We start from the raw sequence: 122339 nt of genomic DNA, 5'->3' as shown, positions 1-122339 counted from the left end.
AATCTAATATATAAAATTATTTAGGCTAAATTATACTTTTTGGTGTTAATTTTAGGTTTCGTTTTGGTCCCTTAATTTTTGCTTTGTTTTATTTTGATCCTGCAAGACTACAAATTTGGTCAATGTTTTTCGTTTCATTTTGATCACTTGACTAACAAATATCAGATATTTTGATCTTTTAAGTTACACTTTAAAAAAAAAAATTAAAACCTTAGACACTTTAGTGCTTCTTATCAGGAACTAAAATGTTATAATATATGAAATTAAGGGACTAAATGTTCAACATTTATAACTTATGGACCAAAGCGAAACAAAATCTTTTTAAAGGACCAGAATGTATAATGTTTGTAACTTAAGATAACAAAGTGAAACAAAATAGAATTAAATGACCAAAATGAAACTTAAAAATAACTTAAAGTTAAAGGACCAAAATGAAACCTAAAAATAACTTAAGGTAAAAAAAAACCTAAAAATAATTTAAAGATCAAAAATATAATTGAGCCAATTATTTTAACAGGGTGAATGCAACATTCCCCTAAAAATTCAGGTATAGTTGTTCCATTTTGAAAATATGATAGCAACTCTATCAAAAACACATAAGAATGCAAAAAAAAAAAAAAAAAAAATAGCAATGCCAAAAAAACAACCAAGAAAAATGACCTAGATGTTATATATTTGTAACAACTCTCAAGACATAATTATTATACAATAAACCGCAATTAGGCTACAAAAGTTCATTTCAATTGGAAAATATCTTTAAGAATTTACATTATTAGCAGAAAAACTACTAGAGAAAAGACACTATATCTTTCTCAAGATCACATTCTTGAGATTTCATCTTGCAAGGTTTAGTATCAATAAGCCTTTTGACAACATCTCTCCTTGCAGGACGCAAAATTGGAAGCTTAGCAGTGAACTTAGTAGCAATCTTTTAATACATCTTCAACACACTTTGATGATGCAACTCTATCATCAAGAATGTTTAGTACACTTTCGCGATCACAGAAATTCGCCATAACCCAATAAACAATATCTTGTGTTTCTCCAATTCTTCTTCAACAACTTCATTTTCAGAGACTAACTATAAGCATCACTCCAGAGTTGTAGAGATCATTTTTTTCAATGTAAAAAACTAAGTCACCAATTATGAAGATAAAAACAAGCTTTTTTTTTCTTTTTCTTTCAACCATAAAAAAGATAAGGGTCATGCGTATATCCTAAGACTACATGTAAAGCAACCTAAAAAGAGCAAATTTACATTGGGAAAACATAATATGTTAATTTTTAAGAAGTTGAATGCACGACTTTTGATCCGCATATTTCCATAATAAGTTTCTTAGCATGTGCCCTTGAAGGCACAAATTAACAATGAATATATAATTGCCGAAAAGAACAATGAATATATATGTTACTGAATGTCAAAACTTCTCTATTTTCGATTAACATGTGTGCTCTTAGAACATCTGTTAGTATTTTCTATGGGGATGCGCAAATGAATTAAATATAAGAATGTTAACACAAAATTTAATATTTAAACTTTGTTTGGTAATTTGGTAAAAACTAGCCGATATGTGATAAACTGATTGATAGACGACACACTTAAAATAGATAACTAATACGCTAGTGAATTGAATTTGTAATATTTGATCAAATTAGTTGTTGAATTAGCTTTTTGAGAGGGGTAGTTGTTGAATTAGTTGATGAATATTAAATGACATGAAAAGATATTTTTAGAACTTTTTTATTTTTTTTCAATTAAGATAACAGGTTAAAATTGAGAGAAAAAAATTGATAAGTTATATTCCATTTGATCACATTTATAAGCAAATTTTACCTTTTCAAATTTATTGAATATTTATGTATCTGAACTATAATATAGTCCAAATAAACAATTATTTAATGAATGTGAAAAGGAAAATTTACTTATAAATGTGATCAAATGGAGTATATTATAATCTCAAACGTTATTTAAAGTAGCTTATCAAAAAACAAGCATGTGTCCTTGAAGGCACAAATTAACATTTGCCAAAAGATAATAACTTCACTTTTTGGCTGATAATTTTTGTAGAAATGCTTAAAACCATAAAAGTAATTTTCGAAAGATATCTTTTTGAAAAAAAAAAAGTAATTTTTATTATGTTAAAAATCTTTAATTATGAATATATAATTGCCGAAAAGAACAATGAATATATATGTTACTGAATGTCAAAACTTCTCTATTTTCCATTAACATGTGTGCTCTTAGAACATCTGTTAGTATTTTCTATGGGGATGCGCAAATGAATTAAATATAAGAATGTTAACACAAAATTTAATATTTAAACTTTGTTTGGTAATTTGGTAAAAACTAGCCGATATGTGATAAACTGATTGATAGACGACACACTTAAAATAGATGACTAATACGCAAGTGAATTGAATTTGTAATATTTGATCAAATTAGTTGTTGAATTAGCTTTTTGAGAGGGGTAGTTGTTGAATTAGTTGATGAATATTAAATGACATGAAAATATATTTTTAGAATTTTTTTATTTTTTTCAATTAAGATAACAGGTTAAAATTGAGAGAAAAAAATTGATAAGTTATATTCCATTTGATCACATTTATAAGAAAATTTTACCTTTTCAAATTTATTGAATATTTATGTATCTGAACTATAATATAGTCCAAATAAACAATTATTTAATGAATGTGAAAAGGAAAATTTATTTATAAATGTGATCAAATGGAGTATATTATAATCTCAAACGTTATTTAAAGTAGCTTATCAAAAAACACGACACACTTATAAAAAAACATTATAAATTCATGAGAAAAATTTGTTACTTGATCATATGAAATTATAAACTATAAGTTTTTTTTGAAAGGTTATAAACTATAAGCTATCCATTATATAACTTTTTTATAAGAAAAGATATCCATTATATACTTGAAAATAGGTTAGCCAGATATAATCGCGAAGGACATTTATTTTGTTAATTTTTCGATTTTTAGAGAAAGAGACTTGATAATCTAAAATTCGATCATGAAAAAAGTAAAATAAGCAAAAAATTATCTTACCTAAAAATCAAACTCAATTATCTGACTAATTTGTGTCCATTAACAACTGAACAAACATTTGAGACCCTAAAAAAAGAGACAATTTCTATGTTGGAGAGATTTTTTGGTGACATTTGAATTGAATTTTGTTGGAACTAACGGAAGGGTAAAGATGTTAATTCAAATGGAGTGAAACATTGATCCATGTGTATAGTTTTAATAGGAAGCGAGTAAAAATTACGTGTATATGATAAATTTTGTACTTCATTAATTATAAATTTATCCTTCCTAAAACCCCCATTCACTATTTGTTTTTACTGTTTGTAGTTTTATTTATCGCAATGTTTATCACAATTGTATTTTTTTTCTTTCTCAAATTGTTAATAATAAAGTGCAATAAAAAATAAGAAAGTTAAATGGAACTGCTAATGCAAAATTGTTGTAACAGTGATGATTATGAGAATGCTTAGACAAAATGGTTAAAGGACAAACACCATGGGTGTACAATTTGATTATAGAACTGCAACTAAGTGGAACCGATATTATTTAAAGTAGCAAGTTAAGGGTGGAATTGGAGAGTAGATAGTAGAAATAAACAATGCTTTGTAGTCCCACATCGCTGCAAAGAAACATTGCATTCATTAACTTGTTTTAAATAACTGTCAATAACACTGTTTCATATGTAGGCTTGTTAGAATCTCCTCTCAAAACTGTGTTTTAGTTTTTAAAAATTAAAAATAGTTTTTGAAAAGAGAATCAAACATGTTACTGTCTGTTTGTGTTATGTGTATTCTGCCACCTCTTGTAGCGCATACCATGGTGATAGTGCTGGCTAGCACTATTTTCATGGTAACATCCGAGTTCAAAATTCTTTCCGGTATCAACGTTGGTCCACCATAATCATGTTTCTCTTTTTTGTTTCCAAACAATGATCATCATTCCTCACATATGCCGGAGGTGTGATTCAAAGCATCCAAAGCGAATGTAACTATAAAGATGAAATCCATTAAAAAGTAGTTTTATTATTCTTTTTTGAATCTGAAGCCTTAGGTCCATAAGTCTATTGTTATGGTGATTTGATTTTTATATTAATAATGCAGATTTGCTTTCTTAGCTATCAATCTTCTTGCGAATCTGATCGTTAATTTGTGCTTGAGCAAAGTGAATATCAACAAGAATTTAGCTTGGTAAGGACCATCAGAATTATGTTTGTTTATAAGTAATGGTACTTTCTCATGTATTTCACATCACTTGAGGGCTGATCAGCTGGTGCTAACTTCAAATGCATCACAATTACACCTTTAATATATCTTCTAATCCATTTTGTTGTTTGCTAATTAGATTGTCGACATTAATTCATAATTTACCATCCCAATGTGTAAGATATGTAAGGTCTTGTTGTAGTTAAATATCTTATATTTTCCTTTAAACCTATGAAATTAGTTGCATTGACAAGGTTACCCCCACCTTTTGTAAGCTTTAATCTTTGTAAGATTGGTTTACAAGTTTTCATTTTAGAATTCTTCAGACATTTGTTTAACCTCAGTGGCCAATAAGTAAGATATCAGATCCATGTATTTCAAATTGTGTCGTAACATTCTCCTTGAATTCAGCTAATAATTTGGAGATGTTGCCATTGAAGATTAAGTCATGCCTATAAACACGCTAACAATATTTCAATGCTTGTTGTTTTTGACATTTAAGTGTTGGATTCAAGTGTGAGTGGTTAATATCAGGTCGACTATCAATGAACTAAATGTTGAATATATAAGGGATGTGGCTTATTTACCTAATAAAATAAGGTTTTGATTAATGATATGATATCTAAATCTCTTAAGGGTCTTTGACGTTCAACTTTTGATTTTTTTATTTCTTTTCTTCTGTTGGCTCAACAAAATATTCATCTAAAATGGATCCATAGCCACTAGATTTTTATCATAGTACCGTTCCGACATAGCAAAGTTGTTCTCCATCAGACTTGTAAAACATTGATTGCACTTTATGAAATTGAACTTGATGTCATCTTGATTGAACCTGGATCTTGATACTAGGTTTGGCAATTTAAACAGAATACTGAACTCCCAAACATGATTTTAATTTAGCAGCACAAAAGCTTTGCATATGGAACTGCAAGTAATATTATTACAAGTGAGTGGCAAGTGAGGTGTGAGGAGTAGAAAGAAAGTAAAAAGTGTTTTTAGTCCCACATTGCCACCAAAGGAATTAACATATGTGAACTTGTTCTACATTAACATCACATGTGAACTGAAACTTTAACAAAGTGAATATGCATGAGGCATTTTATTGTTGTCCCAATGTCACTGTTTCTGTACATCGCTGACATGTCAATTTTGTGTTGTTGGCGGGGGTGCAGTTTCATTGGCATTGTTTGTGATGACAAAAATTTAGTTTAAAATACACTTTGATTGAAGGAATGAATTAATTGCTTTTTTTTTCTTCTTTTCAATTAAGGTATTAAGTTCCTATTTCGTAAATTTGAAGATGAACTTAACGCTTACTTTAAGGGCTAATTAAAATGTCTATTCACTTGATCTAGATTTGGTTTAAGCACTTTAATCATATGTTTTGAATTTAAAGTCTATGAGCACATTGTGGTTGTTGGGACCATATTGCAGCCGCAGTTGTGGCACATCAGCACATTTGTTAGCTATTTTCGGCAATTTCAATACAACTAGAACCATTACAATTTTTTAAAACCATAAGTACTATCTTATGGTCTGCTTGGATTGAATTGTCTAAATTTCAAACAAGTGTTAATCTCTGAACCATTTGTAACCATAACATGGGAAGGTATGTGCAGTTCGCGACTGAATATTGCATACAAGAGTTATTAGAAGCTTATGACACAAACAGAGGAAACACAAATGATGGATGGAAAATGGTCACAATGGAGTTTGAGACATCAAAACGCAGGGTAGGTTCATTTCACACTTTTTGAAGCCGGATATTAAAATTTGGAGAAATGATATTGAACGATCATTTTAGAACAACTTTTAGCGGTATATAGTTTTTGTCTCAAAAGAAAAAAAATATTCTAAAATGATTTTAGAAACATCATTTATCTTAAAAGTTAATTATTCATTTTGTGTATATTGCATTGAAATTTAGACCTTGTTTAAGTTCATGGGGGCATTTTTTTAACTTACAAACTTTCTTTGGATTATGAAAAACACCGGGTGAATGTATTATGTTTTTTTTTTGGTTGAAAACTCAATATCCGATTCAATGATCGATTAATTCGAATGGACCAATTCTACCGTCCACTTGCGGAGACCCCGTTCTAAGCCTGTACTGTATGGATTTGCCCGCCGAAATTGACACTATAAGAATCAAACCTGAGACCTTGAGAAAAGCAAGCACACTTCAAAATCTCAAGTCAACCACTAAGCCAACCCCAAATAGATTGTGAATGTATTATGTTAAATGTCTCTTTAAAATCATCATCAAAGAAAACAATTTTAACATTTCTACGAAATATGTTTACCGTGAACAAATGCAATATAAGTAAAAGTGAGAAAAGTGACCATTCTAAAATTAAAAGTATTTTTTTTTTTAATTTTGTTATGATTTTTTTATGATAAAATAAAAAAATGCTTAAAATGAGAACATATTTGAATAACTCATCGTAAAAGTCATTTTTGACATATCTTTTTTGAAAAAATATGTTTTTTTTTTAATTTTTATCTTGTTAAATCTTTAACAATGAATATTTAAGTTACTCAATGTCAAATTTTTTGAGTAATGTAGGATTAAAAACAAACTGCAAACAACCTCATTTAAAATACAAAAAGCTTTAAAACCAACTTCATTCAACAATAATAGATAATATACTTTGAAGAAGTTAAATTAGATCTTGGCGAAGAGCTGAGTGGATTAAAAATGAGTTGTAGATTATAAATGTAAACACAGATAAAATAGCAAATATTTAAAAATAATAATCCATCGGTTATAATTTAGAAACAATTTTTTTTTAGGAAAGATGAAGAGACAATGTATTTTTTATTTTTTTGAGGGAAAGAAACAATTTATATGTTGCAGCAATTTTGCTGCGGAGCCAATTTTTGGAATTACGGAACGGTAAAAACATAAAGACATTACGTGTAATAATCGACGTGTATAATTTTAATTGGCAGAGAGTAAAAACATTACGTATATCTAATGTTAAGTTAGAAAGGGTAAGAAAAGCTGAGATTAAAATTCATAAAGACATTGAATTGAATTCGATCGATCAACACCACCACCTTCTTCCTTCTTCTCCGTTTCTCTCTCATAAGGTATCATCACACTCCGTTTTTACTTTCGTTTTCTTTTCCAATTTTCATTGCATATTCCCTTTTTATACGCTTTCACAACCAGCTTTTAGGTACACACTGATTTTCAATTTTGATATTTTTTTTTATTTTTTTTTAAAAATTTTAATAACATAATATCGCCATAATAGATCTAGTTATAAGCATTTTAAAACTGGACTGACTTATGTCCATAAGCTGTTTTACAGCTTATTTCCATATGCTCTCTCGGATAGTTTGTGAAAATAACTTGTTGTTTATATGAAAACAGTTTGACTTTATTGTGTCTATTGCTATAGAAATAGATAGCTTATACATAAGTACTTATATTATATACGTTTGTGATTTAAGCTGTTTATCAGTAAATGCAATCTTAAGTATTAGATGTAAGGACATCATAAACATGTATAACCCCTTTCACAAATGAAAGAGTTTGGTTTGTTAATTTACTTTTGCTTTCTGAAATTTTTATGTGTATTGATAACATGTATTTGGCTTTCAAAATATGGATGGGGAATGTCTCACCTCGTAACCAATTTGATTGTACCCTCGCTATTTTAGCATTTGAATGAAGTTTTTTTTTACCGTAAAAAAAATGTATAACCCTTTTCATGGCTTTAAATATTCCTTGTGTTTTGTGTTTTTTTTTTTTTTTAAAGTAATGTTTTTGGCATTCATTTCTTAGTGGTTAAGTGTTTTCTCTTGATTGTCTTTGTTGGATTAGATGGATTGGGAAGGTCAAAAGCTAGCAGAGCAACTGATGCAGATACTGCTGCTAGCATTTGCTGTGATTGCGTTTGGAGCTGGATATATCACGGCTTCTTTCCAAACAATGATCCTCATATATGCTGGTGGTGTTATTCTCACCACATTAGTCACTATTCCCAATTGGCCCTTCTTCAACCATCATCCTCTTAAGTGGTTAGACCCGAGCGAAGCAGAAAAGCATCCAAAGCCAGAACCATCTTCGAATGTAGCTGCAAAGAAAAAATCCATTAAAAAGTAGGTTTATTTTTTTGTTGCTTATGTTGGTACTTAGTGATTTAAAGTTTGAAGTTGATGCTTCGAAAGAAATTTGCATTTCCTTCTGCACAATACAATGTACTTAACTTCTTAGAGTACAATTATATAATTGTTTTCTTTTCGACATTGCTTGTCTCGATTGGCATTTACCTTTATGCTTTTTTTTTTCTCTCTTCTTTTCATCTCTTTTAGATATTTGATAATATAATGGGGCAGACTAACATTTGTCTTCTGATTCTTGTTGGTGTTCAAAGTCGGTCCCTAGCATAACTTATTGCTAAATGATTTGAGCTACTCAAAGTACTGCCTTCTCTAACAGTGCTCACTTTTAGTGTAGCACTAGCCCCCTTCGCCCTTCGGTGCTGATTTACTGAATTGGGTTGGCATATATAACTGTTACTGTTTATGGTTTTCAAAGAAATTGGTTTTATATCTTAACCAAGAGGATTCTTGTAGCTTCTGTTACATATACAAATCGAGAAACTTTTCTCGTTTTAGTGCTCACTTTGTAATGTATTCTTCACACTTTGCCATCACTCCTTTTGTATGTTTGGTGGAACCTTTTTGAAAAATGTAGACATGTGGTGTTTTTTGCAAATTACAAAATGAGTCGGTGATATCGATAACTTTAGCGAGGCAGCCTGAAATAATCTGGAATGATATATTGACTGCAACTTTGCATCTGCTACTACCCAACTAGAGCAGCCAAAATTAAATTGAACCCATTAATGAGGTTGTTCGCTCACTAAAATTAGGAGGGTTGGATGGGAAAATTTCTTAAATTTTAACTAGTGGTATTTTGATGCTGTTATATGATGAATGTAGTATGAAACATATTCAGAATGCCTGTGCCATTTACAGAGTGAACTTTTTTTTTTGGGGGCAGCTGTAGTTATTACTCCCTCCGTCTCTATATATAAGACCCTTTTGCCAAAATCACGGAAATTAAGATAGTGGATATTTGTATTAAAGTTGTTTGTAATCACTATTGTTTTTACAATTTTATCCTTTAAAAAAGAAGGTTATTTTATGTTTTCAACATGTTATTTATTGTTGATTGAAGAAAAAGATGTATAATAAACAAGGGCATGTATGTAAAGAAATAATTAATGTAGTTGGAAATAACAAAAGGGTCTTATAATAAGGGACAAAAAAAATTCTCAAAAGGGTCTTATAATTAGGGACGGAGGGAGTATTAAACATGTTTCATATCACTTTTTGTTTTTTGAAATATTGATTTGACTACTTATCTAGACTTTCTGAGGGGGTTAGGAGGGCAAGATAGGGGTGGGCTTTGGGGTGTGAGGAGGGAGGAAAATGATGAACCTTCACCTTGTTTGGAAGAGTACTTGTGATGTGAGGGGGAGTGGAAGGGAAGACTTATTAATATTTTTTTTCTTCATGAAAATGATAAATGGGTTGGGGAATTGGCTCATTGAACACTTCAACATACTATGGTTGTTGAATAGACCCCTTAAATTGCTTAACCGATTAGGTCTTAATTTTCAATCGGCTTTTTTTGTGTGTAAACTCTGATCGGATCGGATCGTAACTTCTGATCAGTTTTTTTTCCTTCATAAATATGTCTATAGAACAATCATCTCAATGTATACCCGTCAACATGGTAGACTTCCACCACATGCTTATTTGAATAATTCTTCAAATCACCTCTGAAATGGTATTCGTGATTATCATTATTATTCATTTGAACCACAAGAAGGGATCTACAACTGTCAATTCTTACTTGAAGGGGATAGAAAAGACACTAGGGGAATTGCCCTAGTTGTGGTTGGGATATAGTACTAATTTTAGCAGTCACATCAAATTCAGCCAATTAGTTTATTTATAATGAGATAAGATATAGGTGTATCCTTTATTATTTTGCTTACATATTAGCAACCAATTGTTGGCACACAGCTGAATAGTATAAAGTAAACTCAGTTTGGAATTTTGGAGTGTTGGAATGAGAAGACATAATATCCTTCTAGTTTAATAAGATGCAATCACAAATTCAAATTTGAGTTCTATATGCAACAACGTAATTTTCTTTTAAGAACTTTGGTTGGCCTGGCTACTAGTCCTATTTGGCTAGAGGGTTTTGCCTCCACCATTGCAAACAAGATATCCCACAAACAAAAGTCATAATTTTTCTTTTCACACTTAAATTAGAGAAAATGAGATTTTTTGTTTTCTGTTTAACTTTCTCGCCCAATCATAGCACTAGCTCACAATCTACAACGACGAAAATAGTCCGATCAAGAGGGAGTAGTTGATGTTAATAGGAGCACACAACGTCCAATAAATTGGGAAGCATTGTTCACCATACACATGGTATGATTACTACACCCAAAATTATGGGTCATAGTCACTTTCATTAAGTTGAACCATACTCTGAAATTAATTTATATAGGATAATGATATGGCTACTAGTCCATGCTTCAAATATGTGGTCTTGCCTGATCCTCTGCTATGCTATCAAAGATTATTCCGATTCTTGGTTGGAGCCATTGGTTCTGATTAAGTGACGCGTCTTAATTGCAAGCCTAAACCAAAATCTTAGTTCTTCTAATAGGACAACGTTATAATAAATATTATAATATGTTTTTATGGAAGAAAAAAATGCTATAAAAATGTTTTAATCTTCTGTGGTGTTAAAGGAACATTTAATAGTGTACATAATAAATTGTTTGGTGTTATTATAAAAATATCATTTTATGTTTGCATGCTCATAATAGAGGCTAATTTTTGTATATTATCAGTGTGAAAATTTACAATGCCACAAATCACAACTACTTTTATGTAATTTTAAAAGTAGTTATAGTTAGTATCAATCATTTTTATTAATATGTTAGTTTTGATTGATGGATGATGCGAGAATTTTTAGACTAACTTCTAATATAAATGGTGGAATAGATGATTAGATACATATATCTATCTTTTTTTTTTTTTTTTTGAGAGAATATATCTATCTATGTTGTGTTGTGCAATTATTTACCCTTCATTGATTAATGAGAATGAAATCTATCTATTTCATTTCAAGGAGAAAGGTATCTTCCAAAAAAAAAAAGTAATTAGGTAAACGCATTTTTGGCTGAGCTGTAATAGAGAGATAAATCCGATTGCGTCGATCTTATGGCATCCATCAAATTAAATAACTACACAACTAAAATGTCAACGATCATCATTTTTTTTTCAATTTTTTTTATCTTATTTTATTTCAATAGGCACTTTCTATTCTTAGTCAATTGTGCTTAAATTGCGTGGGAAAAATTGGTCCTAATTAGCGTGCATTTATTTAGCCAACTTGTAAAAAAAAAAATTATTTAGCTAAATCGTGCAAAATGAAGAATATAGATTTTTAACTTTGAAAGCTAAATCAACATTAACTATTGTTTTTTATAAATATCTCAGACTCCCTCATTGCTCTAAACTCTAAACACACCCTAAAGTGAGTAGATGAAGTGACTCAACTCAACCTAACCTTTTATATGAGTTCGTAAGTGTTTTGTAAGTAAAAACTAGAGTGTGAAATTGTAACATACTTAGAGAAGAAAATTAATATGCTAAAATCCAAAAGCACACTAATTAGGACCAATTTTCCAATTCCCCGTTGGTGGAGGAACTTGCTACTGCTATACTTGCATATATGATTTGAAAAACTCCTTCCCTAGAAAGCAATTGTTTTTCCTGCTTCTTTTTGTTTCTCCTTTTCTTCTATTACCAAAAAACAAGAGAAAATAGGTGAAAGAAAATAATAAATAGTTGTGGATGGATACTATGAAAAAAAATTACAACTAATTTTATTAAAAAAAACGGATATTTTATTGATTTTCAAGGTATGTATAAAAAAACTTTTAAACAAAAACTGAAAAGGAACACAGTGAGTACTGGTATAATTATTATTTTTAACTTAAAGACTTTAAGATATTATCTTTCATATGTCATTCGAATTAATGTAATTTTTAACTGTGCCGGTGCCTATTTTTATTTTTATTGTTATCTCTAATTTTGACTTTTTTTCCCTTAATTTTATTTTAACACTACGGGTATGTTAATTATATTATTCATTGAGTGTGTATCATTTTTTATAGTGTTCTCAAAAATATTTAAATTTATAAATCTAAATACGTCTCCTCAATTTTTTTAATCTAAATATGTACTGTAGTTTATATAAGAAAAGACGTTACAACTTCAAAAAGTACATTTCAATAATTTGTCAATGATTCCTTCAAACATAATTTTTTTTTGGAACAAATTTTGTCAAAAATATTAGTTAAAATAATAACTTGTCAAAAAAAAATATTTATGTAAAGAAAGTAATTTTACAGTAGGTTAAGATTTAAGAGTTAATTACTTGCAATTACAATGTAAAAATGTCTTAAACTATACTGGGAGAGCTATCTTATTTGGACACATTAAACACGGTACCATATTCGACATCAGACAAAATACAATTTTACTTAAATATTTTTTTTTGTGGGGACACTTTTAGTTTGAGAAGTACAATATTTATACAATCACTTTGAAAACCATTGACAATTTTCTCTCTCATACTTACATTATATTCTTAGAGTTTTTCTACTTGCACCCTAGTTAATCATGGTTGCACCCCAAAATGACAAGATTATCCTTTTATAAAATTTGATTTTCAAAAAGCCTATTCCTTCTTTTTTTGTTACACCCCAAAACCCTTCTTCCAAAATCATAATTCTCCAATCGATCGATTGTATTCTGCGAAGATTTTCAAAACCATACTTTCTCACGTCCATTCATGATTTCAAAGAAAATTCGAAGCAAATCAGGTTAGCAAGTGTTGTTCTTCAATCGATTGTGTTTTTTTTGTTATGGGTTCTCAGTTCTGATTTTGTGTTTTCCTTGTTCTGCTATTCACAGTTCTGCGATTTTGTAAACTCAGTTTAAGTAGGTTCATGTAAACTCAGTTTAAGTAGGTTCATGTTAACTCAATTTAAGTAGGTTCATGTAAACTTAGTTTACATGAACCTACTTAAACTGAATTTAAGTTAACCTTGCCAATGTAAATTAAAACCGTAATCGTACAGTGCATCAGTGCAGTTGAAGGAAAAAAATTGAAACTAACAAATAGAAGAAGAAATTCACTTACTTATATCCAATTGAGTATGGATGAAAAATATTTTGATTCACTCTTTAATTTTCATGGAGATTGATATTGAATATCAAATTGTTTGATCGATCCCTTTATGGGGTGAAAGAGGGTGAAACTCATTGACAATGAATAAAATTAGGGTTTTAAGAAAATTTATATAAAAGGGCAATTTTGGTATTTAAAAAAAATTTAATAAAATTTGGATGTAACCAAAAAAACATGGGGTGTAAATAGAAAAACTCATATTCTTATTCTTTCTCTTTCTTTTTCTCTCTCTATTATTTTGAACAAATAAAAAGAGAGGAAATGAAAATTGTTATCAAAGTTGTCCTATATAGTTGTATAAATATCACTGCTCTATTAAGACCATGTGTAACAAAAAAAAAAAAAATTGTTTTGTATTAGGGTGAGAGAAAATAATGATTAAAATTGTTTATTAGCTTCCCAAGTGGGTAATAAAAACAGTTATCTTATCTTGAGTTGATTGTTATCATAACAAGAGAACAGAACATACTACTCAGATACACGAGGGTGAAAAGATATTATGACGTGGTTTTGTTGTGTCAGTGTTATCCTGTCTCCGACCGTTTTGTGTTTTGACTCCAAATTCCTATAAATATATTTCTCATTCTCATTCTTATCTTACATTACATTTTTACGTTACATACTTTACTACATTACAGCACCACCATTTATCTATCTATCTATCTATATATTCCATTGCATTTCATTTCCATTTACCATTCATTCTTCTTGTAAGTTCCTCTTCTTTTCTTCTTTTCCTTCATTCAAAATAGATCACAATTATCCTTTATTTATTTCTTGCTTATTTATCCATTGATGTTATCCTGAAAACTTTATCTATCGTTGCAATTAATACAACCAGGCCTAACATTTATGGAGTATATATCTTATCAGAATTGATCACTTTGTTATTCTATTTCATTATCTAATGCTGAGATCATAAGTGTTTATGATCATTCTGAAAGCTGGATCTTTCTTTGATGTCAAATTATTAGTCTTTTACCTTTTAGATGATGATATTGTTTACAGTTATTTAATATACACATTCTTGTCCCAGTGATGTAAAATTGATCAGCGATGTGTTTTTAGTTTATGTTAAATCCTGCAGATTCATTTTTTAAATTATGTTTTTCTTTTCCAATTGAATATATTTATGGGCTGTTTGGATCGACTTATTTAAGTTTATCTACATGCATAAGCACTTTTGAGGTTATTTGAAGAGCTTATGGAAATAGATTACGGCATGTCCCTCGTGTTTAGTTTATTTTCATAAGTTCTTTTGGACAGTTTATGAAAATTGTTTGACTTTATTTTATCCTTTGTCATAGAAATAACTTATATATAAGCACTTATATGATAAATGTTTATGCTATAAGCGTTTAATTAAGTTGTTTATCTCATTTTTTAAAATCTTACGCTACCTTTTTTTCTCCTATTAGTTGATTTATTCAGCCGATATGAAACTTGAAGAGAGTGAAAGTTACGGTTGGCCGAGGCTTGGCATGTTCAAATGACCTATACTGGTTGATACTCAACAAGACATTTTCACATTGTTTGGTTGATTGATTGGTTGCAGAAAAATATTCACTACTTCTTGATTTATTGTGTGTAATTGCTGGTTAAAAAATGCCTGGTTTTGTGGCTGTCAAGAAGAGATTTTCAGAGAAGAATATGTGTTTTTCCAATATGGTGAATCAAGAGAAGCCATCTCTTTTGAAAGGTGGTCATAGTGTGAGGTCTGAGGCTGTACATGATGTTGTTGATGATGACAGCCTTATTCTTTCTGGGCTCCCTGATGATATTTCAAAGCATTGCCTTGCACTCGTGCCTCGTTCTAACTTCCTAGCTATGGGCGGCGTCTGTAAGAGATGGAAATGCTTTATTCAAAGCAAGGAATTCATAACCGTGCGAAAGTTGGCTGGGCTGCTTGAGGAATGGCTTTACATCTTAACAGCTGATAGTGAAGGAAAAGGAAGTCATTGGGAGGTTATGGATTCATTTGGTCATAACCGTCGATCTCTTCCACCAATGCCTGGTCCAAGGAAGGCTGGGTTTGGGGTTGTGGTTCTTAACGGAAAGCTTCTTGTTATGGCTGGCTATTCATCAACTGATGGAACTGTTTCTGTTTCAGCAGAGGTTTACCAATATAATTCTAACCTCGACAGGTATGTTTGTATTATGCGATTCAAGTAAATCATCTCAATATATTATTCAAATGAGTCCTTATGTCTTTCAGCATTGGTATATTTACATTTGTAAATGATATTGCAGTTGGACCCGATTGTCAAACATGAATGTGGCTCGGTACGACTTTGCTTGTGCAGAAGTCAATGGCTTGGTTTATGCTGTTGGAGGATATGGAGCAGAAGGTGACAGTCTCTCCAGCGCTGAGGTTTATGATCCGGATACTGACAAGTGGACAGTGATTGAGAGCCTACGTCGTCCAAGATGGGGTTGCTTTGCCTGTGGATTAGAGGGGAAGCTCTATGTGATGGGTGGAAGGTCAAGCTTCACGATTGGAAATTCTAAGTTTGTTGATATTTACGACCCTGAGAATCATAGTTGGTGTGAGATGAAAAATGGGTGTGTTATGGTAACTGCTCATGCAGTACTAGAAAAGAAGTTGTTCTGTATGGAGTGGAAGAATCAACGGAAGTTATCGATATTCAATCCAGATGATAATTCATGGAAAACGGTACCAGTACCTCTGACAGGGAGTTCGAGTGTTGGTTTTAGATTTGGGATACTGAATGGTAAGCTTTTGCTGTTTTCACTGAAGGAAGATCCTACATATAGGACTTTGTTGTATGATCCAAATGCAGAGCCGGGGTGTGAGTGGGGAACTACTGATATAAAACCATCTGGTTTGTGCTTGTGCAGTGTAACTATCAAGGCCTGAAAGGGTTTACTGCATCTGAACTGAAGACCTTGATAGAGTTGGCAATGGAGTTACAGTTCTATGTTGTTTTAATATGATTGTAGTGTACAGGGTTATGAAAAAAGTTTGCGACCACAATTTTGGCTGCAGCATTAATTTTTTTTTTTTTTTTTTTTTTTTTTATGTCTATCTAATTGCAATGTGATTGAAATGATCAAATCAGTTGTATTTGACTGATTTATAAAAGTTAGATAATGATGACTGTTGTTTCCCTGGAATTATATGCATATGAGAGGTTTTAATAGAGCTTATGCTTGCGTTCGTTTTATCATGCTATACCCTTACCCTTATGTCTGGTGTACACAAAAACAAAAACAATAAAGAAAACAGAACTCTATCTAATATTTTTATGCGAACAGTTCTTACAGCGGCAGTGTTTAGAATTGATACATACAAGATTTGGAGATTATAATGGCTGAGAGCACAGGAACAAGAACAACTGAAGATGGGAATTCAATCTGAACTTGCTTTTCTAGCCTTTGTATTCTTAAATGATACAGTCTGGTCTTCATTCTTTTCTCATTACTGAAACAAAAAAACCAACATAACTTGGTAACAGAAACTGATAGGTTGGGACATTCATTATTTCCCCCTTTACCATTTGAATATTCAACCACACACACATAATCCATTCCTCTCTTCTAACTATTGGGGTTTGGGTTGCTATGAAAATCTAATTATCTCTGGAATCTATAAATTTAATTTAACATTTCAACTACAACGCTGCAAATTTAATAATCTGCCTTTGTGTACGTCATACCCTCTCCAAGGTCTTTATTCTATATTGTTCCATATGCTTCTGCCATGATTAATACTACAAGTGATGTCCAACCCGTAAATGGACGTGCTCCTTTTCCCTTGCCTTTAACCTGATCGTACTGCTCCCAAAAAAATCCAGTCTCTTGATAATTACGTACTATATTTCTGCAATATCAGGGAAATACATTGTTTTAACAATCAACCAATAACTTTAAATAAATAAGATTCCATCACTGTCAAAGAAAATCAAACAATACCTAATTAAATTGCTTCTCAATTCTGTGTAAATAGCTTTGGCTTTGTCCTGATATGGTCCATTCTCTGCAAAATTCAATCTACAGATTAGTTTCAAGAAGCACTGAATGAAGTGGAATATCTGCAGATATACCTTTGGAGTAATGATGGAGCGCTGAAAGAATTCTGTAATTCATGTTTATCCAAATAGGACCTCTCCAATACGGAGGATCATGCTCAGTGTTGCGTTTCATGTACATGGAACTGCGGAATAAAAATAATCTCATGTTTAGTGCACTAAAATCAACATAAGAATAGGTCACTCAAATTAAATTAAATCCTAGGTTGTAGACCTTGTTTTGGCAAGAGAACGTAGTCCATAGTCAGTCCATAAGAGGCTGTTATTTGAAATGAGTTCAAGCTGCTTTTCCAGAATCCATGATCCCTAAATGAGACAGTAATATTAAAAAATGCATCTAATTGGTAAATCATTCAAACAATGACTAACTTAGCAATATCAGAATTAACACGCATTACTTACAGGTGGAATGATTCTCCCCATGAATGGGAACAGACTAACATAACCAATGTGAGGAACGAATCTTAATACAGGCCTCTTCGAAACATCCCGAACAAGCTGACGAGAAGCATAATTTTGTCCAGTCTCCATCTCTTTCCATTTTAGTTGAGCCTAGCATGGTTAAGTTTGTGAGATGATCTCATTTTTCAGACTTGAACGAAAAACCCATTCATTGTTATCTTGCGAAGTAAGGCACCTGATACTATAGATAAATTACAAGGCAGTATACCTTTTCTGTATGATTTCCAAAATCAAAGTAAGCACCATAAGCATCATCAAAATGCATCTGATGGACATGAAACAAAAATTAGGCATGGGCATAATAATAGTAGCAACCAATTGACTTTAGTGTCACCAAGCAAACATTTGATTAGAATCAACTGCATAGTTTGCTTTCATTTTTCTTTTCGTAAACACAAGTCAAAAAGGAAAATTGGATTATTTTTACCATATCAAAGTGCATCAATTATCCATTTATCCAATATAAACATAAAATCTTCCTTGGACTACTACATTACAGGATGCACAATTGGGAAGAATTATTCCATGCAAGTCCAGTATGTTTATAATCAACCGATTCATGCATTTTATATGCAAGGGATGCCTAAGATGTTCACATTCCTTAGTAACTGTATAATAATAAGCTTGAAGGTGATCTAGACTCTAGATGAAGAAATTAACGCTGCATTTTGACAAGACTCTTGAAATTCTCATCATCTAAGTTGTAAAAGTCAGGCTAAACCTTGCTTTCCAAACTGGAAAACTTAACATCTATTTTGAAGGAAAACTTTAAAAAAAATTATGAACTAGTTTTGAAAAGAAAAAAAAAAGACTTTATCTAGAAAATAGTAATTTGTTATATCTGTTATATTAGATCCAAAATTCTCGGTAACTGCTAACTATGTGCTACGTTTTCATTTATCATTTTTCCTCTCCTCTTTATCTTAACTGTCGTTTGCTCTTGCTCCTTTGTTGCATCACCAGCAGCAAAGACGAAAGTAAAAATATCATGGTACCAGCTCTGAAGAAATGAGTGAGGGAGAAAAGGTAAATACCTGGTTCAGTAACTCATGATCTGATAGCAATTTAGCAGTAGATCCATAATTCTGCATCATTTCATTCATCGAGTCCATTAAATTGAAGATTTAACTTTATGATGCTTACATTTATTTTACAAATTTTACCTTGCCAGGCCTGGTTTCTTTATCCAACAACTTCTCAATGGAATGCATACAGTCTGCTGCTAGTAACATCCAGCATCTAAGATCCAAGTGGCGTTCATCTTCACTTGGGTGTGAAGCACGTGGGTAATCATCCAATCCAGAGGACAGTGACTGAAAAGGCCAAAAATAATGTTACATAGGAGCATGAGTCTTTGGTCAGGATCAGGAAAGTTTCCATAAATCACGATTGATCGACAAAAACACATATGGCTATTTCATGTGATCCTTGGATGTAATAGTTCAAAGAACGGCATAACTGCTAATTAAAATAAATTCAGGTTTCGGACTCCTTCACTGTCCATGTTTATGAGTTTCAAATTTCAAGTAACAACAGTGAAAGCCATCCAAGTGGCTCAAATCTTTTGGAAAAATTGCTCCTATTATATTCTCTGTTGATACAATACATCAACAATTTAGTTCCAGCCTGTTGTAATAGCAACACATCAATACATCTCACATGCAGTTTCCTTAATTAGCTTGCATTATAAGAATGCCAAAGGTTATTTTTTGGTCAAGTTAATATGCCTTGTGCCAAAGATTAAAACTGTAGACAGTTTCAGAAAGAGAAAGAATGCATATCATGCCTTGGGATTTAATTCACGCATTGTTCTGTTATCTCGTCCATGCCAGTAGTAGCTGCTCGTTTGTTTGCCTGGATTAATAGGGATGATAATTGATAAAAATATCAGAAAGGAAAATAATATATTTCCAGCACTCAAAAAGATCACACATGCATATAGTATATACCTGACTGAGTTGTATTGAACCATTGGAACCATGCTTCTAATCGAACAAAGGAGCGTTCTAGGAACATAGAGATCTCACTTCTATCCTTTGCAGTGAACTCATTATTCTTCAAGCCAGTAATTATGTCTACAAAAACAAATATTCAACTACTTTGGTTAAGAGTTAGGACATAATAGAAAAAGATTGGAGGGTGGAAGGAGAGCTAAGAATAAACAGAAAGTTTTATTTTTATAGTATGTAACTGATGAGGAGTGATAAATTTTATAAGCTTTATAAAATCTTCATGCCCCATATGATCATAGAATGCAAGTAATGAAAAGAGAATCATATGAACATGTCTACATTCTTAAGGATAGATTGAGTTAGTTTGCAGATTAGATTTCTCTGAAAATGCAAGTAATGAAAATAGTATCAAATCCTAAATGATTTCTTTCCAGCATTCCCAAAATATTTCAACATGTATTCAACACAATAAACTATTGTTAGTCATGTTTCTGATCTAAGGTGATATTCATTGATATGCTTCATATAACTTGTCAAATCTTCTCCATAACTTTATAACCCTGAAACATTTTAAGAATCACAAAATACAGCCAATTGTGCATGATTGCTAAGTTAATAACCAAGATCATAAGAAGAAAGTTACAAAGAAAGGTTAGTCGATGAAACAAAAAATAACCAGATGGGAAGTTCATAATCATCGCGCTTCTTAATGAGAAGAAGATATAATCGTGGACCTAGCCTATGGCTTTTGCTTGAACTCACAAATTGGAACATATTGGTTGCCTTCATTTTGAAATAATGATTCTTGTAGGTCATAGCTATAAAGAAAATAGGATAATATAAAGGGATAAACTGGGAAGGAACATTAACATATACCACTTAATGCTAAAAACATAGTTGGAGGATTTCCATTTGTTGGATGCTGAGGAACAAATTCATCTGGGACCCTACTGCAAGTACATAAGAATCTGTGTCACTAGGCAGATATAAACATTAAATTTACTGTAGTTACTTAAACAAAAAGTTGATACTGCACCTTAATGCTTCAGCCCCCAGAATTTGTTCACGTGGTATCCATCCATCAACGTTCATCAAATCTAACCAGTGACCGATGATATCCAACGAAATACGAATATCCCAACGCCTGATTAATGTTCATAAGTACAAATAAAGTATAATTACATACTACAGACGATTTGTTTGATAAATAAATACAACAAATCACTCAAAAGCACTTTAAGACAATTTCATGCAAGACCAATAAAATAATAAAAATTATGATAAATGTGGTCATGAAGGACATCATTAGCTAGGAAACTGACCAGATTAGAAGTTGATGAAAACCTTCATCCCATAGAAATCCTCTTGGAAAGAAAGACCGACTTGGTACAGCTGTATAAAGCTCAGCTGGCCAATATGATACATAATCAACATGTTCCCTAAACTGCAAAGGAAAACAAGCCGCTGCATATTTATCTGAATCCTAAATTTCTGAAAACTAATTTAAAGTACAAATGAAAGCAATCTGCTGGCAAAAAAGGAAAACTAAAACCACTGGTAGCAATTAATCAAGGAACAGAGACACGCTGTCCAGATTAGAAACTTAAGCGTAATAAGGCAAACAACACGCATAAGTAATTATAGACAAAGTAACTGACAGCACATCTCTATTCCAGCCTACAATTCACTTCTAGAAGCACTGAAGAAATTATTAGCCAGAATCCAGTCCTTTGTTAGTTAGCAATCTTCTGTCTTTTATTTATTTTTCTGAGTTGCATCTAAATTGCATGTTTTACCGGGACAAAATAAAGCACATGAGAGATAACTGTTAAACTAATGATTATCATATGGTGCATTATATGATATTAGACCGTGGCATACTATCCAATAACGGCCATCACAAACTAAAGTAACTTACATTAAGGGTTCTTGACAGAGCAATTTTTGATTGGCCATAGAAGTAACCGATGCCACCTAATAAGCTTCCAATAGCAGCCTTACCAGCAGAAACGGATTCTGAGTCCACCTGGAAATCCACTAATATGATAAAGAATTTACTTCTACCAACCACAAACTTCTGAATGAATTGACTAAATCAATCATATGACATTTGAGATATTCATAATACATTAAAAGACCAAACAAGCATAATACATCATTGATTTAGAAAGTGAAATAAAAGAATAAATAAGTCAAAGGACAATAAACTTGCTACCTTCTCTGTCAAATTGAAAACTTTCTCAATCTTTTCATCAAATGCTTGTTCTTTATATTTCAGTTCATTGGACAGTGAGGCTCCTAACATTGAACAGAAGAACAAACAGTTACACCTCGACTTCAACATTGATGTTAACTAAATACTCTCCGGTTTTAAATATAAGCAAATGTCAAAACGTATTTAGCCCAGATAAAGACCAAATACATTTTGACTTTTGCTTATATTTAAAACCAGAGTAGTATTAAAGTATAAAAATGTATACATTAAACATAACGACCCAAGAGTCAAAAACCAAAAATGAATTTGAAAGCAAAGTAGGCATATGTGCCAAATTTAAGCCATTACAATAATGAATTGAACACATATAAGCAACACAATTCTAAAAATCCCAATGTTTTCCATCAACTTGACAGGTTTCCGAAGATTTTTTTTTTTATAAAATGGTTTTAAGAGCAATGTACAACTCTCAAAACAAGGAAATAATTAAATTTGTTTTCCCTCTTCGTAAAAGCACATAAATTTACACACCATATTTTTAAAATTAGACAACACAAAAAGGGTAAAAACCTGTAAGACTATTGATGCGCTCTTCCACTCTTGAACTTCCGGAATCAGTTCCTGATATTAGCACAATATCTGTAGTGAAAGGAAAGCCACCAAGAATCTGCACCATGAAGTTAAAAAAAAGGGGGCCTTATTATATTTTTTGTCCCTATAAAATGAGGGAATGAGAGAAATTTGTTTCGTTCTGTGTAAAATTTTAGCTTTGGTTTTCATCCCTCTTTGAAAGTATTGTTGCCGGTCCTAGTAAAATAAGCAAATTTAGGTTCTGGTCCCTCAACTGTTTCCCATTTCGTTTTCATTTCACTAAAATCTAAAATCACTGTTTTATTCCTTCAATTCGTTTTTGGGCAAAAAAGCAGAATTCAGTTTAGGATTAGGGCATTGTTTAAGTTTCAAAACAAGGTAATTATTCCTTGAAAAGTTAAATATATCTCTTCTCAAAGTAATAAATACACAACTTCACATAAAAAATTCCTTTACTAGACTTGTTAAACAATACCATTGGGGCGCTCACTGGCATTTGCTTAAAACTTAAAAAAAATAAAAAATAAAATAAAATAGGAGTCATATGCAAATATGGCACCACAAGCATTATTGGAAGATCACTTTACCTTCAATGGGCATAGTTTACAGATGTCATAATGGTAGGGACGAAAAACAGTGATTTCATATATTAGAGAAGATAAACAATTTTTTTTATTAGGACCAAATACCAAAAACATATTTGACTTCAGAAAAAGAGAAGTACATGATGTGACAGCAAAATCACCTAGTAAAGATGCTTTCAAGAGATAGTTGGATTATGCGTCTATATGCTCACAAAGCTGGGCAAAAGTTTTTTTAAATGGGTCTCAAAAGTACATATGTTTTGTTACCTGAAAAGCCAACACGTTAGAAGATTCGTCTGATGAGTCAGATAGTTGCAGCTGAGCATGCTTTCTTATCTACCAAGATATGCACGTAAGCAGAGATATCAGAAAAACCCTCAAAGTAATTTCAAAACATATCTTCAATTACAAGAAAATTATATCATTATATAAATGGAATTGAAACACGCTAACATACTTGTGATGCAAGATTTTCCTCAACAAGATCAGACAAATTGTGAAAGTGAGGTGTGTGAAATCCAGAATAATGCAGTTTCAGATCATCCTGGAAAAGAAACACATAAGTGAGCAATGGGATAAGGAATAACATTACAGAGAATCAAGAATGGCAATTACTAGGTCAAAACAAAAAATAGGTCTCACAATTTTCACCTGATAGTTAAGAACTAAATAAAATCACATTATATACTCTGATATGTCGAGATATCCCTTATTTCCTCTATATAAATATTCCCTCTTTCCTCGTACATTTTCTCTAATGTAATTACTAATTAGGAAAGAATATAGGAAGATTAGGTTGTAGTTACTTACTGGTACCTATAATCAACAGATTGTAGTTTCACATTTATCATTACAAAATTCACAAGGCTGCAAGATAATCTTTAAAGCAATTCAATATCAATTTTAAGATCATATCCAAGTTAGCATCAAAGCAAAATGGAGGCTTTTCAGGGCTGAGGCAATGGGAAAAGTGGTCATGAATCTGGAGGTAATCCACAATACTCATCCTGTATATGGAGCAACCACTCAGGTTTTATTGTTAAGGGGAATTGAGTGGTTTTGTTAGTAGGCAACAAACCTTAAGCAATGAAGCCTAATAAGTTTAAAATAATTTGCAATGAAGCCATCAATTTGGTGTTTAGTAAACATTCATCCACTGACGATGCATATTTATCTCATGTTGTGTGGCATTATCTTTACAATTTACAGGAGATAACTAGATGGTATTCAATGTCTCAAGCAGCATTTGTTTCAGCATGTTGACTGAGATATTTCATTGGAACTGGAGTAGCTCAATCAAAGACAAGTGTTTTCTTCCTTAGGCTTTGTTTGCGAGTTTGGAGGGGGAAGGGAGGGGAGGGTGGAAGAGGGGAGAAAGTATGTCAATGACTTTTCGGAAGGAACAAGAATGTTTACAATAAGTCAATTGATACAGGGGTCCCTTTATTGACCCTAGTAAATATCAAAAACTAGTTAAAAATTAAACTATCTTCCTATGACTAAACTTCACATATCATTTGTTGTAAATGCTGAGTCAATTCCTAGATTCTCCTTGCAATATTCATTGGGATGTAGTAATCTTCATATATCAAAAGGATCTCCACTAAAATTATTAAATTCATAAGAACATATGCCATACTAATGTTGTTGCAAATACAGATGGATATTAGGCTAGATGCCCCAATTATCGATGATCAACCTCTAGTTATTGTGTTATTCTTAGCAGAGGGAATGTTATTTCCAGATCTCCGATAGATCAACAGGCTAAAACTCTTACTATATGTGAACTTAATTGGTTGAAAGTTGAAACAACTACTTTGAGAGTTAAAGTTTTTCAAATCAGAGCCATGAGTCTCATTTGTATCATATGACAGCCTGACAGGGTTTTGGAGGGTTTGGGCGAGGAGGGCTAACTCTATATTTCAAAATATATTTGATATCTTCAAACAATTGAAAGAACAAAATGATAAATGATCATATAATACTTCAATTACGCTTAATTAATTTTAAAAAACATTATATAGTGTCAATAATTTAAAAGAGAAAAGTAAGCCATACACTCCCGTCCAAAACCCTCCATCCAAACATACCTTAAGAGATTGGTTGTTAATTAATTTACTTATGAAAAGATTCTTTTTGGAGATATCATTGCATCTTTTAAAAATTGTCATTTTTAGCTGGTTGATATTTTCACCAAGTCACTCGAAGCGGCAAAGGAGATCTTATTTATGTACAAAGCTTGACGCACGTGACATGTATACACACCCCAGTTTGGGAGGGAGTGTTGAGATATCCCTTATTTCCCACTTTCCCTAATTTCCTTTTTGTAGATGTAGATATTCTACATTTCCTTACATATTTGTCTGTTGTGATTATTGCTTGCGAAAGATTATAGAAAAGATCAAAGGGATTCTAATTGTACCTTATAATGATAAATACACAAGTTGTGAGTTAATATCTCAAACATCAATTTTAGTCTCATATTCAACTATATGTTTGCTTTAAAATGTGAAGATTCATAGGTTTATAAAATTCGTAATCTCTTCCATAGAATGAAGTAGGAAGCGAAGAACAGATGACTCACAAGTGCCTACCCATAAACTCCAAAAATAAGTCCAATGGTAGTACAAACAAGCTAATCTTGAATGTTTAATCATAATGTCACTTCATAGAATTACCTTGGACTTTAAATGTAGCTGCCAATCTCCAATGTCTGATCGAGAGCCAGATGCAAGTAAAGAACTCTCACGACTGTCCAAGTTTTCTCTACTTACATCTAGGACATTACCACCTTCATCGGCCAAATAGAAAAAGAGCTGGGCACCTCTCCCAAATTCTTCATTCCACTTAGACCTGGGGTTAGACGACAAGAACAAAGATGTTCAATCGATAAAAATCACTTGATATACCAATGCTCCTAATGGGAAACAAACATGTCACTGTCTACTTTCCAATAAGAAGAAGCTACAAACAAAGTTGGTCTGCAACAACACTTATACGAAAGTGATTTGAAGTTAAAAGTATCACTTACTTATCAACTTGCACATCAATTCGAACTGCCCAGTCCCCTCCATAACCACTGTCATCACCCTTTGATTTTAAAAACTCGGTAGTCAATATCATGCCATGGTCAACTAGTACTTGGTGCCCATAATCACGTCCATTATGCTTTTTCCAACCATAAGTACTTAAGTCATCCTCGTGTCTACAAACATGCCTCAAGTGATATCTACCGTCCTTCACACCAATCCACATTAATCCAGCCATCAAAGATTGTGGAGTCCTGCCAATAAACACAAACAAACGTGCAAAAAAACAGAAAAGTGAGAAAGTCAAATGTTGTTGACATAGGCATCCCACACAGACACACAGTCTAAACCAGATATAGGCCCTGATTGAATTGACTTATTTTAGCTAATTCACTGGCATAAACACTTGTGAGTCTATCTGAGGTGATGAAAACAAATTATGACATGTCAATAAGTTGTTGCTCGCTTATTTTCATAAGCTCTCCAGGATAACTTAAGAAAACAACTTATAACTTAAATGAAAACAATTTGACTTGATGTTATCTTTTGTTATATAAAATAGCATATATATAATCACTTATATATTACGCGCACATCCCCTAGCTTAATTGAGTTGTTTATCCATACAGTAATACATAGCGACCAATTTTTGTGTGATGCAGGATTTACAACTTTACAAGCGTGAATCTGTCAAAATTTTATACGACTGGTAAAATGAAAGTAGTATCTACCTGGCACGAATTCCGAGATAGAGATAAGGACGATATGTTCCCCAATACAAACTCTCTTTGTGCTCACCTTGAAACTGCGACAACAGTGAAACTCGATTCATACATATAAATCAAATTCATCTAATTCTGACAAAAATTAAGAGTGATGAAAAGGATGAAGTTGAAGTTAACCTGATCGAGGTCCATGATCTTTGGCGCGGGAAGCGGCGTAACAGCGCGAGGAAGACGAGGTTCAGCAACGGAATTAACTAAGTGACGAATGAGAAACAAAATAATGAAGAATGCGATGAAGCTGATAGCGAGAACAATTTTGATGCTGACATTGTCGAATAACGGAATGCTGCCTCCGTATTTGCTTGTGGCTCTGCGGCGGTTAAATTTCGGCCTTCCTTCGCCGGCGTCGGGTTCAGAGGAAGATCTGACTCTGCTCCGAGCGGTTGTTCTTCCGCTTCCGGTCATTTCTAACGGATCGTCGATTAACGACGGCGATGCCACATCGGTTTTCGAGTGAAGAGTGTTTTAGTGAAGGAGCAGAGAGAGCAGTGTAACGTAGTAGAGTGGTCGGGGAGTAACAGACGGTGACGGGTGGCTTGACGGAAACTTTTTATTTAGCACAATAAATTTTCAAAAAATGCAGATTTTGACCCCTAAAATTTTTAAATTACAATTTTACCCTTCAAATTTTTCAAAATTTATATATTGCCCTTAAAAAATTCTGGAATTTGCATATTAACCCCTATTTTTCAATTTTGAAAGTTGACCAAAAACATTTGTATCTTAAAAATAATAACAATGAAATTATTTATCATTTTATCCATACAAAAACATTTAAAAATGAAGACGATTCAAATGAATCATTTGACTCGCTTAAAATTTTCTAATTACTTTAGTCAAACACACATTTTAGTAAAAGAATTTTACATAATTCACCAATTATGGACAACATGTGAAAATTTACATCTTAAAGTACATCAAACTCATAGTGTTGCAACTCATATTTTAATTGAGTAAGTGCGTCATTGAGATTTAAGAATGCACTTGTATAATATGAAAGGGTGAAAGTGCAAATGTTAAAGGAGGAGTTTGTGATAAAAACTATGAGGAGTGAATCGTTGGTAGTGTCTAAGGAACATAAATTAAAACCATGAAAACTATACTCATCTTTATATTTTGAATTCACAGTTTTTAAAATTAAAATTTTAAATTGAATGAAATAAAATCAAAGTCTTAACTATCATTTGTGAATAGAGAAATTCTAAGATAGACACAAACACAATCCAAATCATTTAGGCACATAAACAACAATACACATTAATCAATGTTTTCAATAATAATAATAATAAATTGATTTTTTTCTCTTTTTACATATTTCTATTTGTACGTGTGTCTAAACCAATAATATTTATGGTTGTGACCACACAAGAATTGCTCTTGTGAATATGGTTCAAAAGGTACATCCACTAGACAATTTTCATTGGATTGTATCCAAAACTCCCATAGCTTCGACATTCTTTGCATCGCCTGGAGAAGCGACCACCTTAGCCACCACCATAACGAGCCTCTATCCACAAACATAATCATAATATACGAGGGTGATTGGGTTGATGGAAATAGGACAGGGATTTTAAAGTGGGCACATGGTGATGTTTTTGATGGTTGTTGGTCTAATGGACTTACACATGGATATGGAGTTTATAGATTTTCAAATGGGAATGTCTACATTGGTGAATTTCAGAACAATCGTCGTCATGGAAAAGGAAAGTACACATGGTCAAATGGAACAATATACGAGGATGAATGGGTCGATGAAAAAAGATCAGGAAATAGACTGATTATATGGCCATCAGGAACAATGCATGAGGGTGAATTCTTTGGGAGTTGCGATCATGGTCATGACATTCGTACAAAATCGAATGGGGACATCTACATTGGTAGATTCAAGAATAAACTTTTCCTTGATAACAAAAAGTCCACATGGTCAAACAGAACAATATATGAAGGCGATTGGGTTGATGGAAAAATGACAGGGAAAGGACTAATGATATGGTGGCCATCAAGAACAAAGTATGAGGGTGAATTCTTTGATAGTTGCATTCAAGGCCGCAACACCTTAACAAAATCGACTAGTTGCGTTTATACAGGTGGATGGAGGATGGATGTTCGTCATAGAATCGGGCAAATATTGTATTTTAGTTCAGGTATATATGATGGTTTATGGAAGTTATAATTGGAAGAGTGGAAGTATCTACAATGAAAATTGGAAAAAAAAGGGAAAATATATGGAAGAGGGATTATGATGTGGGCTAATGGTGATATTTTCGATGGTGGCTGGTCAAATGGAGTTAGACATGGATTTGAAGTTTATATATTTGCAACTGGAAAAGTTTATGTTGGGACATGGAGTGAGGGCCGAAAGGACGAAAAAGAAACATTCTATTATCCTTATAGTAGTGAGGAGCCATCTCTACTAAAGAAGTCGTGTACTTTTCTTAATTGTAAGGTTTCAAAATCAAGAGTTAATCTTAGTCAGAAAAATCACAACTATCTCACAGGACATTTGATGAAGGTCAATTTAAGGCATTTGGTATGAGTTGATTGTTAGATTAATTATTTAATTAATCAATTATGGATTGACAATAATCAATTATTATAAATTAATGATATAATATAAATTATGGTCTATTGTGTAATTGAGCTATTCTTTCTAAATGGACCGTGATGGATTAGACCATTTAGCTAAGCTCAATGAGAGGTCCTTGCCCTCAGCCGTTTAGCTATTAAACGTCATATCGCATCAGACGGTTAAACAATTCTGAACATTCATTCTGGTGCTAAACGGAATGAAGGTAGACATCCCTCTCATCCTTCATCAAACCTAATTTTAAAGATGCACAATCTCTTGTTCCTTCTTTGTTGCATGATATGCTATAATTTGTATCTAATGATCCATGTCAAAATCCTAAAACTTTTATCAGTATGGTTCACGAAAGGGAATATAAGCAAGGAGTTGTAATTACGGAGAAAATTATAAAGTATTCAGAAAAATCTCATAATAATAAGAACAAAAGGCAAATCAATTTAGTGTGAAGCAAGTAAAGAAGAGCTCATACATATGGAACATTTTTTTAGACCGTGAAAGCTAATATGAAGCTTAATTTGTAACATTTCGTCGGGTAAATTATTTGATCTTTCATTAAGAACGTGCAATTTTCTTTTTCTCAGATAAATATTTATGTACCTTAGTTGTTGAGATCAATGATGCACAAGGCATGTTCAATGAATGATTTTTAGCCTGCTTGTAGGCAAAGAGACACGCAAATTAACTCGTTGTGGAGGTATAAGATTGTACCGTTGAATGATAACATAAAAATTGATCGATATTACCTATGTCAATAAGACGTATATAGGCTTTGATTGTGAGAAGAGAATGGTGTCCCCTACTTTCCTTTTTCCAAAGGAAAAAAATAGAGAGATACCTTTTTATTATACATCTCTTATGTATACCCCATGTGTTATAGAAATGAAGAAGTGACTTTTTAAATAAGTTGCAGAAATGAACTTTACAACAACTTACATGGAAGTTAGGCAAGAGGGGTTCACCCATCGATTCCCACATGGGACACTTTTTCTTTTATTTTATTATTTATTGTGTAAATCACCCGCACCAGATTCCTTTTATTTATTTTATTTTGTTGAAGTTCTTTTATTTATTTTTTGTTTGTTTGCATATTTACAATATTATTTTTTACGTTTTTTTTTTTTTTAGATTTTGGTTACGTTCTTTTATTTTTTGTTTACTTACATATTTACAATATAGAGATAAAATATCAATGGTAGGTAGTTTGACAGTGTTCTAAAAAAAGGGTAGTTTGACAGTATATTTTTATGATAAATATAATATATAGAGATAATATAATATGATAAATAATATTTTTATAAAAATAAAAAAGTCCTAAGAGTGGAAAAACAAATGACTCACTATTGATCAAATGAATTGGTTAAAATACTTTTTTTTTAACAAATGGTTAAAATACTTTTAAGATTATAATTTTGTGTATTTAGATTTATTTATGAATGTTGTTCTTATTTAGTATTAATTTAATTATATGTACTCAAATAAATCATTAGTTTGATCTTAAGAAAATGGACATTATTTTATTTATGATAATTTATAGTAAAATCGCAGCTCTTTTATAAATATTTATCAAACAGTTTTTAACTTAAAAGTATTAATAAAATTGAAAAAACAACAAATAGCAAACAACTTTAACTTTCACTTTTAAGTTCTAATTTTTAACTTTATTCTTAAAGTAACTTTTAGACCTCGGAAAAGTAGGGTCAAACGCACCCAAACACAAGAAAAAGAAAAGACATGATGAATTAACTCAATCTCAAAATTGGAGCTCTTGATAAATTTGTTATAAAAAAACAACAAATTCCTTTCGAAAATCAGAATGTTGATAATGACAATGTTGGGTACGGACAATTATTTAAAAGTTGGATGGGTGTTGAATCGATATGAGATCTTTAAAAATGTTTGAGCCGGTTGAAATCGGATGACTAAAATAAAATAAAATAAAATTGTATTGGTTGAATATAGTTTCGGTTCAATATATGGTTCGCTTCGATTTCGTGGAATTGAGAAAGAAATGTGGTTGAATCAATCAACTAATTAGCTGGTCAGTTTCTAATTCAATTGACGTATTTTTTTCTTCCGGATCAAGTATCCTCTGTGCGCAACTGCATAGACAAATTTCTTGAGTGAGGTAGGATCACAATGAATGACAAAGTTTTTCCTCAAATGATTTAACATCGCTACATTCATAAGGTTAAGTTTATATATTCAAGTATTTTTATTTAAGAAAAAGATATTTGATTACGGACAAGGCAAATATTTGATTTAATTATTTGTAATTAAATTAAATTGTTTAAATATATATATAAAAAAGATTTTAGTTCATTAAAACAATTTTTTTATAAAAGAATATTTACTTTTAGAGTTTAGTTTAATATATATCGTTCGAAAAAGTACCCTTATCTTTAATTTCTTATTTATTAGTTATGATTTTGTGTTTTCAATTTGGAGGTGAAAGCCTAATCCACAAAAAGGGGTTTAGGAGTTTGGAAAGGGGTTATCTTGATTCTTGGGTTTAATGCAAAGTAATATAGGTCCTCTTTGGATTAGTTTATTTTAGAGCTTATGCAAAATAATTTATGCAAATAAATATGTCTTTATGTTATTTATAAGTTTGTTAATGTAGTTTATGAAAACACAATTTTTTCACTAATGAAAACTTATAAATTAACATAAAAACTTATTTATTTATATAAGCTCTTTTTCGTAAGCTCAATCCAAACGGGGTCATACTACTTCTTATAAACCTAGTATTTAAGTTAACTCTCACTCTCTTCTCTGAATGTATCACTGTTAGTTAGAATCATCAACGAAACCCTAAGACGTGTTCTTGATTTCAAAACCCTTTTTCTCTGCAAATTAAGCTTCAGATAATAGAAAGATACACGTGGATTGAATTCTTGAGCTCTTATCTTATAAAGATTTGAAGGGTTTCATATTTCTTAGGCTTGATGTAAGGAGTTAGTTCAATCCTCCTACAAGTTTTGAGTTTGTTTAATTTTGTTCCAGCTTTCTGAACTGATTTTGATTCTATTCAATTTCAATGAGTCAAACAATGCAAGTCATGGAGGATGATGGAAGGTAATATTCAAACAATGATTGTTCTCTTTTATTTTGCATTTGCGTTTTGATTACGTATACATTTATTATGATTCTGATTCCATCGTTTCTTGTAAAGTGCAGTTTTAAAGAGAAGTCCTTTTCAAATGGGGTTTACATTGGTAAATTCAGGGGTGAAATTCCTCATGGCATCGGAAAGTACACATGGACAAATGGAACAATATACGAGGGTGACTGGGTTGATGGAAAAATGACAGGGAAAGGGGTTTATAGATTTGCAAATGGGGATGTCTACATTGGTAATTGGAAAAATGATAAAATGGATGGAAGAGGGATTATGAATTGGGTTAATGGTGATGTTTTCAATGGATGTTGGTCAAATGGACATAGACATGGATATGGAGTTTATAGATTTTCAAATGGGAATGTCTACGCAGGAAATTTTAAAAATGATAAAATGGACGGAAGAGGGATTATGAATTGGTCAAATGGAACAATGTACGAGGGCGATTGGGTTGATGGACAAATGATAGGGAATGGATTGATGATACCAGGCTTTCTATGTGCATTTTTGAAGACTATCAGACCCATTATTATCTGAAGCTTAATTTTCAATCATGTAAGTTATTTGATCTTTAATAGTATTATGGAAAACTGGTATATTATTATCACCTTTCTATCCACTGTTCTATACTTAATTCTTTTATAATCACGGCCCTGTCTAGAAAATTATTTGACTAATAGATCAGATGGCTTCAAGTCTTTATGAAAATGGCTTCAGACTGTTCGATAAGTTCCATGAAGTTTTAGTTTATTAGTCTATAACATAAGAAATAATTTATTATGTAAGTTATGCGTTTAACGTTGTAAACTGAAAATTAGAAATACTGATAGAAACATTTTAGTATGGGTAGAGAATGTAAACAGGTTAAGGTACATGAATTCCACAGAAAATACAGGTGACAGAGTTCTTATCCAAAGGGTTTCAGTTTTTCCAATTATTAAGGGAAAAATTGGAAAACTTTGGTGGAGTGTTTTAGGGGCCTCATTATTAACATTTGATAGCTAGCTTTTAATGGAGGCTTCCCCAAGTGCTTGGATACTTACCAGAACAATGTGATGTGATATTCTGTTGAAAACATGTAAACATTTTCTTATATATAAAAGCTCGTTATTACCCTCTTAAAACACGCACTCATAGCAATTGTGTGTTTATGGCATTAATTCTCATGTTCATGAGTGTTTAAATTTTCCTATGCAGAGATCATGACTACAACAAAGGGTGATCTCATAGTGTACAGATGTACATAGTATTACTGATGAACATGATGATTAGGGGATGAGCAGTTGCTATAGGAGTTTAGGAGATGAAGATGGCACTCAGCTTTTTTCTATGTCTTTGTCTGTTCTTTTTGCATCAAGTTGAACTCTGTTATGTAGTTTCAGCTATTTGGATTATATTTATTATTCACTAGCACTAATTCTCATACTTTCTCAAAACATCTTAGCTTCTTGAGTATTATTAGTTGAGACTTTAAAACATTGTCATTCCTATATTATGACAAGTTTTCTCTTCTAACTCTCAATTTCTTTCATAGCCTGATTACTTGAGGTTCCCTCTAGTTATCTGGTTGTGTAATTGTTGCTTTTTAATGCTTGCTGTCATTCATTATTGAGTGGTTGGTATTCTTGTTGCAATTTGTGTAGCTTCATTACATGGTTAAATCATTGAACACCTTGATGATTCAACGCTCATTGGTTCCGTTTTCTTCTCTCATCCATAAAACATAATGTGTTACGAGATTTTATTTCCAAGGTGTTGGTTTACATCTCATTCATAAAACATAATGTGTTAAGAGATTTTATTTCCAGGTGTTGGTTTACATGATTGATTTATTAAACACTTGATTCTAACTTTATTAAACACTTGATGCTAACTTGCACCAAACTTTAATAAATTGTTCTTGAGTTTAAATAAGTGAATAGAATGCAATATGCAAATCTATTTTTGAAATATCATTACAAGCTAAGTTTGTTGTACTACAATAAACTCACAAGTCCATTTATTCAACAATCCACGAACTCTAATTTGGGTTACATCCATTCCCTGTTATAAGAAAAACTATATATATACCGGCGTTGCGCCGCGGTGAAATAAATTTGAAATAGTTTTGCAAATATTGAAAGAGTCCGGCACAAACCTTTTGTTGGATATTGAATTTTAGAGTGTAAATGGATCGATTATTCAAGAAATCTTCATGTAACGTTTTGTGTGGAAACGAACACTAGACAATTACATTGATATGCCAACATCGATGATAATTTGAAAAAAAGAATTGACTAATATAATAATATGTTTCGATGTCATGTTAGTGTTCGACACCAATATATGGACATCAGACATGACTTCAATCAAGAGGTCATATGACTAACTTCTCTGCAACATAAAATGTACCAAAATGAAGGGCATTTTTGCAACTAATTCTGAGGCCGAAGATTGAATAATGGATCATTTTAGCAATTACAACAACTTGGAATATCCTTCCTTCCAAAAAAAAATGGTAGGTCCTAACATAATGGAAGTTGAGGTTTTTGTATGGTATAGAATTGAAAGTTGAACGCTTGAGTCCATCTATCCTTGGAAGTTGTGGAAGATCCTAACTTCTCTAATGAAGTCTCTTCTTTATTAATGAAGTTTCATTGTTCATTGGGGTAGAAATATCTGAAAGAATAGGATCTGTGGATATGTTCTTTGACTGCAAAACTTCCAAGCCATCAAGTAATGAGAGTATTAGACGGTGAACTGGATTTGTAGTGTAGCAGAACACTGATGGACAAAAGATATCAAGTAAATCATTGAATACCTTCACCTTTTGAGCAATGATGTCAACATTAACATTAACAACACTGGATTCATGAGAATTTTGGCTCAGTTAAGAGAAACGCCCACGTCAAAAACATTACGAGTTATGAACTCCTAAGGCTTATTTATCAAATAAATAATCCATTACTCATTAGAGCTCCCGGTATGCTAGATTGGACGATCATAATATCTTCCTCATCCATCATACAGCGTGGTACGACATATTGTATTAATGGTACTCATGAATGAAAGCTAAGAAGAGACTTTCTCGTAAATGTGTCATATTCTTCCGCCATGATAATACTACAGTCGATGTCCAACCCGTAAATGGATGTGCTCCTTTTTCCTTGCTGTTAATCTGACAATACAGGTCCCACAAAAATGATATTTCTGCAAAGACGGAAAATACTTGGTGATATAGAGTTGAGTGACATTGACCTAGCAAAATGCCACAATGCTTGTGTTTCTCTCTCTTTCACAAGCATTGTGATATTATGATTGGCCAATGTCACCCAACTTTATGTCACCCAAGTGCTACCCGAGAAAGACAACCTTTTAAAATCTACCTAAAGCTTTAAACAAGACTCCAGTACCAAACAAACTCAAATAATAATACCTAATTAAATTGCTCCTCAATTCTTTGTACATGGCTTAAAAAATGTGTCATTTTGTTTATTTTCTATTTAATGGTAAATGTTAGTAAGTAGTTATTTTACACGTTAATTGATTTCTCAAAACATTGCAAGTAATGAAAGTAGCATAAAAAAATAAATGATTGCTTTACAGCATCCCTAATATATTTTAAGATATTTTCAGTATCACCAAACTAATGCTATCCATGCTTCAGTTCTGAGACGAAATTTGTAAATATACGCACTTCATATAAATTGTTAACTGTTTCCATAAATGTAGAACTTTCTGATTGTCAAAGCTGTTTGAAAATAATAATTCTCATAAGCCATAACTAGGGAAAATCTATATTATATAAATGTGAGACTTATTTTAAGTCGTTATATGGAAATGATTTGCTATTCTTTTGGTGTTGACATGTGTCACTATTTATCAATGATTTTATAATGGAAAATGCTAAAAGCCACGACAAAAAATTTTGTTGAAATTGCACGAACCATTTTTCCTTATAATTAATCTTGTTAGAGAGTATTTCTTTGGCATTTGGCACTTGATCTTATAATGAGTTAAGTTTAAAACATGAATTTGGAGCATCTTTATGTGTTATGATTCTTTTTAGGCTTAATTACACTTTTGGTCCTCGTGTTTTGGCCTACTCACGAAACTGGTCCTGCTCTTTTAAAACATAACAAAATGGTCCTTCAATTATCATTTTTGTTGCATTTTTCGTCCTACCTCCTATTTTCAAACTTAAGAAACGCAGAGAAATGATAGTTTTGTTATAATATAGGATAATTTTTTTATTTTTTTTTTAAACGGCAAATATTATTAAGCTGACACTCTCGTAAGACGCAATAGGATAATCTTTATTTAATTTTTTGTTGTCGTTATTTTACAATTATACTCCCTCCGGTCTCAAATGGAAGCAACTTTTTACTTTTGAGGTTCATTTAATAAATGATGTATGTGGTTTATATTATGGACCACATTCATAATTTATTGAATGAACATAAAAGTGTAAAGTTACTTACATTTGAGACCGAAGGGAGTATATATCAATTTTGAATTTCTCCAAGAATCGTTTTATACCGTGATTTTCCTCAAGTAATGTTTTTTTTTTTAATTTGTTTGATTCTTTTAATGTTCCTGAATTTGTTTCCTTCTACTTTGTCATTGTTTCGAATTCTTCTTTTTATGCTCTTATTTTTTTTCTTCAACTTATTTGTTGTTGTATTTTTATGTTACCATTTATTTTGTTTAGAATTTGACTTTGTTTTCTTTATTATTCTGTTTAAATTTATGGATGGTTCATACATGTGAATTGAATTGATAATTAAAAAACATGCACACAAAAAAATTATACTGAGAAAATGAATAGATAACACATTCTTGTCGAGTTCATGTGATAGCCCGCAGGGAAAAGGAGATAACATTAAGACAAACATTGAGATCCCAAAAAGAATTGGTCATTCTTAGAATAGAATCTAGATTAATTTTTTATTAGAATGAGTCACTTTTATTCAGAAGTCCTAGTTCAACTGGCAAAATGCCGAAATTGTTAGGCCGGATGCCATGATCGGGGTTTGAATCCCGGTACCTCCACTTGTGTGTGTGAGTTTATAATGGCTTTGCCATTTCGTCTATCTACCAAAAAAAAAAGAATGAGTCACTTTTATATGTCTCTTATACTAAGAAGGGATGTGTAGTTTTTTGTTATTATTTATTTTTATCAGACCGGAAAATGAAACGAAAGAATATTATATGGATGAAATTAGTTAATATGCAACTTAATTCTCTTTCTCATGTTTTTTATTAGAATTAGTTCGTAACAAAGTTTTTCATTTTCTCTATATTTTTATTCGTAGTTGAATGACAAATAAACATCACGCATACACTATTAAGTATCAAATTACAACATGGCTTAGTTGAAATGACAAATAAATGTCACACACATACACCATCAAATGGCAAAACCCAAGTTCCAACCCCAAACCAACGACCCCATGTTATATTTTCCTAAAAATTCTATATTCCTTTATTCCCTGCTAACTTTAGGGTTTGTTATGATTTTTCATTCTATAGTTGGCAGAGAAAACTATGGAATACTGGACGGTAATTAATAGCAATAATCTTGATTGCCATTTTAAAAGTAAATGTCACATCATCATCATGTACGTTTAATGTACGTTGTAGTGTAGTATAAATGGTAATCAATAGCTAAATGGAGAACTAACAATTATACTACACATGTGCCCCTAGACCAATTTTAACAACATGATGCATGCGTGGACGTCATATTTGTAATTATTTTGTTTTAAAAAATATTTATTTTTTTAACTAAAAAATATTTTATTTTTTAATAATTAAAAAAATAAAAAAATAACACACGTGGCGTTCACGTCAGCTTTGACTTGGTCAAAATTGACATGGGGTCAAAACTGCAAAATAAAAAAACAATACTTTTTATTTAGTTAGGGGTCAAAATCGCAACTTCTGAAAACATAGGGAGCCTAAACTACTATTAAACCAAACTGCAAATGGCGATGTCTATAATGGAAATTGGAAAAAAAGGAAAAGAGATGGAAATGGGATTATGAATTGGGCTAATGGCGATGTTTTTAATGGTTGTTGGTCAAATGGACTTAGACATGGTTCTGGAGTTTATAGATTTGCAAATGGGGATGTGTACTTCGGAAACTTCAAGAGTAACCTTTTCCATGGACACGGAAAGTTCACATGGTGGAATGGAACAATATACGAGGGCGATTGGGTGGATGGAGAAAGGACAGGGAACAAATTCATGATACCAAGCCTTGTATGGAGATTTCTTAAGAGAATCAAATCTATTATTATCTGAAGCTTAATTTTCAACATAGCATCATGTAAGTTATTTCATCTTTAATTGTTTTATAAAAAAGTGATATAGTATCCAATATGGTTACTATTATTATTATCACCTTTCGTTCAACTGTTCTATACCTCATTATTTTTTAGTGTATTCATGTTTACTTGCTTCCTTGCTTCCCAAGTCAAACTAATATAAGAAATAATTTATTTCGTAAGTACGTGTTTAATGTTGTAAATGGAAAATTGGAAGTACTGACAAAATCATTTCAGTATGGGATTAAGGTACATGAACTCCACAAGACAAAGTTATAGATAAATTAATAATGAACCTGCGATTTGTGATAATAACCTGTTATTTATAAGTTATAGACACTTATCAAAATGATGTGATATTCTGTTGAAAACATGTAGAGATTTTCCATGTATTTGTTGAAATCTGCAGTGAGGACAGTAAAGTTGTAATCTGGAAACCTAAAAATTAGTTTATTAGGCTGCTGAAGTTTTGATGGTTTGAGCATATGGTTGATAGGACCAAAACTTGCCCAAAGTTGATGGTAAGATTACCAACTATTAGCTTCGAAAAGTAAAATTTGTTAACTTTCACACATTTATCTATACATCTATGACTGAGATAAATAGTCTCAAGAAGTTTTAGTCTGGCGTATCAGCTGTTCACCAATGTTTTGTTTTTCCTATGCAGAGATCATGACGATGAGAAAGATGAAGATGCACAGTCAGGTGTTTAGTTTAGCAGTCAGTTGTGTTTGGAGTCTGCTTTTTTATATTTCTTTACATCAAGTGGAACTTTGTCATGCAGATTCAATTTTTGGATTTCACTAGCACTACTAATTCTCAAAACATCTTAACCTGTTCCAGTTTATTTTGTTTATCTTATTACTCACTAGCACTTATTCACGTTTGCCAGTGAATTAAAACTTCAAAATATTCATCATGATTCATATATTAAGAGAAGTCTTCTAAATAAATATGGATGGGTTGGTATTGAAATTACATCAACAATAAAAATCATCTGGTTGTGGAAAATCTTGAATTTGTACAAAGAGATTGGAACTTTTTTTCTTCTCATTCTTTCGCTATGTTTCCTAAATTGCCTCCTAAGGTTAGAAAGATTGTATATGAATATGAGAAGTGTAGGAAAAAGAAAAGAATTAGGAGTTAACTCAATCTCAAATAGGAGATCTTGATCAACTTGTTATAAATCAACCACAAATTAATTGTTGATAATGTTGATCTTGGGTATGAACAATGCTTTAAAAGTTGGAAGGATGATTGAACCAATAAATTTTTTGGATTAAGGTTTATCCGTTAAAACTGGATGACTAATATAATAATAAAAATAGTGTATTTAAATTTTTGAGAAATTAAAGAAAAATTATGGTTCAACCGATTGTTCATAGTTCAACTGGTTTATTTATATATATTCATGTAGTATATGTTAAAAAAATAAAATAAAATTGGAACCATCAAAAAGAATTTTGCCCCTCAAAAAATAAAAAGATGTTTGATTAGAGAAAAAAAAAAGTTTGATTTAATTATTTGTAATTAAATAACTTTAATAGGAAATTAAGATTTAAGTCAACTAAAATAAGCTTTAAAAAAAAGTCAATTAAAATAAGCTTTCAAAAAAAGTCAATTAAAATAAGTTTTTATAAAAGAATATTTACTCTTTTTTATCAGGAGGAAAACAATAAAAAAAAAAAAAAAAAAGACTAAGCAATTCGGTGCCTAAAAACTCTAGAGGAGTCGGCGAACAAGATAGAATCTAGTTGTGGAGGAGGAGAGATCCATATCTTCAAAGTGTCAATGTTGCCAGCCCCATATTTAGCCATCCAATCGGCACATTCATTGCCTTCCCTCAAGGTGTGGGAAAAAGAAACCAACCAAGGAAGAGCATAGAGTTTTCTAATGAGCGAAATAATAGTGGCATGAGGATGAAATTCATTCTGATGGGCATCAACAATCAAATCTAAAGCCGCTTGAAAATCAGATTCCAAAGTAATGGATCGATAACCAAGGTCCCAAGCTAGTTGAAGACCTCGTAAAATTCCCGAGAGTTCAGCAAACAAATTAGACGCTTTACCACAATAACCAGAAAAACCTTGAATCTAACCCCCTAGTGATTTCTTAAAATGTTGTCGAAACATGCATTGTCTAGGTTACCAAAAGAGGAATCATACGTTAACTTTTATATAATCATCTTCGGGGGGATACTAACGAACCTGGCGATGAATAGGATGTTTGTCTGCGTGACCAAAAACTTGAATCATGGAAGAGTGACAAGAGAAAATACTATTAACTGAAGCCCAAGTATCTTTCTTAACCTACTAAAAAATCTCTTCGTTTCTATTTCTCCATATCTCGCAACAAGTGACTATGAAAAGAGGTCATGTGTTAAGCATAGCATGATGTTTGAACCAAATATGATAATCAAACATAAGGTGGTTGTTTGGAAAGAAGGGAAGAAAATAAACCCAGATAGACATTGCTATAAGACAGTCACGAAGAGTATGTATGTCATCTTCAACAATGAAACCACACATATGACACATCGTGTCAGTGGTAATGTCTCGAGCCTCTGAGAGCATTTGTAGGAAGACTACCATGCATCATCAACGAACAAAAGTGCTTAAGATTTTCTGAAACTCGTAGACGCCAAATCCACTTCCAATAGGTATTGGACATGTTATGTTGATTGGAAAAGCGTTCCAGCCATATATAACCTTGTCCAGCCGAGTAGATACCATTAGGGGAACTACTCAAAATAAGCTTATCATTTGTATCTATATCAAGTATTACATTACGAATCCGATCTTGATACAATAGAGGAAGTTGAGTATATAAGATGTTGAAGTTCCGCACCCCATTTTCAACAATATCACAAAGGTGAAGATTGGTATCACTGATATGGACAAATGGAACAACATTACGAAGAAAGGTATCATCAATCCATTTGCCATACCATAAAGAAACCCGACCCTTGCCAATCATACAAGAGAGCCCCGGTCCAAGAGTTTCTACACCTTTTGCTATAGCACGCCAAATACAAGAATCATCTTGTTTGAACTGTGTGTGAAGGATACGAGTATCACTAAAGTATTTATCAGTCAACATTTGGACCCAAAGCTTTTGTGGTTGATGCAGAATGTCCCAAATATGCTTGTCTAGTAGAGAGATATTAGTGTTTGGCAGTATGAATACCTAAACCCCCATGAGTTTTTGGTTTAGTTAAAGTCTTCCAATTAACCCACTATAAAGATTTCCTTCCCTAAATAAAGGAACGAACAACATCATCAATACTATCACAAATACCACTGGGCAGCCAAAGATTTTGCATAGTATACAAATACCATTGGAGATCTTTACTGGTTTCCAATCATTACAGATAACCTGATCTTGAATCATAAGGGACGACTTCTTCATGCATAAGACTAATAAGTAAGGAGATAGTGGGCCTCCTTGCCTTAAGCCCCTTTTAGGTTTAAAGCTATCAAGTTTTTCACCATTCTATTTTAGAGAAAGAGAAAAAGAGATAATGCAACACATAATAAGGTTAATAATAAGAGGGGGGAATCCAAACTCTTAAAGATTTAGCCGCAAGAAATCCCAATCCACTTTATCATATGCTTTTTCAAAATCAACTTAGAATAACAAAAGACCTTTTTTATTGTGCATATAATTAACAATTTCTTGTGCAAAAAAGAATATGTACTCTAATTAGTAATAATGTGATTATTTTGTGAATAAATAGTGAGATTTTTTTTTACAGCAAATAGTGTCAATTTTTTATTTCCTAAAGTATTAAGCCTAAATTGTTGTCAATGTAAATAGAAGGGTTTAGAGAGAGTGGTTAAAAACTTAAAAGGGTAATCGGAGGAGGAAAGGAGATTGGAAAAACCTAGCATCAGGTAAACCACTTCACTTTTGTATTATGTTTACTTTACTTTGAAATTTGATTACTTTACATTAATCAAATTTCTTTATAGTTATGCTATTGTGTTTTCAAATCGGAGGAGAAAGCAGCAACGTCAATATTTTGGGTTTAATGCAAAGTAATAAAATATAAACCCTAATATTTATGTTAACTTTTTTTTCTCTCTTCCCAGAACAGAATGAATCACTGTTAGTTAGAATCATCCTATAGCATATTCAGTGATTAAGTACACTAAAACGTTCGTGTTGTCGATTTCAGAACCTGGTTTTTCAATTCGCAACAAAAAAAAAAAAAACTCTTAAGCTCTTACTTTTTATTCGTAGTTTGCATGATTATACTCTTGAGCTCTTAACTTCTAAAGTGTTTAATATTTCTTGTGGAATTTATAATTTAACTTGTGTTTTTCATTCCTCCTCCTAGTTTTAAGTTTCAATAATATTGTTCCTTCTTTTTGAACTGATTTTTGAATATATTCAATTTCAATCAGTGAAAGTTTGCAAGTCATAGAGGACGATGAAAGGTATTATTCATCGAAACCACAATACTTTGTTCAATTCATTATTCTCTTTTTTTTTGCATTTGCCTTTTAACTCCTCCCACACATGCATGTAGTCTTGTATTATTACTATTAGTATTTTTATTTCATTATATATTTCTTGTAAAGTGTAGTTTTAAAGAGAAGTCATTTTTAAACGGGGATGTCTACATTGGTAACTTCAAGGGTGAACTTTGTCATGGCAACGGGAAGTACACATGGTCAGATGGAACAATATATGAGGGCGATTGGGTTGATGGACAAATGACAGGGAAAGAGATTATGAAGTGGGTTAATAGTTGTGTTTTCGATGGTTGTTGGTCAAATGGACTTAAACATGGACATGGGGTTTATAGATATGTAAATGGAGATGTTTATAGAGGAAATTGGGAAAATGGGAAAATAGATGGGAAAGGGATTATGAATTGGGTTGATGGTGATGTTTTTGATGGTTGTTGGTCAAATAGACTTAAAGATGGATATGGAGTTTATAGATATGCAAATGGGGATGTCCACACTGGACATTGGAAAAAAGGGGGAAATGATGGAAAAGGGATTATGAGATGGGCTAATGGTGTTGTTTTCGATGGTTGTTGGTCAAATGGACTTAGACATGGATATGGAGTTTGTAGATTTACAAATGGGGATGTCCACAGTGGACATTGGAAAAAAGGGGAAAAGGATGGAAAAGGGATTAAGAGATGGGCAGGCGGTGATGTTTTCGATGGTTGTTGGTAAAATGGACTTAAACATGGATCTGGAGTTTATACATATGCTAATGGGGATGTCTATATTGGAAAATGGAAAAAAATGAAGAATTCTGCTCTTCCCCCAGCACATTTCGCTCCCACCCTGTAGCCATACCAAAAATGTCCTTGCCCTAGTTAAATAACTATTATGAACTTCATTTATGTAATATGATTATAGCTGCGTTTGTTTTGTTTTAAAAAAATTATTTTGGCTTAAATATGCATAGTCAGGAATTTTGTTTAGCAGTCGGTTGTTTTTGGAGTCAGCTTTTTTTTATTTCTTTACATCATCAAGTGGAACTCTCTCATGCAGTTTCAATTTTTGGATTTCATTTATTTTTCACTAGTACTAATTCTCAAAACATCTTAATTGAGGTTTCAAAGCATTCATCATGATGATAGCTTGATAGCTTGAGGTTCCGTGTAGTTAGCTGGTTGTGTGATTGTTGATTGTTAATGTTTACTGCCATACTCATCATCGTTGAGTGGTATTCTTGTTCTTGTTGCAATTTTTCTTTTGTGCATTAGATCCTTATTTAGTCTACTCAAGGAGCTAGCTTGATACAATTTATAGCTTCTTTATATTACATGGTTAAACCATTGAATACGCTTTTGACCAATTACGTCAACATTAACGGTATCAAAACTGATTGATTTCACTTTCTTCTCAGGTTTCACTGTCGTAAAACTGAGAATTTTGGCTCAGTTAAGAGAAACGCCCAGGTAAAAAAAAATAAAAAAATCAACAGTTATGAACTCATAAGACTTATTTATCAAATAAACGATCCACTACTCATTCAGTCCTACCGGTATGCTAGATTGGATGGATCATAATCTGTTCCTCATCCATCATACTGGGATTTGGGAGGCTTTAGAAATTAACACACGCCGGAATCTATAAATTTTAATATTCAGCTACAGCGTGGTACGACATATTGCCTTAGTGGTACTCATGAAAGAAAGCTGAGAAGAGACTTTCTCCTAAATTATGTCATATGCTTCCGCCATCATTAATACTACAGTTGATGTCCAACCCGTAAATGGATGTGCTCCTTTTCCCTTGCCGTTAACCTGATCGTACTGCTCCCACAAAAATCCAGTCTGTTGATAATTGTGCACCATATTTCTGCAGTAAAAGGGAAATACATAAGACCGACTAATAGCTTTAAACAGGATTCAAGTACCAAACAAACTCAAATAATACCTAATTAAATTGCTCCTCAATTCTTTGTACATGGTCTTAGCTTTTTCTTGATATGGCCCACTCTCTGCAAGAATCGACTTACACGTTAGTTTCAAGAAGCAATGAATAAAGTTGAATATATGCAGATATATATACCTTCAGAGTAATGGTGGAGTGCTGAAAGAACTCTGTAATTCATGTTTATCCAAATTGTACCTCTCCAATATGGAGCCTCATGTTCTGTGTTGTATTTCATGTACAAGGAACTGGGGAATAAACAATATCATTTTGGTTCACTTTAATCGAGTAATCTACATATGCTGAATAAGGTCCCTCAAATTTAAAACAATAAAAGTGCATTAGATTGTAGACTGGGACCTTGTTTTGGCAAGAGAACGTAGTCCGTAGTCAGTCCATAATAGGCTGCGATTTGAAATGAGTTCAAGCTGCTTTTCCAGGATCCATGATCCCTTGAATCAGATAGTAAGATTAAAAAATGTGTCAGTTTGTTTGTTTTCTGTTTAATGGCAAATGTTAATGTTAGTAATTAGTTGTGAAATGATAGTGAGAGGAGTTGAATCCACAACCCTTATCTTTCCAACTTCTTTTCTCAAACCACCTTATCACTCCATAAAAATGCATCTAATTGTGAAATTAACCAAACAAGATCTTAATAACTTAGCATAAAAAGTCATGACATTCAGAATTAAGTGCATTGCTTACAGATGGAATGATTCTCCCCATGAATGGGAAGAAATTAACATAACCAATTTGAGGAACCAATTTCAATACGGGCCTCTCCAAAACTTCCCGGACAAGCTGACGTCTTGCTTTCAATTCTTTCCATTTAAGTTGAACCTAGCTTGGTTAAGCATGTAAAGAAAATATTAATCTCAGCATGAAAAAGGGACCCATGTATTGCTAATCTTGCAACAGTACGCGTACCGATAGTAAACATAAATAACCGGACAGAATACCTTTTCCGTATGATTTCCAAAATCAAAGTATGCTCCATGCACGTCATCAAAATGCATCTGAAAGGAAATAAACACAAATTAGGGATGGACATCACTACAGTAGCAAGTAATTGACTCTCTGGTTCTACAAAGCAAATATTTGATGAAAGTCAACTACATAGTTTGCTTTGGATCTTCTTTTGTCAAAAAAACAATTAGAAAGAAATGAAAAACCAGATTATTTACCCTCAATTATCCATAAAGTATAAGCACACTATTTTCTTTGACCAGTGCAAATCTAAATCGTCAATATAAAAGATGTAAAATACATTCTATGTCTATGCAATATATTCAAGGGTCCTGTGCATATACATGCACGGTGTTCGTAAGAAGTTCACATTCCTAGATAATTTGATCATAATCAGCTTGAAGAAGGTCTAGATTGAAAACATAAGGCATCCCTCTCATGAGATTCATTTTCACTATCTAGATTATAAGAAAAAAGGTCAGGCAAAACCTTCTTTTGCAAACTGTAAAACTTTATCCTTTAAGGAAGACTGAAAAAAAGGTCTAACAAGTTATAAATAAGGAAATGAAAAAAAAATCTTTCTCTAGAAAATAGCAATCTGTTATTCCTAGCACTAATTAGTAATTATTCCACAACAAGTGTATGTGCTTATTTTTTCTTCTCTTTTCTTTTCTCTCTCTCTCTCTCTCTTTATCTTGATTCTCTTCTCCCGTTTCAATGTAGTATTCACCAACAGCAGAGATGCATAATGAAATATCAAGGTGTGCAACAGCTCTGAAGAAAGAAAGACGAAAGCACAGGTAAATACCTCGTTCAATATCTCCAGATCTGATAGCAATTTCACAGTAGAACCATAATTCTGCATCATTTCATTCAATATGTCAATTAAATTAGGTGATTGTTTTTTTCTTCTTCCTACATTTATTGTTTATATTGTACCTTTTCAGGTTTGGTTTCCTTATTCAACAACTCTTCAATGGAGTGCATGCATTGTGCTGCAAGTAACACCCAACATCTAAGATCCAAATGGCGTTCATCCGAACTTGGGTGCGAAGCTCGTGGGTAATCATCCAATCCAGAGGTCAGCGTCTGGAAATGCCAGAAAAAATGTTAGATAGAAGCACACGTCTGCGTTCAGGACAAAGAAAGCTGTGTCATAATATAATAGACCAACATAATTACTGATCCCCGTGTGTACTGTGATCTCAAAGAAACAACATAACTGCAAAAGAGAGAGTATGGGTTTCAGATTCATCCTAGGCACGAGCCAATGACATTCTACTTTTTAGTAATAAAAGAGAAAGCCATGTAATAGGCTTATTCTTTCTGAAAATACAAGAGTTAGTACAAGAACTCTTGTATTTTATATCGGGCTAACTCATCCTTACAAAACAAGCTTGTGAGGTGACGGATGCCCAAGCTTTATAAACACTACACAGACCATACCTCTAATCAATGTGGGACTAAATCCGCCCCTTTACACCCAACACAATGAAGGTATAGGAGGCTTAAATGAAGGCAACCCAAATGCCGCAATTAGGCGGCCAGGGGAGGACCGCAATGAGGTGTAATTTAAACTGTTGTATTAAGTAGGTTCAATCCTGTTATATAACATTCTATATAAATCTCATCAGCCATTTCGATAGCACTAGCTTCTGTTTTTAAACATGCCAATCAGTGGCGTATCCAGAAATATTTGTTAGTGGGGAAAAATATAGTCTATAATTTACTCATACAAGTTTATACATTTATAAAATATACAATTTTATGACCAATATCCTTCAAAATAGTCTATAATATATGTAGGACAGTATTTTTTTTTAAATATGATATATTTTTTATTATGGTGTGTACTTTATGTTAAAAAAAGTGAAAATAATTAGAAGAATAAATGATTAAAATTAGTACTAATTTATTCTATTTTAACTCTTACATAACTTTTTACATTTTAACTATTTTATATGAGCAAAAAAAAGACATTGTTAAGCAAAAAAATTTCCTTGTGGGGGCTCCCCTTGATGATATACATGAATCTGCCACTGATGCCAATAGCTGTTTTGGTCAAGTTGACCTACTGGGATAGCTGGAATGGAAATTATATATAAGGTCGGATAGTATTGTCCTATTGTTAGATCTTTCCTTTTTATGAATGCATATTAGAACCTGGGGATTCAATTGAAGTGTTGTCATATTGTCCCGTCCACGCCAATAGTAACTGCTCATCTGTTCCCCTATGTTAAAAAGAGATAATAAATATAAAAGGTCAGAAAGAAACAATCTATTTGAAGTATAACATATACCTGACTGAGTTTCATTGTACCATTGGAACCATGCATCTAATCGACCAAAAGCACGCTCCAGGAACAGAGAGATCTCACTTCTATCCATCACATTGAATTCATTATTCTTCAAGCCATTTATTATACCTATAAAAACATATTTAGAGTTTCTATGGTTAGGAAATAGATAACTAACTCTTGGTGGGGTGCACAGAATTTACAGAAATAAAAAGATCTAAGTTACTGCATAACTGTAACCCGAGTGCTGCATTACTGCTACATGCTTTATCTTTTATGCCCCATGATCATATAAATTTGCCTAAGGATATACTTTTAGTTATTTTACGCATTAATTGATTTCTCAAAACAATGCAAGTAATGAAAACAGCATCAAAATCTAAATGATTGCTTTCCAGCAGCCCTAATACGTTTTAAGATATTTATTTTCAATATCACCAAACTAATGCTATCCATGCTTCAGTTCTGAAGCGATATTTGTAAATATACACACTTCATATAAATTGTCAAACTATTTAGATAAATGTATAACTTTCTGATTGTTCAAAGTTGTTTGGCTTGCTTGAAATTGCCAATAGGATCATATTTGTTGCCTTCTTTTAGAAATAATGATTCTCATAAGCCATAACTAGCGGGAAATAAAATAACATAAAAGGTAAAAATAGAAAAGGAACGTTAACATATTGATATACCATTTAGTGCTAAAAACAGTGTTGGAGGATTTCCATTTGTTGGATGCTGAGGAACATATTCCTCTGGGATCCTACTGCAAATACAGAACAATCTATGTCACAAGGATATCTAAAAAGATTTCTGCAATCAGTTGAAAAGAAAAAAAAATTAATACTAAACCTTAGTGCTTCAGCTCCCAGAATTTGTTCTCGTGGTATCCATCCATCAATGTTCATCAAATCTAACCAGTGTCCAATGATATCCAATGAAATTTGAATATCCCAACGCCTGCTTAATGTGCATGAGTGAAAATAAAGCAAATTTTACTGACCAAATATGATTTGTTTATTAAATAGGACCAGTATGTCTTGCACAGTCAAGATAATACATCACTCATCTGCACTTAAGAAGAATTTGAAACAAGAACAATAATAGTTGTGTTGGTGATGGTGGTCATGAATTATATTACTAGCACTGGAAACTGACCAGATTACAAGTTGATGAAAACCTTCATCCCATAAAAATCCTCTTGGAAAGGTTGATCGACATGGTACAGCTGTGTAAAGCTCAGCAGGCCAATATGATATATAAGCAGCATGTTCACTATGCTGCAAACGAAAACAACCAACTTTGAATCCTAAATTGCAGGTAACTTAAAGTTTAAAGCAGAGTAATAATATAATGGTATAGAACAGAAAATAGACCCACTGACTGAAACTAATTAAAGAATAGCAAAGCCACACTGCAAGATCAGGAGTTTCGTAAATAGTGAGGTAAATAACTGCATATTGATACTGAAAAAGAAACTAACACCGGATATCTATTCCAGCATATAATAATCAAATTAGACTTCTATAAAATTTGTTTCTCCCGCAAAGAGATTAATGAAATGATAGATAAATGTTTCACGATATCTTGTCTAATTAGACTTCTATAATAAACCAGAGAATGGCCGCCTATCATAAGGATTTCATTAAACGAGCTTCTATGCATGATAACAGTTGTGTCTAAGAAGCCTTTGGTAGTAAACGGATGTGCATGCATGCTCTTATTTGGTGCTTATGGTTAGAGATGTATGCCACAATTTTCAAGAATAACTTTTTTCGGCTGGTTGTATCTTAAAATGGTCATTTACTCATTATATCTTACGTAATAGCTATTTCTATTTGGTTTCTTTGCTAAACATCAGCATGAATTTCTAGTTAATTAGCTTGTCTTAGTTTTCTGTAGGAATAAATTCATTTCTGGAAGCACCTGAAGAAATTTTCAATTGAGTAAGAATTCGGTCCTTTATTGGTTACCAATCTCTTGTCTTGTACTTTTTTCTCTGCTGTCTTAAATTGTATACTTTATCAAGACTAAATAAAACACATGAAAGATAACGTTCAAACTTATGATAATCATATGTCACATTATATGACATTCAAGGGTGGCATACTCTTCAATAAGGACTATACCAAATTATAGTAAAATCTTACAATAAGGGTTCTTGATAGATCAATTTTTGACTGGCCGTAGAAGTAACCAATGGCACCTAATAAGCTTCCAACAGCAGCCTTACCAACAGAAATGGATTCTGAATCCACCTGGAAATCCAATGGTTTGATAAAGAAATTACTTCTATGAATGTACACAATCATATGAAACTTAAAAGAGCCGTAATACTTTTGAAATAAAAGAATAAATAAGTTAAAGAACAACGAACACAATACCTTCTCAGCCAAATTGAAAATCTTCTCAATCTTTTCATCATATGCTTGTTCTTTATATTTCAGTTCATTAGACAATGAGTCTCCTAACATTGAGCGGAAGAACAAACAATTACACACTGACTTAGAACATTGATGTTAACTAAATCTTATTAAAAAGTAGACTAGTTATCTTTAAAGTCAAATAAAAATATTTATACATAAGACATCCTTTGAGTCAAAAACCAAAAATCAATTTGAACGCAAAATAGACATATCTTTCAAATTTAAGTCATTAATGAACACACATAAGTAACACAGTTGTATAAATCCCCATGTTATCCGTCAACTTCAAAAGTTCAAAGAAATGAACCACTCTTGCCACAAAGTAAATTAATAAATTTGTTCTCCCTTTCATGAAAGCACATAAAGACACACACCATAATTTAAATAAATAAACAAATAAATAAAAACACTATTCAAAAGTGGCAAAAACCTGTAAGACTATTGACGCGCTTTTCTACTCTTGAACTTTCTGAATTAGTTGCAGAGATAAACACAATATCTGTGGTGAAAGGAAAGCCACCGATAATCTGCAGCATGAAGTAAAAAGAAGGGTTAAGTAGGATTTTGTCCCTATAAAATGAGTGGTGAGGTAAATTATTTAAATGTTAAAAAGTCGGGGGACTATATTTTGAGGATGATAAAATTGACAGACTAAAATTGTAAATCAACAAAAATGGAGGGACCAAAAGTGCATTTAAGTCTAAAAATATTAGGGGAGTTACACGTTACATGGCACCATAGACATTATTGGATGATCATGTGAGTGACCTTCCATAGACACAGACAGTTTATGGATGTCATATTACAGCAGGGACCAAAAATAGTGCTTTTATATTTTAGAGATGAAAACCAAAGAATTTTTTTTTAGGACCAACATCAAATTCACTGAATTTATACAGACCAAAAATATATTTAACTTCAAAAAAAAAAAAAAGAGAAGCACAAGTTGACAGCAAAACCAATTAGGAAATATGTTTTCAAGTAACAATTGGATTGTCTGTCAACACACACACACGCAAATGTGAGCACAAGTTTTGTAAAAATGGATTTTGGAGAGTGCATATGTTCTGTTACCTGAAAAACTAACACATTAGGAGAATCATCTGATGAGTCAGGTAGCTGCATTTGACCATGCTTTCTTGTCTACCAAGATATGCACATAAGTAGAGATATCAGCAAAACCCACAAAATTTTATAACCACACATCTCTATTACATAAAAATTATATCATTAGATAAATTTAATTGAAATACCCTAACTTACTTGTGATGCAAGGTTTTCCTCAACAAGATCAGATAAATTGTGAAAGTGTGGTGTGTGAAATCCAGAGTAATGCAGTTTCAGATCATCCTGGAAAAGAAAAACATAAGAAAGTGAGTAATGGGATTAGGCATAACATTACAGATAATCAAGAACAAAAATTAGGTCTGCTAACTTGCATTTGGAGTAATAAGAAACTAAAATAAAAACACAGTATATGTGCTGAGCTAGGTCGAGATACCCCTTTTTCCCTTTATATAAATATTCTCTCTTTCCTCGTACATTTTCTACATATAGTTACTAATTAGTAAAGATTATAGGAAGATATAGGCCGTAGTTACCGGATTTAATCCCTATAATCAAGGGATTATGGTTCCACATTTATCATTATAAAAATCACAAAGCTAAGAGTTAATCTCTCAAGCAATTCAAATCAATTTTAAGGTCGTATTCAAGTTGGTATCAAAGCAACATGGAAACTGTTCACAGTTGAGGCAATGAGAAAGGTGGTCATGAATCTGGAGGTCATCCACAATGCTCATCATGTAAATGTATGGGACGTACCCGAGACAAGTGCTATTAGATGATTGGATTTCGAAGAAAATCAACAAATGTTACTAACTCTCAGCCTCCTTTGCCTAAAAAAAAGTTCAAGGATGGCACTGACAACCAAAATATTGTAAGAAGTTGAACATTAGGAGTATCACTAACAGACATGCTGTCAAACTCCTATAGCTATTGCACACACCGGTAATGCTATATATGGTTTGTCTCTCTCACTCACCATTTGTTAGACTAGGTCATATAAGTAGTAATCACTCTGGTGCTTCCTTGCACAATTGGCTTCTGTATCAGTTTAATTTCAAAAATGCATTTCTACAAGGTGATTTGGTTGACAAAGTTTATATAGAGTAACCGCTTAAGTTAGTTGTTCATGGGAGTTATGTGGTTTTATTTGTAGGCTACAAAAAGCCTTATACAATCTTAAGCAAAGTCTTAGAACATGGTTTGGAAGATTTAGTACAACTCTTTAGAAGTTTGAAATGATTTGCGATGAAGCCAACAATTTGGTGTATTGTAAACATTCCTCCACTAACCAGTGCATATTTATCTCTTGTTGTATGGCACTCTGATTCCAGGAGATAACTACAACAGCATTGAACGTCTTAAGTAGCATTTATTTCAGCATGTTGACTGAGATATTTCTTTAGAACTGTAGTAGCTCAACCAAAGGCAAGTGTTTCCATCTCTTGGAGGAAGTATGCCAGGCCCGGCCTTGAGGGAGTGCAAGGTGCTCAATCAAGCCGGACCTCCAAAAGCTACGGGCCTCAGAAAAAATTAAATCTAATACCCACCCCCACTTAAATAAAAAATATATATGTTACTTCTTTACACGTTTGAGTTTTTTCTAGACTTTAGTTCTCCTATCTGGACATAAATCTGGTACTATCAAACCACCCCCAATTTGTATAATCACTTAATCAGTCAATTTGAAAAGCTATTTCATTGAAAGAATCACAACAATCATTTCTTTTTCATATAAACCATTCGTTTTCCCCTTTCCCACAACGGATAAGTGACAAATCCAAACGACACCGTTATTAAATTCTACCTCTTTCACTTAATTTTTTTGTATTTCGTTTCATGTTTAGAAGCTCTTCTGATTCTGATTTTTAATAAAGCTTAGCTACACAAAAAAATTGCGTTTTTATTTTATTGGGGGCCTATTTTAAATAGAGAGCCGAGCCTCCTATTTCATAGGGACGGGTATGCCACTGACATGTTGGAAGAAACTAGGATGTTGACTATAACTATACACCTAAGGATCTGAATGCTATTTAGGGGGATCCCTTTTCTTACCCTAGATATATCAAAGACTGGTTAAGAAGTTAAACTTTCTTACTATACTAAAATTGACATATCCTTTGTTCTAAAATGGTGAAGGGAATGTTATTTCTAGATCCTTTGTTCTAAAGTTGAAACAACTACTTTGTGAGTTAAAGCATTGCAAATTAAAGCCATTAGTCTCATTCATATCATATGGCATCCTGATATTTAGCGCCTAATCAAGTCTTCCTTGAGCAGACTTCACGAGATTGATTGTTGATTTATCTACAAGTGACTAAACAGAAACTCATAATACCATTCCCTAGCATTACCGTAGACTTTAAATGAAGCTGCCAGTTTCCAATGTCTGTTCGAGAGCCAGATGCAAGTAATGAACTCTCACGAATGTTCAAGTTTTCTCTGCCTGCATCAAGAACATTACCACCTTCATCAGCCAAATAGAAAAAGAGTTGGGCATCTCTCCCAAAGTCCTCATTCCACTTAGACCTGGGGTTGAACCACAAGAACAAACTCACTCAATCGATAAAAATCATTGAATAAAAAGCAATGTTGAGAGACGCTGGTACTCTCATACAGGAAAACAGACCTGTCACTATCTACTTTCCAACAAGGTAAAACCAAAACCAAAGTTGGTCTGCCATAATACATAAACGAAAGTGATTTCAAGTTAATAGCATCACTTACTTATCAATCTGCACATCAATCCGAACTGCCCAGTCCCAACCATAACCACTGCCTTCCCCCTTTGATTTTATGAACTCAGTAGTCAAGATCATGCCATGGTCAACCAGTACTTGATGCCCATAATCACGTCCATTATGCTTTGTCCAACCATAAGCACTTAAGGCATCCTCCTGTCTGCAGACATGCCTTAAATGATTACTCCCATCCTTCACACCGATCCACATTAATCCAGCCATCAAAGATTGTGGAGTCCTGATATAAACACACCCAGCAAAAAACACAAAAAAGTGAGAGTCAATTGTTGATGATATTGGCATCCCACACAAACAGTCTAAACCAGATATATAGACACCAACTTCTGTGGAATAAACCATTAATTCAGTCCCTAAAGTATCCCTCTCTTTCTAAATTAATCTATAAAGTATACAAAAATAATAAGTAGTCCCTAAAGTATTTGAAATCCGTAACTTTAGTCCCTCTGTTAAGATGTTAATCACTAGCATGACAGATTTTCATATAATTTAGAAACTAACACCGTAGCTTTCATATACTTTATAACTTTAAAGACTACTTAGTTTTTTTTATATACTATAAGAACTAAATATGAGAGAGAGAGAGAGAGAGAGAGAGAGAGAGAGAGAGTGAAACTCTGACAACTAAATTGATGGTTTATCCAATTTATGTGTGAAGCAGGATTTGCAGGCATAAGGCCATGTTTGGATAAAAAACTTATTTTGCAACTTACAGCATAAGCGCTTATGAATAAGCTATTTCTATGACACAAGATAAAATAAAGTCAAACTACTTTTTAGTATAATCTAAAAGGTATTTTCAAAAGCTATCCTAAAGAGCTTATGAAAATGAGGTAAAAACACCTTATGAGCACATCATAAGTTGATTTAATAGTTTAGTTCTCCCAAACAGTGTCGTAAATGTTTACGGCAATAGAGAAACTCAAATAAGCCAATACAAACAGGCCACAAATCAGTCAAACTTTATACAACTAGGATATATTTAGAGATTGTGTGCCATTTACAAAATCATCAAAATAGTATCTGCTTCCATTTCAGTGCAAACAACGTATAGACACATCGCAGTATTATCAATAAATCAATAAATAATAAATAAATCAAAACACGACACAACACAACACAAATGGAAAATGATAGTAGTAGTAGTAGTAGTATCTACCTGGCACGAATTCCGAGATAGAGATGAGGACGATAAGTTCCCCAATACAAACTTTCCTTATGCTCACCTTGAAACTGCAACAACATTGAAAATCAATTTATTAACATCCACCAAATTTATGAAAGCAAAAGATGAAGAAAAAAAGACTGAGTGTGATGAAAAGGTTGAAGTTGACCTGAGGAAGGTCCATGATCTTTGGCGCGGGAAAAGGCGTAACGACGCGAGGAAGATGAGGTTGTGCTGCAGAAGTAACGAAGTGATGAACGAGAAAAAAGATGATGATGATGAAGAAGAAGGTGATGGTGAGAAACAGTTTGAAGTTTGAAGTTGAATTTGATTCGTATTTGGTTCTGTGATAGTTAGAAGAAGTTTCTTGGCGGAGAGGATCGGTTTCGGGTTCAGCAGAAGAAGATCGGACTCTGCTACGAGCGGTTGTTCTTACATTTCCGCTCATTTCTGCTGGGTGGATAGTTCGTTGACTAACTGAGTAGAGAGCTGTGTTTGTATTTTGCACTATAATGTAATGTAACGACTAGTTATACACATTTACATACAACTTACAAGAAGTAAGATAAATTATTTAAATGATAGATAACTATGTATTCTAAAATATTATTCTTTCTATTATTGGACATTTTTTAATTAGAAATATAATTGGATCAAACTAAAGTTATGCTCTATGCTATAAAAGTTTATCGTGTATTATTCTACATTGTGTTATCATGTCTGATTTCTAAAAATTTAGTATAAAGAAGGAGGCTAAGCAGTAAGTATCGAGAACTTCTACGGTACACCTCACAAATTGAGGTGTATCGATACTCCTACTTCATAAATTTATGAATTAACGATCATTTTTGAAATAAGTAGTTATTTGATAATATTTATATTTTAGAAAACATCATCTCACAAGAAAAAAAACATCATTTCATTGTTTATAAGAATTATATTAAATTTTTAACATTTTCTCATAAAAAATAATCAATATTCTTCGTTATGAGCAATAAAAATTCAAAAAAAGTAAATTTTATTTCATCGACACTTTTGATAAATAAGATTTAATTATTATAATTGTCAATGATAGAAAATAATTCATTTTTCTTTAAAAAAAACAACTAATTTAATTATTAATTTAATGCTTTATGTATCGGTACGTTCTAAATGTTAGGTATACCATAGAATTTGCCGTAAGTATCAGACATGTCTTCTATTTTTGTAAGGTACAAGTTTTTCTCTGATTGTGTAGTAACATGTCTTCTCTTGACGAGGATTATAACAAGAAAAACAAATTAATACATTTTTAATTTTAAGCATATTATTCAATAAAAAAAATTAAGAATATGATAACCGGAAAATGGTATATTGCACGACACATGGTTGTCGTCAAAATACACACATGTGTATTCCACCTACGGCTATTTCAGTTTTTAAAATTTATTTTAATTAAAATTTAATTTAAACAAATAGGATTGTGCCACATAACTAGTCATGCGTGTCGTGCCTGGATTTTTGTCGTGCTCAATAGCACAGCTCATTATAACCACATATATTGGATTCAAAGAATTTATTGAATTCCTTCAAAATCCTCCAATGCATTTTTAAGTTCCACCAAATTGTGATGATTTTGGATTATGAAAGAAAATTGTAACTTTAAAAATCCTCCTCTTCTAAAGTCTTATACTATTTCCACTTCATCCTTCCTTTTTTACCAAACACTCTAATCCAATCACTCAAAGAGACCCTTAGGACATGTACCAAACCCAAGCTCTTATTCAAAAAGTGTGTTTTTCCTGCCAAATATATCATCGAACATGCTAGATACCCTCTTTAAGCATGATATTGTATGTCAAATAAAATATCATGTTGCATGTTTTGAAGAGATGTCCACAAGGGCTTGACCAAACCATTAATTTCTTCTATCCTAATAAGCAAAAATGATTAATTTTCTTCTATTGTTTTTGCTTATTTTGAAGCAAAACAAAGGACCAATTTCTTCTAAAAGCACAATCTTGAAAATGAATAAAACCAGGGAATGAATTCATCACCACCAAGAAACAGGGCCCAGACCTTCATGAGCTAATGATCCCTGTAAAATAGAGAGACATTATATCAATCTTCCATCAATGTTCAATGCTTGTTTATTAGGATTTTAATCTATCTTCTATACAAAACATATTGATATGGCAAGTAGTTCAAACACATTTTCTTTAATCGGTTTGTTTATGATGCAATTGGTGAGATTTCGGTTCGTAATCAAAAGATATCTTATCATAATTACAACTTCTTTAAAATATGGAAGACATAAAAACATAGGAGAAGGGGAAACAATGTGAAAAGCGAAAATAATGTGATATTGATATCATGGTTTTGGTTTTGATCATCCGTGAGGGGAATGGGAAGAGCAAGAAGAGAAGGAGGCAAGGGCAATCTATGCTCAATCTTACTGAGATAGAACATTGAGCCTAAACCCTTTATAGATTGCTAAGATTCAGAAGAAATACAACTACAAGAGAAAGTGTTTGTGGCTTTGACCAATAGAACTTCAATAACAAAGTGAATACAAGTTCTTCTGATTCAAATACAGTTGCCTTTATGCTGCACAAAAAAGTGACTTTTAGCAGGTTTAAAATGGGGGAATATATGAACAAGAAACAAAAATGTTATGTCTTTATAAGAGTGGCCATATATACAAAACATAATCAAAGAAACCAAGATGTTTCACAAATTTAGCAAAACAAAATAATATGGTTTGAATATGATTTTAGTCCTGGAAATTACGGTGTGTTTTTTAATTTAATCCATGTAAATTTTTTTGTTTAGATTCAAACTATGGAAATTGAAAATGCACTGCTTTTAGTCTATTACGTTACAATAATGTGCCCCAATAATCTAAGGTAAGGACTAAAATCAAAAAAACTCAATGATTACGGGGACTAAAATCATAATTAAACCAAATAATAAATTAGTGATAAATTAGACAACAAGATTCCAAATAACAAAGATGCCACATAATTAAAATGTAAGTAAGATTCTTGCACAATTTTAACTTATTCCATTCTCACATATACACAAACACAAATATTAACCGTCGTTACCACATACACACAAACACAAAAGGAAAATTCCTGAAAAGCAAAAATAAATATCAAGATACTCATTCATGTATATATAATAGCACTAAAAGTATATCAAGACACAAGAATGATATAATACAGATGAAAAGTGATTAGAATGGATAAGACGAGAAAAAGAGTGTAAAACGCAATTAGGTCATTTCAAAAAGATGAGAACTTCAGCATTCATGTCTTTCAAATAAGAATCATGATTCATGATAAAGGGATTATCAAAAGAAAAAACTCGAACATTTAAACTAAACAAAAATATATATATATTTAATCTAGAATGCAATGACATAAAACATACCTTGTGTGAGAACTGCGGCAGCGCAAGAAACGACGGCGCGTAGACAAGACGGCTGCGGAAGCTTAGAGACCAAGATTCCCTATTAATAAAGTGTTTTCTATTTTTTATAGGGGTTTTCACACTTTTTTTTTTTTTTTTTAATACAAAACTTTCACACGTATATTTTTTTAGGAGTATTTTCAAATATATATATTTTTGGTTATAATTTTTATAATTTTAAATTTTTTTTTGTGGTGGCCGAGTATTTTCAAATATATATTATGCATTTATCCATACCAACTGAGTTAAGTTCACAATGACAGTTTTAAATATATCTAAAATAAGTTTGATTCAAATGATAAAATAAGGGGAGTATAATACAATTTTAAATATATCTAAAATAAGTTTGATTGAAATGATTAAATAAGGGGAGTATAATTAAATTGGTCATGAGTTGAGATATTTTCCATTCATATCTTAGTCGTTGGATCTAAAATCCATCTTTGTCTCCTCACCTATAAATAAAATTCTCATTCTTCGCTTCTATTTACACCAAAAGTTATCTTAAGTTGTCAAAAAAAATTTATCTCTTATCTCTCTTTTAACTTGTGTTGACGAGTTATTCTTTTCTTCTCCTTTTTTTTATGTCCCGTCGGATTTAAAGAGTGTTTTTAAGACCAGAGTCTCTTTGAGTTATAATATAATGTCCCTTCGATATTAGTAATGGTTTTAAGAACAAAGTCTCTTTGGTAAATTTTTCCCTTCGAAAATAAGAGTATTCTTAATATCATAGTCTTTTTTGAGATATATCTATATATATTATGCCCTTGAAGAAGTAAGAGGTTAGAATGGTGTAAACACAATATTATAGTGGTCATAATATCATATTAGAGTGGTCTCGCTACCAAAATAGAGTGGTAAAATATCATATCCAAGTGGTTTTAGCACAATATTTGAAAGTGTATTTTTAGAACATATCTTACAATACAGTAGGACTCTGATACAGTTGTAGTTGAGTTGTTTTATCTTGGGGGCGTCGTGGTTGATAGTCTCCTTGCACAATTTTGACAGTGCCACGAAACGTCTTAAAGGAAACGATCTACTCTGTGACTCAACCTAATAATCTCTTCAGTGACATAAAATATTTTTAACTAATTTTGACTATTGTTCCAACAATTTTTTCATTGACAAAAATTGTATTTTCGAAAACCACCTAACAAATTTATAAATAATACACAAAAACTCTTTTTTTTGGTAGTGACACAAAAACTTTTTTATTTGCATAAGTTCTTTTACTTAAACTCAAAAATAAACATTTTTAAATGGACCCTTAGTAAGATGTTAAGAAATCTCTTATAGTATAATTAGAGACCTTGAGTTTAAATTAAAATATGTAAATACCCTAGTGTTAAATTTTTTAGGGAGAATTTTGTTATTTATTGTGACTCTGCTCAATTTGAGGAATTAATTTCTACATTCCGTAGAAGATATCTGTTTTATTTTTTAATTACTTTACGTGGTTTTTTTGAGGAAAAATTACTTTACGTGGTTTTGTCAAACAAAAAAACTCTAGGTGGCATGGTTTATTGTCCTTTTCAGTATTGTGACATATTGAGGAGTGAGGACAAACATGAAGTGATGAATATTTTAATTTGTTTTCTTCCTATGGCAAGACCCCTATGTGCTCCACATTGTGGGAGACATGCATTATATCGAATATGGGTATATATTAAATGTCAAATAGATACATTATGTATGCATGAATCTGTTTTGGCATCTGGTGTATTTCGATACATGTCATTAGTTAGTTAATTGATGCATAATTTTAAATTATTTTCATATACATTGACACAGATTTGATTGAGGCGAATTCTAATTACATGCATTATGCAACACCTATTCATAAGTGCTGCATGTGCCTCACTTCTCTTTACTGTAGGGTTGGATGGACTTGAATGTTCTTGGACAAAGCAATGTTACATTCTCACTTTGGATGTTTACTAGCTAGCGGTTGAAGTTTTTTCTTTTACACCAAAGATTGTGCTTGTTTTCGCGTTAAATTCATGAGAGCTAAGTAGAGCTCGCAATGAACCGAACCAACTCAATTAAAGTTCGTAATTCAATTCGACAATTGATTCATTGAACTTGATTCATCAACCAAATGAGCCGAACTTGAGCTGAAAATTAAGTTCGTCGATTAATTGAGCTGAACTTGAACTATATGTAGTTCGACTCGTTTGGTTCACGAGATGACTCGATTATATATATATATATATATATATATATATATATATATATATAGAGAGAGAGAGAGAGAGAGAGAGAGAGAGAGAGAGAGATAGAGAGAGAGACACACACACTTTAAAAGCTAAGACAAACACTTAGTAATAATAGGATAAAAATGAGCTACATTAAAATTGATAGACAACGTCATGCGCAATGTTGTTGTAGTTTTTAAGGATTTCAAAACTAAAATATTTTCGCATAGGAACGTGCATGAAAAATGGAGAATACAATTATCTATAATAAGAGAAACATATGCTACAAGAAGGCAAAACTGGATTTGGTGGTTGCATATCAGTGTTAATTACTATGTGTAATAATAGCCTCAGCTAGTCCATTAAAAATTGGTATAAATTTCAATATATTTATGAGTCAAAAATAACGAGCCGAACTTGAGCTGAAAAAAAAGTTCGTGTCAAACTCGAACCAAGGCTCGAACCGAGCCAATTCTTAATGAATCGAATCGAGCTCAGATAGGTTCGATTCGACTCGACTCATTTCCAGCCCTAGAGCCAAGATTTTTAGTGGGGATTTTTTTTTTTATTACAAAGAGCAGAAGCCCAGATTTTAGTAGAAACTTTAGTTAAAAATAGCCGAGACAAACTCACATCAACTCAATTTAATTCAATAAAAATTTGTATAACTCAAAATTTCGAGTGAGGAGATAATGTCTTGTATTTACCTTCCATCAAAGACATCGGTGAAATTCAAACCAATGATCTCTCGAGTGTAAAGTATATTTTTTTAACACTCAAACCATTGGAGTTAAATTTATTTACTTTTAACAAAACTTTTTAATAGGTTATCTAATTCATTCTATCAAGAAAAAAAGTTTATCTAATTAATTATATTGACTAATGAATTATATCTCTTTATTATATTCATTCATTGACTATTTGTCTAAACTGAATTAACCATCTAATTTGTTGTCGAATTTTGCATCAATATTATTTTTGAAAAAGGAGTGTTATCAATACCCTCTTTCTAACACTCTCTTTTAACATCTACTCTTATTTTAGATGAAATTCATATTTGTATACCAAACTTCTTTTTTTTTTTTTTTGAAAGATATGTGTACTAAGCTTTAAAAATTGGTTCCACATAATGTAATGAAACTCAAATGAATTTCACTAAATAGAAGAATGAATGTTGGTAAAAATGTTTAAAAAATAGTGTTTATAACGAGCAAGTTTTACTTAAACATAACTCCAAATAAAATTTATTTGGGGACATACACATAAATATAAAAAATTAAAAGAAAAATAATCTATCATTTAATTATTATCTCTTTTAATTATTTTCAATTATGATTGTGTCCCCCTTATTACAAGTTCCTTTGACTAATTTTACACATATTAAAAAATGTTGATAATGTAGTTAATATGTTTAGTTTGTGTGTGAATTTTATTAAATTATCTTTATTTGTAAGTATATTTAAGAGAAATTTTAATATAGTCACAAGACCAAACAAATAGTGTTTGGTCACACACACATAAAAAAGTATTTTTTTAATGATGAAAAAAAATTAATAAAAAAATAATTAAATATTTTAAAGATAACATCTTCATGTGAATGTGTCCAAAGACTATCTATTTAGTCTTGTGACTATAGAAGAATAGGTCTATATTTAATTTCTCAAGTAAAATTTATCTATTCCATGTCTTTTCTCAAAAATAAAAATAAAAGCATCTATTGACCTTTAAAAGAAGAAGGATAAATTTGGCATTAGGCAAGTTCTGTGACAGGTCTGGGGACAGGCAACGAACCATGAAGTCGGTCGGCAACTGTCGGCCGGTGAACCTGGAGAGATAAAAGCGGCCAAAATTCCAACTTCCTGTGTGTTTGCAAAACATTATTCACACTAAAAAAACATTAAAACTTTTAACAATAATTGTATTCTTTCTTTGTCAAATAAAAAACAATAATTTCACCCAAAAAAAATAAAAACAATAATTGTTTTTTGTTTCATCCACAAATCCCTCTGCCCCACAAATAAAAAAAATCATTATTAAAATTGACACTTCAGTTTTAACTTCCATTCCAACAATTAATTAATCAACTTAACTAAAGTGAAACAGTAAAAAATAATAATGGAAATAAATTATATATAAATATTTTTCATCATCATTTCTTTACTTTCTTCTTCTTCTACCTTACCTTGCGTTGCGTGCAAGTGCTTCTCCAAACTCGTTCTCCGATTCCAAACTCAACTCAAATTACTCTAGATCTTTCCAAACCCTAATTTGAGATTCTTCGATTTTCTTATTCATTTTCATGGAACCTCCTTGGTTCTGATTTCCCTCTTCTTTTTTTTTATTTGATTGGTACGTTGTTTTGTTTCAAAACCCTAAACCTAACTTTAAATCGTTATTTTTATGTATTCAACTGTGTTCTTCCGTTTCTCTGGATTTTTTAATGATTGATTAGCTTCTGATTCTGAAATCAGATTTTTTTTTGTTGATGATGTTCTGTTTTTGGTTTTGAATTTGTTGGAAAATTATGTTTTCATAATCTCTTGTATTTTATTTGAAATCATGAATGAAGGTCTTATAAGAAAACTTTATGTATCATTTGAATCCATTTTCATCCTCCAATGGATTGATTATTCATGTAGTATTTAGCTTAAAAAGCCTATTTTGAAACTTTAGCAACACGTGTCATTTTTTTTCTTCCTTTTGAGGTAAAAGTTTGGTCAAGAAAGTAGTTGTTTTTTCTATTTTGAGAAGAAATTTAAGGCTATGACAAATCTAAGGCTTAATTGGGTTTTTGCTGGATTTGGTCGTATGGTTGATGTTCTTTGTTTATTTTCACTCCTAAGTTGACATGTGATTGTAGTAGTTTGTATGCAAAACTAGTTTGAATTTGTTTTTTTCCTTCTAAATTCTGATTCTTTAAAGCTTGCTGAATTTCGGTTAATATGTTTGGCCATAAATAATTGTTCTGCTTTGCTTACCTGATTGGCTTAGCGAGAACCGGATACAAAAACATCTGTTTGCAGTATCTGTAGTAAATGATGCTTATTTTGATTGATTCTAAACTGACAGTTTTTTATGTTTTGGCTAATTTTCTTTCTTTTCACTTTTTGATCCTGTAGGTTGTGGCTAAAATAGTTAAGATTATTTAGTTCCTGAGTTTACACGGACAGTGGATTTGAATGATGGATGTGGCCGCTGAGGTTGAAGAAAATCTGTTTGCTGTTAGTGATGCCAAGGTATGAATATATATATGTTTAATTGTTTTGTATTTTGTTTTGGAAATTCTAATGCTTTATGTAATCTAACCAATACTGGTTTCTCTTGCAGTTACATGGACAAATGTGCAAGGCTCTTTCTGTAATCTATTGCAAAGTATTGTCAATATTTCCTTCTTTAGAAGCAGCCAGGCCTAGGAGTAAAACCGGAATTCAGGCATTATGTTCGTTACATGTAGCTTTGGAGAAAGCCAAGAATGTTCTTCATCATTGCTCAGTGTGTAGTAAACTTTACCTGGTACTATTCATTCCTTCTGTAGTTTTACTTGCTGATTAAGCTTGCAAGGTTTTTATCTTATCTTATTAAGAAATTATCTTTTGTTGGTTGGTGGAGGTTATTCGGCTTGAAATAATTTTGCAGAATATCTTACATTAGATTTATTGTGATGCAGGCTGTAACTGGGGACTCCGTTCTCCTAAAATTTGAGAAGGCTAAGTGTGCTCTTGAAGATAGTCTCAGACGGGTGGAAGATATTGTTCCACAATCCATTGGATGTCAGGTAATAAGCTTCAACGCCATTGCTCATGGGTCTTTTCTTTGTTTGGGCTGGGCATATGAATGAGGGGGCTTGTTTTAAATTGTTTATTTCAAAATAATTGAATGCCACCTTGTTGGTGATATTCTGGATTTGGTTTTCTTTGAAACTTGCCCCGTGTAAGTTTATGCACATGCACAAATGTTTTTCTTCTTCTTGTTTTAATTGTCAATGTTTAACCTGGTCTGCGGTATGACTTTACCTGTTCAGGTTCAGGAGATTGTGAATGAATTTGCAGATGTAGAATTTGCACTCGACCCCTTAGAGAAGCAAGTTGGCGATGATTTAATTGCATTGCTCCAGCAGGGGAAAAAGTTTGATGACGATGGTGAAAGTTATGAGCTTGAATCTTTTCACCAGGCTGCTACTAGACTTGGAATCACATCTTCAAGAGTAGCTCTTGCTGAAAGAAGGGCTCTAAAGAAACTTATTGACAGGGCTCGGACTGAGGAAGACAAACGAAAGGAATCAATTGTTGCATATCTTTTGCATCTTATGAGGAAATACTCCAAGTTATTCAGAAATGAGTTTTCAGATGACACTGATTCTCAGGGTTCTGGTCCTTGTTCTCCCACTGTCCAGGGATCTATTGAGGATGGTGTTCCTGTTGGTCATAATCAGACCTTTGAAAGACAACTTTCAAAACTTAGTTCCTTTAATTTCAAGCCAAATAATAATATGGAGCCGGGGCAGATGGCTCTACCACCAGAAGAGTTAAGGTGTCCAATATCTCTTCAACTTATGTATGATCCTGTTATCATTGCTTCTGGGCAAACATATGAAAAGGTTTGCATAGAGAAATGGTTCGGTGATGGGCACAGCAACTGCCCGAAGACCCAACAAAACCTTCCACATCTTTACTTGACTCCTAATTACTGTGTTAAGGGTCTTGTTGCTAGTTGGTGTGAACAAAATGGAATTCCTATTCCTGAAGGCCCTCCAGAATCACTTGATCTTAACTATTGGAGATTGGTATTATCAGAGTCTGAGTCTACGAATTCAAGATCTGTAAATAGTGTCAGCTCTTGCAAGTTGAAGGGTGTCAAAGTGGTTCCTTTAGAAGAGAGGTGTATCTCGGAGGAATATGGGGAAAATGGAGCTGAAAGTTCATCTGCTCAAGAGGAAGACACTGAGCAGTATCTTAGTTTCCTGAAAGTCTTGACTGAGGGGAACAATTGGAAGAGGAAATATGAAGTGGTAGAACAGTTAAGGCTGTTGCTGAGGGATGATGAGGAAGCTAGGATTTATATGGGGGCTAATGGGTTTGTTCAAGCACTTGTTCAGTTTTTACAATCAGCTGTACATGAAAAGAATTTGATTGCTCAGGAAAGTGGAGCAATGGCTCTCTTCAACCTAGCTGTGAATAACGACAGGTCTGCATTATCATTTGTTGTTTTTGTAAAGCTTAAATGCAAATAATATCACTTTTGGAACCGGATATCACCACTTTTGGGGCCAAAAATCAACATTTTTGGGGTAAAAGATCTAGGTTAGGACCAAAATTGCATTAATGTGTTCAACTCGGGGACCAAAAACCCGGATTTTGAAATGGGGGGACTAAAATCCTGTTTCGGGTAACATAGGGCACCAAAAGTGCATTTAAGACTTTTTAGAATTTTGAATCGTTATGTTTGAACTTATTTGTGATTGGAAAATCGAAACAGTTTTTGCTATGATTGCCTCAACCAAAACCCATCTTGGTATATTTGAAAAATGATAGCTTTGTCAAGAAACCTTACCTTCATTACCTTTTGTTAGTTTAATCATCTTTAATAAAAAGAAATTCCATCACAAGATCTGGTCATGCTCTAGCTCTTGAAGAGCACTGGACTATACCGGCTTTTGTCGTTTTTGTTTGGCCTCCTGCATTTCAGAAAAAGACATCAACTTTTTTTCATGGATAACTTTTATACTTAATATTGAAAATAAATTGCACATTGTATGTTTGGTTTTAATGACGCATCAAGGGTGCAATAATAAAGAAATGTATTTTGGAAGTTGATTTTACTACTGCCTTACATTGAATGCATCACTACAACTTTGATGATATGCATACTTTTTTTTACTTTTGTTTCTTTATTGGCTTATATAAACAGAAAGGAAATATTTTGTTCCTTTCGTTAACTTGTTTTCCAAATATTGAATGTGGCTGAAGTTTCCTAAGATATATTAGAGTTTTGAAGTCACAATTTTAATTATTTTTAATCTCTGCACAGCATTAACTTGATTTCCCCCTTTTCTTTTCAACAGAAATAAGGAGATTATGTTATCAGCCGGAGTTTTATCTTTGTTGGAGGAAATGAGTTCTAACACTAGTTCTTATGGTTGTGCAACTGCTCTGTATCTGAATCTCTCTTGCCTCGAAGAAGCCAAACCTATGATTGGCATGAGTCAGGCTGTACAATTCCTAACCCGGCTCCTTCAATCTGACTATGACATTCAATACAAGCAAGATGCTCTCCATGCTCTCTATAATCTTTCTACTGTGCCCTCCAATATTCCTTACTTACTTTCATCTGGCATTGTTAACGGCCTACAATCCCTTCTTGTAGACCAGAGTGATGATTGTACATGGACAGAAAAATGTATAGCTGTTTTGATAAATTTAGCCACTTCTCAAGTTGGAAGGGAGGAAATGGTTTCGAATCCTGGACTCATCAGTGCATTGGCTTCCATATTGGACACTGAGGAGCTTGAAGTGCAGGAGCAAGCTGTCTCTTGTCTCCTAATTTTGTGCAACAGAAGTGAGCAATGTTCTGACATGGTCCTGCAGGAAGGGGTTATACCTGCATTGGTATCAATATCAGTGAATGGGACCCCAAGAGGGAGAGAAAAAGCTCAGAAACTCTTGATGCTGTTCCGACAGCAGCGACGGGATGAATCACCTGTTGAAGTACATCAATGTCCTCCTGAAACTAGTGATTTGTCTGTGCCACCTGCTGAAATGAAACCTCTATGTAAGTCGATATCTAGAAGAAAGACCGGTAAACCTTTTAGCTTTTTCTGGAGAAGCAAGAGCTATTCTGTATACCAGTGTTGAAAATTTCTGTAGGTTGTAAATATCTCTGTTTTATCCCCTTGTCCCTTTCTGTTCCTAAGGGGGTTGCAATGTTGCTTACCTTTTGGTTTCCAGAGCGAAGAAGAGATGTACAGGCCTGTGTAATTTTATGGATTTTGTTTTCTTCTTTCGCTTTTCTCTATGTTGTAACATCAATCTCTCCAATCCAAGTGTTGGATTTGCATTTTTGAAGTTAATGTAAATGTAAATCATGTCATAGTTATTTTGTTTTCCACAAGTGTTTCAACTTTAACTCACGCTTCTTTTGGCCAGATATTGATAGGTAGTGCGCATTCTTTTTAATAGAGACAGTGGAAAGCCAACTGAAATTTTTAAATAAGATTATGCAATAGGTCGAAATTGTGAGACAAACGGAGGCCTCTCCCCTTTTGGTATCATCACAAGAAGAGTATGTTTAATAAAAGAAATAAGAGAAGGGTTAGAGCAATAATTCATTATGTGTGTTTCAGTCATGGAGGTTTGGTAGTTTCATTAGAATTTGATGAAAATGGCTTTTATGTATATACACTAAGAACTATAGATTCTTTTTCTTAGTTTAGTTGTATTTTGCATTACATAAGATGGGATCTGAAATGATGAGTTGCTTACACACAAACACAAGCGGATTGTTCTTCTACAATTGAGGTGTCAATAACATGTTCCACGTGAATTTCAATAAATTCAAACTCTTTGATAAATTAGAACATAAACATCGTTGTTGAGTGGCCTTAGTCCACGACCAAATAAATATTTTGGATTCTTGTACCATAATTACTTGGAGCATCTATGCCCCACACTTTTAACCAATTTTTCCACATCAATTTCAAATCTCAACTCCAGTTCATCTTAGACACATCATCCTTGACATACCATTTAAAATTATTTTAAACTATTATGAATAAAATAATCACAATTAGATAACATACATGACACGATACTTAGACAAAAATCATTTTATCAAAGTAGAATGTTTACCCTTTAGGTAAGCAAGTAATAAAGAATGACTATATAATAAAGAATGCATTTTTTGAAAGACTTGTTTGTTTTTCATTTTGATGAACCCACATGTTTTGTCCTATTAGCCATTGGAGACAATTTGTTAAAAATTCATGGCGCACAAAAACTTAAGTGTCTCTATCAACCAGATTCTATGTTTGATTTGCTGTGATGTGTGTGGACTGACTCATTGCCATAAACCCAACCACCATTGATTTCAAAGGACTTGTTTGTGAGATCAATATCTAAACAACCATATATTATAATTGATAATTAATTGGCAAAAATATATATTAAACTAATTCTCTTACTCAGAGAAACTCCTTATCCCTTAACAAGGTCGCTTATAACAATGATATTAGCCAAAATCAGTCCAAAAAATGCACTTAAGCATAATATTAATTTTAAGCTCAAACACTCTCACAAATGTTTGGTTATGTCTCCAGATAAGTTCAAATAAATCAATACAGGCAAACCTATTACGCAGAACAAAAAGTACTAATAAGAAGAAGATAAAGCAGGGAAGTGTAGTGAACTAGAAAGATATTTGATTTGCATAAAACAAAAAAGAACTTGATTTACAAGTTTCTTTCTAGAGTCCCAAATAACAATTGAAAAACAAATTACAAAAAAAAAAGGCACTCACATTTTTGAAGTAGCCATGAAAATGCTATAGTCGTACATGACTCTTATAATATCCTAGTTAATTGTACTAATCTCTCTCTTTCTCTGCTTTATCCCAGAAACTGCCAGGATTCATGAGCCATGCAGACTCAAACAACTCCATAAGTGGATCATATGGCACAGTTTCACTTTTCTCAACTTTCTCAACAATTTCACACTCTTTCTCAATACTTTTCTCATCACTTTTAATCTCTTTTTCTTGACATTCATCACTTTTTATCGCTTTTTCTTGACATTCATCACTTTTTATCTCTTTTTCTTGACATTCATCATTATCCATTTTCTTCTCACTACTCTCCAATAATGCTTCTTTGTATGACCCTTTTAAGTTGTGACTACAAGACACTGTCTTAACAACACCTTTAGGTTCAGCTTCTGGTATAGGAGGAAAACTTTCAACACTTGATGGATCCATTGGAAGGTTAAGGTACTCCTCAGATGCACCTGATTCTAACTCACTCTCATTGCAACAATTCCTATCAACACCTATAGTTTTCTCATTCAAACTTGAATTTTCATTCCCCCAATTGGAATCCAAACAATTCAACTTTGACATTACAATTTTCAATGTCCATTCCAATAATGGCACATGATGGATTATTGCAGGGACATACTTGTTCAATGCACCATCGATTTTATCTGGCGATGAAAGTATCATTAACACAATTTCATCGATTTTGTCGAACGCGTACCTTGAAGGAGGAAACAATTTCTCTGTGATGTTTTCGGCTGCTAGGATGCGATCGTCAATGAATGCTAGGATTGTTAGCCATTGGTATTGAATGGCATAAATTAAAGGTGTGACAAATTTGGCCAATTTTGACATGTTTCTTAATGTTGAACCTAATGGTCCATTGATATTTTGGGTTTTTCCTATGGCAATGTCACCAATTGCTATGATTGAAACTCCACATGCATGTAAGGGACGTTGCCTTGAACTCATTCTTCTTGTTGCCTTTGACTTCTTCTGAGAAATCACATTAAAATAATTACATGAGAAAGAAATTAAATTCCCCTAAAAGTTGAAAATTAATATCATTAATTATTATCATTATAGAGACTTAAAATTGATTACATAAGAATCATGAAAATTTAATTTTCACAATTTGTTTTTGATTGACTTCATTTGTGTCCTTGTATCCGATATCAATCACGTTTGTGAGATATGTTTTTTCAACAAAAAAAAAAATATATATCTCGCAAACACGATTGATGCCATGTGTTTTACTACAAACCATACATGCATATGTTCATATCCTTCTCTTTGCATGTTTCATTACATGCAGGGCTTCAATTATTTTTGGGCATGTAATGTTATGCAGAGATTAATTCATCAATTGGATCAAATTAACTTAATCAAACGAGTCGTGGAATGAAAACGCACATGACCTATTAATTTGGTGTCAAAGAAAACTGATGAAAAATAATGTTGATCAGAGAAATGTAACGTTTTGAAGAACACAATTTCAGATTAGTAGTCTAATCATAATATTAACAGCAATTCCTCATAAAAACATGCATCAACATAATAATATAAAAATTGAAAACTCACATGAGAAAAGAAATTGGTGGGTGGCATATTTGGTGATATGATTTGAAGCAAAGATGCTAAGAGTCCATGTGCAGGTATATTAATTTGCAGCTTGAGAGAATTTATAGATCTGTTAGATTTATGTTGATGATCTTGCTAAGACAGCAAACTATACATATAAAAAGGAAAATAAAGGTCTACATGGAAAAAATTAACTCTCCCTATAACGGCAAATAGTTCCTATCCTGGCAGCTAGGATTAATGGTGGGAGAACGTTATTTTTTTTAGCCAATTATCAATCAGATTTAGAAATTGACAAAACATACAATATTTTTTTTTTGGGACAAAGTACAATAATATTTTTTTTAAAAAAGATACGATAATAAATTTAGCTAATTTTTTTTGTTTGAAGGATAGTTAAAACATATTTTCGAATTGTATCCGTGAACTTAACTTAGGTGATAATGACATTATATAATATATATACAGAGATGGAGTTAATCTCAGAGATGCACTTATTCATCTTAAGGGTATGTTTGACTCAAACGGAGGAGAATATTTATATGTTTCGAAGAGAGAGTGAAGGAATTTTATGGTTCACGAGGGAAGGGGAGAAATTTTAAAACCTTTTTATCCTTATGAGGGTACCTTACGAGAAAATGAAGCCTTAATAGTTGTGAAAGATTTTTTTTAATAAAAATGCTAACAAATGCCCTTAGGGTGTTTTTAAACACCCTAAAGTAATAACTTTGATATTGAAAATTGTATAATTATGACTTTTACATGTGTTTGACTTATTTTTTCAAAAAAAAAATTCTTTTGAGGGCACCTTAAACAATGCCCTTAGGGCACTTGTTAATTCATCATTATCCAATTATTTGAACATTCTTGCATTAAATAAAAATTCAGAAATACTTTCAATGAATTTATGTAATTTTTTTACGGGCTAACAAAGCCACCGTTTTTTTTGTTAGGCCCAAATTTCATGTTTATTTTTTGGGATCTAGGACAGTCGTTCTGCTTGTGGTGCCTCAGATATGACCCTGCGGCCAAAATAACATTCAAAAATGAGATTGAAGAACATCTCTAGTGATTAAGCAAAGGAGATATGAGTTAATTACTTGTGAATCAATGATGTGTTTTGAAAAAAAATAGGATTGAGAATTATAGATGAAAAGGGTTTATATTTAATTATTGTGTGAGCTATTTGTTTATTATATATAATTATGAGTTTTTTTTTGTTTAAATTAGGTTTATTTGGTCCATTGGTCTCCTAATTAATTTTCAGTTTTTATTTTAGTCTCATAACTAATAAAACACATGTTTTGGTCCCTCAAGTTATCCTTCGTTGGTCAAATAAGTTAATTTTAACCCCAAATATCTATGATGGACGATCCTATTAATTTTTTTAATTTAAACTCTTTGATCTTTTTTATTAAAAGAGGATCGTTAGATCATGCATGTCTACTATATCTTACGGTGAATTGATTCTAACATACACTTTTCAACACACTTTTTTTGATTGGTTAAAATTCGCATGGGTCACACCAAATCATGTGGGTCCCATATAAATTTGGTGAGTTCCATGTGAATTTTAACCAATCAAAAAGAGTGTGTTGAAAAATATATGTTTAGATTTTGAATGTGTGTTCCTAACATATTCAGTTTTATTTTATTGTCATGGGTGCACCATAAGATAGGATGGAACCTCAGAGTCAAAAGTAATCCACTTTTGACCCCACCCAAATTCACTACTGGATTTGGTTGGATTTTAATGGGTTAATAGGTCTTTACCCTGTAATATATGTCACTTTTGGTTTTTCCCCTTTAAAAATTTTTTGTCAGTCCTTGTAAAATATTTTTAATTTAGAATACCCCTCCTGGGTCAGCTGACTGTGCATTTCCGCTGATGTGGCATGTTGTGTCACCTTTTCTGATGACGTGGCGGGCTAACAGTGTGATTATTTTAATTTTTTTATTCAGTACATGTGGCATTTCTGATTTTTTTTTTAAAAAAATCTTAAAAAATTCTAGAAATATTAATAAAAATGAAAACAATTCTGAAGAAAAAAAATACCGCAAAAGTTAAAAAAATATGAAAAATTTAAAAACGTGAAAAAAATCTGGTAAAATGATAAAAAATCTAGAAAAGTTAGTAAAAATTCTGAAAAAGATTAATATGTATCGAAAATTTAGAAAAAATTATAAAAAAAAAAAAAAAATCTGAATTAAGTTTCTGAAAAAATTCTAAAAAAGATTAAGTTCCTAGAAAAAATCAAATTTTTATTTTTGAATTTTATTATTATTTTAAGAATTTTTAAAATAATAAGAAAATATATTTCGAAATGTTTTAAAAAAAATTCAAACTTTTCTTTCGAAATTGAAAAGTTTGTTTTTTTTTTTATTTTTTATACAAAAAAATTAAAATTTCGATTTTTTCATGAACTTAATCTTTTTTAGAATTTTTGAGGAACTTAATTCAGATTTTTTTTTATAACTTTTTCGAGAATTTCGATATATATTAATCTTTTCTAGATTTTTTTTGTATTTTTAAAAAAAAAATAACAAATGCCGCGTGTACTGAATAAAAAAAATTACACAGTCAGCGTGCCATGTCATTAGAAAAAGGTGACTCAGCGTGCCACGTCAGCAAAAATGCATAGTCAGCTGGCCCGGGGGTATTCTAAAACAAAAAAAAATTTACAACGACGAAATCTGACAAAAAAATCTTATAGAGCGGAAAACAAAAAGTGACATATATTAGAGGGGGTAAAGACATATTAACCCGATTTTAATTTACCAAACGTCCGTGAGAATTGTTGTTGACACATTGCATAAGGGTGTGTCACACGAGTAATTTACCGAAATACCCCTCGGCAGTTAACTGCCGAATTATGGAACCGGCTGCAGTTAACTACCGAGGAAAACTGAAAACTTCGGCAGTTAACAATTCTCATTAATAATATTTATTGATTCTGAATGTTTCAATCATTATTTTGGTACGTTTCAAACAATTGCAGTATTATACTTATGTGTATATATCTTAACATTTAAAACAGTGTAAATATTTAACATTTGAATATTGTTTTGCACATTATTTAAATAAAAATAATAATAAAAAATTCGTGATGAAGAATACATCCACCTTCCTCCTAGTCGTGATGAAGACATTGATGATGATTTCACTGCTCCCAATCGTTTCCAGAATGAGCTCACATTTCTTGGTGGTATTCCTCGTCCACATAGCTATGGTTTTGTGTGCGCAAATGTTAATTCGGACGACGTTAAAACTATGCGTCAGCAACTGCACCATTTTGTACTCAAAGTTATTGAAGCCTCTTCTCAAACTAAATTAACTGAAACCCCAAAGGTTTCGCCTCATAATCTTATCCACTTTTATGAAGTGGGCTTGGAGGAGGAGGAACACTTATAAACATCTCATTACTACCCTTGTTCTGGAATCCCTTGTTTCAGCAATATGTGGTGGTTCCGTTGAAGATAATATTTATCTAAGGAAGAATGACATGTATTTTCTGTGGGAGACTAAACTTCTTAACACACGGATTCTCTATCAACTCCTACATTCCCTTGCATTTATGTTGGACCAAGGAAAGATTGCACCCGAAGTTTTTCATAAATTTGAGGCATTTCAATGTGTGCCGAATCGAGATACATACACCTTTACACTGAAAGCTCTTTTGATCACAAGATGTATCACTGATATGACCCACCAAGCCGCTTCTATCTGTCAAAAGATGCTGCTTCATCCAGAAACCGTCCTTCCTGATAACGGTGACATAATTGGCCACTTGTTAAGTTTCTCAAAAAAATATGATTAAAGAAGCCTATGCTCTCTATATGGCTGCAAATGAGAAACGCAAAACAAACCCAAACTGGTCGCTGAAGTTAAAAATGTTATTACCATTGAATACGATCAAAATACTTTGTTTAAGAAAGGAAACGGTACATCTGGCTTTGGAGATGTTGAATGATATCCCTGAGGTGGACGCCTGGGAAGAATGGCTTAAACAAACGCTCTTTATGCATGTTGCCAGAGCCTTGTGTGGGTTTAAAAATTTAGAAGCAGCCAAGAAGTTGATCCTTAAAATGATTGCAGACAATCAACGTCCATCAATATATGTTATCAATATAATTATTACAGCCTATGTTAAAGCTGGGGAAATCGGACAGGTTTTGGAGATGGTGATGCTATTGGAAAGTATTGGTGTATACATTTGTGATCCTCTTATGTTTGGTTTTACACATTCAAAGGGTTTGTTACATATTAGGAAGATCTTGGACAAATGCAAAAAGGAGGATTGTAAGTCTGCTGTACCATACGCTCATTGCTGGATATTGCAGGCTACAGAAATTTGATATCGCTCTCAAGTCATTGACTCGGATGAAGGATTTTGGTGTCTCCCACATAAATCTTGATGAATATCAGAAGTTGATCCACTCTCTTTCCTTGATGGCCATGGATATAAAAATGGCAAGAGAACAGTTAGAGGAAATGGAGCCTATGGATAGGAAAATGGCAGAAAAGCAGCTAAGTAAAATAGCTGCTATGGATTTGCATATGAGAGAAGAGAAGCTAGAGGAAATGTATCTCAGTATTAAGGAATTCATTCACGTGCCCGAATAAAATTGATAGTGTAAGAATTAAGAAATATATAAAATATTAATACTGTGCATTGTTTGGTAATGACATTAACACAGGGCCGGCCCATAGCCCGTCGAGGCTGGGCGACGACACCGGGCCTCCAATTTTTTGGGGCCCAAAATATTTTTTTTTTATATGTAAGCCACGAAAATAATGGTTATATATCTATTAAAAGCAAATTAATTCAATTTGTACAGCTTGCTTTAGTGGCATGGCCACTTTTTGTTGAGTGTGAGGTCATGTGTTCAAGATTCACCAAAGTGTGATTTTTAATATTTTTTTTTTAAAATAACTTATTTATTTTTTTGGGGCCCAGATTTTTTATTTTTTTTGCATCTCTTATAAAATTAAAACCGGGCCTATGAATTTGTTAAGACGGCCCTGCTTAACATACCAGCATTTTTATTCCGTTTAAAAATTTTGGAGAACGGAGAAATTATTATTTTTAGGTTATGTTTGAGAGTTTTGAGGAGAGGGAAGGACTATGGTGGGAGAGGATACAAATATGCTAAGAGTCCATAAATAAATGTTTAGGTAAATTAATTTGCAGCTTGAGGTAATTTATAGATCTGTTAGATTTAGGTTGATGATCTAGCTAAGACATCAAACTATACATATAAAATGGAAAATAAATGGTCTAAATAGAAAAAGGAAATGTTAACCGGTGCTCCTTAATTAAGGAGACAAATATAATATTATTTTGTATTAAAAGTTGTGCTGTCATAGCATTAAAAGTTTAAAAAGTATCATTTTTGATTTAAAATTTCCACTTTTAACTTCTTTAGTGCCCCATGAAAAAAATCAACCCTCCTTATAACGGAAAATAGTTCTTGTCAGGATTAATGGCGGGAGAACGTTATTTTTTTTAGCCAAATATCAATCAGATTTAGAAATTGAGAAAATATACAACAAATATTTTTTTTTAGAACGATACGATAATAAATTTGTCATTTTATTTCAAAAATAAAAATTAATAAATTTACTAATGTGTTAGTTAAAACTTACTACATTTTCTAAGGTATAGATACATACCCCTCTAAAGGAAGTGCAGTAGTTCCGTGAACGTACTCTAGTTGGTAAGGATCCTGCAATATTGAGGAGCTGAGATTTGAACTTCGTATAATTTTATGGTCTTGACCTCTTGTTTATTTTCACAAACTTGGTTCACACTTTATTTTATACAAATTTGTTCTCAATATCTTTTTATAGATAGACCAAATGACAACAAACATTAGAAACTAACGTATATAAGTGGAAAAATGCAGTGTGAATCCCAAATAGGATGTTCATCCTGACAATTTCTTCATTATATGTGTGAGAGGAAGAGAAAGAATCGTCAGGAGGGAGAAGAAATTCGTTTTCTTTTTCTCTTGAAAATCATATCCCAATAATCTTTCGATATAAATTATGTAATTTATATATTGCATGATTTGTTTATACATTTCACTGATCCATGTTTAAATATTTTCTTTAGGATAATGTTATATTGTTTGACGTTTGTGCATATAGGACGTTGCTCGATTACCAACACTATTTGTCGTTGAGTTGTTGGGAAGTAATATGTATCAAATGTTGTAACAGGTCGTAACTTCAAATGTTATGTATTGGGGAGATTTTCAAAAAAAAAATGTATTGGGGAGATTTTCAAAATTTATAATAATCAATGATGTTTTCATTGCATTTGGGTAATGTTTATTATTTCTATTGCTAGTTTATTTTATTTTTTGAGGAAATCCTATTGATAGTTTATTATTTTTTCTATTGGTATTTCTATGAAAATTATTTATTTAGTGTCATATATAATAAACCATGGGACCTGTGTGTCACGAGGGTCGGCGATCTAGTGTGTGTATATAAGGCTTCTAATTCATTCCATCTAGAAAAATGGAGTAAGTTAGCCACTAACTTTTGACCATATAATCGTTTACACTTTTTTTAGTTATCTTAATCTTAATGTATATAAAGTTGCTTTAATCTGCAGCTCCAAATTCCTTCCAAAGCTCAATTCATTAAACAAAGGTGATGATATGCCACCTTACGTTATTTTTAGCATGTCTTTCAGTCATTTTTATTAGATTTTACCAGCAAAAAGGATGAGTATTAGAGCAATGATTTTGAGAAATTTGTAATGTTTTCTATATTTGAGTCTATAATTATAGTCTTCCCGAAACATAACAAGAACTTTCAAAGATTTGTGAAGACTTTGGGAAGATCAAGAATGGAAATTCAAGAGGCCTCAGGAAACATTACAGAGGGAGGAATTATGTTCCCATGTCCCAAGACAGATAATTTGGGTCCGGAAGGAAACACCTAAAACGACGGAAAAACAGATAATTTGGATCCGGAAAGCACACACATGCGCATAGGGAATGGTTTCCAGGCACTCACATGCGCCTAGGGCATGTGTTGTGCACCCCGTGCACTGAAAATGTGCGGGGCGAAAACGTCTTTTCCTTCTTTTTTATGGGTAAAGCCCGCGTTTTTAACCCAAACTCAGGTGGAAACTCTCACTATGAATACCAACCTATCTCGTTCACAATTTCTCGTTCAGAACGGAAGCAGTTCAAAATGAAGGCAATTCTAGGAGCTTCAAAAGGAGTTTTTATATCTTCTCCTTGTTTTTCTAGGGTATGTTTTTATCTTTAATAATTTGTCTTTAGTTACTATGTGTAATTGAATCTTATTAGGTTAGAGTTCTAAGATGAACCTATGTTTATTTTGTTGGATAATTATTTAGGCTTAATTGCACTTTTCCCCCCTATAGTTTGCAAATTGTGCGATTTTGCACCCCATAGTTTTAAACAAGAGATTATGCCCCCTATATTTTTCCCCCTTTCTGATTTTATGGTCCCCATGACATTTAGTGCTGATATGTCTGTTTTTTATCAATTAATGTGTGCCACGTGTGTAATTCCATTTTTTTTTTAAAAAAAAAATTGTATTTTTCAGATTTTTAGAGAACGAGGCACGTGATATTTCTTCTTAAAATCTGAAAAACCACGTGCTCCTTCTCTCAAAATCTGAAAAATACCATTTTTTTATTTTTTTAAAAAATGGAATTACACACGTGGCACACATTAATTGATAAAAATCAGCACTAAATGTCATGGGGACCATAAAATCAGAAAGGGGGAAACTATAGGGTGCAAAATCGCTCGTTTAAAACTATGGGGTGCAAAATCGCACAATTGACAAACTATAGGGGGAAAAAGTGCAATTAAACCAATTATTTAATTTAATGTCATTTATATTTTATTTATTTTGTGTTCACTATTAAGTTTTATTAGGATTAGTTTATTTCAAAGGAGCGCAACCCTATATTTGGTACTTAGGTTGTGACATGGTCTAATATTAATGCTTATATCTTGATATTTATATCTACCTCTCTAGAAAGTAATTAGTTAAGAATCTAGATGAAAGATATTGAAAGCGCGTTGACCCTAGTAGTAAGTACTTGAGATGTGACATTACTAATATTGAGTAATATCTACTGAACCTACGATGTAACTAGTAATTCTTAACTAAGGAAACAAGTGTCTCTAGGGAGTGAACGACCTAATAAAACCGTTCTCTTAAACCCTTGGTAAGGTAGACGCTGATAGTGTTGCTTGTTTGTAGAACTATTAAGAGTGAGAGAGAGAGAGAGTGCGTTATGAGTGTCCTAAGATTCATAGATGGGAAACCCCTTTAGGAACATTAGTCTTCATTGCCTTTAGAAATTTAAGAATGTCAATATAAAGTCTATGTTTCAATTACCTTTGAGGGAGTATGACCCCACACGTAAGGATCAGTGTGTCTGACCAGTAAATCCAACTAAATATTAGAGGGTTAAACCTAGTCAACCGAGATAGTATAGACCCCACACGTAAGGATCATCGTGTGATCAGCATGTGCATCTTGACAATCGATTAGGTTAGAACGTCCCAACGACCTCATCAATTTTATAGTTTACTTAAGATAAATAAATGTGACATGAATGTTATTTAATATCCAACAAATGAATAGGGGGATTCAAGGAATCCTAACCGCTGCTTACTTTTCTGCAAGCAAACCAGGTAACATGCTATGTTGCAAAAAGATAAAAATTGCAATCTCTAACCCTTTAACTCTTTTATTTTATATCGTCAATTTAAAATAAGTAACGTGGATTGTTTGGACGAAACGACAGTCTCTATGGATACGATACTCTACTAATCACTTTATTACTTGGTAAACGATTTGATAGACTTGCCTAATCTGACCATCAAAGGTCATATTTGTAATTTATGGTCTCCAACTTCAATTTCTCTCCAAAACTCAATACGTTAAAATAAGGGAAATGTTAACAAGCGTCTTAAGGGCAATTGTTAAGAAGTTTAAAGAAGAAATTTTGTCTTGTAAATTATGTATTCAATGCATTGAAACTTTATAAAGTAATATTTTATACTTAAAATTTACCAATTATTTCCATTTTTGTATTCTTAACAAGCGTGTCCTTAGGGCATGAAGGGCACTTGTTAGCAAGACCCTTAAAATAATGACATTATTATAATTTTGTATGTTATGTTTGGTCTTTTTAACATGACATTTTGGTAAATAGATACAAATCTTAATCTTATTATTTGTGACAAACACGTATTTAATGTATTTCATGACCCTTCTTCAACAACGAGCAACGTGTCAAAAACAAATACTTTTTTGGTCTCATAAAAATATCTTAATTGGATTGTGCATGAATTAGTTATAATAATTTTGATAGTAAATAAAATTAGTATTTCATTCGTTCCACAATGTATGATTTTAATAGTTTAATACTTTTATATGATAATTAAAAAATTTAGTTTAATAAAATTATTTTTCTAGATTTCATATAAAATATATAAGTTAAATTTACTAAAATATCATTTTTCTTATATTTAGAAAAAACATCACTCAACTATTCGAAATGTTTTCAAATTAAATGAAGGGTATGTTAAAAATGATAACGATAAATAGTTTAAATGTAGTTAATTTTTATTTATAATAATAAAATGAGAAATACATCAACTTAAGAACTCGTAGGATTAATAAGATTGTAATAGTTAAAAAAATTGTTGCATTGATATTCTAACATGTCAATTATTTTGAGTTAAAAAAAATGTGAATGAGACACTTTTTATGAGATAAAAGAAGTTATTGTGATAAATATATTTTTAATGCACCTAATGTGATATAATTAAAATAATACTTGACTTGAGTTTGTATTTTTAGAGCAATAAAGTTACACATGCACCTAATGTGCTATCATTAATAAGAAGGTGAATTATAACAAACACGATTATTCTTCAATTAACATAGCAATGAATTGACAGAGTGGTTCCACCAAATTGAAGAAAATAAATAGTTCTTTGCCTCATATAATAAAAATACTAAAAGTCATTTGTGGTAAAGAAAATAAACTATTAAAGTACCATTCATGTTGTAATATATCATTCAAAAACATACTATCAATCATCTTTATTATTTAAAATTGATAACTTAAGGATTACTTTTATAACTTTCATTGAAAAAATAATTATTAACTTATATCCACTTTACTAACTTAGACTCACAATTATAAACATGAAACAATGAAAATAAACGCAATAAACACAAATGTATACAAAAAATATTTCAATAAATCTTTTGATTCATAATAGTATTTTCGATTTTAATGCCAACAAATCTGGTGGTATGATCTTTATAGTTTTCAAAGGTTGAGTTTATGACACTGATTGAGTTTTAGCATGTATTAAATCCATTACTTAAAATTAAGTTCCGTCTAAGATAGTTAGTACGAAGAGTGTCATTTCTCATACTAATGTAAAATAACTACAAATGTTACTATTTACAACTAAACATTTCATTTGTATATTCATATTATTTTTTCAATAAAAACTTATAAACTTATTCTAATGAATAGAGGTTGATGTTAACCTATTGTTGCAAGTGTATTTCGGCCCTTACCTCTATCCATCGATTGTACATATAAAAACATATTTCGAGTTTGTTTCTTTTGTTAATAACCTACATTTGGACAACAATGCCCCTTTTTTCTTTTATAAATTAAAATTATGCGTAGTTTAATCAATTTCAATTTTATATTTTATGTGAATATTTAGAGAAATTTTCATCTTCTTTGCTTTTTGATTGCTTCTTACTACACCTCCCTATCCTCTCTGCGTGTACGATATTAAGTTGCAAACTTACTAGTAAAAAAAATTCTTAACAAATTGAAACATATATATATATATATAATAGGCAATGTTATCACATACTTGAGTATAGAAAAAGTTGTTTTCAATACAAACTTAAATTTATTTCAAATTTAGGTAAACAAACTTAGCTTTATTTCAGTACAAATTTACAGCTGAACATTGCAGACCATAACCCATCTATAAGTAAAAATTATAAATTGGCAAAAACAAGTTGATGGGTCATCGCGAGAAATGAGACATAAAAACAAATTATTCCTTAACGTCGAGTATTTAGTTATGTTCAAAAAATATTTTTTTAAAACAAGCCTAATTCAAAGGTAAAACTATTTGCATGTTAAACTTCATACTATCTCTTTTAGAAACCATCTTTTCAATTGTATAAATATATATATTTGCTTTCCAAGGCGAGTGTCTATTAATTAAGAAATGATATTTGTACAACTATTTTCTAACAATTTTTTGAAAATTTTCTCTCTCATACTCACGTTATCTTCTTATTCTCTCTCTTTCTTTTTCTCTATCTATTATTGTTGGCCAATCAAAGAAGAGAAAATCAAAGTTGTCATAAGAGTTGTACTAAAGAGATGTACAAATATCACTACTCCTATAAATTTATGTCTTTAGCGCTGTTGTTGTCAGACTACTCTCCCTTGTAGACAGCCTTTGCCAAGCCTTTTTTATAGGGTTTCTCATCATCACTTGAGTTGGAACTCGAATACATGATTTGAAATGAAAATAACTTTATTTTTTTGCTTTACTCAATTGAAAGTAAATTGGTTTGAGTAATTTAGTTTGTAGTATTTATAAATGATATATTCATACTAATTGCAATTGCAACTGCTACACATGCAATATGACCACATATGTTGCTTCCTACATTTGATAATGAATTGCATTTGATCATGCATTTTATAACACAAATAAATGAACAACTCACATGGTTAAAATTCTTCTTGTTGTTGTTTCTTGTGATTTCAGAGAGCATGAGAATTTCACTTGACTTTACTGAAGGAATTTATATTTTATATTTTAATTAATACACAAATTTAGGGATTTTATTTATTTTTCGGTCGGAGCTACATAGGTTAAGTTGTAACTTAATGATTTCAAATTTGTATTGTGTTAGTTCTCCAGATTTTAAGAGAAATGTGATCCATCTAAAATTAGAGTTTCATCGAGAGGTAGGTCGAGTCTCAAGTTTTTGACAATTAACCACTTGAATCCGGTAACTATTTAACGTTTCAATTTGTTGCAAACAAAAATAAAGCAAAATAATAAAATACCATCAAACTTTGGATTAAAACAAAAGACAACTAAAGTTGCTAAATTAAGGGAACCAAGCCACATAAAGGAAAAAAAAAACTTAATCAAGATCATTTATCAGAGGATTTGGAGCAAGTATTATACGGATCTTATTTTCTTTGGATACATAACTTCTTATCAGATTTAGAGACAACTATGATGAAATTATTTTTAACGGTAGTATGTTTTATAGTAGTTGTAGAATTCGACTCAACACTCCAAACAACTAGAAGTTGCATGTCATAGATAACATTTGCATTCAAGTTATAATCAAGAGAATATTGGTGCTTCCCCCTAACCAACTTATAATGGATAAACCAATTTATTGAATTTGTATTTTTTATAAAGCAGTTGAAGTAATTTATAATTATTAAATGACATAAAAAAATGCATTTAATTAATATATAATTTTCAATTAAGATTGTAGAGGTATACTTGAGGTAAAAACAAACAATATATAAGTCACTTGAATTAACTTATCATAAACTGCTATAAAATCGTGTAAATTTTTTTTTTACAAAAGGAAAACGATATTCATTCTTTCAAATTGATAAAATGTATCACATACAACAACATGATTAACATCGCTAAAAACAAAAAGGGTGAATCTACGAACAAACTCACAAAACTCAAGTTAATAACATGCAACGACAAAATGCCTATATATAATATCATAAAATCTAATTCACCAAAATACTCATTCTTTCAGTAGGAACCAAACGAACACCGCAACAAGAGACAAATTCAAACAACACCGCACATGACAACGAACAACACAACGTCGCACTCTGACGACCAGAAATCATGAAAAAATACAATAGAAAAAACTTGATAATGTAGAAATCACTTATTTAGAATGGAAGAAAAAAAAGGGAAAAAAATGTGGAGTGATTCTAGGTCAAAAAATGAACAATGAATTAGTCCCACATCTTTCCGCTCTAACTAATAAGCTAGTTGACAAAAAAAAGAGTTCATCTAAATTTCTAAAAAAACAATCTTATATTTATGTCATAATACATTTTTTTTCTTTCTAAAATGAGATTGAACAATGAATTAGTCCCACATACATTTTTATAGTTCCCATGACCTATATTGCTCGTTAGGGTTTATTTGTATTGAGGGTGTAAAATATAGGCTAATCCCTCAAAACTTCATTTGTTCTTATTTTGTGGTTTTAACAGTTTTGTAAGTTATACCACCTTTTTCTATTGGAATCTCATCTCTTTAAAAAAAAAAAAAAAACACTATAGAAGCAGGGATGAACCATGGGTGCTAAGTACAACAACTTCCTTGCTTCCATGTACATGTGGGCTAAGCTGAACCTCTTTTTTATTTTTATTTTTAATAATGGGAAGATCGCTTTTCAAGGCAAGTTGAGTTAAAACCAATCTCTTAACTGATTTATTTTATTGAGCTTGATTCCGCTCAAGTAAACAAGAAATGTTTTTTATGTTCTGATACGCTTGGTACGTCACCACCTGTGAACTTTGTAGGGAATTAACGAGTACCAATTCTTAAAAGTACCGCAAACTAGTACATGCCAATTGGTTTGCGGATCTCTAGTTATTGTACCGAATTCTCTAACTATGAGTGAGACATTTTATTTGGATTATGCGGCCTGACGGACTTTGACGAATTTTACAAAGATTAGAATGGGAATTGGAAGTGCTACGAGTAGGTATTGTGGCGGCATTATTGAGAATGTGTTATATGTTACGTCAGATTGTCTGATTACCATGTTGGACGTGTTAAGTTGAACACCAATGACTCTTATGGAGATAAGAAGAGAGCAGTCTGTGGTGGTAATATTAAGGGTAGTGATGGTGAATGGCTTGACAGTTTGGCCAAATATATTCGGTTGTATAGTACTTATATGACAGAACTTTGAGGTATGCTATAAAATTGGGGTTTTTGACGGTAGAGTTAAATGTGGACTCTCCAATGGTTGCTAAATTTGGATTCTCTAGTTAAACATCGTCCTTCATTAAAAATATTTGTCGTATGTTTGATTTAGAGCGGGAGGTCGTTGTTAAATACTCTTTTCGTGAAGCTAATTGACGTGCAAATGTCTTAACAAATTATAGGTCCTTTTTGAATGATAAAATTAGACTATTTCGAGTCTTGTTTGCATCAATTTTCATTTAGATTCATTTGATTTGACATAATAATATTATCTATCCCTCTTTTGAATTCCATGTAGCTTTTGTCTTTTTATCGGTTTGTAGCCCTACATGTAATAAAATAAAATAAAATTTTATTAATTATGGAGGTGTAAGTAGTAACTACTAAAATGAAAGGCCTAATAAAAAGATATTCTTATAGAAAGTTGTTTTTCTACCTTTTAAAATTGCTCATTCCCACCCCTAGAGCTGTAAAAAAATGGACAGGCCAACGGGCCGGTCCAAAAGCCCATATTTTTGGGCCGAACCGAGCCTAAAAAACTAGCCCAAAAAAAACTCGGGTTTTTTTGGCCCATATAAAATTTGGGCCGGCCCATTATTACTATATAATTTGATTTTTTTTTGTTAAAAAAATAGTATATTTTTAAAAAAAATTATCAACTATTTTAAAATTTATCAATAAAAAAATATATTTAATTGAATGAATAATATAGAGATTCATTAATATTCAATGTTCATGTAAAAATTACTTACACTTTTATGTTCATCAAATCATATTTTAAGAAAAAAATAGTGGTGAGTGACTAATATATAAAAAAAATGAATAAATTTTAAAAGTAAAAAATAAACGGGTCAGGCCCAGCTAACCCACACAGGCCGGGCTCTAGAATAGCGGCCCAATTATAATTGAGCCAGGCCGGGCTGGGCTGATCCATTTATGTAGTCGGGCCTCTTGGGTTCGGGTCGGCCCAACCCATCTGACACCTCTACTCTCCCCATATTTTCATAAGACTTAACTCCTGCTCAATAACAGCATAAGTTAACTCACGTTGCATTCTGTTTTACACCATAACATGCAATGTAAAGTTTTATATTGAAATAAGTATTCTTTATACTCCCTCCGTCCCTATATATAAGACCCTTTTGCAAAAATCACGGGAATTAAGATAGTGGATATTTGTATTAAAGTTGTTTGTAATCACTATTGTTTTTACAATTTTATCCTTTAAGAAAGAAGGTTAGTTTATGTTTTCAACATGTTATTTATTGTTGATTGAAGAAAAAAATGTATAATAAATAGGGGCATGTATGTAAAGAAATAATTAATGTAGTTGGAAATAACAAAGGGGTCTTATAAAAAGGGACAAAAAAAATTCTCAAAAAGATCTTATAATTAGGGACGGAGGGAGTATTTTTAAAAGTTTGAATATAGAACCTTCAACTTTTTATTACTATATTTATCTATTTAATTAGTGTCTTAGGACATTAGTTAGAATTTTTCTTATGAAATTTGTTAACCAAAGCCTCGTTAAGCTTCAAACAAAGATTAGTGCAACTTACGAGGTTTCAAATAAATCCTCTTGCCTCAACCCACGAGTACGACTGTTTATCCCTCTACTCATTGTTTCTCTTTAGAGATTAGTGCAACTTATTAATGATTATTTTGTTACTGTATTTATTAACAAAGTGATTTTTTTTTGAGAAATGATATTTAAATATCAATTTTGTGACAACTTTTGCAACAACTTTCTCTCTTATACTCACATTATTTTTACTTTATCTTTCTATTGCTTTGATTTTCGTGTAAATATCAACTTTTTTTTTTTGTTGTAATAACACTCCACTTTTTTTTTTTTTTAATAAATAACTAGTAAAAGAGATACTCATACACATACAAACCCAGTAGCAAGTAAAAGCATCTACAGTAAAAGCATTTGAAACCATTTGAAATCAAACTTGATTTCCTCTTTTAAAACCATTTGAAAATCTTTTCCCACCGGCTGGTTTCAAAGAAGAAAAAATGGCTACCCTTCCGATTGTCCAATACGAAGAAAAGATAATCGAAACCGTAGAAAACAACTCCATCACCGTCATCATCGGCGAAACTGGTTCCGGTAAGAGCACTCAACTCTCTCAGATGCTTCACCGCCGCGGTTACTCCAAAATCGCCGTCACTCAACCTCGCCGTGTCGCTGCCGTCTCCGTCTCTAGGTCTGTATCAATTCCCTTTTCAACTTTCCAACTAACCTTAGCGCACGACGACATCGTTTTAACTCATCTTCCTTTCACAGACGAGTTGCTCAAGAGCTCGGTGTTCAGCTTGGAGAAGAAGTAGGTTACGCCATTCGATTCGAAGATAGAACTTCACGCAACACGCGCATTAAGTAATTACTTGTTTCATTCTCAATTTCTCAATTCGTGTGTTATAGTTGTTCATTGAGTCCATTCAATTTGATTCAATTTGATTTGATTAGGTACCTAACTGATGGTGTTCTTCTCCGTGAAAGTCTAGCTGATCCTGAACTAAATGATTATTCTGTTATCATATTGGATGAAGCTCATGAAAGGAGTTTGAACACGTAAGACACTTTCTCCTTTGTAGCACCGACACTTTAGATTGAAGGTGTGTCTCGTGTCTGACACAGATTATTGTCCAACAATATAATTACATTCAATTATACTAGTTTCTATAATTGTTATAGGTGTTTGTGTCATACATTTGAATTTTGGACAAATGTTGTTTCATGCAATTTGGTGATTTTGTGTTCAGAGATATATTAATGGGGCTTATGAAACGTTTGGTGAAAATTCGTTCCTCCAATCTCAAAGTGTTGATCACATCTGCTACGCTTGATGGTGATAAAGTATCGAAGTTCTTTCGAGATTGCCCTGTATTGAACATCCCTGGGAAGTTGTATCCTGTTGAGGTTCTTTATAGCAAGGAGCGGCCTGTGAACTATCTCGATGCAGCTCTTAAAACAGCTCTTGGTATGATGTGAAATTTTAACCCTATCTTCATTCTAACATAATCGGCTGTAACTAATAATCATACTGCATGTAATTAATTAATAATGTATTGTATTCTGCTTGTGTGTGTAAATAAATTTATAGTTAGGTAAACATTGTTGCAGAAATGTTATTAAGTATTTGCCTTTTTTATTACATATTGATAAAAGATAATGCGTTACATATCTATTTGACATATATTCATATTATCTCTCTAAAAAACTGGTCTAAGCTATTGAAAAGAGGATGACTATAGTTTAAGTTGTTGCTTATATGTAAATAAGCTGCCAAGAGAGGGAGACATTTTCAATCTTAACTTCAAAACTCGCATGTTCTTGAGATGTAAAAATCATATTCATTTTTTTTCCTCCTTTGCTGATTGAATGGCTGATAACTTTTCAAGTAGGAAGTTAGTAAAGGCTGTCAAGGTTTATAAGTTTAGACTTGTACTGCAACACACTCCATTTCATCTGTCTTATTTACTATATCTGTAATTTTGTTTCTTCCAGTTTTTCACGAGGGATTGGTTTTGCAGATATACATATACGTCAACCGGAAGGGGATATTTTGATATTCATGACTGGACAGGTGAACATTTTTGTTATATGAGTTTCCACTATAATAGCTTCTACTCTAGAGTGTAAATCTTAAACCCTTTAGTTTCTATTATGATGTAATTGTTGAACAAGTTTTGATGAGCTATATGCAGGATGACATAGAGAAGTTGGTAATGAAAATGGAAGAAAAAGTCCGTGCTCTCGACGAAGGTTCCTGCATGGATGCTATAATCTTTCCTCTACATGGTTCTTTGCCACCTGAATTGCAGGTAAGTAGTTTTTTTAATTTTATACAATCTTCATAATCGAAAGATTTGCTTATTCCAAATACAATCAGTCAAGGAAGAACCGAATAGTTTTTATAAAAAAAAAGGGAAGCACAGAATTGCTACTTTGAATTAGTACTTGTAATGTGCCCTATCCATGTTGGACATGTATCCATGTAGTATTATAGCTATGCCGTGTCCTGTAATTTTCCAGAGTTTTCGTATCCCCACTTCTTATTGTGTTGTATATTTGTATCAGTGTCTCGTGTTGTATCTGTTATTTCTAGGTATCAATCTTCTCTAAATTTATGTAATGTTGCATGTCTAATACATTACTAAGAAACTATTTTTGATATTATCTGGAAAGGCATTATAATTTACCTCTCTTTTTAGTTTGGTTTACATTGAACTCGATTAACTATCATACGTAAAATTTTCTTGGATACCAGTAAAGATCCCGTGCTCTTGCACAGGTTCGGGAAATGATGACAGAGGTGTGAAATTCCTTCATGTTTCATCAGGGAAAGATTTTTCTTACGATAAAAAGATAATTTGTCATTGAATTATCTCGAGAGGATTTATCCTAGTTCTTTCCTATTTCGACTTTTTACTTGCCTTATTTGCTCCATAATCATATGTCAATTGTCAAATCATTTTAGCTTGCAATGAACTCTTGAAATGATATTCATCTAGGAAAAACACAAAGTAAACAATTGTTGGTGTTTGATATATTTATATTATTAAAGAAAATTTGAAGGTTTTTCTACATGGATTCGAAACTCATGCATGTCTTATATAATCTTACAGGTGCGTGTATTTAGTCCTCCACCTCCAAATTGCAGACGAATCATTGTTGCTACAAATATTGCTGAAACTTCTTTGACTGTTGATGGTGTAGTGTAAGGGCGCTGTTTTTTTAGTTAAAATATTAAATTCAATCTAAATTTTAAACTTAACTTAATATATGCATACTAGTTAAGTTATATATCCTTGTGAAGATAAATTATTATACATTATTGTTTTTGCTGTTGCTGATATTACTCATTGCAGTAAATCAAATGGTTCTTATTTCTGTAGCCTGTTTATTTTTGTCTTAGTCAGAAAAGAGATTAAAAATGTTTTGAAAAACCCGAGTCCCTAAACTTCATTTATTGAATATGTGCGGACAAGGTACACGATTAAATCAATTCTGTGAATATCGGTTAGTGTTGCACCCATTAGAGGATGAAAATATTGTTGGCATAACAAGAATACAAATGTTCAGTATACATTGTAGCCAGTGATGTGTTCTATTTCTTTTTGGCTTGATTTGAAAAACCACATGCAATAGGATGTGTGGTTGCTTTTCTTTTGGACTGCATATGATTTGAGACATGTAACGATGCAGTTTTCAAATGCATGATGCCATTTTTTGTAATGATCAAAGAGGAAAAAAAACACAATGAATTTATTATTTTGCATTTTGAGGTGCAACAACAAATATGCTCTTCTTGCCATTTGAATTCGCCCTTGTAATTTGGAGTGTTTATGAGCTTTTGCTTCGTTTTGCTGTATCTTGGCAATTATTGTGTCCTTCAGATAAAGCACATCAACTTGTGTACTTGCAGTTTCTGATATTGTTTTTAATTAATTTTACGAATGTAGGTATGTTATTGACTCTGGGTATGTAAAGCAGAGGCAGTACAATCCATCTAGTAGGATGTATTCCCTTGATGTTGTTCAAATTAGCAAGTAAGCAATGAATAATTTCATATCTTATTGTGGCATGAAGCATCTACTCACTGATGCAATACTTTTTTATTTCTTTTATACACAAGCAAATCATATATGAAGTTCTATTTTATTGAACATAGTGTGGTTTATACCAACTAAATGCATCTCGAGTCATTTTTTATTACTGGAAACAAAAGAATCATAGACATTGGTTAAAAGGATTTTTGTTTCATTAACAATTACAACATCAGTTTTTTTTGTTTGTTGAAATAATGAATTCATAAGCTTTAAATTTAATGTACTTCTTGACATTGCAGAGTGCAAGCTAATCAGCGGGCAGGCAGAGCTGGACGAACACGACCAGGGAAATGCTACCGTCTATATCCTTCCCAAATCTACCATGATGAGTTTTTGGACGTTACAGTTCCTGAAATTCAGAGATCTTCTCTTGCCGGCAGTGTGCTTTACTTGAAGTCATTGGACCTCCCTGATATTGACATTCTCAAATTTGACTTCCTTGATTCTCCGTCACGTAAGATCTTCTTATAGTTTAAATGTAAATTGACTCCTTTGTTCCTTGCAGTATTAAGTGACTAAACAAGTCTTGTTGATCTTGTAAAGTTGCTTTTATGTTATCTCAGAAATTTCAATTTTTCGGCTCTTTTTTTCCTCTGCCTTTTCATTCATTCTTTCTTCATTTTTTGGGGGTGGGTGCGGGTTCGGGGTAGTACTTGGATTATATTGTTTTATGTAATTACTTCTTGTGCTAAAAACATTCTTCATCATCGTTCCTTGACATTTTAATAGGTTTTGCTCAAGTATAACTCGGTGATTGTGTAACCATGTTTTCTGCAGCTGAATCCTTACGAGATGCCTTGAAGCAATTATATCTGATTGACGCTATTGATGAAAATGGTTCAATTACAAGTGTCGGAAGAAAAATGGCTGGTACTTATTTCTTTACATTTTAGTGTTAAACTTTAAATATTGGGGTGGGGGAATCATGAATAATGCAATTTTGTTATCTTCATCATTTATACTTCTCTACTTTCCAATAAGGGGAACTACCGATTTTGGTTAGACATTTTTCTGTAATTTTTTTTTCCTTAGCACGACAATACTTTTCCAAAGTAAAAAAAAAAAAAAAAAACACACGAGTGTTGTAACTGAAGTTTAGATAAGTCATATACCATAGATATTTTGAAACCGACACAAGCAAATAAATTAAATTAAAAAAAAATTATACAATAAAACATAATAGTATACACACACATGCAATATACCATGGAACGCAACAATAAAATCGGACAGACAGACACCGCCGTGCCCGTCTTTCCGCTAGTCTTGATTAGAGCCTTTACTATTATACTTTTCTCCTATCATTGTTATGTTCATAGAAGTGTGTTTATTTCCAGGCTTGATGAGGAAAGTTATTCTCAGTTTTGACCATAAAACTTGTTCTTTTTTATCTATGCATTTTCCTAATCCAAATATTAAGGATGAGTACTTTTCTTGGTTCTCTGAGTTGTTTCTCAATTCAATGCAGAGCTTCCGTTAGAACCATCCCTGTCAAGAACTTTAATGGAAGCAAACAATCATGGTTGTATAACTGAGGCTTTGACTGTTGCTGCCATGTTATCATCTGAAACTGCATTGCTACCAGGGCAGAGGTTAGTGTTCTTCACATTTTCAATTAGACTGAAAAAGTTACTCCCTTTATCAAAAAACATGTGGTTACAATATCTTTCATGCTCTCATATAGTCACACTCTCTTAATAACATCAAGTCAAGCATGCTAAATAGTTTGGAAGGGAATAAAAAACATATCAATCAATTTTTTAGATGACTTAAATACCCTCAAGTCTCGTCTACTCTTGAAAGGAAAGGTGCAGGTTACTTGGTTTGGTCCAATTTAAAATGTTCATGCTAACTTCCCCTCTAAGGTGAACGACGTTAGCATTCCCTGTAAACAAGCACTAAAAATAGTTACTAATACTACAAATCAACCAAACAAAAGATAAAAGCCAAAAATATACAAATGATCCAGATCTTTTGTTTTCTTGAGGTTTGTACATCTATACATTGGCAAGGACCGAGTGGTTACAACATTCATTTTATGTGCAGCAAAACTGAGAAAAAGAGGAAACGTCCAATATCTAACCTTCCTGATGGTTCTGGCTTGGGTGACCACATCCAATTACTGCAGATATTCGAGCGTTGGCATCAAACTGATTATGACATTGGTTGGTGCAAAGATCATGGCTTGCAGGTACCGACATGCATTCTGGAATTTCTATGATCAAATGTATAAATTTGCGACGGAACTCTTGCATTGATGTTTGTTAAAATATTTAGTTAGAACGTAGGTTTCCAAACGTGGCGCTGTTGTGCATAGCAGTGTGGAGCAGCTGGTGGGTACAATTCTCCAACCCCGGTGTCACATATTGGAGGTGCGGCCATGGCGGTCACAATCACGGCCAGAAATCGCAGCCAAGAGTGATGCTGCATGGGCTGACCAGGAGAGGCACCTCAAAAACCCCAAAATATCCTCAAGAAAGGGACATTATAGAGGCCCCTAGGAGCTAGGCAAAACCCCATTGCACTGCGGTTTTGAGTAAGGGCTGCTGCTCCACCAATAACCGCGAAATAACGGTCTGATAGTTGCCGAATAGCCGATGCAGCTACCACTACACTAAATTTATTGTAAAATTCTATATTTTATTGGACTTTTTGGTCATTTCACCCTAAAATTCTCAATGGCAGCAAAATAGGGCACTCTTGGGTTTTATCATTTCTTCTCCTCCGATACAGATTCAACTCCTTTCCCTACCTTAAGCTGCTTCGTCTCCCCTCCTCACCTTGATCTAGTGGGTCCATTAAAAGAATCACTTGTATTGTTTATTTTAAATTCTTATGAGTTATTTAAGCCTTGGAGGCTAAAACTCGTGCCTTCACGTTGGGTTTGAATATTGGCAGCAATGAACTTTGGTAATTAGTTATGAAAGAAATGCTAAGAACCCTCTCCTTTTGACACTCTTTTATTGACTAAGATCAATGCGGGTCTTGCCACTTTGTGTGGGACCCACATTGATTTTTTTATTGCCTATAATCAATATGGGTCCTACCACTTTGTGTGGGACCCACATTGATTTAACCAAATAAAAGAGTGAGTGTTAGAGATTGTTGAAAATAGTGTTCTTAGCACTCCTCTCAGTTATGAATATGTCTTTAAATGTTGTGTATTCTTCTATATTTTAGCTTTTGTGTATGGTATATATTTTTGTATTGTTCGTAAGCTTTGACTTGGCGGTGCTACCCGCTATCCACCATTGACTACAACTACATGACACTACAAAGACGAGGCTGGGGTCTTTTGGCGCTATTGCTGTCGATCAGGGTCGAGACGAGTGTCCAAAAACAACCCTGGACTCACTTTCTTCTCACTTTTCAGAGTTAATGCTCTACACCCAGCCTCGCGACAGCCATTTGAACCACCTTTGCAGCCATCTCACCTTGCTGCTAGAGCCTGAGCTGCAATGGGCTATAGCCTATTCCGTTATTCTAGTTTCAGGGCTGACTGCTACCCGATATTGACAACCTAGGTTAGAACTTAGAAGGCTATAATATCCTTGTTACGCCCAATTCAGATGATATATCCTTAAGGGTCTGTTTGGAAGGGGGATATTGGGGAGGACTTGTTTTCCTTCTAAATTAAGCAAGATGTAAAATGTTTCTAAAAATGAATGAAGTGTGATTGAATTGCTATTTGATCATATATCATGGTATTCTTTCAATTTTTTAAAAATCTCAGATAAAAATTTATATATTTTATATATTTAAAATTAGACCTAGCCCTCCAAAACCCCCCTCCCAAACAGACCCTAAAAGAAATAATCTCATGGGTTATTGGGAAAGAAACATATTCCTTTTTTGTTCTTGATGAGCATGCGTACTTGCATTTTTATTTACTAATTTTCATACCGTACTATGATATGAAGTGATCTGCGTAAGCGCGCACACACACACATTTATTTAATTTGTATTTGTTCAATGCATAATATATGTAATTATTCTGGGATCAACTGAATGAAGGTGCGAGGAATGTCGTTTGCCAGAGATGTCCGTAAGCAGTTATCTCAGATAATGCAGAAAATCGCTAAGGGTATGTATTTTCATTTTTCTAAGTATTTTCATTTATGAAATTAAGAATGCGTTTCCAGATGCAATGAAAATGTTAGTAGCAAAAAGAACCAGCAGCATCTTATTTTTGGCACATTCATATGCCTGTTAATCCATCTCAAGTTTTTTTTTTTTATTTTTTTTTATTTTTTTTTTTAAGTTTAGAGTAAAAGTGGACTGTGAAATTCTCATTTTTAAATCGAAGCCAAGAATTAAAACTGAAATTTACATGGGGCATAATATAATTCCTTCCCGTTGTGTTACATATGTCCCAGTTTGGTTAAGTTGTATTGAATTAATTTTGAAACGTTGCTTTTAGCAGATTGAGCTTGATGTGTGATAGTATTCATCAAAAAGTAATTTTGTAAGAATTAGTTGTGGTTGGATAAGTATTTTAATTATTAAATACTATTGATTGATGTTTTTGGATGTTATGAATTATGATGGTTAATTTCCTGGCACCAATATCATTAACGGGAGGAAGTTTTCAGGGGAGAGTTGCCAAGCATGGCATGCTCTGCAAGTGTATAGGATTTATTTTCAGCTGCAAACCAAATGATAAATAAGAGTGAACAATAATAAAACTCGCACTTCTACCCAAATATGCACTATTCATAACACTAAGTTATATGGTTTGACAATAAAGCATTGCCACCATGAGAACAACTTTGTTATTTTTTCTTGTGTATAGGATTTAAAGCTCTTGCGGTCAAATAATTTACACAGCAATATTCAGTTTTAACTTATAACAATACAAGTCATCGTTCTTTATCATGCAGTTGCAAGAGTATATCTTTTGACAAAAATAGAGTTAACAGTATCCAAAAAAGGGAATAAAATGTAGAATTAAATTGTGGGGAAAAATTGCTTTCTCTTTTAACATTTCTTTTCCCATTTTTTTCATTCAAATTAGTGAGTCTTCCAGCTTGTTATCGTACATGTTCGTTCCTCTCCCACTTACATATATTTTAACTTTGCAATAGAACCGTTGGGTATAAGAACAAATGGGAAAGGGGAAGAGATCCGGAGGGATTATCGAAATTTGAGGAAGGCTTTATGCGTGGGCTATGCGAATCAGCTGGCTGAAAGAAAGATGCATCATAATGGTTATCGAACCCTAGGTTTCCAAGGCCAAGTAGTCCAGGTAATTAAAGTTTTATAGTCACTTATTCTTGCGTGTAAACATTACATTTATCTGTACCTCTGTTTCATGTTGTTTTAATATAATATCTCCCACGGATTATTTTACTGAAATCCATATTGAAGGAGTGACAATTGCTGAAATGCAACACAAAACAAAACAAAAAAGAAAGGGCTTCTATCACCGAATAGTGAAGGCTTGCTGTGAAATTGTGAAAGTTCAGAGCCAGCAGCTAATATTAGCAATTCCAACTAGATGCTTTGTTTGCAGACACCTGACTTACCTGAATCTTCTATACCAGGTACATCCATCATCTGCATTGAGCTCTGATGAATTTGGGAAGTTTCCAGACTATGTTGTATACCATGAGCTAATTGCAACACCACGACCATTCATGAGAAATGTATGTTCTGTTGAGATGAAATGGGTTATACCCATTATTAACAAGCTTAATACCTTAAATGTGTACAAATTAAGGTAACTCTCTTGGCATTAGAAACTTCTGGAACATATAGCAGAAAAATTCTTTCGTCCAAATCACTTCATGTTCCTTCAATATATATGTAACATGTTTAATGTTCCAGATGGCAATTTTTTCTTCTTTATTTGGGGTGAAAGGCGGGGATGGGGTTGTGATCAATGCTGACTCTAATTCCTTTGTCTGTAGTGGTGGTGGCATGGATCATTTTGAGGAGGAATCTGAGAGAAATATTCCAAATTTGCCCAAGAAGAATGTTGAGGTTGCTGCTGCTGCAGACGATAGTCAAAGTAGAATCCAAGCCGCCAGAGAACGATTTCTTGCTCGAAAAGTCAATAAGTGAGAACTGTTATACCTGTGGAAATGGTAATGTTGGCTTGTTGAGGGACAAAGTAGTTGGTAAAAGTTTCCGGAGAATGGGGAGTCGAATTACCTGACATTTCTGTTTTCCACATGTCGTTCCTTTTATGTGCTCTGATATTATCTCTGCTTCATCGTAATGCAACTGTCTCTTGCCAACATCAGAAGATTTAGCACAGAATACCTGAGACTGAGCATTGTACCATTCTGATATTTGTTGAATGGTTGAATGTATATTATACTTTTTGCTTATCCCCACTTGTCATGGAAATTTGCCAAGAGAGGAGAAAAAGGACATAGTGGAAGGCAAAGAAAGAGAACAACGTCAACAAGTTCCCTTGAACTTAATGTCAAACAATTCTGAGGGGTTTTGAAATGCAATTGCCATAACAGACATCAGATTGAGATATTTATCTCCGAGTGGCACTTTTCATAAAAGTATTATTTATTTGTTTGGTGGCAAGCCCGTATAGATTGAGATTTGAGATAGTTACCTAGCTGAGTTTGTATTTGAAGTTCGAAATAATAATTATGTATATGAATGAAACAAGATGAAATATTTCTTAGTTCCCATATCATGTTTATTCACCCGCTGGAATGTTACATATTCTAATCTATGATTATTGGATTGGATGTGCAATTTTTTTTGCTTATCATAATCTTTTCATGTTTGCAGCATATATATGATTAGATAAAAGATATCCCTAATGTATACCAGTGGATTCCTAGCAGCAGTGGGTAAATTCTTATGGAATCCAGTAAGTTATGTTGCTACAGACCTTTATTTGGTGGAATCTATTCCCAAATCAAAGAGTATTTTAACACTCTTACAGTAAGAGTGTGGTGACAATTATCAGAAATCAACCTACTAACAAATATCCTCTAAAAAAAACCTATATTTGATTTCTCGATTTAAAACCCCGGTTTGATTAAAAGAAAAAACATTGAATTAAAAAGCTTACATCAAGTTTATAACAAAAATGCTTTTAGATTAAAATACCTAATCATACATCATTTTAGTCCCAACCCTATTTTAAACAAGTTATTTTTGACTGCGCCTTATTAAACAATGCAAGTTTGTTGTGTTTTAACCATCTTAATCCACAGCAATAACGAATGGTTCTCAGAATATGTTGGTGCAGTTGAGGTATGACGTTGAATCTTGTAGTTGAGATCACAGGAAACAAACATACTTTCAAAGTTGGATGTTTAAAGCAGATAGAGCGGTACGAGTTTGCAGCATGGAGGGGAATCCAGGGAAAAAAAGATCACCGGAGTAAATTAAACAAGTAATTATGGGTTATTGGATTAAAAAAATAAACGGTTGAGATTTAGTGTCAACGAATTTGTTGACACATGATGTCAATAGATTCCGATACAAGAAAAAAGATCTAATATTTACTTCGAATTGTTTTTAGTTACACTTTGCTATAGCCTATGGCAATCTCGGCCAAAACATGTAAGGGAAAAATAAAATGCAAGAACTACCTGTGATATTCCATAGAAAAAACATGTTTGCAAATTTCATGAATACTTCATGGTCTTTGGATTTACATCAGTGCAATAACTGTAGAAGCATATGAACATTGGTTGGTAAGAATTTACTTGCATACAAAAGTGCCCCTGTTTTAAAAAATCAAGCCTTTTCATTTTCTTACATGTACTCTTATTATCTCCATTTTTTTGGTCAAATATTATCTCCATTTTTGGATAAAGGTATAGTGGTATAATATATGTATGGTACTAATAGTTGGTGAATACTTGTATAATCTTGCCAATTATACACAATTAGATTGAACCACAATAATTCTTAGCAGATAATCGATTATATAAACAATAAGATACTATCTAGAGCTGTATTTACATGCCTCCCTTTGCAGGTGGGAATTTTAACTATCATAACATGCCATGTTTGGTTGTTTTTCGAGTAAAATTTATTGTCTCTGCAATTGATTATATAAAAGTTAGAATTTATATCTTTTGATTTTAGAATTCATTTTTATACTCAAATTTATTGTTCAACTTATTTTTACATCAATACATTTAAACATAAATCATTTTCCCTTTAGATAGAATGAACTTCACAAAACAAATTTAGGAAGGTATGTGCAATATTAGGAAGCTCGCCAAACTAGACATGAAACTCATCATTGACTCCCTTCCTAAAATAAGTGTAGACTGTGGACCCAGAAAACTACACACGTACTGCAGATGGTGTGGTTCTCAGTTCTCACATGCTCTTAGGCCACCATTGTTCCACTTTTTAGAAGGAAAATGTTAACATATACCTCCATCACACTTTTTAAGGGTCTTAAATATTAATTTTTTTTTTATGAAAATTTATGTATTTGATGTATTGGAAATTAAACCATTTAACTTTTTTTAGTGAATAATTTCTTAATCTGAAATGCTTAAAGAATGTCCCGAAAGCCTAAGACATGGCTAAGATAAATCTTAAACTCTTGAAGAACTGTATTACTGCATTACTGTGATCAAGTTGTTCATGTAAATGATGTTCATGTCAACCTTGAGCTTTTTTATTTCGAAAAGTTATCAACCTCTTGGCTCTTTAAAAAATAAAATTTCTATAATTTGTTAAATAATAACATATGTATAAACCAAAATAAACTAATTAAATGATCTCTTAACTTATTTATATTTTATAATTTTATTTCGATTACCTTATGATTTTTGTTCCATCTTAATCCCTTAACCTAACTTAATGCTGTGAATTCGAATAATAAAATCACAACGATGAAACTTAGATGTTTCGAGTAAAGGAAATACTAATTAAAAAGCTTGCAAAATATTCTCAAGCAACAACAAAGAGATCTAGATTTAAGGGTGAAACAACACTACAAACATAGTCAAAGCAATAAAGATAAGAAAGAAGAGAGGATCAACACACCAATATTTGTTTAGCCAGTTCGAAAAAATTTATCCTACATCTTGGGGAAAGAGCAACTCCTCAATCCGCTATGAAATGAGTGATACAAAGAGGTTAAAAGAAATTAACTTACAAACTCACAAAGAACAACTAATTTCGACCCATTTTTCAAGTCACTCAAATCCACAATGAATCCAAAGAGAAAACAATAAAAAAAAAAAAAAAAAGTCCTTTTATCCTTTCTCCAATGAAATCTCACTATCCAAGGTGTTTGTGAAATGCTTTCCAACCCAAAGAACCTCTCACCAAAGACCCTCAACCCTAAAGTAATTTCATTTGGTTTACCAAGATTCTCTCTCTTGAAACCCTCTCAAAAAATTGAAGAATGAAGCCTTATATAAAAATCTGACTGAGCTGAAATCCTGCCCAATTTGCTTGGGTCGTGCCATGATTTGAAGCTTTGCGCATAGTACAATACTAAACCTAATCTAAAACTGTGTCATGATTTTCAAAATCGTGCCATGATATTTCTAGCGCCACGTTTCTCAAACCGTGCCTCGATTTTGCATAAACTTCAACATAAATTTGAGCCAATTTTCAACACTTATGTTCGTTATATTAGTCTTAAACTCTTAATGTATAATTTGTAAGTAAATATAAAATATAATACTTTTAGCATGACACATATTCCATTGTATTTTGATTTTTTATCGAAGGAAAAGCAAAGACATAAAAGAGGAAAACTAAGCAACTTGTTGCACAAACACCCCAAAGATGTGAGCAAGCAAGACAAGATCCATCTATGTAGAAGGGGAATTCCACAACTTCATGATGTCGACATTCTTTGCATCAAACATGGTCAACTAAAGAAGAGAGATGAACTTCCTAATGAGAGAAATCAAAGTTGCATGAGGGTGAAAATCCTTATGTTAGACACGTCACCATCGGTGATCAAGTCTGACGTTGACTTGGAGCATTTCATTGTTTAAATTATCTAAAAGAGATATGTTATTTGAACAACCATTTTTTGTGACAACTTATAAGACAATCAAAATATACAAAGCAATATTGGTATTGACACAAAAAATCAACACAATAGAGAAAGAAAGTAAAAAATAATATAGTATAAGAAAATTGTTCCAAAAGTTGTAATAAAATAATCGTATAAATATAATTTTTGAAATATCCCACTACTCCTCAATTTTGTTCCCTTTCAATTTAGGAGGATTGAAATGGAATCATGAATTACTCTGTTTTTTTAAATTATTAAATACAGTCCTGTCATTATTTATTTATTATTTTCCCTGAAACATCTCTGTTTCTTCACACGCTTATACGGTCTTTCTTTTGGTAAGTAAGTTTAACATTTCCCATTAAGTTGTGGGGATAGTTGCCGGTGCTTTTGTTGGCTAACAGAGACAGACTTGGCAATATGTTCGGTTGTTCATCAATGTAGTTTTCAAAGTCGTTTTCAATTGAAAATACAATGTAAATATGTTGATTTAGTAGATGCATTCAATGAGTGATCATTAAAATAATATTTTTTCAATTAGATGAATCTATAATATTTTTTTTCTTTATGGAAATATAATTTTCTAACCACATATTTGCTATCAGTTTTGGACTTGTATGTCCTATTTGCTTAAGCATCTAATTGTTTTACAAATATATTTTTTTTTTTTCATTTTTAAAATAAAATTCGTATAAAGAATTTCATATTTTGATTTTTCATAAGATTTATGTCATATAATTATGATTTAAACTCATCGTTTCATTCATTCAATTCTACTGTTTAAAATATTTGCTCGGCTCAATTTTATTCTATTATATTTTATTTCATTCGGATCGATTCGACTCATTTTAAAATATAAAAAAAAAAAAAAAACAATTATTACAAACAAGTCTTCTCCCACGGATATTTTACCATTAGTGCTCGTGCTTGTGGTCCAGCAATTCTCACGTTTTTGTCCATTAGATTGAATGAATGGGAGTCCATTTTCCTTTCTCATATGTCACCATTCTTATACCGTAAAAGACAATGGAAAGTACTTTTTAGCATCTACAAAAACTGATCGTGGAACCGGAAGGACAATAATGACAGAGTAAGCAAGAAAATCAGGTTAGCTCCCGACAAAAAATTCATCATCCCTAAAGTGGGCCAAATATTGAAAGAGATGAGTATATGGTTCTAATTTGTTTAACGATTACTTTCTCTTATCTTAGTTATAACACTAATCTGATATAATAATATATTTTTTTTAAATAGTCTATTGGTCGGTCTCACACATTTTAAATATGGAAAATTTCGATGTTAAAACTCAAACCTATGCATATCATGGATGAATGTTATTTTATATAACATTCATTAAAAATTAAAATGAAGATAGGTAAAATTATTATTGTCATTTCTTAACTTACTTTTTTGGAAAACAATTTATTCATTTATCTTTTTTCATACCATTTTTATCTTTTTGATCAATTTGCATATGAATTTTTATGATTCAAATCCATAGTTTTATTTTGACACGAGCTCTTGGTGTTCAAAGTCTCTAATCCGTCTTTCTTAATTCATATAAATTTTAGATTTAATGATTGAAAATCGATATGCAAACAGATCAAAAAGGATAAAATGACGATAAAATTAATTTTACCTTAGATTGAAGTCATGAAACTCTTAAAAAATAAATAAATAAATTTAAGAGGTGTTTGTTTTTATTTTGGTTTACATTTTCCAATGGATGCATGTACATTCGTCCATAGTTATAATTTTTTTTTTCCTTTCATCTTTTACTCAAAAATTAAATTTTCACTGTTATAAGATCATTTTCAACGGTGGGTGTTTCACCTATTTAACACCACGTTAAATATGCATCCCATTGTGGAGTATAATATATGGATGTCTATGAAGAAGTGTGGCTATGAAAACACCTTTTCGCTCTTAATTTTTTACGAGTTTAATAAATCTTAATAAAATAAATATTTTTTGTTGAAATGTAATAGTATATAGAAAATTTTATGAGACCTATTTAATAATTTCTTTTGATATAATGGGTTGGAGAAAATTGGTACTTATTAAATATTTCTGTAAAATGAGTAACATGGACATAAATTACCCATTTAAACACCCAATTTTTTTTTGTTGTTGAGGAAAACACCCAATTTGGAGTGCTATGCTGTGACTGTGGATGGTCTAAATCTTTTTAAAAAGAGTAATGATATTTGAACAACCATTTCATACAACTTTTGGTGACAACTTCTTTTTCTCTCTTTTTTCATTGGTTAAAAACAATGGAGAGAGAAAAAGGAAGAGAGAGAATAAGAGGATAATGTGAGTATGAGAGAGAAAATTGTCAAAAGATTGTCACAAAGTGAATGTACAAATATCATTTCTCTTTTAAAAAACATGAACTGAAAAATAAAATTGGCATTTTATAATTATAAATAAAGCTATCCAAGCTTCCGGACGACGTCGTTTAAGCGGCATTAATATGCATTATTTTCTTTGATAGAAAGCATATTACTACGTATATCTGTGATAGGAGACACTGCGCATTGTCAACATGTTCGCAGTGAAGTCTAATCCTTTACTCCTCCGATCCCCGTCGGTATTCTCCGATAAGAGGCAACGGAGGAGAATCATTTCACGGTCATCTGGATGGCGGAGCGTTCAAGTTCAAGCAGTGATCAGCGGCGGAGACAGCAAGACTACGACCTCATCTCCGGTGGACAACAAAGTGAGCAATGGTTCGTTACAAAGTAGCTCGAGTGATGGCAGAAGCGATGGTGGAACGATAGAGGTGAAAGCAGTGGTGATGATAAGAAAGAAAATGAAAGGTAGTGTGGTTGAGGAGGTTGAGGATCAGTTGGAGTATTTCTTTAATGGTGTTGGTCAAGGGATACAGATTCAGCTTGTTAGTGAACTCATAGACCCTGGTTTGTTTCTTCCAAATATTATACTATTTATTTTCTCTATTCTTCTATAATTCAGTTCATATCTCTCTTTTTCTTCTTTTAATTCATCAAAAAGTAGTGTCCCACACAATCAGACACTTTTTTTTAGAAATCAAATATCTTCGTAACATAAAGATAATCGAGCTTAAATCTTATGTGATTCAAATAAAGAGGTTTAAAGTTCGAATTTAAACTTGAAATCTTAATTAAGTTAGAGAATACTCGGATCTAGGCGCTTTTAGATTTTTGGTTTAATTTTACATTGACAAAAAAAAAATGCAGGGGTTTTACTTTATCATAAATTTAACTATTGATATATCTCGAGTTAGTAACTTTAATTTATTGTTAAATGAGAATGATGATTAGTTTTTAGAATTTCACAATCAATTGGCATTGAAGGAGTAACCTAGTTGTTTTGGTTGAGAGTGAGCTAGTGGTCTAGTTCTGTCCGGGAGTAGATCCCCTACAATGATTGGAGATTCGGTAGAATCTCAGCCACTCATTTGATTTTATTGGACTCTATCAAAATTATTTGAAAAAGAATTAATTAAAATCAACTGAATTATGTGTAATTTTTATTTTCTAAATAGTTGAGAGTGTCAGTCATTTTTGTAGAGGACGTAAACTTCAATAATATCTCGACACCTTTCAAAAATAAAATCAATCATACATTGTGTAACCACCCAATTTTTATTACCAATGGAGAAGAAAAATAATTAGAATCGTGTCTTATTTAATTTCAAGTAAAATGTTTATTATTTGAAAAATTAAAAGAGAGACATTATAATAAATCCTTTCACCTTTCTTCAAAAATAATAAAAAATAAATCCTTTCACCTAGTGTCAACTAGTAAATAAGTGAAGAAGAAAGAACATTATTGAAAGGAAAAAAAAAAAAAAAGACAAGACTTAAATTTATCCTCTAATTCAACTAAATTTGTTTAATTATCCAATCTCAGTTTTTTTTTTGGTCAAGTAGTCTAGTGGTTAGAGCTCACACAATTTAATTGTGGAAAAGTGGAGTGTCTGGGGTTCGAACCCCAACTCCTGCATATAATATGCAATATCCCTACCAACTGAGTTAAGCTCACGGGAATATCCAATATCAGTTTTAACATTCGTAATAAAATTCTAGAAAATTATACGGGATGTATATCTCAACATACAAATACTTTGTATATTTTTTATAAAAATAATATTACAACGTGATCTGATTATGAAATATGGTTGTGTTTAAATATTTTATTAAGTTTGTGCAAAATTACTAAATTTATAAATAAAATATTCAATATTCTACCATTTGACAATATGCCATTTTACCGGTAAAAGAATTCAAGTTCTATTTCTAGGCTCGTCCATTTGAAACATAGTTGAAACTCTAATGAAAAAAAAAAATCAGATATTCATGTCAATTTGATGATTTTTTTTTTTTGAAACATCAAATATTATTAAGCAAGGTTCGCACAAGGCGTACTAAACCCGCATAGGAGGAAAAAGAGTACAATCGTGCCTATATAACAGCAGCACCAACCACCAACTTTGTCTCACTAAAAAACCTCCTAACAATCCTACTACATCACCTAACAGGAAAGCAAAAAAGAATGTTGCTCTTCACCCAATACATTTTGCTCGCGCCCTGCAGCCATGTCAAAAATGTCTTTGCGCAAGTTAAGTCACGCTGCGTGACTTAACTTGCGCACCTTATAAACTATGCGTGACTTAAGTCACGCACCATTGGCTATGCGCGAGTTAACTCACGCACGTTGGCCGGTGGTTAGAACTGAAGAACAAACGTTTTTTGGACGGTGGTCAGGTTTTCAACCTTCAATCCACACATTTTCTACAAACTTTACACCTTTTTTTTGACCACATTTATGGTGGTTATAACCTACACTACCATTCCCACCTATAAATACCCCTCCATACTTTCCTATTTCCTCACATCATCTCACTTTCTCCCCCTCCTCACTCTCTCCCTCTATTTCTCTTCTTTCTTTCTTTTTTCAATATTCTCTTTGGGGGAAAAAGTTGTCAAACTTCTTCGGGGTAAAATAGCGAGTAGCCGACTTGGGGAAGTGATCAACCCTTGGGATAAGTTTAAATCTGTTTTTTTTACTCCATAAACTTTTTACCGTGGATAAAAAGATTCTTGTTGGGGTATAAAAAAAACCAGATTTAAATTTAGCCCAAGGGTTGGTGATGTATTTTCCCCAAGAAGGCTGCTTACTATTTTACCCCAAGAAGATTGATTACTTTTTACCCCAAAAGGGAGAAAATAAGTAGAATAAATTAGTGAATTGGAATAAATTATTGTATCAATTGAATTCAATTAATAAAATGAGATATTATTATATGCCTCAATTTTGTTCATTCCTTTTTATATTTGCTTTTATTTTGGCTTAATTACCTTTTTGGTCCTCTAACTATTTAGTTGGTATCAGATTGGTCCTCTAACTAAAAATTGATTTATTTTGGTCCTCTAAGTTTTTCACCGTTGCTACATTTAGTCCTTTCTGTTAGTTTTATTCAAATAAACGTTAAGGTTTGTGTTATGTGGGTACCTGAGTTCCTGTTTCACACATACATAAGAATCATAACAGTTACCAATAATATCTGTCACTATTTAATCATAATACCTTAACAAGGAATATGATCAAAATGATACTAATAAATAAAGACTAGATTCATTAGACTTGATTTTGTTGTTTTTGACATTTTCAGCTACTAATAATGGTAAAAGCGTGGAATCCTACGTAGGAGGTTGGCTACCGAAGCCATCAAACATTCCATATGTTGTGGAATACTCTGCTGATTTCACAGTGCCAAGTGACTTTGGATCTCCAGCTGCTATTCTCATTACCAATCTTCGTTCAAAGGAGTTCCATTTATCGGAAATCCTCCTTCACGGCTTCACTGGAGGGCCTGTTTTCTTTCCAGCTAACACATGGATTCATTCGCGTAACGATAACCCTCAAAGTAGAATCATATTCAAAAACCAAGTAAGTAGTACTGTGAAAAATGAAGCTATCATCGAGTCATTAATGTTCTTTTTCTTATGAAACAAGGCATTGAGAAAAAATTGAAGTGATTGAATGTAACCACGTGTCAGACACCTCGCACACCTTTGAAGAAGTGTATGTTATGTATACCAACTTAACTTAGCATGTTGTTTTGTTGCATGGATTTGATAGGCATATTTACCATCACAAACACCACCTGGTATCAAAGATCTTCGACGTGAGGATTTGCTAAGCACAAGGGGAAGCGGTGCTGCCCAAGAACAGGAAAGAAAACCACATGATAGAATCTATGATTATGCTCCCTACAATGAGTTAGGCAACCCTGATAAAGAGGAACTTGTTAGACCAGTCATTGGAGATCTTGAGAGGCCTTATCCTCGTCGTTGTAGAACTGGAAGACCTCCTACTCGCTCAGGTAGAGTTCATGTTTTTTCTTACTTTTTTTGTGGTACCATTTTGAATTTTTAGGTTTTGGAATAAATAACATATCTAATGAAGTACTCTAAATGTGTTTTTTGGTGCAACAAATTAGATCCACGATGCGAGACTAGAATTGAAAAGCCACACCCTGTTTATGTGCCGCGAGATGAAACTTTTGAAGAAATCAAACAGGACGCATTTGCTGCTGGAAGATTGAAAGCTGTGTTCCACAATCTTATACCCAAACTTGCAGCCACTATGTCGAATTCAGACATTCCTTTCAAGTGTTTCTCGGAGATTGACAAGCTTTATATTGATGGTGTTAGTTTGGGAGATGAAGAGAATAAAGGGATAATAGAAAATCTCTTGGTGGGAAAAGTGATGAAACAGGTCTTCAATTCTGGAGAGCGGTTGCTGAAGTATGACATCCCGGCTATTGTAAAAGGTATGCTACCTCTACGTTTGATTTCTACATTACTACTTAGGCAAGGCAAACACATGGTTTAGTTTTGCAGTGACAGAAATTGAGTTGAATGTAAAATAATTTAAGTTTGTATATATACATGTAAAAGTGAGTTGAACAATAAGTTCGAGTCAGAAACAATTGTAGATGCAAAAACCCCAAATTTTAGTTTCAACTTGAAGTTAATTCTGAAGTCAAAATTAATTATACTTGAGAACATCAAAACATGTCAAAATCAATTCGTCACGTCTAAAATCAAATATTATTTCCTCTCTAAAAGTAAAACCAAACATATTAAAAAGGCAAGTGATTTGAATTGAGACCTCATGAGTCACTTTTTTTTTTTACTGTACCATGATTTTAAACCTTGAATGCAGTATTCATCAGAACCACATTCATTCAACAAACTAGCTCGTTTGCATTGTTACAGGAGATAGATTTGCTTGGTTGCGGGACAACGAATTTGCAAGGCAAGCCTTAGCTGGAGTCAATCCAGTGAATATTGAGCTATTGAAGGTAGTTTTCATGTTTATTCATACCAATTAAACAGTAACATGAGTATCCAACTATTGAAGGTGTTTTTGGTCTTTGCAGGAGTTTCCAATCCGCAGCAAACTAGATCCAACTATCTATGGCCCTCCTGAATCAGCAATAACAAAGGAACTACTGGAGCAAGAACTTGGTGGAATAAGCTTGGAAAAGGTTTGCTGCCTCCATGTTTTGTTTGTTTGTTGCTTTATTTGTTTATCTCACAGAAACTTACTATCTCTACATTCAAACAATTACTTTTTACACTGACAGGCTATAGAGGAAAAGAGACTATTTATTATTGATTATCATGACATGCTTTTGCCATTCATCAAGAAGATGAACTCTTTACCTGAGAGGAAAGCTTATGCCTCCCGGACAATTCTCTTCATTACAAAGGCCGGCGTTCTGCGTCCTATAGCTATTGAGCTTTCTCTTCCTCCAACACTTACTTCGCCGCAAAATAAAAAAGTTTACACACAAGGTCATGATGCCACAGCACACTGGATTTGGAAGTTAGCAAAAGCTCATGTTAGCTCAAATGATGCTGGCATCCATCAACTAGTAAATCATTGGTAAGACAATTGGTATTTGAGCAAATTTAGAATGAACTCAAATTGATAAATGGTTGATCAAAAGAAATGGTGCATTTTCTCACATTTGACTCTGAGTAAAAAGATACAGTGGCAATATGTAATATGCAGGTTAAGGACTCATGCATGCATGGAGCCATATATAATTGCTACTCATCGACAGTTAAGCTCAATGCATCCCATTTACAAGTTGCTGCATCCTCACACACGCTATACAATGGAAATTAATGCACTTGCTCGACAGAGTTTAATAAATGGAGGGGGTATAATTGAAGCATCTTTTAGTCCTGGAAAATATGCCTTGGAGCTTAGTTCAGCTGCTTACAAGAGCATGTGGAGATTTGATTTGGAGTCTCTCCCAGCAGATCTTATTCGAAGGTAACTCTGATATCATGCTTTCGAACATTTGCTTGATATCTCTTTGGTGCTTAACTAATTATTACTATCTCCATTCCTGAATATAGTATCACGTTGACTAAATTACGTGAATTAAGAAGTTCATAGTAGTAATAAATTTGTCGTCAATTGATACCATTTTCCAAGTTTACTCTTCAGGAGAGAGATTTAGTTAATGTTTCCATCATATATTATTTATTACTGATTGTAGATAAAAAAAATGTAACACAATTAGAGGTATGTTGGTAGAGAAATGATTAATGCAATTGAAAATTTGAAATGGCTCCTATAAAAGGTTACAAGGAAAAATACCAAGATATGGATTTGATACCATTTTAAGTTCAACCTTTGTTAATACTCTATGGAATGTGCTTTCCAGGGGCATGGCAGTAGATGACCCTTCAACGCCCTGTGGTGTAAAACTTGTGATTGATGACTACCCTTATGCTGCAGATGGACTCTTAATTTGGTCTGCCATTCAAGAATGGGTAGAATCTTATGTCAAACACTTCTATTCTGAATCAAATTCAATTGCATCGGATGTTGAGCTCCAAGAGTGGTGGAGTGAAATCAAGTGTAAGGGTCACGCTGACAAAAGAAATGAACCTTGGTGGCCTAAACTAGATACCAAAGAGGACCTATCTTTCATACTTACAACAATCATATGGGTTGCTTCAGGACAACATGCTGCTATAAATTTTGGTCAATACCCTTTTGGAGGATATGTGCCTAACCGTCCTACCCTCATGAGAAAACTTATCCCTCAAGAAAATGATTCTGATTATGAGAAGTTTATTAAAAATCCTCAGCTTTTTTTCCTATCATCATTGCCTACTCAACTTCAAGCTACCAAAGTAATGGCTGTTCAGGACACATTGTCGACTCATTCCCCTGACGAAGAGTATTTGGGTCAAGTGACTCATTTGCATAATCATTGGATCAATGATCAGGAAGTCCTGAAATTGTTTAGTAAATTCTCTGCTAGACTTGAGGAGATAGAGGAAATTATAAATGCAAGAAATAAGGATCCAAGTTTGAAAAGTAGAACTGGTGCAGGTGTTCCTCCTTATGAACTTTTGCTTCCTTTGTCAGGACCCGGGGCAACTGGTCGTGGAGTCCCGAACAGTATATCTATATGATTGGTCAATTTCGATTGACTTGGTATTATAATATAACTTATTAATATTATATCTGATCTGATACACTATTTTAGTGGCAGAAACTGTGTATATGCAGCTGTGTAAGCAAAACATTCATATTTTATAGATGACCGATATTGGTCAATTCATTTATGCTGGCGCGTTCTACATATATATTTTGCACAAGATCTATGGTCAAGGTAGGGGTACATTGAGAAAAAAATAATAGCCTTACAAGAGATATAGAGAGAAAGATGAGAATCTAACGATTATGAGTGATATAAGTAAAGAAAGATGAGAATCTAACGATTCATACCTCAAACTTATGATTTGAAAAGGATTTGATAAGTTTATATATGAGTTATTCGGTCTTCGTCAAACGACCAAAATGGTTTTACGGTGTGACTATGAGTTTCTATTGATTCCAAGGAAACTGAATCCTTGTTAAACATTAGCATTTGGCAGCAAGTTTTCTTTACTGCTTGCATACAAAATTAAATTAAATTGGAAAGACTATAAAAGAAATACAATTTGGGCAGATTTTAATTAGGGTGATAGAATAAACTATAATGATATTGTACGTCCGAAAATATTGCCTAAACATATTTGCAAACTATACCTTTTAATGTTTTATTACTACATGATATAACCAATATATGCAAATGTGATGCTGTCCTAGACACCACCTGTAATCAAAGTCAGTTGGCACTGAGGAAAAAAAAAATACCACCCACAACCATGTGAGAATTGTGGCGTTTGCTTAGAGCATAATCTAAATTCTTAAACAAATAGAGTATTCAGCATATCAACGTCCAAAATGTCATTTTCGTTGGTTTGGAAAATAATTCCAATGAAAACTAACTATTGTTCGCCTCGCCCATGAACGAACTGTTTGTGTTAACCATATGAGAGTTCTACATGCAAATGCCACTAGTAAACCCATAAATATGTAACTGAGAAATTACATCAGATTTCAAAGCGGAGAGCAGTTTCTTAGCTCTTTGATTGGACGGAACTACCAAATCATCAAATGATTTGTCTTAACATTAATAACAGAATTGCATTCATTTTTTTCATAACATTGGGGTTGCCAGATTTATACTCAGGTGTGGCACTAAGTTGTTTGAATTATTTGGGAGTTCTAGAATGGTATATTTTCTCTAGCTTGATCCTTAAATGATGTATTGTTGGTGATGGAGAATACTTCCTTGATTTTGTTGAAATGGTTGTTATGTTTTGTGTTGAGTTGAACGATAGTAGTTAGCTAACGCTCATAGGCGAGTAATAGTTTATTGTCGTTTGGGGTGTTTTTGAAGGTTCCACGTGTTTGTGAGCAAATGGTAGGTGGATGCCTTTGGAATGATATGTAGAGATAATTTTAAACATGGACCAACCAACCTAACAACTAAAGAAAATTGCTCTTTACACACCTATTATTCCCTCCTTTCTCCCCCCCCCCCAAGCCTTTCATTCCCCTCCCCTCCCCTCAAAACTCGCAAAAAGCCTCAGTAAAAAAGTAAGGTGTCATATCTATTTCGTTATCACCAGAACCAACAATATTATCTTTAGAATCAACATTTGGTTTCACACCATCTGAAATTTCGACAATATTTAATTTCAATTCAACAAAAGACTTAACAATGTTTAGTTTTGACCCAATAGAATCAACAACTGTATTTCAATCATAACTATAAATAAGTAAATAAAACATAGAAAAATTGAATGGGCTATAGAGACTTGCAAATAAGTCTTTAACTTTATTCCTTCAAAAAAAGTCTTTAACTTTATTGAACTCGACATTATCCTTATTTATATTTCTATTCTTTTTTGTTGCAAGAAATCTGAACCGTGTTAAACATTAGCATTTCCCAGAAAGTTTCTTAACTGCTTGCATGCAAAATTAAATTAAATTGAAAAACTGTAAAAGAAATACAATTTGGGTGAATTTTAACTAGAGTGATTGAACAAACTATATTGATAATTTGATATTGTGTCCGAAAATATGACCTAAACATATTTGCAATTGTCATACGTCTATCCTAGACATACCACACCCACCTAATAGTATTTTTTTGTTTTTGTTACAACATCACCTATAGTTTATTTTTTGTATTATGTAGGACACACTACTATAGTCCATCTCGCAGGTCAATGCTAATTAGACAGATTATAGAGTATATTACAAACAACGACGTATTAAAGTGCAATTTGGAAACGTGCATACAATACTGGAATACCACACTTCCAAATTTCAGACGTGAAGCGTGTTAAATTATGTCACTAAGCAAGCTATTAGCTTTGTCAAAAACCTACGGGAATGTGAGATAAATGATTTTTTATTTTTTAGGAACATGTGAGATAAATGATATTTTTGAATATGTGAGTGTGAAATCATCAACGGTGTGAAATAAAAAAATATCACCCACAACCACAACCATGTGAGAATAGTGGTGTTTGCTTGGAACAAAATCTAAATTCCAAACCAAATAGGTTATTCAACATCTCAACGTCATCTTTAAACAAATATCTCAACGTCAAAAATGTCATTTTCGTTTGTTTGATTAGGGAGCAGGACCACTTTTCATGTCGCAACAATAAGTGTAAACTCACTAATCTAACACACGTTGCCTTTTGATAGATATTAGAGATAATTTTCAAACATGGGCCAACCTAACTACTTGTAGTAACTGGTAAGTGATCTTGAATGAATCAATTAAAAACTGAAAACCGAAGCCTTCTTTGTGTTAAATAAATGCATCACTCACTTGCCACCGCCTTTATTTAGCATTAAAAATACGATTATCTCAGTTGAGATGATGATAAACTAATACCTCATAGATTTTGCTGCTCCATCGATTAAAATTATAATTAAGGACGCTTCTACGGTGCAGTCATAAAATTAACTTTTTTAAAAAAGTCATTTTGATTTGATTAATGATTAATGTAATGTGAACATTGCCTAATTCATTAATTCATCCGGTAGCTTTGAGCTTGATTCATATAATGTTTGCATTAAGCATTGAAGATGAATATTATGTAATAGTAATTCATTTAGTAATGCTTGCAACATGGACTTATAGGTATTATTTTATCGTTGACATCTTTAACATGCAAACAAAGTTGATGAATACTGAACTTTTGATGTCATTGTACAAACAATATTTTTTAGGTAGGATAAAATTAGAGTTGGTTCCGATCAATGTTGTCAAACAGTGGCTATAGCGCTTCTATCGCCCTATATTGTAGCAGTATTTAACAATTACAATAAGTAAAGATATAATGACACACCATATGTTCAAACGTGCAATACACAATATAATGTGAAGTGGTATGGATTAAATACATAAATTTTCAATGATCATGACATTAACTTTATCAGAAAAGACATTCTCATGACTTCACAATGAAATTTTCCTATAATTAAACCTCTTAGATTTGATTTTAGCCGGCACCACACGTGAATCTTGATTTTTTCAACCATAAGAGACAAATTTGATACTTTTTGACTAAAATTTTGGCTTTTACATTCGTTCCATATCACCCCAAATAAAATCCAGTGAGATTACCCGAAAACATCATTTGAACATGTTTTTAGAGACCTGTAAACCACTTAATTGATTTACATGGTATGGTATATAGGATCGTTTGAAAGGCCACCAAAGACATCTAACTAATGCAAAATCTTCAACTCCACATCCAAATATGTATAATAAAGAATACATGTGTACTTCATTGAGTAAAGAAAAATACAATCTCCTTATGTCTTGTCTTCATATATGATATATTAGATATTAGATTTAATTACATTTATTTATTAAAAGTAGGTACTCTAAAAGAATTTAAAAAGAGTTTACTTTTTATACACGTCAGTCTAAATACTTTTATTGTCAGCAAATTAATCGCAATAAAACGTAAATGACTTTAAAATTACCTCCTCTAATTGTATAACTATGAAAAAGTTTAATCAATAAAATTTGATGTATGTTGAACAAATCTTAAGTTAAATATATCAACTTTTTCTTATATAGATGTGAAGTATATGAAAATAAAGTCAAACATATTTAGCATATGTTTTATTTTAATTTTGGAAGTTCAAAAATAACTCTAAAGATTGCAGAATTGATTTTAAACACACATTTATAATGTAGAAATATTTGTCTTAAAAGTTAAAGTATTGTATTTATCTCAACTTTTATCAAAGGAAAATTGGTATTGTTTCGAATTAGGTGTCTTTTTCTGTAAAAAAAAAAAAAATAGGTGTCTTTTTGTTTGAAGGAATTAGGTGTCACATTTTCTTTATCTTAAATTATTTGTCTTCTTTATAATATCACTCCATTATTTATTATTCTCTTGCACTGATATAACTTTATTTATTGCATAATAATTGATGTTTTAGTAAATGATAGACATTTTACTATTAAAATCAATATTATTAATCACTCTCTTGATAACTGTATAAAACTCAAATATGACACCTAATATGAGACAAACTTAACATGTTATTGAAGCACAAGTTATTTTATCATGTTTGAATGATTTAAAAGAAGAATTGGTTTTCCTTGTATAATTAATTTTACTTGAAACTAAAATTTATATTTTTTCTTTCTACAATTGATTTTAATCTTAGATTTATTATTAGATTCACATTTACATAAATATATTTAGGAAAATGCATTTGAAATTGAATTATTTAACTTTTCAATACATAATTTTTTTAATGAAAAATGCTAACAAAAGACACTTGATAATATAAGAAGTTTAAAATGAAAATTTTATCTTGAGAATTGTGTATTCAATGTAATAAAACATAAAAAATAACTTTTTATACATAAAAAGTAAAAACTATCAATTGATTTTATTTTTTTTAATCATTAACAAATGTTCTAAAGACATATGTAAGCAAGATTCTTTGTAAATTAAAAATACTTCTTTTGTTTGAGGGAATGAATTAAGAATACTTAGATAAAACTATCTTAGTCGTCGTGAGCTTAGCTTAACTGGTATGGACAATGTATAATATATGTAAGGTCTGCGGTTCAAATCCCGACTACCACCAAAAATGATAAAACTGTCCTTAGAACACTACTCCCTCCGTTTCAAAATGAATGTCACTTTACATTTCCAATACAACTTTAATTTTTTTTCTTCCAACTTTACCCTCAATAAAAACTCCAACTTTTCTGTCTCACACAATTTTCAATGCAACTTTAAGTTTGTCTTGTTCATGTAAAGTAAGATTATTTTAGTAAAATTGTTATGACATTTGACTATTTTATTTCATTCCTTAATCTGTGTACAATTGGCTAAAGCGACACTCATTTTGAAACGTAAGGAGTAATATATTTAACCTTAAATCACTTTACATAAAGGTAAATCTAAGGTTTTCACTAATCATTAACTCAAATCTATCAAAAAAAAAAAAAAAGGGTGAAAGCTTTTGAGATGAATCAGATTTACTTTTGAGAGAGGCGGAGGCAGAGGCAGAGGCAGAGGCAGGAATCATATTCATTTTTGTTTTGTGTTTTAAAGGAAGGGACATTATCTTGCCTCTTTACACGGGCAATGTCAAGTAACCTCAGTATTATTATTAATTATATGAAATCCAATGACAGGCAAAAAATAAATGTCCAATTTCCCACACCACCACCCACCAACTTTCATACATATTTCAATTTCAAACCAAAACCAAAACCAAACCACTGTGCTTCGTATTTCAGCAATCTCACAAATTATCCTAAGTCCTAACCTTTGCTTTCACTCAAATACTATTTGATCAATATACCGAAAAAAATGACGAATCTCCAAATACGAACAGAGGAACCAAACAACACAGAAACTGAAACTCAAACCCCTCTTCTAACTTCAAACACGAATCACGAACACGAACACGAACACGAACACGAACACGAAGAAACTAATAACAAAACCGAAGTAGATAAAAGCCTTGCACGTTTGGAATTGTTTCTAAACATCTTAGGGTTCAATCCACGTTCAATTCTATCCTCTATAATTTGCTGGTCCGGTTTCTTCACGCTTGGAGTGGCGGTTCCACTGGTGGCGCTATGGATGGGCGACTGTTCAGAGTGCGAAAAGTACGAATTAAGCGGTTGCGAGATGGTGATCGTGGCGTTTCAGGCGAGTCTCGCTGCTGTTTCATTGCTCTGTCTTTCCCACTGTTTGCGGAAATATGGACTCAGGAGATTTCTGTTCGTTGACCGTTATACCGGACATATTGCTGCCTTTCATCGTGATTATGTTAACCAGATTTCGGTAAGCCAATCATCATTTGCCACGTTCATGCCAAATTGTCTTGTTTCTTATTTAGATTCAAATATGGAAATGTTTTTATTATTTCACCTATTTAGGGTTTACTATATATGTCTTGTGCTAAAAAAAACATAACTTGCTGCTGCTCTTTTGGATTTGGATTCTCTTCATTTAAAATATGCATTAATTGATCTCCATCGATCAGGCGGCTCATTGATTTGAGATCCAAACCAATTGAGGTGGCAAGAGTAACCACAAATTTTCAGATCATTGTAAACAGACACAAATCCAAAAATACCATTCTATTATCAAACCAAATATTTCCACCACCAAAAAAAACCAATATTTTATTTTTATTTTCATACTCTTGTCATGTCAAAATTTGTGTTTCAAGTCAACACCTTCTATTTAGGATCTGGTTTTTGTAAGTTAGCAACTCACTTTCAAAAGTAAAGATAATATTGTCAATTATTGATGAACAAAACAATGATCGACATTATTTGTACATGTGTAACGAAGCATAGATAGTTGAACGATAAATACTTGATTTTCTCACTTTACTAACTAGTAACTACTCACTCTAGAGTTTAGAGGAGTTAAATCCATCTATTAGCAATAGAACAGAACATTAATGTTAGATTTTGCTTGATTAGTATAGGGCCATATGCATATCGACTTATTTAAGCAATTGAAACTGTGATGACCACAGAATTGCATGCAATTAAGTCAAAAGAAAGATAAGTCTTTTATGTTTTCAAGTCTTTCCCTTTTCAATTTTGTGGACTTGTTTAGATATTACAACTGAAAATTTAACCGTCCTCCCTCTAAATTTTTAGGGATCTTTGCGCCTGTTCATTCTGTGGGTATTTCCGTGTTTCCTTCTGAAGACAGTGCGAGAAATCATTCGCATTTCATATATACAACATGGGTCGTGGGGGTTCTCGATTGCTATTTTTATAGCTTTGGTTGTATCTTGGACATATGTTAGTGCAATCTCTCTGACAGCCTGCATTATGTTTCACTTGGTCTGTAATTTGCAAGTCATCCACTTCGATGATTATGGGAAGCTCTTGGAAAGGGAGAGTGATGTGTTAGTGTTTTTGGAGGAGCACATGCGGTTGCGCTATCATCTTTCCAAGATAAGTCATAGGTTCCGAGTCTATCTTCTTCTGGAGTTCTTGGTTGTCACTGTTAGCCAAGTTGTGACTCTGTTGCAGATCACAGGATATCGTGATATGATTACCATGGTAAACGGTGGAGATTTTGCTGTAAGTTCTACTCTATGTTCATATTGTTTATGCATTTAGATTGAAAAAATTAGTTCCTTTTAATCGATACAAAACTATCAGATTCTCAGGCTGTGTTCTATGTTCATTTTCATACAAAGCTTTTTCATTGCTGTTTCTGCCTTTTGCTGACATTTAAAGCTTTCAAGGTACATAGATTGAATGTTCCTGTTTTTGTATTTATTATTTTCCAGGTATCCACACTTGTTCAGGTGGTTGGCATCATTATTTGTCTTCATGCAGCGACAAGAATATCTCATAGAGCTCAAGGCGTTGTTTCGCTTGCAAGCCGGTGGCATGCAATAGCAACATGCGCATCTTCTGATAATTCACAAATGAGAAGTTCTGCAAGTGCCGGGAGTCTTGAGGTTGCAAACCATTTAAACTCAATACATTTAGACTATTCTGAAAGTGATCTGGAGTCATTGGATTTTGGAGGAATGGCTGTAAATACCCAGTTGATTTCTTATATGTCCTCACATCACAAGAGGCAAGCTTTTGGTACGTAAACAAACCACCTTCTGTTTGAAAACTTATGAATTTTTGCAAGTTCTTCTAGTTAATGGCAAAAATATAGAAATACCAATTAAGTACTGTCCTTTCACTGCAGGTAGTAAGTTTTATACATTTTTTTTCCACCTACTGACTATGCAGAGAAGTGAAAGAAAAAAAAATCTTGCATAATTGCAAGCTACTTAAAATGCACAAAGAGAACCTCTATATACTTCTACAGTGCAGGCCTATAATTTTTTATACTGGCCAAGCCTAAAATAATCTGATAATGTGACGTGAAATTCTTTAGATGGCGTAGGTGTATGAATTAGGAAGTACTGTTTCGGGGGGTTTTTTTTTTGAAGGCTACTGTTTTAGATTTAATTAGTTTATGATTCCAAATTTCCTATATCCTAAAACCTTTATGTTTCACATGCAAGGTAGAGTTTTAACATTTAGTCCAGCTAAACCGGCTCTTAAAACCTTTTTAAGTTTTTCTTTTCAAAAATTCTTTACAGAAGGGAAACATTTGTCATGTAATTCCCGACTGAAAGCATATATCTGTTTGATATACATCTGTCCTATTCATCCCTAATTTTCATGGACCAAAATTTCCTGCATATGATTATTTCATTTCATTATCACAGACCATACCGAAATTTATTTATGATACTCCCTTATTCTATTAGCAAATTAGCTTTGGAGACATCTTCCATATGTAATATGTAGTGGGTAAGAAACCTGTCATTACTGTAGAAAGTATATTGAAAAAGTTTCACTTTACACATGGATAAATCACCATTTGCCAAAAGTAAGTTTCTCATTTATATTGAGATTGGTTCTCTGAATTTCTCTAGTTTAGGTGTGTTGTTATGACTTCATTTATTATCCAAATTGATCTTTGGTGTCATGTTAATCACATGAAACACTTGAATTCAGGTTGTTAGCATGCACATGTATCCAGGTATCTCATCGTTATTGGTTTCTTTTGAATATGCAGTGATGTATTTGCAGTCAAATCCGGGAGGAATCACTATATTTGGATGGACAGTGGACCGATCTCTTGTCAACACAATTTTTTTCCTTGAGTTAAGTCTGGTTACATTTGTTCTAGGTCAGACGCTGATGTCGTGATAAAATTCACTCGCCAATACCAAGAAACTCTTTTGGTCACCAAGGCTACTAAATTTGATTGAAAGCCCCTTGTATAACCATAATTCTTCCTCACAATCAAGTTTGCTGAACTTGGTAGACGTGCCAGAACGTTACATGCATACAGAGGAAGAAGGAGAGAACAAAGTTGCCTTGTCAGTCGTGGACCAAGTTTTTTGCCACACCACTGCAGATGTCTCCAAAAAATCTGTCCAAGATTTTCATTCTTCTCATCAATGTATTTCATCTTCATCGATGTTATGATTTCTAGTTTGCACCTGTTCCATTTTTCAGTGTGTACAAGCCCTGCAGTTTTCTGTTCTAGCTGCCAGGACTACAATTTTTCAAAGCAGTCATACTCATTGTTCAGATTCATAACCTAAGGTTTGTACAATCACATCTGATGTGAAATTGATCAGAGCATTCTTCTGATCATACCTCAATACGAATTTCAGCTAGAATAATGTGGAAGTTGAACCCACATTTTCTATAACAAGATACCAATGTAAATATGCTAAAAAAAATCGTGATATAGTTTAGCTGCTGATACGGTATAAGTTAGTCTACAGCTTATTTACAGCCAGTGACACATGTATTTATTCCATTCCAAATGTACCAAAGTTTTTTCAAGGTTTACTAGTTAGGAATCGTACAAGCTCGATACAATGTGCTTGTTTAGATATACTTATTTGAATTTATCTACTGACATAAACACTTGAAATTGTTTGACAGAACTTAATGTTTTCAGCTTATTTTCTCTCAGAAAAATGATATTTGAGCAAAATTTTAAGGCTCGTTTGTTATTGATTAAAAAATATGATTTTGACATTAAACAATCTAGAGTTTATTTGTGATTTTATTAAAAAAAAACTTAATATATTTCGTATTAGATATCGGAATAAAAAAGCGCTTTAAAAAATAATCATTTAGTTTGTTTAAATACAACTGCATAAAACATAGTTGGTTTTTTTTTTTAATTATCTGAATCTTCCGACACCTACTTTTCCTTTTGTGAAACTATTCTTAACTTTTCATTTGAAATTGCTTTCTAATTTTTTTAGATTTAGATTCATTTGAAAAAGTTATAACAAATTAATGCAATACTCTCTAAGTAATTATTTTATTTAAAAGAAAATTTGTATTTTTTTTAGAAAAGCTATTCCAAACAAAATAAAAAACAAGAAACTTGAGTTTAAGAGTTTCAGATATTTAAAAAAAAATGAAAAGATTTTTATGACAATAATTAATGGAACTGGATATATTTTTTTATAAAAACAAAAAGATTTTTATGCCAATAATGAATTGGAAATTTACTTTAGTATTTTAAAAACATCTCTAGATTTTTTTTCAAGGACAATTATTTATTTAAGTTAAAACAAATGCTTCCTCCTACATCCTCGTGAGTTGGCATGGAAAAAAGTTCGGAGTTCTAGCCACCACAAAAAAAAAAAAAAAAAAAAAAAGTCCCCTCCTACTACTAATCGTTTAAGGAATACTCCTCTTCTCTTTGTGAATCCCTTTTTAAACATCACCAAAACTACTTTCCACGTCTTTCTTACTATTTTCGTAACTCCACTTCGTTGAAATAGTTGATAGTCTCATTTCTTACAGATTAAAAACAAAACTACATATGCTCATGGAATGCTCGGCAACATAAAAAGAACCTAACTCCAATACGGTTGATTCAGGAAACGTAATCTTCTTTTTTCTTGTTTTTATTTTTTCTTACATAACAACTCCCTTCAATAATAGTCTCTTTTTGCATTTTTATATCTCAGAATGAATAATTGTCAATTTAAAATATCAATGCAACATTTATTATTTTTTCTACATCTTTATTTATTAAACTTATCCAACTTAACTCTCCATTAACTACAATTATAAACGTATTTTATAAATGATACTAAATTTTATCATTAAAATCAACAC

The 122339-nt window shown here is 32.3% G+C and overlaps 10 protein-coding genes across 13 annotated transcripts; 8 read left to right on the top strand and 2 right to left on the bottom strand.

The window, feature by feature from the left end:
- The first annotated feature begins 7179 nt into the window (after nucleotides 1–7179).
- On the top strand, nucleotides 7180–8498 carry LOC25501734 (probable signal peptidase complex subunit 1). Its single transcript, XM_024773644.2, has 2 exons — nucleotides 7180–7334; nucleotides 8074–8498. Exon 2 carries the CDS (start codon nucleotides 8074–8076, stop codon nucleotides 8353–8355), a length of 282 nt encoding a protein of 93 aa, XP_024629412.1. The 5' UTR covers nucleotides 7180–7334; the 3' UTR covers nucleotides 8356–8498.
- A 5598-nt stretch (nucleotides 8499–14096) lies between these two features.
- Nucleotides 14097–16677, top strand: LOC25501733 (F-box/kelch-repeat protein At1g67480). The gene is made up of 3 exons (XM_013591102.3): nucleotides 14097–14252; nucleotides 14961–15686; nucleotides 15793–16677. The coding sequence occupies exons 2-3, from the start codon at nucleotides 15148–15150 to the stop codon at nucleotides 16418–16420; spliced, it is 1167 nt and encodes a 388-aa protein (XP_013446556.1). The 5' UTR covers nucleotides 14097–14252; nucleotides 14961–15147; the 3' UTR covers nucleotides 16421–16677.
- A 105-nt stretch (nucleotides 16678–16782) lies between these two features.
- Nucleotides 16783–56831, bottom strand: LOC25501732 (mannosyl-oligosaccharide glucosidase GCS1). 3 transcript variants are annotated; one of them, XM_013591101.3, is made up of 22 exons: nucleotides 27327–27759; nucleotides 27156–27229; nucleotides 26427–26678; nucleotides 26074–26248; nucleotides 23853–23939; nucleotides 23663–23731; nucleotides 22791–22887; nucleotides 22221–22303; nucleotides 21924–22031; nucleotides 21328–21449; nucleotides 21042–21149; nucleotides 20882–20955; nucleotides 20003–20128; nucleotides 19840–19907; nucleotides 19217–19366; nucleotides 19088–19138; nucleotides 18262–18318; nucleotides 17994–18143; nucleotides 17806–17897; nucleotides 17607–17716; nucleotides 17476–17539; nucleotides 16783–17383 (listed from the first exon to the last, which is right to left on the bottom strand). In XM_013591101.3, exons 1-22 carry the CDS (start codon nucleotides 27612–27614, stop codon nucleotides 17239–17241), a joined length of 2550 nt encoding a protein of 849 aa, XP_013446555.1. In that variant the 5' UTR covers nucleotides 27615–27759; the 3' UTR covers nucleotides 16783–17238. The 3 variants fall into 3 exon arrangements, with proteins under 3 accessions (XP_013446555.1, XP_013446541.1, XP_024629404.1); XM_013591087.3 differs by lacking the exons at nucleotides 16783–17383; nucleotides 17476–17539; nucleotides 17607–17716; ... (17 more) ...; nucleotides 27156–27229; nucleotides 27327–27759 and adding exons at nucleotides 45161–45552; nucleotides 45631–45694; nucleotides 45766–45875; ... (17 more) ...; nucleotides 56300–56373; nucleotides 56475–56826; XM_024773636.2 differs by lacking the exons at nucleotides 16783–17383; nucleotides 17476–17539; nucleotides 17607–17716; ... (17 more) ...; nucleotides 27156–27229; nucleotides 27327–27759 and adding exons at nucleotides 46333–46471; nucleotides 46587–46643; nucleotides 47402–47452; ... (13 more) ...; nucleotides 56300–56373; nucleotides 56475–56831.
- LOC25501730 (phosphatidylinositol 4-phosphate 5-kinase 8) lies at nucleotides 32536–34436 on the top strand. The gene is made up of 3 exons (XM_013591099.3): nucleotides 32536–32871; nucleotides 32974–33469; nucleotides 34112–34436. The coding sequence occupies exons 1-2, from the start codon at nucleotides 32834–32836 to the stop codon at nucleotides 33449–33451; spliced, it is 516 nt and encodes a 171-aa protein (XP_013446553.1). The 5' UTR covers nucleotides 32536–32833; the 3' UTR covers nucleotides 33452–33469; nucleotides 34112–34436.
- On the top strand, nucleotides 43524–44546 carry LOC25501728 (phosphatidylinositol 4-phosphate 5-kinase 8). The gene is made up of 2 exons (XM_013591097.3): nucleotides 43524–43662; nucleotides 43812–44546. The coding sequence occupies exon 2, from the start codon at nucleotides 43942–43944 to the stop codon at nucleotides 44413–44415; it is 474 nt and encodes a 157-aa protein (XP_013446551.1). The 5' UTR covers nucleotides 43524–43662; nucleotides 43812–43941; the 3' UTR covers nucleotides 44416–44546.
- A 7282-nt stretch (nucleotides 56832–64113) lies between the features above and the next one.
- LOC25501726 (U-box domain-containing protein 6) lies at nucleotides 64114–69063 on the top strand. The gene is made up of 6 exons (XM_013591086.3): nucleotides 64114–64305; nucleotides 65076–65192; nucleotides 65284–65469; nucleotides 65624–65731; nucleotides 65978–67140; nucleotides 68018–69063. Exons 2-6 carry the CDS (start codon nucleotides 65136–65138, stop codon nucleotides 68805–68807), a joined length of 2304 nt encoding a protein of 767 aa, XP_013446540.1. The 5' UTR covers nucleotides 64114–64305; nucleotides 65076–65135; the 3' UTR covers nucleotides 68808–69063.
- Nucleotides 69064–70360: 1297 nt separating this feature from the next.
- LOC25501725 (uncharacterized) lies at nucleotides 70361–72215 on the bottom strand. The gene is made up of 2 exons (XM_013591085.3): nucleotides 72058–72215; nucleotides 70361–71472 (listed from the first exon to the last, which is right to left on the bottom strand). Exons 1-2 carry the CDS (start codon nucleotides 72082–72084, stop codon nucleotides 70534–70536), a joined length of 966 nt encoding a protein of 321 aa, XP_013446539.1. The 5' UTR covers nucleotides 72085–72215; the 3' UTR covers nucleotides 70361–70533.
- A 15819-nt stretch (nucleotides 72216–88034) lies between these two features.
- Nucleotides 88035–98390, top strand: LOC25501723 (probable pre-mRNA-splicing factor ATP-dependent RNA helicase DEAH4). 2 transcript variants are annotated; one of them, XR_003008085.2, is made up of 16 exons: nucleotides 88035–88328; nucleotides 88409–88501; nucleotides 88592–88696; nucleotides 88888–89105; nucleotides 89659–89711; nucleotides 89833–89949; nucleotides 90754–90845; nucleotides 91591–91677; nucleotides 91977–92191; nucleotides 92515–92607; nucleotides 93206–93329; nucleotides 93784–93928; nucleotides 95752–95821; nucleotides 96822–96982; nucleotides 97105–97280; nucleotides 97647–97789. XR_003008085.2 is itself a non-coding variant. In XM_013591081.3 (16 exons), the coding sequence occupies exons 1-16, from the start codon at nucleotides 88138–88140 to the stop codon at nucleotides 97798–97800; spliced, it is 2094 nt and encodes a 697-aa protein (XP_013446535.1). In that variant the 5' UTR covers nucleotides 88038–88137; the 3' UTR covers nucleotides 97801–98390. The 2 variants fall into 2 exon arrangements, 1 of the variants encoding a protein (XP_013446535.1); XM_013591081.3 differs by lacking the exon at nucleotides 97105–97280 and adding an exon at nucleotides 97281–97456 and having other exon boundaries at nucleotides 88038–88328; nucleotides 97647–98390.
- A 5814-nt stretch (nucleotides 98391–104204) lies between these two features.
- LOC25501722 (lipoxygenase 6, chloroplastic) lies at nucleotides 104205–111213 on the top strand. Its single transcript, XM_013591080.2, has 9 exons — nucleotides 104205–104637; nucleotides 107376–107653; nucleotides 107846–108089; nucleotides 108207–108539; nucleotides 108988–109073; nucleotides 109152–109259; nucleotides 109359–109660; nucleotides 109790–110056; nucleotides 110454–111213. Exons 1-9 carry the CDS (start codon nucleotides 104265–104267, stop codon nucleotides 111211–111213), a joined length of 2751 nt encoding a protein of 916 aa, XP_013446534.1. The 5' UTR covers nucleotides 104205–104264.
- A 5531-nt stretch (nucleotides 111214–116744) lies between these two features.
- On the top strand, nucleotides 116745–121090 carry LOC25501721 (uncharacterized). Its single transcript, XM_024773495.2, has 4 exons — nucleotides 116745–117483; nucleotides 118317–118748; nucleotides 118961–119267; nucleotides 120259–121090. Exons 1-4 carry the CDS (start codon nucleotides 117004–117006, stop codon nucleotides 120390–120392), a joined length of 1353 nt encoding a protein of 450 aa, XP_024629263.1. The 5' UTR covers nucleotides 116745–117003; the 3' UTR covers nucleotides 120393–121090.
- Nucleotides 121091–122339: the final 1249 nt, after the last annotated feature.

This window comes from Medicago truncatula, chromosome 8 (assembly GCF_003473485.1).
Source record: "Medicago truncatula cultivar Jemalong A17 chromosome 8, MtrunA17r5.0-ANR, whole genome shotgun sequence".
Classification (NCBI taxonomy): domain Eukaryota; kingdom Viridiplantae; phylum Streptophyta; class Magnoliopsida; order Fabales; family Fabaceae; genus Medicago; species Medicago truncatula.
The sequence above is the reverse complement of the archived record's forward strand: the minus strand, read 5'-3'. Positions and strand labels throughout refer to the sequence as shown.

Bases quoted from the DNA above. Each gene is read 5' to 3' on its own strand.
- LOC25501734 (XM_024773644.2), top strand. From the start codon at position 8,074: ATGGATTGGGAAGGTCAAAAGCTAGCAGAGCAACTGATGCAGATACTG.
- LOC25501733 (XM_013591102.3), top strand. From the start codon at position 15,148: ATGCCTGGTTTTGTGGCTGTCAAGAAGAGATTTTCAGAGAAGAATATG. The intron at 15,687-15,792 runs GTATGTTTGTAT...ATGATATTGCAG, and splicing joins TATAATTCTAACCTCGACAG to TTGGACCCGATTGTCAAACA.
- LOC25501732 (XM_013591101.3), bottom strand. From the start codon at position 27,614: ATGACCGGAAGCGGAAGAACAACCGCTCGGAGCAGAGTCAGATCTTCC. The intron at 19,139-19,216 runs GTAAAATTTGTA...GAAATGATGCAG, and splicing joins AAGAAACCAGGCCTGGCAAG to AATTATGGATCTACTGCTAA. The intron at 17,540-17,606 runs GTATATCTGCAG...TGAATTTTGCAG, and splicing joins GCTCCATCATTACTCCAAAG to AGAATGGACCATATCAGGAC.
- LOC25501730 (XM_013591099.3), top strand. From the start codon at position 32,834: ATGAGTCAAACAATGCAAGTCATGGAGGATGATGGAAG. The intron at 32,872-32,973 runs GTAATATTCAAA...TGTAAAGTGCAG, and splicing joins GTCATGGAGGATGATGGAAG to TTTTAAAGAGAAGTCCTTTT.
- LOC25501728 (XM_013591097.3), top strand. From the start codon at position 43,942: ATGACAGGGAAAGAGATTATGAAGTGGGTTAATAGTTGTGTTTTCGAT.
- LOC25501726 (XM_013591086.3), top strand. From the start codon at position 65,136: ATGATGGATGTGGCCGCTGAGGTTGAAGAAAATCTGTTTGCTGTTAGT. The intron at 65,193-65,283 runs GTATGAATATAT...TTTCTCTTGCAG, and splicing joins TTGCTGTTAGTGATGCCAAG to TTACATGGACAAATGTGCAA. The intron at 65,470-65,623 runs GTACTATTCATT...ATTGTGATGCAG, and splicing joins TGTGTAGTAAACTTTACCTG to GCTGTAACTGGGGACTCCGT.
- LOC25501725 (XM_013591085.3), bottom strand. From the start codon at position 72,084: ATGCCACCCACCAATTTCTTTTCTCAT. The intron at 71,473-72,057 runs GTGAGTTTTCAA...GTGATTTCTCAG, and splicing joins CCACCAATTTCTTTTCTCAT to AAGAAGTCAAAGGCAACAAG.
- LOC25501723 (XM_013591081.3), top strand. From the start codon at position 88,138: ATGGCTACCCTTCCGATTGTCCAATACGAAGAAAAGATAATCGAAACC. The intron at 91,678-91,976 runs GTAAGCAATGAA...TTGACATTGCAG, and splicing joins GATGTTGTTCAAATTAGCAA to AGTGCAAGCTAATCAGCGGG. The intron at 93,330-93,783 runs GTTAGTGTTCTT...TTTTATGTGCAG, and splicing joins GCATTGCTACCAGGGCAGAG to CAAAACTGAGAAAAAGAGGA.
- LOC25501722 (XM_013591080.2), top strand. From the start codon at position 104,265: ATGTTCGCAGTGAAGTCTAATCCTTTACTCCTCCGATCCCCGTCGGTA. The intron at 108,090-108,206 runs GTAGAGTTCATG...GCAACAAATTAG, and splicing joins AAGACCTCCTACTCGCTCAG to ATCCACGATGCGAGACTAGA. The intron at 109,260-109,358 runs GTTTGCTGCCTC...TTACACTGACAG, and splicing joins GTGGAATAAGCTTGGAAAAG to GCTATAGAGGAAAAGAGACT.
- LOC25501721 (XM_024773495.2), top strand. From the start codon at position 117,004: ATGACGAATCTCCAAATACGAACAGAGGAACCAAACAACACAGAAACT. The intron at 117,484-118,316 runs GTAAGCCAATCA...CTAAATTTTTAG, and splicing joins ATTATGTTAACCAGATTTCG to GGATCTTTGCGCCTGTTCAT. The intron at 119,268-120,258 runs GTACGTAAACAA...TTGAATATGCAG, and splicing joins TCACAAGAGGCAAGCTTTTG to TGATGTATTTGCAGTCAAAT.